At 41.9% G+C, this 144,179-nt stretch overlaps 11 protein-coding genes across 16 annotated transcripts in view; 5 read left to right on the forward strand and 6 right to left on the reverse strand.

Annotated features, from left to right (window-relative positions):
- The first annotated feature begins 2,116 nt into the window (after positions 1-2,116).
- Positions 2,117-7,048, forward strand: LOC310870758 (uncharacterized protein). 3 transcript variants are annotated; one of them, XM_083782057.1, is made up of 4 exons: positions 2,117-2,188; positions 2,241-2,376; positions 3,854-3,931; positions 5,035-7,048. In XM_083782057.1, exon 4 carries the CDS (start codon positions 5,036-5,038, stop codon positions 6,476-6,478), a length of 1,443 nt encoding a protein of 480 aa, XP_083638183.1. In that variant the 5' UTR covers positions 2,117-2,188; positions 2,241-2,376; positions 3,854-3,931; position 5,035; the 3' UTR covers positions 6,479-7,048. The 3 variants fall into 3 exon arrangements, with proteins under 3 accessions (XP_083638183.1, XP_083638181.1, XP_083638182.1); XM_083782055.1 differs by having other exon boundaries at positions 2,123-2,376; XM_083782056.1 differs by having other exon boundaries at positions 2,123-2,376; positions 3,857-3,931.
- A 1,008-nt stretch (positions 7,049-8,056) lies between these two features.
- Positions 8,057-8,581, forward strand: LOC310871181 (mitochondrial import inner membrane translocase subunit Tim23-like; the record flags this gene model as incomplete). The annotated part of the gene is made up of 1 exon (XM_083782670.1): positions 8,057-8,581. One exon carries the CDS (start codon positions 8,057-8,059, stop codon positions 8,579-8,581), a length of 525 nt encoding a protein of 174 aa, XP_083638796.1.
- Positions 8,582-8,774: 193 nt separating this feature from the next.
- LOC310871182 (solute carrier family 22 member 13-like) lies at positions 8,775-14,288 on the reverse strand (the record flags this gene model as incomplete). Its single annotated transcript, XM_083782671.1, has 9 exons — positions 8,775-8,913; positions 10,593-10,799; positions 10,906-11,014; positions 11,523-11,592; positions 12,443-12,563; positions 12,661-12,776; positions 13,312-13,459; positions 13,573-13,676; positions 13,914-14,288. The coding sequence occupies 9 exons, from the start codon at positions 14,286-14,288 to the stop codon at positions 8,775-8,777; spliced, it is 1,389 nt and encodes a 462-aa protein (XP_083638797.1).
- Positions 14,289-17,510: 3,222 nt separating this feature from the next.
- cldn1 (claudin 1) lies at positions 17,511-22,383 on the reverse strand. Its single transcript, XM_083782065.1, has 4 exons — positions 21,972-22,383; positions 19,860-20,024; positions 18,555-18,639; positions 17,511-18,020 (listed from the first exon to the last, which is right to left on the reverse strand). Exons 1-4 carry the CDS (start codon positions 22,192-22,194, stop codon positions 17,867-17,869), a joined length of 627 nt encoding a protein of 208 aa, XP_083638191.1. The 5' UTR covers positions 22,195-22,383; the 3' UTR covers positions 17,511-17,866.
- A 2,048-nt stretch (positions 22,384-24,431) lies between these two features.
- LOC310871183 (uncharacterized protein) lies at positions 24,432-29,010 on the forward strand (the record flags this gene model as incomplete). The annotated part of the gene is made up of 3 exons (XM_083782672.1): positions 24,432-25,953; positions 28,762-28,820; positions 28,912-29,010. 3 exons carry the CDS (start codon positions 24,432-24,434, stop codon positions 29,008-29,010), a joined length of 1,680 nt encoding a protein of 559 aa, XP_083638798.1.
- A 5,525-nt stretch (positions 29,011-34,535) lies between these two features.
- Positions 34,536-37,027, reverse strand: LOC310871184 (transcription factor HES-1-B-like; the record flags this gene model as incomplete). Its single annotated transcript, XM_083782673.1, has 4 exons — positions 34,536-34,996; positions 35,749-35,836; positions 36,702-36,797; positions 36,920-37,027. The coding sequence occupies 4 exons, from the start codon at positions 37,025-37,027 to the stop codon at positions 34,536-34,538; spliced, it is 753 nt and encodes a 250-aa protein (XP_083638799.1).
- Positions 37,028-48,479: 11,452 nt separating this feature from the next.
- On the reverse strand, positions 48,480-85,265 carry LOC310870756 (polyamine-transporting ATPase 13A3-like). Of its 2 annotated transcripts, XM_083782050.1 has the most exons (33): positions 85,095-85,265; positions 83,132-83,195; positions 76,444-76,617; positions 73,019-73,198; positions 72,019-72,089; positions 70,965-71,048; positions 69,634-69,703; positions 68,631-68,765; positions 68,281-68,353; positions 67,526-67,657; positions 66,300-66,467; positions 65,613-65,770; positions 64,662-64,850; positions 64,414-64,475; positions 61,465-61,615; positions 60,077-60,199; positions 59,172-59,189; positions 58,913-59,063; positions 58,493-58,613; positions 57,932-58,056; positions 57,163-57,329; positions 55,760-55,882; positions 54,822-54,901; positions 54,299-54,341; positions 53,907-54,016; positions 53,618-53,714; positions 52,594-52,666; positions 51,893-52,070; positions 51,481-51,665; positions 51,210-51,298; positions 50,890-50,970; positions 50,629-50,718; positions 48,480-50,375 (listed from the first exon to the last, which is right to left on the reverse strand). In XM_083782050.1, exons 2-33 carry the CDS (start codon positions 83,174-83,176, stop codon positions 50,193-50,195), a joined length of 3,729 nt encoding a protein of 1,242 aa, XP_083638176.1. In that variant the 5' UTR covers positions 83,177-83,195; positions 85,095-85,265; the 3' UTR covers positions 48,480-50,192. The 2 variants fall into 2 exon arrangements, with proteins under 2 accessions (XP_083638176.1, XP_083638177.1); XM_083782051.1 differs by lacking the exon at positions 59,172-59,189.
- A 737-nt stretch (positions 85,266-86,002) lies between these two features.
- Positions 86,003-93,242, reverse strand: LOC310870759 (nucleolin-like). 3 transcript variants are annotated; one of them, XM_083782058.1, is made up of 13 exons: positions 93,044-93,242; positions 92,527-92,565; positions 91,616-91,774; positions 91,282-91,359; positions 91,002-91,125; positions 90,384-90,535; positions 89,982-90,108; positions 89,191-89,330; positions 88,879-89,011; positions 88,554-88,687; positions 88,302-88,428; positions 87,632-87,797; positions 86,003-86,465 (listed from the first exon to the last, which is right to left on the reverse strand). In XM_083782058.1, the coding sequence occupies exons 1-12, from the start codon at positions 93,120-93,122 to the stop codon at positions 87,677-87,679; spliced, it is 1,413 nt and encodes a 470-aa protein (XP_083638184.1). In that variant the 5' UTR covers positions 93,123-93,242; the 3' UTR covers positions 86,003-86,465; positions 87,632-87,676. The 3 variants fall into 3 exon arrangements, with proteins under 3 accessions (XP_083638184.1, XP_083638185.1, XP_083638186.1); XM_083782059.1 differs by having other exon boundaries at positions 92,527-92,578; positions 93,044-93,138; XM_083782060.1 differs by having other exon boundaries at positions 92,527-92,578; positions 93,053-93,131.
- A 341-nt stretch (positions 93,243-93,583) lies between these two features.
- gk5 (glycerol kinase 5) lies at positions 93,584-116,221 on the forward strand. The gene is made up of 17 exons (XM_083781262.1): positions 93,584-93,723; positions 93,923-94,287; positions 94,505-94,598; positions 94,708-94,783; positions 100,615-100,708; positions 101,450-101,581; positions 102,169-102,244; positions 103,132-103,193; positions 104,327-104,400; positions 104,642-104,702; positions 107,722-107,848; positions 108,016-108,120; positions 108,887-108,981; positions 109,986-110,089; positions 110,717-110,776; positions 112,916-113,049; positions 114,213-116,221. Exons 2-17 carry the CDS (start codon positions 94,141-94,143, stop codon positions 114,389-114,391), a joined length of 1,620 nt encoding a protein of 539 aa, XP_083637388.1. The 5' UTR covers positions 93,584-93,723; positions 93,923-94,140; the 3' UTR covers positions 114,392-116,221.
- Positions 116,222-124,484: 8,263 nt separating this feature from the next.
- Positions 124,485-129,778, forward strand: atp1b3a (ATPase Na+/K+ transporting subunit beta 3a). The gene is made up of 7 exons (XM_083782448.1): positions 124,485-124,674; positions 126,162-126,290; positions 126,771-126,869; positions 127,055-127,296; positions 127,540-127,590; positions 128,090-128,176; positions 128,272-129,778. The coding sequence occupies exons 1-7, from the start codon at positions 124,554-124,556 to the stop codon at positions 128,437-128,439; spliced, it is 897 nt and encodes a 298-aa protein (XP_083638574.1). The 5' UTR covers positions 124,485-124,553; the 3' UTR covers positions 128,440-129,778.
- A 14,346-nt stretch (positions 129,779-144,124) lies between these two features.
- Positions 144,125-144,179, reverse strand: part of grk7a (G protein-coupled receptor kinase 7a) — a gene marked incomplete at both ends in the record, with an annotated part of 6,879 nt that continues 6,824 nt past the window's right edge. The window contains one exon of the mRNA XM_083781112.1: positions 144,125-144,179. This exon is cut by the window's right edge and continues 291 nt beyond it. Coding sequence (XP_083637238.1) covers positions 144,125-144,179 — 55 coding nt within the window.

Consider the following 144,179-nt stretch of genomic DNA (forward strand, 5'->3'; position numbering starts at 1 on the left):
CCGGTGTGCAACTGTGGATTTCCCAAACGAACCCCGTTTGAAAAAAGTAGCCGGGGAGCTCGGATAAAAATGCTTTTTATTAAACAACGCGGGATGCAGCAATTCTAATCGCTGGTACTGCTACTAACTAACACCCGTGGGACAAATTGTGAGTACTTTATATTTGAAATCTGAATGTTTATATATACGGAAATCTTGTAAATGCAGCGAGCGCCAAAAACAGGGTGCAGTTACTGCATGACTGTCATGATAATCATCATGGCAGTCATGTTTCAGGGCTAGGTTGAAATTAACTGGGAGACTCAGACAGTCCAGCAAGCAGTGTTGGGGAGTATTAAGCTACATGTAGCTGAGCTACGTAGCTGAGCTACATTTTGCTGTAGCTTGTGGTATTTTAGCTACATTCATATTTGTGTACCTCGTCAAGTAGCTCAGCTACCTTTTGGGTCATTTTTTGTAGCTTAGCTACTCAAGTTACAAGCTACAATTTTGGGCAATAACATGAAAGAAATATATTAATTTTGACCATTGGTTGCTGTGTTAATTCTTGTACTAGAACCCCCTTTGAAAAATCAAGGACTGTTCCTTTTTCTGATTGCTTTGAGGGCATATCAGCACTTGACAGCTGCCTCTAATTGGCCTCTGATTGGCCCTGGTATCACAGGGTGGGAGGGGTCTCCCAGGGGGGAGCAGGGGTCTCCTAGAGGGGAGGAGGGGTCTCCCAGAGGGGAGCAGGGGGAGGAGGGGTCTCCCAGAGGGGAGCAGGGTGGGGGGGTCTCCCAGAGGGGAGCAGGGGGAGGAGGGGTCTCCCAGAGGGGAGCAGGGTGGGTGGGTCTCCCAGAGGGGAGCAGGGTGAGGAGGGGTCTCCCAGAGGGGAGCAGGGTGGGGGGGTCTCCCAGAGGGGAGGAGGGGTCTCCCAGAGGGGAGGGGTCTCCCAGAGGGGAGGAGGGGTCTCCCGCATTCTCAATTTAACGCTGAAAAATAAAAAGTAGCTGAGCTACTTTGAGCTACTTTTTCCATGTAGCTGTAGCTTTACAAGCTACATCTCTCCAGGGGTAGCTATGTAGCTTGATCAAGCTACTGCCATGGTGAGCTACTTGTAGCTTTACAAGCTACGCTTTCAAAGTAACTTGCCCAACACTGCCAGCAAGGTTTAGCTGTGCATAGGTACATTTATTGTATAGGTGAATAAGTTGAGGGAAAGGAATGGGGAAAGGGTAGGTGGGTGTCAGGGGTTCAGGGTCGGGATGTTGCAGAAGAAAAGTGTCTGGGGGAAAGGGTGCGGTTCTTCCCATTATCTGTCACTTTATACTGGGGCAATACATTGCTGTAAATGTATGTGCAGGTACTTCTCCAGCACCATTAGTGTGTGTGGACTCCACCGGTGTGTGTGTGTGTCCAACTCCAAGCATTTTACCATCCGTCTGCGTTAACCCGAATTTGTATGTATGGAATCTTATCTAGTTGCCTATATGCTTGTGACGTGCGTGTGATATGTGCGTGGGAGTGCATGTACGTGGGAGTGCATGAGAGTCTGGGAGAATGTATAGAATTGCATTAGAAGTCCTAATGAAAGATCCTTCCCTTCAGATTATGTGTATGTGCTTAACTGTGCTGTCTGTGTGTGTTTGAGTGTGTGGGCACCGTGGCGTGCAGGTGCGTGCGAGTGACCCTATGGGTCTGTAAATTGATGCAGTCCAGCTGTGTGTGTGTGTGTGTGTGTGTGTGTGTGTGTGTGTGTGTGCGTGTGCCTATGAGAGATATCCATGGACAGGGTGCAAAACACGAAACAACGAAGCCTTTTAATAAATACATTCATGGAAAGCAGGCCTGTAAGAGGACAGAGTGTTTATTGTTTGAGAAGTAGTGAAAGAGCTTACAATATACATACTGTACGTATATAAATAGACGATCCTCGCCATGCAGCTGACAATCACATGGGAAATGAGTAAAACGCTACAGTACGGATCCCGGGGTTATCACTTATCACATACGCGGGAGGAGGGTGGGGTGGGGCTGTGCAAAAATGTAGCCAAGAAAATAACTAAACGCAGGAAGAGGGCAGGATATCCAGGCAGGAAGTCCCCTCCATGCAGTGGCCAGAAGTGAAGGTTGAAGGACAGCAAAGGCTGGGTTTTAGAGAACTGCATCCAGTGCTGATATAAACAGGGGTAATTATATTTCTTTCGTGACTGTTTATAAAAGACGTGAAATATCGGAGGCTTAAGCATCAAAAGGAGTAAATAAATACATACATAAAAAAGGAAGCCAGTCTGTAAATGAAAGGAACATTACGAAGGACGTCGTGAAAACTTTGTGCACACCCAGCATAGAGCGGCTCAACAACCAGGCAGGGACATTAAAGGCTGCTTGAAGGTATTTATACACCACACTCTGTAAAACCAAATGATTTAAAGTAATTATTGCACTGTAAAACCAAATGATTTAAAGCAATTATTGCACTCTATAAAAGTAAAAGTACAGATGTTTTCATAATTTTAAAAGGTTTCTTTGGTCAATTTAAAAATAATTTAAAGAAATTTGCATATTGATTTTAGATCATTTAACTTGTTTTGGTATTCCAATCTCATTTCGTTCCGTTTGAGACATGCTGTACAAAGTGACAGCAATGTCTTTATCATTTTAAAGGTTTGTTTATCGATAAATAAATAAATTGCAAAAGGAATTTGCATAATGACTTTAGATCAATTAACTTAGTATTCCAAACTCATTTAGTTCAGTTTGAGACGTACATGACTATAGGCCTATGCCCTATGTACACAAGAAAGTTCTACATTACTTAACAATACCAAAAAGGAAAGTTTAATACCTCACAGTATTGCCACAACCAAGGGACTAAATTCTTTTCGCTCCTATGCCACCAAAATGTGGAACGCTCTACCAACAGTCATTAAGACATGTGAATCCTTTGACTCCTTCAAAACCGCTCTCAAAGGGCACCTACGGATGGCTGCAATTCGAAACTGGCCTCTGTAAAATCTAAATCCCCCCCCCCTTTTCCCCTCACTGTATATGTATCTTTTCCCTTTTTGCTTCCTATATGATGAATTCCTGTTCTGTACTTTAGCTACATAGAAATGTCTATTTGTATGTCTCTAAATGTTTTGATGAATTGAACAATGTGGACCCTGTTGTAAACAAGTGTAATGCTTAATTGGGTCGTCCACTCACAGTTAACAGTCTTTGTATTGAGTTTGTGCTTGAAATGTACTGTAAATTCTGCAAACTGTTAATAAATATTTCAATCAATCAATCAATCAAAAAAGCCATATGGTACTAGTCAGTGTGACAATGTGACAGTCTTGCCACAAAAGGGACATGAAATACCGTAATAACATGCAAATGTATTCAATTCTAATATTCAGCAAGTAATTACTAATACTATTCCTAATATGTGATTAGCATGTACTTTGGCTATATCTAACAGAAGTATAATAATGCCACAAGTCACTTTTTACAGGTTATGGGGTGAACACACATTGTAGGCTTATTATGAGACTTTGACCTTTTCCCAGTAAACCACGTATTTAAGCAGGTGCCCATGCTGTACGACGAAACATTCTCTACTGGAGATAATAACTATAATCATTAATCAGTAAATCAGAATCAGCTTGGTCCAAGTTAATATACAACTGAACTAGCCTAGGACCTACAGTATACTAGTCTATTTATTTTAGAGGAGATTATTTGAAAAGCATTTCCATTCCATGTATATACAAAATAAGCAAAGCAAATCTTTATGGAGAGACCAGAGTGGATTTTGGTTTGTTTAGTGAAACAGCAGCAGATATTTATAATTCATAATTATTTTATTATTATTATTTTTGTCTAGTAGTAGAGGTTCTTCACAGATACCGACCAGACACAGACCACATCAAACCAGGAAAATAAAAAACCACAGATTAATAAGGTATGGATGACTGTGGTTAACCAAGTGTTTGAATGGCAATTTGAATGTAGATTCAGATTTGAGAATGATACAATTAAGTTTGTATATACATTCTGAACAATATCTTGTTCTCAATTGTAGACTGTTGTACTAAAAACCAAAAGACCTATCTTTATTTTTTATTGCTGTTAGTTTGCCTAAATCCAGAGCAGAAACGGAAGAGACCGAACAGAGGTGAAATATTACAACTAGATTATTTCAGTTGTATTCCAAGAAATACAACTGACACAGGTCTTCACAGATACTAGACAGACGTAGACCACACCAACAAAGCACAATTAAGTGAGTGGGCTGAAGAAAAAACACCCACAGATTTGTGATTAATCCAGCATTTCAAGTGCAATTTTAATATAGTTCTAGATTTGAGAATCATAAGATGAGGTTTATGTAGAGTTTTAACCCATGCTTCATGGGCCAATGTGGACTAACGCAAACAGTAGAGTTGTCATTATTGTAGCCTATCTGAAGACATTTGTCTTAATTTACATTAATAAATAGAACAAGGAAAATGCGAACAATCTAAAAAGGAATGACAGTTACAATGAAATTAGAAATGTAATGCTGGAATTGACTCCTCTAGCTCAAATTCTTAAAAGAAAGCCCAATTTCAAGTCAATAAAGACTTCAAAAATGTTTTTCATCGATCCAAATGGCTATAAATGTATTGGATTGCACTCTCTCTATTATGGTTAAGAATAGCCTACAGTTGGAAATTGGGGCAGATCACGTGATTTTCAAAAGATTGGAATTGGATCAGGAGCAAAATAACGGGGTATCCCTAACAGTTTGTATTCCCTGCCAATGACGTTTACGACTGTTTTCGCTCATTGCCGAAGATTACTTTTTTGGTTTTTATTAAGTCAGTTTTAGATTGTTTATAGGCTCCGTCGCTAGGTAAAGCCTGCACGTTACCTCAGATGTGGTCCGCCGTCCGCCAATGAAATGATTCCCTCTCATCCACTGCCATGTTACCTGCAATATTCAAACCATTTTTTCCTGAATCGTTTAAGATCGATGTGTTTGTCAGTATATCATTGTACATTGATCATTTCTGTATATTTCAGAATGGGTTTTCACCTTATGGGACGAGATGTTGCAGTTTCTGTCAGGCATTTGGCTGAACTTACGGATAGACCAGAAACCCTGAAGCTGATTGAGGACGCCTCAACTTCCTGTGTAAAATGGGGAACTGTTTTACATGAACTAATGGCACAAGATTCAATCAAAAATCTGTATGTTAAGAAATTTGAAGTGTCAATGTTATCAGAGGTCTTTAAAGAAATTGAACAAGATTTAAGGAAAGGTAAAGCTGTCATATCCTCAATCAAGCTTCCAACTGGTAGAATTACAGACCATGTCTTTTGCATCGAGTCCACAGATGGACGTAATGCACGTATTTTACATAGTTGGCAAGGTGTTCACTCTATTCGGGCTGAGAAAATGATGCCTATAGAAGAGATGATACAGCATCTGAAAGAATTGAGCACTTTCGACTTGGTTACTCAGAGAAAAGATCTACTAACTGTAGTTCAACAACTTTTTGGAGCGGATAATGCAAAGAATCTGTCTGAAGCCAAACAGATACCAGTGAGACGACGCGTCTCTTTTGAGAATATAGTCAGTGGCAGGGCAAAACTAGGACTATTTGAAAGCAGAGTGAAACTGGCCAGTTTCCTAGATGAAATATCATACCGTTGCAGGAATTTTGGAATGATTAAATCGGGCACTGCCACCGGGGGCGCTCTGGGGTTTGTTTTGGGCGTAAGTGGCATACTGTTGTCTGGAGAGCGTGACTCCAAGGAAGTGTTGTTGGCTGGAACTAAAGCAGCATTAGGCGGAGCTGCAGGCGGAGGGGCTGGAGCAGCTGCTGCCAAGATGTTGAAACCAACCTTCTCTAGGATTGGTTCTTCAATAGTTCGTGCCAATATTGTGTCAGGAGTTGCATTTGCTGGCATTTTTGCAATTTGGGATGTAGTTGAATGGCGAATGCATAAAATCACTGAAGTACAGCTGCGGCAGCGTATGGCAGCAGGTTTAGCGGGAGCAGCAGGTGGTATTGGAGGTGGTGCAGCTGCTGGGGTAGCCTTCGGTCTTTGGTTAGGACCCGTTGGTGCAGCTGTAGGAGCACTCGTAGGAGGTCTTGCTGGGGGAATTGGAGGATCATTTGCTGGCCAGGCAATTGATGAGGCAATATGGGATCAAAGTGAGGATTCAATTATGAACGCCTACGAATTCTTTGGATGGCATGATGTCCGGCGCAATACACGGCCAGTGAAAAGTGAAGTGCAGTGGCAGGAAGCATATGACAATCAGCTGAAAAGCAAGCCATCCAATATGGAGGTGAGGGACTGGGATACAATCTGCAGGGGACAACTCATGGTGCTATTACCAGCAATGTATCCTGTATTCACCAGGGTCATGAGAATAGCTGATTACCTACAGAAGAACAGAAGTAATGGGGTGTCTGCCATTGCAAAAATGATGTATCAATCAATACCTGAAGAGTAGGAAAGAAAGCACTTTGAACACTGCTGGTAGGATCTTAGATGCACATAATTATAGGCCTACAACCGACTGGACTGATGTTAGATGATCAGAATCTACTTAATAGAAGTGTCATGGATATTAGTCCATCAGTCAAGTTTATATTTTCAATAACACAATAAAATTGGTTACTGACAACACATACTAAAACATTTGTCAAAAGGTAAATAGTACCAGTACTTAGCCTGCATTAATGTTTTGTAATTGGATTACAGTAGGTTCATTCAGCAGATGTGATACTGACAGTATTATTGTGATTGTCTGGATATGCAGTGGTAACTTGTCTACCAGAGTGTATAGCTATAGGGCTCAGATATTTCATTTGATTGTCTTTCATAATGCTCCTGTCATGGAAGGGATTGTACTGTATGTATCATACTTTAATGAATTATTATGCCAAAATTAAGATAAGAATAATATTGAGAAATATGTTTTTTTGCTTTTGTAACGTATAATTCTTCAGAACATATGGTTAGACAGCCAAAAAAGTATAGACATGGTTCTAGCTATATACTTGGAAGGCTGGAAGATTGCTTTAGTTGTGATTTTGTGAACTATAAGAAAAGATAAACACCCCCAAAAATCCTTCCTGTTATTTTAATGTCTGTGATTGATTTTATACAATGTTTCCGACATGGTTACCAATATGAAATAAAACATTAACTTGCACTTGGACATCTCTTCCATTTCTAAATATCACAACTTACTCTTTTCATACATATATATGGGCATAAAAGGGAGACAGAGACAGACTGGGTGGGTCATGCATTACCAACTTGCATTGTTCCAAGTAATTGTTCTAGTAATATAGAATAAAGATACCACTTTATGCTGGCTTGCATGTATGGGGTACAGTTGTACATCTTACTGTTTATGACAAAAGCTCCCACCTGTCTTTATATACTGTAGGAAAATGTCCTGGTCTTTTTTCCACAGTACCGGTTAATAAGCCTTTGTATCGATAGATTTATGGAGAGGCAATCTATTATGGCTTCAGTCATCTATGATATCAGTAATATGATGTCAGTCATCCCCATTCTCCATATTTGGACATATCGAGAGATATGTATTATACACGTCTCATACACAGTGTATGATCGACAAACTGAGATTTGTGGATAGTAGAAGATGACTTAATGATGTCATCACACAATGACATCACATCATCATTCATCATCATCACAACCATGTGGAATATAAGTGCTTTGCATGCTGATTGCAGAATAGTAATGTATTTTTAGTGATGTAGTCCGGTTTGAAGAGGTAATGCCATAATGGAAAGATGTTTATCGTCTGAATACCGATAACCTTACCAAGTATATATAGCAATATCATCCAACATCAACAATATTAACAACATTAACATCAACTGAATTGATTTTCTATGGGAGAAAAGTGTAAATTATTGATATTTTATCCAACTTGAAGTTCCCTTCAGCAATGGAAAGCACAACCAGACCAGGATCCGCATCACCAGGAGGGTTCAAGGCAGTTCTTAGGAATCTCTTTGGAGGTACTAGTGTTTTGCCTGAACATTCCAACATGACTGAGACTCTCCCACCTATTCCGAATCCTTATCTCAGTGTCCAGCTACAGAACACAGATGATGAGTATATCGTGCCATGGAGTCCTACAGAACCCACTCAACTCAACTCAACTCATCTGGCCACATACAATATTGGAGGCGGCTACCTCACTGGAGGCATGTGTGGAACGTTAAACGGTCTCCGGGTGGGTCTGAAAGAGACTAGAGACATGGCTTGGTCCAAACCTCGTAACGTACAGATTCTAAATATGGTAACGAGGCAGGGTGCCTCGTGGGCCGCCACGATGGGCTCTGTTGCGTTGTTTTACAGCGTATTTGTTGTGGCGATAGAGAAGGCCAGGGGTGCTGAGCATGACATTAACAAAATGGCTGCTGGAACACTCGCTGGGATGCTGTTCAAATCAACAGGTGGCCTGCATGGTGTTGCGCGTGGAGGTCTGGTAGGTTTGGCCATGTCTGGTGCCTACACACTCTACAACAACTGGGAACACCTCGCCAGGTACCGGCCATCCCAAAGATAATGAACATAAACGTTGTACAAAATCTAATGACATGGATAAAGACATTGGTCAAGACGAGTGTGAACTAGTTTTGAAGGAGGAAGTAGGACATGAGCATGCAATGCAGTTCATATCATTATCATTTCACAAAAAACCAAGAGGATATATTTTCATTTTGAAGGCTATATAGCACTCCTGATCACCGTCAGCAGTGTCAACTGTCGAGTGACCGGCAGATGGTTGATGGATGAGCTGCAGGATCTTTGTTTGCCGCTAAGAGCCATGTCATTGAGACCCCCCCCATGGCGTCCTCCATGAGTCCATGAGGAGCATGCAAGGGCAACTGACCTGTCCTGACATACCACAACACCGTCATCAACTACAACGTTGTGCTAAAGCACGTATCAACTACTGTATGAGGACATGCAGGCCCAGCACTTTACTGTCCATCTTGACACAACTGGACAAGCAGCTCTACACTGAGGCTACCTAGTACCCAACCATAGATGCGTTGGCGGAGCAGCGGAGATGCTACCTTTCCGTGATGACTTGACTCGAGAACGGTGTGATTGATTGGCATCCGTGTCGAAGCAGTAGATTATATCCTCAACTGGTTGTTACTGTATAGGGCTATAGGCCTTGTCCTAACCTGGGGGAAGTTGTAATGGCTCAACCCTTAAGGGCAACAGATCATTTTAAATGCTGGATATTTACAAAATGTGAAAAACTGTTCTTTCATGATGTCAAGGGTGGAAGAAGTGCAACACTAAACAAATACAAGGATACTTATTATAATCAATTGACAGTTAATGTAACTTTTTGCCCTGCATGTTTATATCAGTGGTAACAACACTGGATTACAACTGGTATACATTGAGGACGGTATTGCATCAACGGGTGGGACATCCCTTCCTAACTTGCATCAGTCCAAACGTGTGATCTTATGTCGTAGTGAAACAGTGAAGAATTACTTTGCATTTTATTTAGAAAACATTTATTTATAAAAGATTTTCTAATTAGTCAAAACTTTATATAATTCTTTTAGCAAGTGAAATCAATTATGTCACAATACACATTATGTTTTGAGTATTCTTAAACTGGTATAACTGTGGTAACATCTATACTTCAAAGCGGTAATGCACTTAACTGAAATAGGAATTATGGTTTTACATGTTATAATAAATGCTCAAAAGATCTCCGAATGACAAAGACATTGTCTGTCTGTCCTGATGAAGGTCTAACGACCGAAACGTTGAATAAAGAGCACCATTTCTTTGCAAGTTCCTGACAGTGTGCAGGTCCTCTTCTTTGTGCATTCAGAGATCCACTTTTTACTATGTGCACTTTGTCCTATCAGTGGCCTTGTGATTAGAGTGTCCGCCCTGAGACTGGGAGGTTGGGGGTTTGATCCCGGGTCATACCAAGTCATACCAAAGACTCTGAAAAATGGGACCCAGTGCCTCCCTACTTGGCACTCAGCATCAAGTCCCTGCGACATACTAGCGTCATGTCCAGGCCAGGGTGTATACTTGTACATCAAGCTGCCTCATGCTACAGCTACAGAAACAGGAGATGGGCTCTTGCCCTATGGGCCTCATGGCTCAGCAAGGCCTATGCACCTGTCATCATCAACCTTTTGCACGTGTAGTGTAGTGCATCAGCCTTTTTATAACATGTTATAAATGTAAAATTACAGTCAGTGTTTCTTTACTGGTTTATATAAACTACTTTATTACATTGTATTTTAAACCTTTACAGGCTGTAAAGCTTATCGGAAGAACATATGAGGTACAGGAAGTCATTAAATTTGAAACACAACAGAAGTTAGACATTTTAAAATACATTTGGAAGAATATACCCTTGTATGCAAGTTCTACAATTTGGTTGAACATATACTCTGGTCTGTTTCATTGTCATTCGCTTTGCACATGTCGATCACTTTTCTGAAAAGGAAATGGTGTGGATGATGAAATAAAGATTCCGGCAATGCTATAAATATGTTGATTACTAATTTAGAATAAAAAAATATTACCTTCTGCCGACAGCTTCATCAGTGGATTCTGGCAGTTCTCTTCCCCTGGTCTCAGGAAGCAGGAAGGTCAGAATTCCACTAAGAATTGAAAGGCTACTGAACACAATGATGGGTATGCCCCAGTATAACACTGCCAGCATATTGAGCAATGGAGATAACATCCCTGCTGATCTCATAAGCACTGACGCTAACCCTGTCGCCGTTTGTCTGGAACAGTAATGAAGGGAAGCAAGAGTGTTCCTATTATATGAGCATGATAATAGATCATATATGAGGATAAAGAAATATTTTTGAATTAATTGAGAAGACCTACCGAACAGATGTTGGAAACAACTCCTGCACATAGACACTACATATGGACCCTGCCCAAATCATAAAAAAGCGTCCTGTGATAGCTAATGAGCCAACTGCAACAAAATTACCTGGAAGTTGGAACAGAATAATAGTGATAAATAGGGCAAAAACACCAAGATTTGATAGAATGGAAGTTCTGTCAACATCTAAATTAATTTCAAGTGTCTTCTTACTGTGAGGAACAGCTAGGATAAGGATGCAGAAGAGTCCACCAGTCAGAAGGGTACACATTAGAGATATTTTCCTCCCCAAAACCTCTAACATCCAGACACAAAGTGGTTGAACAGGCAGCGCAGTGAGACCAAACATCAGTTGTGTTAAGAACATGTCCATTCCAAGAGTTTCGATATTAAATAAAATGCAGAAGTAGGCAAGGGTCACCATCATCCTTCAGAAGTTTGACAGAAAACAATACATATTAGTCATGTGTGGTGTATACTCTTGTCCTGTACTCTGGAAATCAATCAATAGATCAATCAAACTTTATTTATTATCATATCACAGAGTTACAATAGGCTAGGGAAAAAATACCTGACTAGAATAGATGACAATACCTAAACAACAGCTTGCTAATACCATAGCTATGGTAGTCAATTAATTCATTTTGCAGGTTGGACTGCAGCACTATGTTGTGAATAACACAAGTCTAACAGTACATTAACATCCAATGAAATCATTATTCATGTCCGATAATACACTGTACTGTAGCTGTTAAGAACACCTTGGCATGCTGTGTTTTCTCATCATAATAATCCATCATGTACAGTAGGTGGAGCAGTCTGAATAAACTGAACTTACCATGCCAATGTTATTATAAAGAAATACTTCATAAGAACAGTTGATTTGATAAGAACATATAGGCCACCTTTTTCCACAGTTCGTTTCTCAACAATCTGTAACAGAGGTAATGAAAAATACTAGTAGTCCGGCAGCCGGCAGGCTTCTTTTGTTTAAAGTGAGAAATTTGGTATATAGTCTTTTTATTGGCCTAAAAGATTGTATACTATACATTCATGAATCCACATGCTTTATGTAGCATGTGACATGCCAAACTAGGGGGTTTTCATGATTCTGAATCCAATTCAAGCATTAGTTTTGCACAAAAGAACACTCCTTGGGCTAAAAACGTCCATAGCCACTTGCCCAAATGTGCCCCAATTCCCCAAAATGTGCTGACTCATCACATTTGTGATGATTGCAATGGCCGTTTCTAGCCCAACGAGTGTTTTTTGTGCAAAACTAAGGCTTGGAATGGATTCAGAATCGTGAAAACCCCCTAGTTTCATTAAAGCATAATGAAATTTTGACATTTTTGCCTTATTTTTGGTATGGTCACATATAAACCCCTATAAAACAAAATCTCAATACTGCCAGCCAGTCAGCAAGTGCACTCATGAATGTACAGTATGTATATAGACAATATTTTAGGCCAATAAAAAATACCATATACCAAATTTCCCACACCACAACCCCGGCCTAGCTTCCTTTTCCAGTACCTTTTCCAGTAGAGATTCAGGAACAGTGCGTTTGTTGATTGCTGCTGCCCTGAGAATCAACTGTTTTACCTCTGCTGTCCTTCCTCTGCCCAGCAACCATCTGGCTGACTCTGGAATGAACCTTTTAGAATACAACCGTGTTACAAATTCCACTCCACAGTAAGAGCGTAATGGTCAGAAAAGTAAATTCACCTCGCTCCTGCTGGAGGTGTACGTACCATATATAAATGACAACCACTAGATTTGGTGCTGCGAAGACCCACTGGGCAACTCTCCAGTTACGCATGAAGTAGGCTATGCCAGCAACGAAACAGTGCCCGACTGTACCCATGATCTGACCCACACAAACACCAAGAGATCGTTTTGACTTCCCAATCCATTCAGTGGCTACACAGAAGAACAATTGTGAAGGATTTAGTTTCTAAAGTAACAATATAATTTTTAACAATAGTTTCAAACCACATACTGTACGCTTATGAAGACTCTTTTCACAACTTGTTTTATGGGCTGCATGTGATGTATAGTGTGTCACACTACAGTAGTGTAGTATACACTACTGTAGTGTATACATAAGTATGTGCATACATAAGTATGTGTTATGTGCCTTTTAATGTGTGTAATAACATATTTACATATTTTATGTTGGCCATATACTACATACTATAATAGCTCACTTTGATCTTCCACACCAATAATCAGAATATCTATATCTAACTAAATGATCAAATATTTTACTGATTGTTCAATGAACATCATGAGTGAAGTAAAAAATAAAATGCAAATGACTCAGTATTTGAACAAAGACCTGGTGAAGCAGTAATTGATTGATAATGTGCTATTACATTAGGTGATTATACCGTACCTAGTACAGAGCTGTTTATACGAAGCCCCCCGGCTCCCATTGCCACCATGAATTGACTTGCTATATATAGATAGTAGTTGGGGCTTAACCCTGACGTTATTGTAAAAACGAAAAGGATCACCACTGGAAGTTGAGTTGCCCGTTTGCGGCCAAATCTGAAAGACATGTAACCATTTTGGTAAGAAAAGATTACTTGTCTCATCATGTCCTTCACTGAGAGGGATAGTACAGTACAGTGTACAGTACAGTACTTATGAAATACACTTACGATTCAGCAAAAGGTCCAAACAGGAGAGAACCGACAAGGATACCAGCCATCAACATGGTTTGTGCTGCTGCCACAAATGTATCTTTGTCACAGACTAGATCAAACTATAAAAGCAGAATTCTGAAATCAAACCATTTGCTTAGGAAATGTCTTTCCAGAATGTTTAAATTAAATATTAAAGTATCACGTCAGAATCACAATCCAGCTTTCTATTGTCATAGTAGATTTCTCACAGACTAGATCAAACTACAGGACAACATGACAACATTGTCGATATGGACTTATCAGCAACAATATTGAATACCATTGTAGGCCCCACAAATGTACAATACTTAACCTACATCTGTGACTATGGTGGCTTCATACATAGACTTGTCGTACACCCATCCATTCTCGCACGCTGTGGTCTTATTTAGTCCAATCTCCCTGATGGTGTCGATGTCCCAGTCCACAGGGACAAACATCCTACACATGCTGAAGCTCCCGTCATTCTCCCGTGGAAGGGTTAAATTAGCCTGTTCTTCTGTGGTTAAGTTGGCATCAGCTTTAAGTATCCAGTCCGTGTTACAATGTCGGACTGGGTCTGACTGTATAAAAATCACACTGGAAAATATAAAAGGTACAAACATATTGGGAAAGGAAAGAGCAAAAAGAACAATTTTCTGGAACGGTCCAAAGTGACCAATGGCCTCGAGGATCTCTCCAAAATCAGCCATGTTGAGCGTGTTGATTTTAGAAGCTTTGTCAAAGACAGACAGTGATTTACCTTTAAGCAAAATGGGCTTTGTGTTGTAAAGATGGTACTTGTACATGTGACTAGATGATTCACATGATAAGAAGTGTTCCTAGGTTACAACTATGTTTTAATGTTGTATTCCACACTTAAAAGAACACGATGGCCATAAAATTGTGAAACTTTGATGACCGCGAAACTTTGATTCGCCTGTACTTTGGATTGAATCTCTGAATATAACCTCATTCTAGAAACACTTTACAACAAGATCAGCTATATGCATAGCATTGTCACTGTTTACAATGCAGTTTGTGTGCAGCAGTTTTAACAGTCGTCTCATAAAAGCATAACATTTTATACAGAGGGTCAAACCTTTGAGATTAGTTCTGTCTTATATAAGGCTGAACAATAGAGGGTATGCGCGTGATCATCATCGCGCGCGTCATCATCATCATACTCGGAAGTTATGCAGGAACGCCTACTGTACTGAGTGGCAAGAATCTACTTTCTGTCCATGACCACACATACATCCTAACATAAAAGTCCTGTCTGATTGCATTAAACGACGTTTCACTAGTTGGAATGAACACACCATTGTGGAAGGTTTAGAGATTTTATTGAAATGATGAGGAGAGTGGGGGGAGTGGGGCGTGGGTTCCGGGGGGGTCGTCGACCCTGGAGTCTTTGGAGAGGGGGTCGTGTGGCGGTCAGCCCGCGGTACACGTGGAGGCGTGATCCCCCCGTGGGAACTGCGAGGAAGGGAGGAGGTGAGGAGAGAGGGAGGAGGAGATGGAGCAGTGGAGATGCTGCTGGTCCTGTGGTGGTGATGGGGATGGGGGCGGGATACGAAAAGCATAGAGGATGCTGGATTGTATTGGGTGGGTATAAGTAGGCTCAGGTAGATTGGCGTGGAGGGCGGAGGATGGCGTGAAGGTATGGTCAAGGTGTGTTCCTCCACCTCCTGAACATCTGTTGTTCCAACTCCATTAAACAACGTTAAATTTGCTTTGACACTCGATTTGCCATTCACTTTATGCATGCGCATCCCCTCTATTCACCTACTGTAGTAAACGTATTTATGTATTTTCAGTCTTCTACAAAAGGTCACTGAAACACACTGGAAGACTACAGTATAGACATGAAGACAATAACCATTCTTTGGAAGCATTAGTAGCAGTATAAAACTGGTCGATTCAAGTACACTATATCATCCATGTTGTCTTGACACTGACATAAAAATGCTTGTTCGCATCTATTGGTATAAAATATGTCAGATATATGCACCTACAATAGTATCTATAGGAAGAAATTGCAGGAAGCCAAAAGGGCCTGGAGAATGGAGATGCCAATTAAAATGATTGATGATTGTTGTGTATTCTCAAATTTTGCCAGATGGTGGAGCTCTCTACTACAGTCAGGATAAACTAAAGTCAAATGAGTGCAGAGAATGTCTAGCCTGAAGCTACAACAAACCCTTCTCACTACAATTACACAGTTCTGTGTGACAATTGCAAACGTCTCATTATGAGTGTTAGAATAGGCCCTTTTCACAGCAGCCATTTTGATGGCTAAGCTTAGCACAGCTGAAGAAGGTAATAATAACGTTAATTGTGGGTGTGCTTGATTGGTGTTACTGTGTGCCTCCTGTGCAGAGTAGAATTTTCTTTTGCAATTATTTCATGATTATTAGTGAGGACCTATTATATGAAGATAGGTTGAAAAGTGGTGAAGTGGTCCTTTAAGAGTTAACTTCATGCTGGCACACAGAAACAACTAAATCAAACACACTCACCAGTCACCACCACAGTTACCTTAATACCTTTAACGTATGCATGTCAAAGTGTCTGCAGTGCCTACAGAGGTAAACTTTAATAACATTTATGGAGTTATATTGTTCATTTTTTGAGTGTGTGTGTTCTGTAGTGTAGTGGTATTTATATGAGGGCATGAATGGATATGAGGTGAGCAGCACTGGCATCTGGCATGTAGGGACAAGTAGAGTCAGGATCAGGTATGATGATTGTGGTCAACCACGCCTGTTTACTATTTCTGGCCTGCAGCTATGTGATAATTCAGTGGTTGTCGATGTGGGGTATGGGGACCCCCAGGGGCCCTTAAGGGGGTTCCAGGGGGGATCCCCAGTTAAATGATTATTTTTTAGTTATATGTTTTTACATAGGCCTACAGCAGGAGATACAACTAGAGAAGGCTTCGCTGTTATTTCGAGTAATTCTGGACCAAATAAGATCATATCGAACCGTTACCAAATCATGTCTAATAATACAAATGTTATTGTATCTTATATAGTGGGGTCCCATATACTGTATAGCCTACCAAATTGGTAGCTTATAATGAAACATAAATCAGAGCTTCAGCTAAGTTTCTCTTCAAAATAAACTAAATGAGCAGGATGTTTATGTTTTACCTATTTTTGAGTGGTGCAACCACTCCTACAATCAGGAATGTCCGTGGGTATCATGTGGGTATCCGTCATGAGCACGAGTGGTGTGCGCATGGGTGAAATTGGAAAGAGAGAAGTATGTGACATGGCTGCCACCTGCTGGACGCAAATCCAACTACTGACTGTCTAGGTTCATTGATATCCATAATAAAGCTGAGCAGAGAGAGAGAGAGAGAGAGAGAGAGAGGAGGGGGGGGAGAGAGGGGAGTTGCAACACTCGGTTCACACAGGTGTGATTTTTTATGTAGTGTGCAACAAATAATGCACTGTTTACGTATACAGTACATGAGGGAAAGGGATTTTTGTTTTGGGTAGAATGTGTTGAATATTCAGTGATGACCTGTACTGCAGGGCATGGCACCCCTTAACTTCAGGACCCTCCCTTCACTATGACACCATGGCCAATGCTCTACAAATCATCCTTGTCACCCTCCAGGCTCCCAAGCTGTAGAATGAACCCCCACCCCACCCCCCAAGTCAGGACTGAAGAGCCACTCGCCATATTCCACCACAGTCTGAAACCTCGCCTATTCAGGCTCTACCTCAGTCCTAGCATTCCTCTTTCCATGTTTCTTGTCACATATTTTTGATGGACACAAATGTTAATGTTATTTAGATGTTGTTTAGACAGTTGTATATGTTTACCTGGTATCTATTTGTACTGAAGCACTTATTATTATATTATTTCCGGTCCATATCGATCTGACAGTATATTCATTATTTACATCAATTAACGGAGGAAGCTTCTTATTACAATAATATTTCGGTTTATTCCAGAGAAGATAAGCGTCGGAAAAGCATGGTTCCAGATATATTATTCTGACGTTTCCTGGGCAACCAGGGTTGTGGTGACATTTATACTGAAAACATTTCTGAGGTTAACCTGCTATCTACTACTGTTGACATATACTGTACCAGAAGGCCAGCCAGACAAAAACAAAGTTGCAGGCTGCCTGAAAGGCACAGACATCTTTAACCATAGTGACACATAGAAATGGAAAATGGTACACTTCAGATCCATCAGAAAACTGTACAAAATAAGATCCATCACAGTCTATTGTAAAACAAAATATACAGAAAGTCAGTCTTAAAATTGTGGCTTAAACGTAGTCTTTCCCAGTGTGGCCTGAGGTCGTAGGATAATGTGGAGACTTCCCTGAACCCTTGGAGCAATTGCAGCAAAGGAAGGCTCCTCCTATGATGATTAAACAAGCAGAAGCCCATCCTACAAAGAGAGCCGCTCCAAATTCATATCTGTAAACGACAACGAATAGCATTTGAATATTCAACGTTTAAATAACCTGTGCTGCAGGGATTATGGTGTTATTCTAAAGTATTACACGTGGAAATTCAACTACCGGTAATGTGAGTCAACTCAGCCCATTACTTGCCACCACTAGACTAATTCAGGGTATACGTATATAATCAATATACATTTAATTATATTACATTCAAACAGTAGAACGTATTCCAGAACACTCCAAATATAGCAGGTTTTGAATGCTAGACATTTACAATGTTCAATAGGCCAATATTGTAAAAACTACAGTCCATACAGATACAGTACTGTAGCCTACTGTATGTACAAGTTGCTAGTAATAAACTGTTTATTAATCACTTGAACCCCAGCATCCCTATTCTGAGGGAAACATTTGACAGAAATACGGCGTTACCCATGACTGTTGGCTGCCATGTGAATATATTTCAATTGCAGACACAGCTCCACAGACACCCAGTGATTACTGCATGTGGCCGACTAGATGGTAGGGAACAGAGTGATGACCTCACCTGGCGTTTGTAGGAGTGAAGGGGTTGTAGAATTCCTGTGCTATTCTGTGACCGTACCAACATGTCCCCACCAGAGCACACAGTCCTGCATGGAAAACAGTTTTTTTTTAGCATACCGGGTGATGATGTACTGTGGAAGCAATGTAGTTTGCATTACAAAACAGCTAGAATGGAATAGTGTGTGTGTGCGTGAGTGATTAATTCCAGTCAAAATGGGGAACATTCTTTGTTCACCGTGGTGGAAAGGGTCATTTGAAATGACTCTGACCGGTAAAATGATTTTTAAAGTTAAGGCTAATTAGTAAAAGATTCAGGTTGAAGTTAGGGTTTGTATTTAGGGATTATGCTGGGGTTAGGGTGAGGTGGTTAAAGGTTAGAGTTAATTTTAGGATTAGGGATAAGAGATTCTGAGGTAGAGTTAGCTTTAGGTGTGGTTGTGGTTAAAGCTGCACTATGTAACTTTCCTCTTCTACCCAGGATTTTAACCCGGTTTCCCGCTTGTGCAAGTGCTGAAATGTGTACCATTGAGATACAATAATAGTAATGTTTGCTCAGAGGATAGAAATCTTGACCATCAGGTCAGAATTCGTGTCAGAAGAGTTTTTCTCAAGAAGAGCAGGGATTCAAAATACAACCATCCCCAATTATGTTGTATTAACATACAGATTGGGCTAAATTAAACTTGATGAATTAAAAGCTACAGTTACATACTGTATGCTTAGTACCACAACACAAATTGCACAGCCATCCCAAACAGTAAGGACATCATGCTCAGCTCAACACACAGGATACAAATATGCATTTTTCCTTTTTGTCCCAACATTCCGGAACACCTCACACATTTGTGTGTGTGAAAATTCCATATTGCTCCCTTCTATATAATATATAGAAGGGAGCAATATGGAATTTTAGATTTAGCATATTATGCTAAACCCATTTTATTTTATTATTTATTTTATTCAATGAGTATATTAATTAGAGAACAGGCCATTGCACTGTGATGTGTAGTTCTGATATTTTCGCATACCACAAGATGTGGTATAACTGTATATTAGAGCGATACAGTATATCGCCCATTATTTGCCTTATAATAGCGCTTATTTTGGTGTTCAAGGACGTTTTACATAAGGGTTCCCACTCTAACCCTGAGCCACTGCCGGACAAGTGACAAGTGCCTGACAAGTTCTGCTCGGCTAGATCGGCTATTTTAGAACAAAAGATCCATTCAACACATTGGTAATCTAGGACGGTCTAGGACCTAAGAAAGAACAACAAAAGCTGGACCCAAAGTTAGATGCCACTGACCTGAGATCAGGAAGAGGATGCCTCCAGTCAGAGCCACCTTGTCCTTCAGCTCTGTGTCCTCTCCCAGGCAGGTGGTGCACTTCATGCCCACCGCTGCCACCATGATGGAGATGCCACACAGCATGACAGAGCCCACCATCAGACCTCGCGTGCCTTGCACAATTCCTGGAAACACGCACAAGTTACGAGTTAGACGATTCCTCATTTTGACTTGTTTTTGTGTTGATTTAATTCATCGGTTAAAGGAAACTTTTCAAGAATAGATCTACAAGCTGAGAACATGCCATGGTGTGAGCTTGTAGATCAACTATTTCTGCCACACAACACCGTCACTCGACGAAGTAATAGGGTTTAGCACAATTATAATCATTTAAACAGCAAGGACAAATGGATAGTATGCTACAGTATGTGAGAAGAGGCAGCAATGATGAGATTATGATCTGATAATTTCAGACCCCACCCATGTACCCATACTGTATGTCCCCCACCCTGGCCTGAGTTCCCTCAGGCAGAAGCCTCAGTGCAGCTCAACTGCTTTAAGAACTCCTTTGTCCCCTTGTCCATCAAAGCCCCAAATGACAAGCTAACGCTGCTCTTTATCTCATGATTCTATGTTGATGAGGCTATACCTTACTCTTACTGCACATAGAAGGCACACCGTTATGATGACTACGGGTTGTGTGTGTGTGTGTGTGTGTGTGTGTGTGTGTGTGTGTGGACCTTATATTATATATTATGTATGCATCTACTGTATGACTCACCATGCATTTTTTTAGCAGACTACACTGTGACCAGCTTTCCACCGGTTCAGTTCTTTTTGGTTCTAGTCCATGAGCCAGAGCTCCAAAATTGGTGGGAAAAACTAGACCTATATTAAATTGTTTATAGGATCAATACAAGTAAATTAATACATGATAAGCCTTACACAGTAGTAGCTTTTTTATATTTTCTATAATTTTGCATATTTTCCTACATAATTCCTCATTTGCATATTTAAAAATGTAAAATGTGTAATACAATAAATCAGTCTTCGTGTAAGTAATCAATTGGGGAAGTGTCATATAGGTATAGTTTTGCACACTCAATTCATAATTAACGTTCCAATTTTGGAGCTCGATCTGGCTCATGGACTAAGAACCAAAAAGAACTGAACCGGTTCCCATTGGGCCTGTATGTAGCCTAGACACATTTCCTTTAGGACCATACAATATCAGAACTTATTTTACTGTAGTATCTTTGTCTAGGAACTGTGCTGTGCTGTATTTATTATTTTTCACAACATTGAATTACAGTACTGACTTATGTCAATGATTGTAAATCATTCCTCTCAATGGACAGTACAACTTTACAGGAGTCATCCGTTAATACACAGTAAAATCCTCTGTGTTCATTTATCCATCTGTAACTCAGAGAGTGTACAGATGTAACCCAATGTACCCTTAGAGGTTAATTCTAGTTACATCTACACTCAGTTATAGTTACATTAACACTGTCTATGTCATTTATTTCTCTCCATAAAGTTTGATGAAGGGAAGCTGATGTAGATGTATAATTTGCTGTTAATTAAGTATATAACACTACCATATAGGCTACACACACACACACACACACACACACACACACACACACACACACACACACACACACACACACACACACACACACATACATAGCCTACTGCCTGTATTGTTGCTGAATGTGTTTTGTCCCAGGCATTTGCCTGACTTGTCTCTACATGCATGAGGTTTCTGAGGCAGGGGGTACATTCTTTAACTGTTTGAAAGTTTGGAATGAATAAAGTAAACGAAACTAAGTGTGTGTAACATGGCACATTCCAATTTTTACAATTGAAGACTTTAGGCCAGAGATTTATTAAACCTTTTCAGATGGGGGCCAAATGCAATTCTGTTTCTGTTACTACTTACTACAGACAAACCTGTGCCAAACTTTGATTCCTGAACCATATCTGAAGATAAATAAACTGCTTTAGGCCTGTAAGACCATTAAATTGTAGCCCTTTTAGATAATTATATATACTTTTTACTTTCCAAGTCAGTGAGCACACTGAGGGTGTGACAGAAAGCTTTTTGTGAAGTGTGAAGCGTTAGTTACCTGGCAGCTGCAGCAGTGAATCGTAGACTTTGCATTGTATTTGACCTGTGCTCTGTGACACGCAGGCCTTCCACAGACCCTCGTACATGGCCTGGGCCGTTATAATGTTGTCCCCTGCGTATGATGATGCCTTCCATTCAGCCATGATTGTCGAAGTGATGGCCCCCACGAAGCCCATGAAGGCCAGCGCAAAGCCAAGCAGCTGCATTCCCGCGTTGGCCATTGTTCTCTGCAGCTAAATTAAATTAAATTAAATTAAATCTGAATACAAAGGAATTCAAATGCAAACAAACGACAACTTAAAACTAAAACCAAAATAAACTTCAGCAACTATAGCCTATAGAGCTACTGTATATAAATTGATAGCGAAAGAATGAAAAGCCTTGGTGTGGCTTTGGGTAGCAGGTCTGGTGCTCATGTGAAGGTCTTGTCTTGCTGTACATTTTCAGGGAGGGAACCTACCTGAGGCACAAGGAGGTCCCTGAAACTCCATCACTTCTGGTGGAGGTTAGGAGGACGAGCATGACACCTAGTGGAAGATTGGCATTTTATTTTACTACACCCCACTATACAGTCTATACCAGTACAGTGATTCTCATGGTTTTCATGGACCCCAACATTGATATGCATTTGGCTGTGGACATATCTGGAAAGGTTTTGTAGAGCCCTATAAGAGAAGAACAAAACAAAACTATTCCAAATTGTTCACAATTGTTCCGAATTTTTCAAAATCGTTCATAAATAGCCCACCGGTACATCTACAAGCTCACTTGTGAGATAACATAGGTAATATAGGTTTAAAGTGGTTAAACTGATTTTGATACTATATACTATAATATTAGCAAACGTTTCTGGGGACCTCCTGGAACCCACTCAAGGACCACTGGGGGTCTTTGGACCCCACATTGAGAACCACTGGTCTAAGGTTAATTTAATTCTGAGAGTGTACAAATGGAACAATATCAACACTCCTAGAGTTACTTTACTATTCTATAATTTATGGTAAAGTCTATTTATTTCTGTGGCATTTGGTTAATTAAAGAATTGAGGCACTATACACTGCACTCTAATTATGCGATTATATTTAACTGACTTACTCTGCTCTTCCAATCTCGCATCCAACCATCCATCCATCCATCTTCATCCACTTATCCATAGTCGGGTCACGGGGGCAACAGCTCCACCAGAGAGCTCCAGACTCCCCTCTCCAGAGCAACATTAGTAACTCCGAGTCACTCCCGCGTGTCTGAACTTCTCACCCTATCTCTAAGGGAAATGCCAGCCACCCGTGTGTGAGAACTCATTTCGGCAGCTTGTATCCAGGGGATACAGATGCAATTTACATTTACATTTACATTGATGTGAAAACTGACATGTTGATTAATGAGCTTTGTCCCTGTCAAATAAATAAATAAATAAAATAAATATCCGCAACCTTATTCTTTCGGTCATGACCCAGACCCACACTTCATGACCATAGGTGAGAGTAGGAACAAAGATTGCTCGGTAGACAGAGAGCTTTGCCTTCTGGCTCAGCTCTCTTTTCATCACAACAGTGCGGTATTATTGCTTGCGGTATTATTGATTGCTTATTATTACTACACGTTTCCATGTATGTATATACAGCGTATTCTCTCCAATTTGCCCCGTCATTTCAGTTTCTTTTTTTTTTAAATTTATATATTTTTTTGTCCCACGATTTTGTAACCCATTTTTCACCCCTGTGTCAATCATCCTGTGATGTGATCCTGGGCTCTACACACCCTCCGCCAACCTAGGGAGAGCAACGGACTTAACTCATGCTTCCTTCATGCTTGAGTGTCCAAGTTGCTCCTTTATACCTGACAGGGGGGAGTTTCCCTGGTTGGACCTAACGCGTGGAAGGAACACGTTATTCCAACCAGTTCCTTTCCCCTCCATCAGGCGTCCCGGCTGGCCAGGGGGAAGCAGTTTGTCATTTCAGTTTCAACTGACTGCAAAGTACACCCCTCCGCCCACATTTATTTTGTTTAACAAATAGTGGGTCAAGTTTGAACTTAGTAACTAAGTAAATGAGAGGCATTTTGACATAAAAATTTACTGCGTTAATGCTAACATACACATGCCGCTATGCAATATATATTGAATGCTGATTGTTATGTTGACTGCAGTGTCAGCTGATTTTGGAGAGCACTCTGTTGCGTGGGAATGATTTGTGGGAATGACCAAAGGTTTTCTCTTGTGCAAATTCAGACTTGTTGCATGCAGTGTCATTTGCGTTTAAATCCACCAAGGAGCTGTGTTGCTTGATTCCTGGAACACAGAGGTATACGTTGAATTTACATTTTATTAAGTAGAAATTGTAGAATTGTGGGTTTTCAGTATATCAGTATCAGTATATCAAATAAGAATATTAATCGAATGACGATTATGTGTAATGTTTCCTAATATACAAAGGTTTCCATTATTTTCACAGTGAGAATGGACAGAGAAATCAGGGTCACACTTTGTCTGATGCTACTTGTCTGTTTCCAAAGCAACGCAGCGTCACAAACTCCCTGCCCGAGCAGGTGCCAGTGTTTCACGCCTGCCAAGGTGTTATGCTATGACGACCGCATGACATCTTTACCCAAGGACATCTCTGGGCAGGTCAAGGACTTCATTGTCATGACAACGTCTCTGTCCTACCTATTCCCAAACACCTTAGAGGAGGCCCCCCAACTTTCCAGGCTTGTTTTCTTAAACAATGCCTTGCGGGACATCCACGCCAGTGCCTTTGTGCGTCTCACTGACCTAAAGGAGCTGGATATCAGTGGGAATCCGGTGTTGGAGCGGCTGTATCAGGGAACGTTTGCCAAGCAGGGCAACCTCACTAAACTGCTGCTCAACTTCAACCGCTTCAAGACGGTGCTACCCGGCATGTTCGACTCCCTCAGCAAGCTGGAGATCCTGCACATGAGGGGTAACAGCATCTCTTTCCTGCCAACGCTTCTCTTCCACCACCTCCAGAACCTCCGCGTTCTGGACCTGTCCCACAATGTGCTCCAGGAGGTGGGGAGGGAGAGTCTCTACGGCATGGACAAGCTGGAGGCCATCCGACTTAACTACAATATGATCAGCGGCTTTTCCGATGACACTTTCCACAATGTTTCCCAACTGAGGGAGATTAGTTTGGAGGGGAACAAGATATCAGACTTCCCTTCTGGCATCTTCTCGGCACTGACACGGTTGCAGGTGCTTAATCTCCGCGGCAACCTGCTCTCTAGCTTCAACGCTGAAGTTTTTGGGATCGTTCCCTCAAGCTTAAAGGAGCTGACACTAACAGGCAACAGGCTGATGGTGCTATCCTCACATTCCCTCGGCAGTCTGACCTCTCTCACTCAGCTTGCTCTGTCATCTAACCAGCTCTCCGAGCTTCCCATTGACGTTTTTCAAAACCTCACAGCTCTGGAGGGCCTGGATCTGTCTGAGAACCAGCTGACCTCACTGCCGGACAAGATCTTCTATCACCTCCACAATGTCAAGGCGATCCACCTGCAACGGAACAACCTGAGCGAGGTGCATGCCAAGATGTTTGATCACCAGCTCTTACTGCAGAAGCTTTACCTGTCAGACAACCAACTCCAGACACTACCCCACGGCTTGTTTGACCCCTTCATCTTCCAGCACATAGTGAGACTGCATGGAAACCCCTGGAACTGTGATTGTCATATGTGGTACATGCATGACTGGCTGCAGAAAAATGGTATAGACAACATGGAACAGCCTGACGGTGTGACCTGCAAGGGCCCTGGGACACTGAGAGGGCAGGCAGTAACCTCCATTGACAAGGACCAGCTGGTATGTCCTATATCACAGGATGTGGTACCAAGCATTAACAGTTGTACTCTACAAGCGGCCGACGACACTGTGATTATCAAGTGCAAAGTGACTACGTGTTCTCAATTGAAAGTGAAGGTACAGTTTGAAGAAGATGATGGAAGTGTGTCTGAGAATGTTGTGGGTAATGTGTGGCCGGAGCATTTGCAATGTAATAATGAGACAAGTCGATAAGACTCTATTCCATCCCTGCAATCCTGTAGGTCTGCATTTCTAAGTGCCACAGACTTTGCTCTGTGTGCCAATATGCTTTACTATAAGAAAGACGTCCCCTTTGTTTATACGTACATTTGATGCTTGTTCATGGGCAACCCAGTTCTACCATACTGTATGTTCTCTAGTCACAGTCAATACTACAAACAGAACTTTAACTGAGCAGCTGATAACGAGGAGACAAACTGTATATCCTGTATGCAGGTCAAAGATAATGAGGGTGGATGAACTCCTTTTTTCCCCTAAGGATCAAAGCTCAACGTGATAGTTTTAAAGACAGCATCGTTAAATGGAACTACGGCTAGTTTGTTAATAATTTATTTAAAAGATTGGCTGGCTGCAGTGTTTTTAATTACCGGTAGATAACTCTGATTCACTTTTGTGAGTAATAGGCAATGTATATCAATACATTGCCTATTACTGCCCACACACCATTTTTGTTGTTGCTTTTAGACACAATTTTATTATTTTATGTAATAAAGTTTATTTTATTTTTATTTTTCCTATGTAAAGTGACTTTGAGTACTTAGAAAAGCACTATATAAATCTGTGGTATATTATTATTAGTATTAGTATTATTAGTATTACAAATGTAATTTTAAACATCCCCTCTTTCATTCAAGGGTTTTCAATATGTTTGAGACCAACAAGCAATGGAAATTAACTACGTACATTTACTCAAGTACTGTACAAGTAAAAGTACAATAGTACTTTTACTTTACTTGAATATAAAAAAAAAATCAATAGGCTACTTTACTTTTACTCCTTTACATATTAGTGGCAAATACTTTTTCCTCCACTACAATTATTTGAAGATATTAGTTAAAACAAAACATGCATGTTAAATGCCCTATTTTATACTCTAATTATAGCTAATAGTGAGCTTGTAGATATACTATTTTCAAAATTCTTAAAATGTGTTATCCGCATAATGAATACTTTTACTTTTGGTACTGCAATTATATTTTGATGCCAATTATTTTACTGAAGTACATTTTCAAACACAGGACATTTTTGCTGCTTTTACTGAAGTAAAAACAAAATCGGAGTACGTTGTCCACCACTGCAAACAAGTTGTCCAATGAGACTCGAGTCTTCACACCCCACTGGTCCTGAACACTGTGACGGGTGATAAAGACAGAAGGATGCACACACACACACACACACACACACACACACACACACACACACACACACACAGATGGCAACACCTTGAATACAGCATGCTGACCCCGCACTCTGTAAAGGTCAAAGGCCAGTGGGTCGATTGGGTCCTTGGTCCGAGCTGAATGACACATCACAGCTCACATGACAAAAAGTATAGTCTGCCAAAGTTTGGAGAGATGGATTTAAAGTGGGGTAATCCCCTCTTGACCAAAACTATGGGACAAACGGAACATCTCAAGTGGATGAGTGATGTTACCATACTATTGCATGGTATCCAATATAGGATTTAGGAATATTTGGAGGATAATATGTGGAGGATAGTAATTGCACAGCCTTTTAGATTGACAGACAGACAGACAGACAGACAGACAGACAGACAGACAGACAGACAGACAGACATTTATTCCTGAGGGGGAAATCCAAGTGTCATAGCAGCAGCACTGCAGCTAGGCCTATCATATAGGACAGATACGACATGAGGCTAATATACAGTATACATTGTTGGAATGAATATAATGAGCAATATACAATATATCAACAGTGAAACATCTAAGCAGGCCTCTGATTATTCAGCATATCCCAGTAGTCCACAAGCCAGAGTCATTAAGGATCTTGGTTATGTAGCTTAATAGCTAGTGGCTACCAACGAGCACAAAGGAATGACCGAATAACTCCAAGACTCCTCCGTCTTGTGCAGAGGGAGGATGAGTCTGTGGTTTAAGGTTCTCCAACTTTGCTACCTCATCATAGAGAGTGGGAGGGGTTCATCAGGATAGCTTCCATCTTCATAAAATAAATGGGAATAATGAGATCCCACAATATGAGAAGAAGTTGTCTCATTCTGTAAAATAAATTACTGTAATGTTGTCTTAGCAAATGATGGGCAGCAATGGCATTTTGTCAAGTGATTTCTGTTATGCAGAGGAATTGTATGTACTTAACTCAAATCCTTATTGGCTACTGGTTACTTTGTCTCAAGCATCCTTTTTTTCTTGTAAATATTAAAACATATATTAGTAAATAATAAAATATTCACTGTAATCATTTACTTCAGATTCATCCATTTTCCATTGCAACAAACGTGAACTGAAAGCTGCTCACCAATAATCACTGACCCCGTTTAGCACCTGTGGATTGATAGACTTTAAAGCTGCAATCTTTATTGAACCCCCGGTCTCCCGTGTGGAAGACCAAATATCTACTGCTTACCCCCCAATTGGAGAGGTAAGATGTGTGCCTTTGAGCATTGTGAATCAGGGTTTTACTTGCTTTAAAATGTCTCAATGGAAGAGTTATATTATTATAGATTATATTATATTAATACTATATATTATATAATATTTAGTACTCTACCATACAAACCGTTTAAAGTAACATTGCATTGTTTAAAATAAGCTCTAGATTGCAGCTTTAACATCAGGGCCAAATCACAGATATCCATCATCACCAATTACTATTAGACTGGCCAATTTCCAGCAGCAGGGTGTCAGTGTTGTCCTGTGAAGCACCTCTTAACCCCCCGCCTGGACCCCATCTCTCTGTTCCACTTCAGTCAGGGCTGTTAGCGCCAAGCCACCACGCTCCACACAGCCCTCCTTCAATTTTGGGAAGGCAAGGAGGTGGGGACGGAGAGACATTATATAGCGGCGCGCACCGCACACAATGTCCAGATGACACAAAAGCACAGGGATGTTTCCCACAGAGTTTAGGACAGCAAGCGAGTGGAGAGAGGCTGCGAGGGCAGGGTTCAAGGGACAAAGGGGACAGGGTCATCCGAGATTCACTGCCCAGCAGGGTGTAGGAGCAACTCAGATATGATGTGTAATCTGAACAAAAATGTGGACGGATTCTAAACATATTTATTATGGTTTGCAGCGATACCATTCAGCATGACATATTAAAATGAGACGGATGACGCCATGGAGGTACTTCTTTGGCATGGCAGTGAGTACATTTAATGCTGATTAGTTCAGCGGATTGTGAGATAAGCTCTGTACAAGCACACACACACACACACACACACACACACACACACTCTCTCTTTCTCTCTCTTATACGTATACCTACAGAGTCACGACATGAAGTTCCATTGGAGTTCTGCCTTGAACTTGCAGGGAAAATTATGAAAAGGGAAATAAAATTGTATGCCCAATATAAATCCTCTTTTCTTTTATAGCTACCCTCAAACGGGTTCAGTCAATTGTGGAAAATAATCATCATACAGATCACTATTGTGTCAAAGGTGTCTATTAGATCCCTCACTGCAAATGAGCTAGAACTCATCAACACTCATCAACCCATGATTATCTGAATGGCACAAATGGGCCTTATTGCACTCCTGACAAGGCATGAGGCATGCGTGTACACAAGGGTCAATATTCTCTCAATTCACTCAAACCCCCAAGGTTAGGCTAAATGAGTGCTGATGACCAAATTAAGAACAGCTGACCTGATGTCGGTGTTAAGTGGATAGCGAGACGTCAGTAAAATGGTAATCTTTTATCACACTGCTGCACTTCCCTTTGTCTGGCTATTCCGCATTGGAGGATAATAAGAGGCTATAAGCTCCTTATTATCAAACTACAATTATTGGGAATGAATCAGCAACTATGGTCCCAGAGACCCTGCTCTTAAAACAGTGATCCGGGTTTTGTTTGCAACTCTCCAGATGGAGAGGTCTTAATGTGGTGCTCATTGTATCTCACCCAACACTGCGGTGAAAGGTTGGTGGGAAATTTGGTATTTGGTTGTTCCAGAACAATAAAAAACAACAATTAACTAGCCTTCCTCAAACCCATTAGTTCTCAACGTGGAGTCCAGGGACCCCCAGAGTTCCTTGCGGGGGTTTCAGGGGGGACCCCAGCTAAATGACTGATAGTTAGGAACCAAATGGACCCTCAGAGAGTGGACAAATGGAACCCATGGGGTCCGCTCATAATCAGACAGTTAGGTTAGTGTGAGGTTAGGGATAGGGTTAGTTATAATGGGGTCATGCGGAACAACAGGAATAATCTGAATGATGGGCTGTCAGAATAATGACATAGCATGATAGCACTGAGAGATCTATCTGTCAGTCCCTTTTATACCCATATATGGAGATCCCTGGTGTCATACTGTATATGGGCATGCAGCATGTTTCCATTGCGCATGATGCCATGGGGAGGTTAGGTGCATTGGGAACTCCTGCATTTATATAGCGCTTTACATAGACTCTGGGGGATCGAACTGGGAACCTCACAGTTCCCATCCGGCTGTTCTACCGGCCACTCTACCCCTGAGCCACTGCCACCCCATGCCTACCTGTCTGGGGCTGGCCCTTTCCCAGTAGGGGAAGTGATTGGCAGCCACTGGGCTTTAACTGGGGGTGATTAGGGCAACCCTGTATAGAGCGTTGCAGTCCCCCCCCCCCCCCCCCCCCCCCCCCCCCCCTGAGAGACCCGGAAAAGAAATCCCCGTTCATTTTCCTCATAGACTTTTCAGAAAGTTATTTATTTAAAGACGTTTACGCCGCGGACAAAGCCAACTCTTGTCGTGACAAATCATGACAATAAACACAATGTTTTGGGCCAAACAAAGAATTAGAAATTATGTTGTTTTTCTTCTTTGTAATTATTTGTTTGGTTCAAAATATTGTGTTTGTTGTCATGATTTGTCACGACTCGAGTTGGCTTCGTACGACGCTTAGAAGGTCTTTAAATAAATACTTTTTGAAAAATGCATTGGGATTCATTTCCTGGGCCTGGCAGGACTGCAACGCTCAATACTGTAAGGCTGGGGAAACTGACATCTCACACTCTCTTCTCCTCTGTTTGGTTTCCTGCCTGTATTTTCAGTTATACACTCCAACTCAGTTTTTTTGTGCATTTTACTGATCTGTGGACTCCCTCCTTTGTCTCATACATCAACCAATTTGTGTTTGGGTATAATAACCCTCCATTCATCTACTTTCTTGAAACTACTGTAGCTATATTAAATATTATACACACTATCACTAACAGGACTAAGTAATTTTGTATTAATAAGCAGTGCACTTTATCTAAGAGAATGGAAAATAACGAAACTTTAAAAATGGAACTTGCTGCTATCATTTCCGAAGTAAGTCATGCGATATGTTCCCCAACCCCAAGTGTGACATCACACTTCCGTCTTTGCTATTAACGATGCCATCTTGTAATGATTCCTGTTAAACAAATACTGTAATTTTACATATATCACATGTATTCACTCTAAACATAATCAGATATCCTGTGTTTTTGTTTTTGACGTGTTAATAACATGGTCCCGTTCAGAAGGCCTCATGGGCAGATGGCCAAATGTTGTAGAAACGAGGAAGGCAGGAGGAACCATGAGATTCTCCCTGCCCACCCCTCTGACATGACATCCAACCCAACGTCTCCTTTGAAGTGGTGATGTAGTACTGCAGTTATTTGGTTTAACATATACCGCCATCGTCGCAGCGGCGCGGGTCTGTGGTCATAAATCCTGCGACTTCAGTGTTATCATGCCATACTGACACGGCGCTCACCCGACAACTGTGTGCGCTCCAGCATTTTATGTCTCTCGTTGCGAAAACAACCTGCTAAATCAAAAACCTATGAATTGGAGCCGACAAACAGTGAATGCCCCTCATTCAACGCATAATCCATGCATTAGCCTTGATGTGAACTACTACCGATGAGTCCGACCCCCATTAAACATCATAACAACCCTAAGAACAATACAGGCCGGATTCACTGCAGAGATGCTGGCGGCTGAGGTTTCCGGTGTGTGTCACAAGGAAATGAAGCCCATAGCAGGGATGCTGTCAGTGTTTTGTCACTGTCTTTGTGAGGACTGACCATCAATCATGGAGCACAGTGACATGGGGGGGCATCCAGTCTGCTCTCTTTTCTCTCAGCCCTCTGCACGTTCCATGTTCACCATCCTCCCTTCCAAAAGGTTTGGGAAAATAGTGGATGCTGTGATTAGGGGGATGGGAAAGAATGAGACCAAACAGGGTGGGAGGTGCAAACACTGGTAAACAGAACATATTATTTCCTCACGAATGAGGCTCATCTGCTCAAGCTGCCCCATCCAAAAAACACTTCAAGTTCCCCATTGTGCGTCGCAGCTATAGATTATGCTACAGCGATGGACAGAAGCAACCACTCTCCTCATCACCAAAGACCATGGCCTGGTCTGAAGAGTTCTCCTGAAGCCTCCAGACCAAGACCTTTGGGAGTCCTCAACAATAAGCCTTCTATGGTGTGGTGAAACTGACAGCATGGTCCTCCCCCTCCAGCCCATTAAAGCTCTTCCTGGATAAACAAGGGGAAGGTTCTTTATGGAGATGGAGAGGGCCACAAAGAGAGGAGCCATTGAGCCACTCAGGGGCTAGCCTTTGTTTTTGTGTTTCTGGGGCCCTTCTCAAAAGCTGCCCTGATAACGGCGCGTCTATTTTGTCTTTCTAGCGATCCCTCGCTGGCAGTCTGCTCTCTTTTTGGCCAAAACAGAGATGTAAAGTTAATTGACTGTATCGTTTGCACACGGCAAGGAGTATTCAGTAAGCTGTTTGTTACTGCGTATGTGTCAAACATTAATTTGAAAAGCATTTGTAACATTAATACAACTAATGTCTGTCATTTCCAGCCGACCCTGATGATGCCTTATGCCGAAACATGTAGGTCAACAGCGTTTTTTAACCCTTACTTTTTAATGGAATAAAGGATTTTATACTTGAACTGAACAGAGTTGCCTATGACCTTCTTTAAGTTCGCCACCATAATTTTTTTCCGCTGTGATTTTTACAAAGGTATTGAAATTTAAAAGAACTCTTGTCCTGAAACTAAAAAACTCTCTCCAAAGACCACCTGTTTACAGTTTTCAATATTTAAGGACCCACAAAGCGCTTCTACTTTACATAGGTTGATGCTAGTAGTGATGTTTTGTTCAGTTCTCTACTTTTAGTAGGCCTAACAAGATTTGAAAGACCGGTTTCTAATCCAATGAACGAATCCCTAAAATCCCTAAAATCGCATGAATAACAAATCAGCAATAACAAACTGGCCATGGATGGTGGTGTTTGCCTGTGGAGGCATCGGCATTTGATGCTGTCAAAGGAAGGCCCCATGCTATTGCTATGTGGAGATGGGTTGCAAGGTTTGTTGATGGTTTGCCAGATTTAGGGCTCCATGCTGTTGGAGCTGCTCTGTCCTGTGAGTCTGAATAAGAGGGCACCTGTGACCTCTGATCCAGCTTTCCCTGTGGCCTGCTGTGTGAGCACCATGTTTTGGACACACGCTGGGGCTCTAAGGCCTTTAACTGTCCGCTAAAAGTGGGCAACGGTGTGGCTTGTGGTGCGTCTACACTACACTCCCAGCCGAATGCTGCTGTTAAGCCTATATGAGATCCCATGTGCAAACACACACTTCCTGTGTGAAAATAATAAAGTGGATGCAAATCCCTTTTAATTAGATTTCCAGTTAGCTTTGCGATGCTTGAGGAAAGGATTAGATCTTTTACATTTTAAAATGCGTATTTAAAGCTGGGGAAATCCATGCAATGAAATAAGGTTACTTTGCAGACTGCACGTATAGGCCTAATGGCCTATCTATCACAGACAAAGGTACTAGGTAGTGGAGGTGTCGTCTTAAGTTCCAATCTTCCTATTGTCCTTTCCTTAAGTTCACTATCACACCCTGTGACGTTTTTATAGACGAAATTTCATATACAATACGTGAACATATATTTGTCAAAAGGATAAAACGAAAAAAAGAAAAACTTGTGAATTTATTTCCATTGTTGTGTGCTCATAATATCAGCAGAATTTCTCATCAAGGAAAGCAAACAGGTTTGCACGTGTGGGACAGACCTGGCCCACCTCCCTTGCTGGGCTGGCTGCATGTTGCGCTCATATAGTGCTCTCGTGCGACCTCTCATGTTCCTTACCTCATATAAGAGTTATTTATTACCAGTGAGAAAACAGCTTTCGCTGTTGCCGTTTAGTCACTTGCCTATGAGAGACACTGTGGTGCATTCACAGCACCTTTACACAGGTGTGGCGACACTACGGGGATGCACTTGGGTTTTGGGTTGACAAAAAGTGACACTGGGTCCAAAGTAGTATCAAACATATCAGAAATATTTTATTAACAACATAATGAAGATATTTAAGAGCTTTTCAATCATTTCTATACAGCAATACTTACAGTTTGTCACTGCAGGTATCCTTAAAAACAAAAGCAATTGCATGTAAACATAACCAGAGGCCTACAGAAAATATACAAAAATAATACTCTTTTTGTTTACTTGTCCTTTTCCGCCTAAACCTGTTGATTCCCTATAGTACTACCACGGTCTCCACACTGAATCTGAGATGACTGGAGGAGGCACAACAGGTGACATGGCCGACACCAATGCAGGATGACAGTTTTGAAAGCTCAGGGGCGCAAGTGCCGTGCTGGGAATGACGAATGCAAATTGTCCTTCGGTGGTTGGTACAACCTGGAGTCCACCATACAGCTTGACAGCTTCCGGAGAGATGTTCATTACAGGACCACTTTTACAAGGAATTCTGGCCTGTCCGGGTCCAGGTGGCGATGGGTGTGACGTGTATATGGTCACCTGTCGCTGAGCCGTGAAGTTCACAACATTGATTTGTGACACGCAGGTGGCCAGGTGGCCAAGGAGCCGGGTTCTTATATCTGCGTTCACCCCCTCACACGTGGACAGAAAGCGGGTGACTTCTCCGACACACTCGCTGAACCCTGCTCTGTATTTGCCCATGGCGCCTGGATTCGTGTTTACAGCTGTTGAAAAAAGCGGAACAGATTCCATTATGGTATTGTGTGTCATGATGACATCCATTCAAAATAGTTACATCCATCCATTCAAAATAGTTGTTTAGTAAGGAGGTCTGTGTAATCAATTTTGAGGGGCAACATAGTCTAGGTCACTGGTTCTCAAAGTGGGGTCCAGAGATCCCCAGGGGTCCTGCAAAATTAGGAATAGTTTACACTTAAGCCCGTTTTACTATTCAGCTACCGGTATTCAAAATTACATTGTGAGCTTGTCCCAAATGGGAAAATCTTGTCTTCTGGTCTGTGGCCAAATTCATAATGTTGGGTATATAGGTTTAGTATAGAGAATGTCCTGTAGGAACATGGTGCATGCTAAAGTTGAAGCTTTAACATGTTTAACATGTAATTGATTTCTCCATTGCGCAAACTTGTTGCTTGTCAAAAGGAATAGCCTATACATATATTGTTGTACGATGTGTGCGGATTTGATTTATTTATTTATTTTTATGATCAACACTTATTGAGTTTTACAAATAAACATGTAATTATTCACAATGAGTAAGATATTTTTGACCTGTGGCTGTGACACCGTCATGCATACAATGAAGCATAAATCAGGCTTAGCTTAGCTACAGTATATATATATATATATATATATATATATATATATATATATATATATATATATAATTATGTTATTATTATTATTTTAATCATGCGATGTGTGTGTATTCAGTTAGCTACACAGTAGGCCTACATACCAGTCATTTGGAGTCGCTGCAGGTTCCTGAGGTGCTTAACTGTCATCTCCAGGATGTCTGCTTTCTCCAGTTTGGAATGTCTTGAGCTCTATAGTTAAGAAAATATGATGTAGTTCCTAAATTAGATGACACACTGTTTGATAAAAAAAATGATCACATCTATAGTTAAGAAAATATGATGTAGTTCCTAAATTAGATGACACACTGTTTGATAAAAAAAATGATCACATCTATAGTTAAGAAAATATGATGTAGTTCCTAAATTAGATGACACACTGTTTGATAAAAAAAATGATCACATCTATAGTTAAGAAAATATGATGTAGTTCCTAAATTAGATGACACACTGTTTGATAAAAAAAAATGATCACATCTATAGTTAAGAAAATATGATGTAGTTCCTAAATTAGATGACACACTGTTTGATAAAAAAAATGATCACATCTCTAGTTAAGAAAATATGATTTAGTTCCTAAATTAGATGACACACTGTTTGATAAACAAATTATCACATCTCTAGTTAAGAAAATATGATTTAGTTCCAAATTATCACATCTCTAGTTAAGAAAATATGATTTAGTTCCTAAATTAGATGACACACTGTTTGATAAACAAATTATCACACCTCTAGAGTTAAGAAAATATGATTTAGTTCCTAAATTAGATGACACACTGTTTGATAAACAAATTATCACACCTCTAGAGTTAAGAAAATATGATTTAGTTCCTAAATTAGATGACACACTGTTTGATAAACAAATTATCACATCTCTAGTTAATAAAATATGATTTAGTTCCTAAATTAGACACTGTTTGATAAACAAATTATCACATATACTCATAAGATCAGCAATAACATGATAACATGAGACATTTTGAACTTTAAAAGGTTCCTTAATAATAATAATAAAATAATTCCATGAATTCAATGGAATTTTGGCCATATTACTCACGTCTTTCTTAAGTGCATCCAGGATGAGTGTCTTTAGCTGGCCCAGGCTCTCATTGATGCGCGCACGTCTCCTTTTTTCCATAATTGGTTTGGAAGACTTTAAAGAGAGAAAACAAGTCCTTAAAGATCGGAGGTTTTCACATTTAATTTAAATAACAACGGAAAGACAGCTGTAATAGACTGTTTGTATGATGTTATTATAGGCTATTAGAAATATACCTTTCTATTCTCAGATGTAGTCCTGGCTTTCTCGGGTGTTGAGTCGAGACTGGCCGGAGTGGCAGCGACGGAAGATGGGGACGTCCTTTCAAAAGTATCGGCCGGCATCTTCCAAGTTTAAGCCGAAAGAATATCGGGTGCGTGACAAAAAAATGTTGCCAATAATTATTTCAGATAGCAGTGCAGGCTATCTCCTGTAAAGTTTTGAACCACTCAAAAAAGAACAAAAACAGACACCCAGAAGTAACCATGTGCGCAAAAATACTCCTTTCAAAGTTTATAGTAGGCTGATCTGTCAGTAAGTAGACTCAACTACGCAAATTCACCTCCGGTCTTATTTATAGAGGCTGTGCCCCGCACGCGAATGGCTCGTGTGGACACTCTCTATGTAACTTTCTACCAATGGGGCGGCGGCACCACGCTACTGCTGCTGCTGATGGTGGGGGCATTTTATCCAAGTGTCAGGGAATAAAGAACCTAAATATAGGATAATAATGCAAACACAATACGGGCATACACAGACACTACTATGTTGGTTATAGCCTACACATCACTAAATAAAATAGAATCGTGAAATTCCAACAGTTCTGTGTTTTAGGAAATGTTTATTCAGGGAATTTAGGCTACACATGAAAAACATAAATCAATATCAATCGAGTGTTATTTATTGGATTATCAAACCCAAGCACAAAATAACAGAAAACAAGAAACAAGAAAAATAATAAAAACAGATTATTAACAAATTATAGATTGATCAGTGGTTTTCAAAGTGGGGTCCGGGGACCCCCAGGGGTCCTTGAGGGGGTTCCAGGCAGGGGGTCCCTGACTAAATAGTAGACTATAGCATTAAAATCTGTTCAACCACTTTAAACATATATGCTACTATACAAAGTGTACATAGGCTATTTGAAAATAATCAATCTACAACCTCACAGCAATGTGACATTTGTTAGCTTGTAGATTGGCTATAAAAAATAGACACATCTTGTACAGGGGTCCCAAAACATTTTCAAATGGGGGTCTGTGGCCAAATACATATTAATCTGGGGGTCCTTGACGCTTGACACGGTAACAGGTACCGTCGCCCATAATCCATCTCACCCTCCTTCCCTCGTTTTTTCCTTGACATGAAAAGGTTTGAGAACCGCTGCACTAGATTTTTACATTAACAGAACAGTTAACTTGTGTGGATTCTTCTTTATTCTTATTCTTGAGCCAAACACAGCCTCCGATCTATTTAATAACAATAACAACACAACAGTGTCAACATAGAAATCCTTAAAAGACCATGATTTATAATTAAATATATCCAAATTCACTTTCATAATAAATAAATAAAAAGATATCAGGAGCACAGGAGTCCTGCTGATATCTTGACTATACGGCATTATTTTTTACTCCACTCATCTCCCTTCCAGCCACAGTGTCCAATCAGATCCTCTCTACTAAATGTATTGAATCTCTCCGGGTGATGACTCTGAGGAAACCAGATGAATCATGCCAGTGCAAAAATAATACAAGAAAAGCCCTCAGCTCAGTGATATTAGTCTGGCCATGCCAGGCTAATGAGGATATGGTTGTTGTCTGTTCATCCTTGTTACTTTTCTGTTCCCTTTAGATAGGCGTTGATGTGCTATTTGGATCTATAAAGTGTGATGGACATGAATATTGTAAGAATTCAGCTCTGGTCTTGGGTTCTAGTGGTGTCGACAGTAAAACATCCACTCTGTTCACTGTCTCTGAGATGTTTGTCCCTTCCTCTTAACGGTGCCAGAGATTAGTTGTACACAGACAGACGGACACACTCACGGACAGACGGATGGACTGACACACACACGAGTGTAAAACATACTCTCTCCCCATGCCTTCGTCCTGGTGGAGAGTTGGAGACATTTTTTTTTATTCTTAACCCGGTCGATGCCAAATTTTGCACACACTCCCTGGATGCCAACGATGAAACTCTGCCCACATTTTTCCAGAACGGCCTGTTATAGCGCCATCATATGTGTGTGTGTGTGTGTGTATGTACAGTATGTATGTATGCATGTATGTTTAGTACCAACAGGTGTCAAAGTGGCGCTGTTAAGCTTCACACTGTGGATAGGTGCATGATGGGAAGCTGAGTTTTTAGCAGCCATTACGTGATTTCGGGTGTGACAGTACAGTACAGTACAGTACAGTACAGTACAGTAGGGACCCCCACAGTCGGTCACTGTCATTTCTCAACCGTTTTGAACATGGAGCGGCTTGCCGGAAACCGAGCCGGCACCCTGGCTGCGTTCCTGTGGGTCTGGAAGTTCCACTCAGTTAACACAGTGATTATTTTTTACTATTTTGAAAAACATTTTTGAATAGTTCAAATAGCCAATTTACTTACAAGCTCACAACGTGTCGATGTAGATCAGCTAGTTGAACAATAAAATAAATAAATATATATAGTAAAAATAAGTTTAGGAATAAGGAGTATAGCATGCAAAATTAGGGCCCCCTGCTGCTCATGTCTCCTCATCAGTTCAGTAACCTCCTGCTTCACATCGGATCAATTCCCTCAGTTCTCTTGTACAGTACATGAAAATAAAATAAAAAACAGTAAAACTTAACCTCTATGGAGGTGGAAGGTGATAAAAAAAAAAAAAAAATCTGTGCTGCTATTTGAACTGTGACAGTACTTTCAGTCGGAAGTCTACTGTTCTCTTAATCTCTTTATATAATCACCAATCTTCCACCCTAAATCACATAATTATCTATTTTACACAGTCACAGACAGTGTCCAAGTCCATACAGTGACAGCAATTAATGTCCTTGTTTGTCTATTTGTCTTTGTGAGTGGGCGTTTGTGTGGGTGTAGGCATGCACGGCTCCAGCTTCCAGCTTGGCACACCTGCTTGCAGTTCCCTCATCACCCCCACCTGCCTGCCATTAGCTCATCAACCTCCACAGTATATAAACTAAACCCTGGTTTTCAAATCACTTACTACCAGATTGTTTCACAGACAGCCTCATGTTGTGGTTTTGCTTCCAGCCAGTTGTGCCCATTTAAACCTGAGGCAGATTTCTTTTTTTAAAGGCTTCTAAATCCTATGTTTCTATATGGCAGTGGTGCTCAACCTTTTCCATGTCAAGGACCCCCAGAATTATCTGTATTTGGCCGCTGCCCCCCTACCATCTGAAAATATGTAGTTCCAGCGAAGATTTGTGCCACATGTTCACGATATATTTTTTTAGCATATCTACAAGCTCAATTGACTTATATCCAACTTATGAAAATGTTTGTTACAGTACCTTATTCTTTTCTATCTCTCTACTCTTGCCTGTATTTCACGGTTACATTTCTGCTATGTCAGCTATGACAATTGAATTTAGCTCAGAATCAGTAAAGGTCTAATTTTTCAAGACAGATTGATTTTGCTATCCACCCATCCAATCCATCTATTTAATAAAAAGCCAAAGCCTTCTCTGGTCTGGCTTGGTGGAGCAGAGATGGGCCTGTTTTCTGTGTTGTAGCTGTCAAGCTGTACTAACAGAGAGTTGATGACTACAAGTATATATCTTCTTCCTAAAAGGACTTTCAAATTAGGAAGGGTATGGCCTGGTCAGCTTGCAATGACATGCATAAGATCTGGTCAGCCCAGCTTAGTAAGATGTTCAAACTTCAAAGTAAAAATATTTAGGACGATTCTACTCTATGGCTCTCAGAAACGGTTTTATGGAACTTACACCCGCCTTCTAATGAGAGCACAAAATCTGTCTTGGAAGAGCTACCCATCGACTAATCTAATATATGGCAACCTTCCGCATGTTTCTTCACTAGTCCAATCCAGAAGAACACAGTTTGCCGGCCATTGTTACAGAGCTGACAATGAGGTTATATCTTCCTTTCTTCTGCCTCAAAGCAGACCAGAGGTAGAAAACTGTCGTTCCCTGATGTCATCGCTAGGGACACATGCATCAGTAAGCAGGAACTGGAGATGGCAATGAAGGACCAGAAAGTCTGAAAAAAGTCTCAAAAAATGATGATGAGCAGAGAGTTGTGTACAAATGTAATGTGCCCTGGCCTTCCAAAAATACTGTACAGTACTGTACATGCATGTCAAATTGTCCCTGAGCATGACACTTAACTCCCAACAGCCCTCATAATCCAACTGAGCAGCCATCATCTGAATGAAGCTGAAACTAAATTTCCCCTGCCCCCCTTGGCTTCATCCACCTTGACATCTATCAACCCTGACACCGCAGGTCCCTCTCTGTCTGTTATTTGAACTGCAACTTAAATAATAGACAATATCAAAAGACATCAAAAGTAATTGTTTTTGCACCTACTGTATGGTTCCTTGAGGCATATTGAAATATTGTGTAGTATTAACCTTGCTTTACTGTATATGTTAGTAGTTCTCAGCATACATTTTTGAGGTGCCCAGCTTTCCAGGTTTGTGTAAACACAAACATTGGCTTGTGATTGGCTGTTCACCCCAGATAAAAGTGAGGGCAGACCAAGCCCCCAGTGGGGCTCTCCAGCGGTGAAGCACTCGGCCCTAGTGGTTGGAGCGTGAACTGCAGGCGGACCCGTGGATTCATGACGAGGAAACCCCATGCAGCTGGTCTTTAACATTGAGCGCGCCGCTCCCAGCGCTCAATGTTGAGCGCTGACCACCAAACTTTGGTGGTCAAATGCGGAAGTAGAGCATTCTTCCGGGTGCTTCAAAACGCCACTGAGCAACTTCCACTGACATGAATAGCGGGAGGGCGGGGCTGTCGCTCCGGTTCAGTCTCTATCCTTTTATTACTCAGACAAGTGAAGACAGAAAAGTGAGAACGCAAATTGAGATTGGCCAGAATGAGATGATGTATGGTGATAAGAGCGCTCCCCACCCCTCACTTCACACGGGTGTGATTTTTAAACATCATCTTGTTATCTTGTTTCATGTTGAAACAGTGGTTCTGTGGCTGAGTGGTTCTTGGTTCATTGATGTCTGACTGACATCTGTGTCTCATTGCGCTCCAGAGAGCTCCCATCTCCCTGTGGTACAGGTTTATCACCAGAGCAACGACTCTATCTATCCTCCTTGATAGACTTCAGACGCCGTCCCTAAAGCTCACCCGGCCTCAGAGGTGAAATGACCCCAGAAGCCAGGTCAAGGTTTTGGCTCCAATAGAGTTTCCTCTTGGTTTCAAGAGGAGTGCACAAGTGGCTCCCTGGTTAGCCAACCAAAAAACAGAACAGGAGTTTTAGCTTAATCAGGGATGTCATATATATTTCTAATTCTAAACATGTACACTAAACATGGTTAACCATATTGTGATGTCATATTTTTAACATTGCAGTGCATATCACAAGACGTGGGGGTGTATACGTAGAATACTTAATTTAACATGCCACTTGTTTTGAAGTTAATATTAGAGATTTTGTGGCAGCCTGCAACACTGGACTTTATACTGTATGTTAGCTCTGGATAGAGTAAGCTCAGCTGTTACTACTTCTTTACTGCATCATTTCTTTGTACAGATCACTGTGTAATATGGTTAATTAACCTGCTAAATGTTCAGGTTTTCATGTAACACAGTGTTTTGTTTTTTTCATGCACATATGAGAGGAAGTCTGGTAGCACCCAATAACACATAGTAACATGCCTTATCAATTATTTGCTGTTCTGGAACAGAGGACCATTTATTGTGGACACCGGACAGTGATGTAGGGCTATGGTTTTACGGCACACTCCTGGTCGGTTATCAGTGTGGGAACCAAGGGACAGATGAGAGCACAGCTATATTGTCAGTGGAAGGGCTAGGATGCTATCAAAGGCTAACATATGTCTGGTAGCCACTAACTGGCGACGTTCCTAGGAGGAGGGAATTTATGTGTTGTTGTGGATTAGAATGGCCATTACCCCTGGGAATATGTTAACTAAAATATACTGCAGTCAGTGCTCACTTCAACTCATGTGATCACAGCAGGACAGGAGTCAAATCAACTCCCTTGAGGAGGGTGTTCGAGTAGAAGTAGATAATAAATATAAATATAACACAGATGAATATAATCCACAAACAATCCTGCAATGTCCAGATAACAACTGTACAGTGGATACTGTAGGTTGCACATATAAGGGGTTGCTCAACAGCCCAAAGCAAATCTGAAATGTTAATTTAACTCAGAAAGACTAACCCTAACCCAAATGGACCCGTAATGGACCCATAAGGGTCCATTATTGGGTCCATTACCCAAATGGACCTAAAGGGGGTCATTTGGGCCTGTCCAACCATGTCGTCACCTCGGCGGACAGCACTGCGCTCCATCACATCGTCAAAGCAAGCTGGGCAGCGAAATGACCAACCTCATCATCAAATACAGGGAAAGTTCCCTTTCAAGCACCAGTATGAAAACATCCCTGGCCAGATGGGGAGGGGATCACTTAAACATCTCACCCAGGGATCCGCTCACTCCGTACGCCTCTCTCTTGCCTTTGAATTCCCCTTTAAAGAGGGAATTGGGGGAGCCCATAGCAACTCCCAACCCGGAGCCCAGCCCGCTCTTTTGTCCCCCTCCCCAACAGCAGTTTCTGCTCCAGAAGCCTTAGACAAGGCCTCCATTAATTGCGGGCCTGTGTGGAATACACGTCGCACAATGGACCCAACAGAGGGTCCGTCCCCCAGACAAGGCTGGAAACAAGTGGTACAGGAATCCGGCAGAATAGATTTGTCCTGGCTGATGTCACTGAATACATTTACCTACCTCAGAGCACATTCACTCTGCGCTTTGTTTTATTTGGACAAAAAAAAGAGGGGGGGGGGGTTGGGTAGTGGTATCAATGGAATTGAGGAGGAGGGGAGAGGCAGGCTGAAGGATGGGAAATAACTGGTTGTCGTGACAACACATTGAATCGAAAATATGGTTGAATTTACTGGAGGCATGGATGTAAAAGGGTAGAGGGCATAAGATTAAACCTTGTGCAAGATAAGAGGCTGCAGACTGAGGCTTGTGTTTTTTTCAGATTATTCAACAGTGTTTATACGGCAATGAAGAAATAGAAAAAAGAGCTGGGAGATTAGGAGACTCATCTCAGCTCATGTTTGTCAACAATCTTGCACAGTCTTTGCATTGGTTTATTCCAAGTCAGTAAACCTAGACAATGGTGTTGCCTTATAAGGCTAATTCGCTTTGTCGGAACGGCAAAAACAATGTATTTCAACTGTTCAAAGCAAAGTATCTTTATCATGAAGCTGAGGCGCAGAAAGGGGAACTGTAGCAACTGGTAGTTTCTCTATAGGACCATAACAACTTGCCATCTGTCACCTAACGTGGGCTCTTTCTTAAAAAGCCACCATTTAGATATTCAACTTTGAGGCAAAAGCAATGAGATTGAAGTCTTATTGAACTCCAGGTCTCGTCTTTGAAAAGGAATCGCCTGGCCATCGCTTTATCCCTCATCAAATTGAAAAACGCTTTTACAGACTCTAAGAGAGGCCTCACATTTAATTTTTAAAACCCAGACATGAAAGTGTTTCTAAACCACATTCAGCAGTGCTAATGCTTTAAAGCGCTAGTTAACATGTAGATTATATGCATTTCAGTGCATTGTCAAAGTATCTAAGTGTATTTACATGTTAATATGTCCAAGGATACCATTGCTTTGAAAAGGTATTGGGAGGGGTTGGTTAACTATGATGTTTCACTCAGTAGACCATGGGAATGTGATTTCTTTGTGTGTTCAAGGTTCAAACACATTCCTGTAAGGCTATGGATATTATAAGCATCGCATTCGCTTTACTACGTGAACCAACTTCTTAACATGTTGATTATGGCTGTTTACATATACAGAGGGAGAGTTGTATATATTCAACTAAGACATAATCTGGAAGTGCAGTCTTTCTTTGTCAGCCTTCACAAACTTTATAGAGATTTGGTTCTTATCTAAATGTGACTACGTGTTACTTATACATTGAATAAGAATGAGTACAGCAGATAGTATGCAGATAGGTAGCAAAAACCTGAAAATTGATAATGTACAATACTGGATTTTGGGTCTACCACCCAATGACAATAAGTCATTGGGTCTAACCAATGACCAATGCAGTGCTTGTCCGAGTCCATATTCATGAGTGTGTTTGCGTTGGGATTTATGAATGTGAAGATGTCCGATTCTTGCCACTCAAGACACCCGTTCTTTACCGGTTTTTCTAAACAGATCACAGTTGTTATTACTCTCTTCACTTGTGTTAATGTGCTATGAATTGTTATCTAGTAGTGATTGTGTTTGTTTTATTGTTTTAATTTATTTATTGGACTGCAAGTCTGAAAAACCGCGGGAAATGTGTCACGCCCTTCTTTTTACGGCAAAGTTTTATGTGGTGTGACAAAGTCAACCCGGAACAAACCCAAAAAGCATGCAGTGCTTGTCCGAGTCCATATTCATGAGTGTGTTTGCGTTGGGATTTATGAATGTGAAGATGTCCCATTCTTGCCACTCAAGATGACTCACAAGACCCCGTTTTGGCCACTTACGCAGTGAAAGCAGCCTGTGGGGAATGCCCTTTCAGTGCTTGAGGACCTCTGGCTGAGTCCCCTTCACGCTGGAGATCAGCCTCACATGGGGGATTTTTTTTCCAGGGGATGGCGAGCTGTCCTGAGGGAAGGCGCGCTTCTTGTTCCCGCGGGCCTCTCTTCTTCACCTGCCGGCTTAGTGCTCATCACTTATGCACATAATCCCTGGTTAGTGCATGTGATCCACTAGCCCAGGCCTCTGGCCCCTTGCCCCCCCTGAGCCTCCACTGCTCACATGCTTGCTGGGTGGCTCCTGGGTGTCCATGGCAACTCTCATCTTCTCATGACAGTTAGCCCTCAGTCGTGGCTCTAAGTCCCCCTTCAGTCTCTGGTCGTCTTTTTTCTGTCTCCTAAAGCCCTCCTCTATTTGTCTGTTTCTCTATCTATGGATCAATCTCTCTCTCTCTCCTATTCTCCCTCAAAGATCACTGTTTGGCTGTTCCCATACTTTGCCAAAGCCGAGCCTGAGAAACTGGTAAATACTCAATCAGCTGTGCGCCATACTATGCCATCGTCCTCAGAGAACACCACAAAACAGCATCAGCGCTACTTTCAGTCTAAACTACGAGATTATATCTCCATTTCTGCAGAGTGTTTAAATGGTATGGCCAATGAAGGCCTGACCTCATTTCATTGTGAGTTTGACATGTAAAATGAGATTGTAAGACACACTGGCAAACTTCTATTCAGTGTGTGGTCACTCCAGGCCTCTGAGCACAGATCACGTTACCCCAGCGCAACCCTGCAGCCCTAACCATTAGTATGCTTAAAGAGACGGATCCTGTGCGGGCCCTCTGGGAGAGAGAGAGAGGCAACGCCGTAGCACTGTGTGGCCCCAGACTAACAAGTGTCACTGCGATATGAGCTGGTCCTCCCCCTGTGTGAACAGCATGTGAGAGGCGGCTCCATCCCTGCCCCTGCCACCTCAGCACAAGGCCCTCCATTGACTTCTAACCTGTCGAGGGACCAGGGGACACAAAGAGCTCCTGGGCGGGGCCCGTCCCTCCAACAAGCCTGTGAACAAACGCTAACACGGCTGCAACTGTCCACCCCCTGAATCACTGAATTTATTGACCAACCACGGAGCCCATTCAGGACGGGAAGGCCCTGATAACAGGAGGGGACAGGGATGCCATAAAAGAGCATGGACGAAGCTCATGCTAAGGGGACAGGAAGGAGGAGCGAGGCTTTGTGTCCGTCTGCTTGCCCACAGACCTCAGCAGGCCTTTTACCAGACATGGAGGCCTTTGTGTCATCCATACAATGAAGCCAACCGTAAGTGAGCAGCAGGTCGGCCTTGTGGCCGGACTATCAATCAGAGCAATGGCCTTATGACTGTCCAATAACTCCAAACAGACTTGCATGCAAACTCCGTGAAGGAGAAGCTGTGTGTGCAAGTATGTGTGTGCGAGCAGTGTTTCTCAAGCTTTTTATTTATTTATTTCAATGACCCCCAGTTTGATATGCATTAATGGCCTACTGGCCCCCATTTGACACAATATTCGTAAATATGGGACTCCAATATACAACCCCCAGTGTGTGCGTGTGCATGTGACCGTGCGTGTGTTTGGAGATGTTGAGGTCGCATTCAGTCTTTGTGAGACAAGAGATGTGGAACTAGTGCCCAAATGTTTCCTACAGAGTCTGGTGCCAACTCATGAGAGATTGAGTTATAGTGGCAAATACTAAACTCCACTGTCTGCCGGTAATTCTGCAGGCCTGAGGTCTGAGCCAGGCCGAAGGCTTTGTGGAAACCATTGGAAGTAAAGAATCCAACAACAAAGGGCGTGTGTGTATTCCATAGGCACAAACCTCAAAAGTACAGGACTCGGACAATAAAACGTATGGGTCAAAGAGAAAGCAGCCGAGTCTAAAATGTTTGAAATAGCACAAAGTCTGAGCGCAAGCTTGAGAAAGGCTTTCTCGCAGGGTAGCTGGCTGTGAGAAAGAAAGGCTGTGTTTTGGGTTCTTTATGTTGTTCTGCCCTCTTCCATCTGCTGCTCTATCAATACAAAAGGAATACAGCGGCAAGAACACAAGAAGCCATATTGCTTTGTGGAGAGGCAACACTGTCTCGAAAACTACATCGCAAACACGGACCGAAGGCAACACATCCTGCCTCCTAACACATCACTGTTTACCGAAAAGATGATCCACACGCGCAGAATACGGACGCACCATCAATTCATGACACCTCGTCATCTTCTCATCATGAATATTCCTGAAACAGGCTCTTCTCTCATCTGTGGGAGATTCCTTTCACTGGCACAGCCAAGGACCCCCTTTCTCTTATTCACAGACCACGTTAAATCCACCCATTCACTGCCTGTAGGCCCTGATCTCCACATGAAATGATACCCCTCTTTCTCCTCCACTCTCGTGCCTTTAAGCACCCATATGCCAGGCAGCGAGGAGGCTGGGAAAGCCCATAATTGATCAGTGAGTATAGACTGAAAAAGTGTGACCATGGGTCAGCCCCCCACGAAGAACGCAAGAGTGGCTTAATACGCAAATTTATTGAGAAATGTAATGGAAATTACACTGATTTACTGAGAAATGTAATGGAAGTTGTACATGGCAAACACAGGGAAGTTTGTTGATATATAAATAGTCTACTGTAAGTGGTGGATTTGAGTCAGTCTGTTGGACGGTAAGGGAACTTCAAAGAGATACTGTATTACAAGTACCCTCAATGCAACAAAGTTCTGTAATGTTTTTGCACTAATGATGTTAATGTTCCACTGCTTATTATTACAGTTGCATCAGTCTGTAAGATTTCCAACGAAATAATTGACATTATAATAATCAAATGAAGTTGAAACTGAACATAAAATTATAAAACGTTATAAAGACACAGTATAAGGTAAATCTTTTGAAAATGATTGCCTTTAATCAAAGCAGCATTACAGGTCATGTGCAATAGTTTAATGGTGTTAATTGGTATGATTTCAGTTAAGCAATCAATACACATGTTTAGTTCATACTGATTCACATTTTTATGCAAAGAGAAAACATTTAGCAGTTTTCTTTAAATATTATTTTCACTGGGAATATGTTTTGTTGGAACATTCCCTTTCTTATCCGTGCACGCACGCGCGCGCGCGCACACACACACACACACACACACACACACACACACACACACACACACACACACACACACACACACACACACACACACACACACACACACACACACACACACACACACACACACACACACACACACACACACACACACACACACACACACACACACACACACACACACACACACACACACACACACTCTGGCACCAGTTTAGTTTTTTTTTTCTCTTCCACGGGAAGAAGCTCAGTCATTAGAATGCTAGGCCCGTTCTAATAGACACGTACAAGAATAATGCCTTATTTATACACCATTGCACGATGCCGTCGCTGGTCCTCAACAGAGCCGCCCTAAGGTGTTCTTTTATCAAACATAATTTTAATCGTGCGACGCTCGTCGTGCAAAATGCTGTATGAATCAAGATTAAAATGGAACGTTTTCAGTTGCTGGAAACTATAAACAGTACCAGTCATGTTAAAAAACAACAACAAAGAAATACAAAAAGATACAATTCCATCCTGCTAACAGATAAAAACATATTTGTTTTGCTCCAATATCATCCTGAACAAGAGAACCTTCCCTTTCCTTTCTCGAAATATTTTTTAGCAGCAGTAATTAAGACACTGTGAAACACTGTTAGTGGAATACTGGTCAAACCTGTTTAGACTTTAAAAGCCTGACCACTTTGAACCTGGTCAAACTCGTTCAGACTTTCAGTCCAATACTAGTGAAAATTAAAAATGTTTGCCATGCAACACCACCATATGATAAAGTCTAAAATTGGGATTAAGTGGTTAAACAGTTCATCAATCCCTCACAAACAGTGTTCATTTTGAGGTTAGTCTAACAATAATAAAGATATGACACAAATACTTCAAACACTTATTACAATCATTATGCCCGGGTCTGCTGGCATCACAATGTCAGGATCTGTTCCAAGGTCTAATTAATGCTTTGTTGCTTGATGGAAAAGTCTGATAGTCAACTGAAAAAGTGTGACAGTGTCGTCTGACGAAGTATAAATTGGCTCAGACAGCAAAACCTGCATGTTTTTCTTGTGGTCACAAAGTGAAATCACTCGAGGACATACATTTTCTTTCACAATGACATACAGTGAATGTTGAAAGTATAGAGTTTTCATTTGTCAAATTCTATTTACATACAAGCACAATGTGCAGAAAGATTTTTTTTTTCCACAAACCTTCACGCAGAGTGTGAACACAGCCAAGCAATTCAAGTTTCAGTAGTGTGATGCTAGTATCTTTAAGATCTAGTTATTGATACGAATGCTGAGTGATCGTGTTGTGACTTGAACACTGCCGCTCATGAATTGCATCATGGGAAATTAAGTACAGTAATTCAGCAAATGGAAGCTCTTGCAGTTATCCACGTAGAACAAATCAAGCTTTGTTTAAGGCCATGACTGGTCAAAGTTCTTATTTGGTGCTTGGGGTCTGGCTGACTCATGGTCCCAGGAACATCTACGCAAGATCACGTTGCTAGTCTCATCTGAAGTTAGTTGACAACGTCACATTTTGTTAGAGTCCCTGTGCTGATGGCTCCGCATTATGATGTTGGTAGACAATGTTTACATTCGGTTAAATGTGGTCAGTTCTGTGGCTCTACGAGCAGCCTTGTCTGCTCTGGGGTCACATGGGGACGGTAACGTTGGTGTGGGGTGTGCTGGCGTAGGTGACAGTGGAAGGTTTGGGTGGCCAGTCCGGGTCATCCTGCAGCTCCAGGGCCAGTTGCATGTAGTGTGTCCGTGGGGTTTTGTTTCTCTGGCAGAACAGCCAGGACGACAAGGTTGAGGCCCAGCGATGATTAGCTGACTGGGAAGATGAGGATCAATGTAATTTAACTGTTATTATTGACGTCAAAGGAAAAATATGCATATACAGTAGAATATACTGCATTTACAAATACTGCACTTAGACCTTCCAGAGATAACATGGCATGAGGAAAGAATACTAGAGATGACGGATGGCTCTTCTGAATGGTTTGTGTGATTAGAATTAAAATGGATCAGTGAGGAAGTGACATGGAAACAGCAAAGCTAGAGTTAAAGTGTAGGCACTTCCCGACCTGATGAGGTGTGTCAGGAGTGCCCCGCCCGGCACCATGCTTGTCTCGGCTGAACACCAGCCTCCATAAGATGATATCAAGGACCAACGTCTGAGAGAGAAGATGTCGGTCAATCATAAAACAGCAGCAGATGATTGGATTGCAAACAGATATGAACCACCACCGGCCAGAAACAAACAGAAAATAACATTATGTTGCGCTGCAACGTGTCGTTAGCTTGTAGATCAGGACTTCAATGTGGAAATTAGGCTTAAAGCATACCTCGAACATGAAGGACACAAACGCATTCACTATGACAATGATGACCATCGTGACACGCCAGTCATGGGGAACACAGACGATCTGAGGGGAGGCAGAGCAGTGGGTTGAGGAGGGGATGATGGCACCAGCAATGTCACACTGTTCACTTCTTGTGATTTTTCTCACAGACATCAATGTATTCACACTGGTAGTGTGGGGGATATCTCAAATTCAAAGATTATGCTGCTACTGTTGCAATGTTTGGGGTTGCTCCACAAATCTGTCACGTCATAAGTTATAGTAAACTGAACAAAGGCACGTATGAGTGCAATGCGGTTTACCTCCAGGAAGTTGTCGATATCAGGGACAGGAAACAGCATGATGAGGAACAGGAAGACGTAGAGACACAGACAAGTCAGCATAAATGGCCCTTGTGAAATGAGGGGGGGAAAAAGTGATATTACTGCTATCTTTCCATTTATACATAACAGTAGATCACTGGTTCTCAACGTGGGGTCCCGGGAAATCAGGGTCCGTGGCCTAATGTATATCAAACTGGGGCGTTCAGAAAGCCAGCAGTGTGCAGTCGGTGTTATCTTCGTAAGGACTTACAGTTCTTATAGCTTGGCTCTCGGAAGGGCTTCCCCTTGGAGAAGATAATGGCCACGGCCAGATACTGGAAGGAGGAGACGTAGAACAGAGTGGTGTTCTCGTAGTTCCTGATGTTCTTGTGGTCAACGGGGGAGGTCACGTTGATGTGGTGGTGGGACAGGCCAGTGTGAGAGACGTTACAAGCACTGTGTTTGAAAGAGAGAAAGTTAGGGGGGGGGGGGGGGGGGGGGTGGAGAGAGACAGAGAGAGGGAGGGATAAAGAGAGACCGAGAGAGGAGGGAGGGGGGGTGGATAGATGAGAAGAGAAATGGAGAAATAGTGGAGAGAAATGTGAGTGGAATGACCACCACGCTCGTTTAATTTAGCAAGAAATACAAAACTGACTGAAAATATCACAATAAACATCACTCACTCTGACTGGGGCGTCCATATCTCATACCAGCTCTGGCGTCGGACCAGGAGGTAAGCCAGAACCTGGAAGACCAGGCAGGTGATGATCTGGGTCAGAACTGAGAAGAGGAGCGGTCCGGAGATCAGACTGGACGGAGGTGGGCGACGCACCAGCTCCTTCCAGGCTGGGTTCAGACTCACTAAACACACAGATAAACAGTTGCTATATTGAATATTGAATGAATAACTGGTTTCTTATCCCATTTTCTCCACTGTAGCTATTTGTAGTTGTTGATGACACTCATGTGTTATAATGCTCTGTTGATGAATTGTATATATAGCCTTTACTGTACCTCTGTGCTGTTTTTGTTATTTGTTGTGCCCAACAATCGTTCAATCAATGAATAAATCAATCAATATTAACCATATGAACCCTAGTGTCCCTATTTCATGTCACAATAGCCTAACATACGACAAAAACTGGCAAACATTCAGCAAAAATAGCTGTCTAATCTCTTCACCCGGAAAATACATTTTGTAAAGATGATCATCGGTTCTTTAGTCAAGCTGTTGAATATAGCTTGTTTTGACCAAAAACGCAATCTGGGAAAAGAATCTGAGATAAATGTATTTTTCAATTTTTGTTGCAAGTGGTCCCTGAGGACTGAACTCAAGTGCCATAGATAATAGTTTGTCAGGCCCAGGAAAGGTGTCCACACTCACTTGTAAAGGCAATGATGAGAACGATGGCAAGGTCGATGAAAAGGAACTGGAAATCTCCCAAGTTGCTCAGCATCTGTGGCAGTAGCAGACATTTAAACAACAGTGTGTGCATGCATTGTGATTCAATGTAGAGACGTTGTTTTTTTGTTACTATTATTTTGACAGCCTTAACCACTTAAACCCCAGCTTGGTCATAGCTGAGTGGGTAGAGAGGCTGTCTGGGAATCGTAAGGTCATCACTTTGCCCCCAAAGTGTCCCTGAGCAAGAGACTTACCCATTACTGCCACTAGAATGGTAGCCACTGCTCCTAATAGTTAGAATGGGTCAATGCAAAGTGCAAATGTACTGTAGCAAATACTCCATAAAACATATAGGGGGACACAGTTATTATACTATCAGTGACAGTAAAATAACTAAGGAAATTGGGCTACCATCATACCATTGGTGCCTGAAGATCTGATTGAGTGGTGCCTGTTAATCCTGTTAGCTGATTAATTAGAACATGGGGAGCATCTTGGGTGGATTGCTATAATACTGTGGTTGGTTGATAAATGGAAGGGTGGAGTCTGCAGAGTATATAAGGGAAACAGCTCAGTAGGAGTGCAGGCTGCCATGGGGAGAGGTTGACCCTTTGCCTCTCAGTTGATTTAAGATGTTTGTTTGGTTTTTGAGTTTTATTTTATTCAATTGCACATTTTCTTTAGTCTTTGCTGACCAAGTAGTCCAGGCGCATGCCACATATAGGCTTTGGCCTGACAGCGCGTCGCGTGTTCGAGTCCCGTTCATGACGACCTTTGCTGCATGTCTCTCCCCTTCTCTCCCCCCCTCTTTCCTGTCAATCTTCACTTGATACTATCAACAATGGCAGAAAAGCCAAAATGCTCATCTTAAAAACAAGTTACACATGTAGTCGCAAAATACTGTATCTCACACATACTGTACTATGACATTGTACCGCCTACAAATACCTCTCAAACACATTGTACCAAATATGTGTTGAGTGAAACGGCATGTCTTACTTACAGAGTAGAGCAGCGTCACACTGAGGTATTGGATAATACTGTAGAGAGCCATGAACTTGAACACGCAGAATGATGTGATGAGAGCCGCTCGACCCTCCCTGGACACACAAGTTTGTTACTGTGTGTGTACATCATCGTACAGTGGGCAGAGAAGCTTAACAGAGTTCACAAAAGGATGAGTTAACTAGGCTTTAGGTGGAAATCCTGTTATACTACCATGGTTATTATACCACTATCAACCAAACACATTGGGTGATTTGAGCGATCCATTATCCATTGCACTGAGCTACCTGATGAGGTTGGGGACACAGGAAATGTTTGAGGTGGTGGAGGTGAAGGGTGAGGCCACCGATGCTTCAAGCTCTGATAGAGAGATTCCACTGTGGGCTCTCTTCAGGGCCTGAGAGGGAGAGAGAGACACACACAGAATGACAGAGAGACAGTAGAGAGATAGTTAGACAGAGAGAGAGACAAAGAGAGAGGGAGAGACAGACAGACATACAGAGGTGCAGGGACAAAAACAGAGGTTAAACAAAGCATATATATATATATATATATATATATATATATATGCTTTGTTTAACCTCTGTTTTTGTCATCCATCTACAGTAGGATAGACGATGTATATAATGGATGTAATAATGTTTATATAGATACTTATTACAAGCCAATCGATACTTACACCACAGTCGTTAGCACCATCACCACACATTCCAACAGTGTAGCTAAAATGTGAAGAAAGTGGGTCAAACATTTAATATACAATCTACAATCAAATTACATAATCCGTAAAACAATATTTTCACACTTAAAATAACACATAGTTAACATTATTTAACAGCTTTCATTCTGGCATTCCTAATAGGCCTATACATTTTCTTTTATGTCAAAAATTAGTAAAATAGCCAATTTAGCCTATCTACAAGCTCTCAGCTATTTTCTTTTTTTTTAATACTGTTTTTATTAGGCATTTTTTGTATATGACAACTTATAAGACAATCTTTGACAATAATAATGAGTTATATAAAATGAAAGATAAAGACAGATAATGTAAATTCCACATACAATACATAATAAAAAAGATATATAAATGTGATAAAAACGAAAAAACAAAAAAAACTGTTAAACAACGACAAATGAGCTCTCAGCTATTTTCATGACAATTTGTACAATCTTCAAAAGCATCAAGATGCTGAGAGACTCACTCCACATTCTGCAGGATCTCCACCAGTTGAGTCTTCTGGTCCGGAGCCATGCGGGCAAACACTGTGGCTCTCAGCACCAGCTGCAGCGCCCCCATGTGGACAGAATCACAAAAACAAGATACCATAATATCCTGTTTAGGAATACTAGATCAGAAAGGCTGGACGCAGAAATGCATCCATGTTTGCTGTGTCTGACTGTGCGCATATTAATTAAAAGTATCAGAAGGACTTCAGAGTGCTGGCTATTTCTTTCTTACTGTGAATCTTCGTGAGCCATGCACGCAGTAAACTGCATATACTGTAACTGTATACAGATTGATATTGCTCGTTTTTTCTTTTCTGTTGCATTATGAGAGCCATCTCCAAAAAATAAACCTTTCCTAATGCTATAGTATAAGTAAATGTAGCTAAGTAAATGTATTTAGTTATTTATCAATATACTTCTTTTTCGAATAAAGGCAAGGTTTCCACGTCGATCTTTGAATTTCAGTGGCCAGTCTATGACATCCATATAAAAAATCTGTAGCTCCGACGGTTTAGAAGATAGAGCCATGATTGAAGTAGCGGTCATTTTTAAAAGGCCGCGGTCATTTTCGGGTATTTCACCCCCGGATAGAGAATTGTTCAAAGTTCCCAAGTTGTTCGTGGGGGTCATATTAGTCAAGAACAGTTGCGATATTCTCTCCTAAATTAAGTGCATACATATCTTAGCCAGGTCCTAGACTAATATTCTCATGTCAGTCATCTCCATATTTTGTGCAATGTTTCAGCCCAATCTGACCTCCTTTGACTTCCAGTATAAAATCGAAGTTTTATAAAGTTTAATATTTCAAAAGGTATACAACATTTAACATTATAATAAAATACACACGCACGCACTCAGAGCATGCCATTTTGTAGGAGTGTTGCTGTAAAAAATATACAGACAAAACCACTACCTTCTGTAGCAGTTGTGGGAAGTGCTCAGTGATGACAGCGAAGGCCTTGCCGGTGACAGCGAAGTGGTAACTCTGGTCTTGTCCGTTCCCACAGAAACCATGCTCAATGTCCAACTCCACTGTCTGGAGGAAGAGTGGAGAGACAAAGTCACATCAACATCTGTGTGTTAAAAGAAGAATGCCAGGTGGAGAAACTGTAAACTGCATGGTCATACAGTAGGTGCAGTGATGGAAGAAGAACTCAAATTTTCTCAGCCTGCTTTGAGAATACAGAAACCAGTGAGTTCACTGTGCAAATATGTGGGGTGGGGTGGGGATGTGTGAACGCAAGAAAATGCAGACACAGTGCGGATTTTTCAGTAATTGTGCAAATAAAACTGCTGTCTGAAAAGCCAAAACCATGGATGGGAATGGTACACTTTTGGTGAATGTTGTGGACAGCAGTAACTCACTACAGCTGTTCAAGCTCAGAATGCCTCGCCCCCTCCCCACAAGTAGCCTCCAAGCCACTATCAAATGGGAGTGAGTGGGGCAGAGGAGTGTGTGTGTGTGTGTGTGTGTGTGTGTGGGAGGGACTGTGGGGGAGTGGGAGGGAGAGAATTGTTTTAACCTATCTGCATATAGTCCTCACGAATGCTCATTATAATATTGTACCATTTTTGTTTACTCCGTCTGTGTCTATGGACAGTTCAGAAACCCGCCTACCAGTGACATCATCGATGGGGAATCCAAGCTAATAGAAACGTCAGGCTTTCTATTCCAGGAAAGTTAGCATGCTATAATAATGCCATTGTTCTCACATTAGTTCAGGGCCATGCTTGTCTACTGTAGATATTCCTACTAATGAAGCAGACGACTCATAATGACATCACAACTGTTCAGAAGCAGACAGCTCATAATGACAGAATTGTCTGGATATTTATTTTTGAATGTCCACCGCCTTTTAACTCATTTTCTGCAAAAGAATGACATTGAATGACTTTTAAGTCCTAGGACAACAGTGATTGAACAGCTATTAGTGTTTTAATGCATCCAGCATCACTAGTATAATCTTTACCAGTTCTTGGTATCTCCGTCGCCTGGCAAGTGGCAACGCTTTGCTTCCACATTGTGATTGATTGTCACTCAATATTTTCCCTCCAGTCACACTAATCTTAGCGACGATCTTTAGCAGCGTTTATCTCGGAATTGAAGCTCAGATTTCGTGGTACTCTATCAGTGCTTCTGATGAAAACGAAAGTAGCTACCGGGTGCCCCAGAAATGATTGATTGTTACTTCCGGTTCACCAAATCAGCTGGTGTCTCTTCAGAAGGGCTGAAAAACATTGCAGGGAAGCAAGTAAACTTGACCTTAAACATGGAGCAGACCAGGTCTATTTGGCTCGGTGTTGTTTCCAGCTCACCTGACTGTTCTTATCGGGAAGGTGGGCAGGGTTCTCGCTGTAACGCCAAGTGATGCTAGCAGGCTGCGTGTCTTTGGGGAGAAAAGCGTCTGCTATGATGACCCTCTCATGTGGACGAATCATCCCGCAGTCTCTCGCTACTGATATAGCTGTCAACATATTGTCTCCTAGCCAAGAAATGAAGCATGAGGACATGCAGGAGGGTGCAAAACAGGGAAAAGGGTTATTGGTGCGATTGCAAGGCGCACACACGCATGCACGTGCGCACACACACACACACATGCACGTGCACGCACACACACACTCACTCGCACACACACAGACAGACACACACACACACACACACACAAACGCATGCACGTGCACACACACGCACACACACGCTTAACTCCCAATTTTCCACCACCGTTTGAACATTCACCTCTTAGTTCATACTCTACCTCACCCCAAGCACTCCTCATTATTTTTGTCCCTTCTTATTGCTTTATATTTTATTTTATATAGATGTTAGCTATACTATGCTGCAGGACTGCAAGTGCAGGTGTATGCTGGTTATTGTTCACATATTATGTTAATTAGATAGTATGCTCTTTAGACAGATGTTTACCTGGTGTCCTAGAAACTTTGTAGCACATTGTTTTTCTTGGTCGTTTGTTGACTAGGATTCATACCATTTACTCTGATCTTGCAAGTCTAAATGGTAAATTGCTATTGTATACTCTATAGACTCTCATACACAGTGGATAATAGTCCTGTAGGTCCAAGCTACCTGTAACCATCAAGGTACGGATGTTAGCTTGTCGTAGTTCCAGTAAAACCCCAGCGGTCTCTTGTTTCAGTTTGTTTTGCATGATGATCAGGCCGAGGAACTCCATGTTGGTCTCTAATACGTCTCTGCGAGGAACAGACCAAAGGTTTCATCAGCCTCACGTCACACAAATCCCACGCAAAGTACACAAGAGAAAATACACAATCTGAGCCACGGTAGAAAGGGTGTCACAAAGGACACATTTTGAATATGAAAATACAGGAACGAATTAAATTTGACTTTGTTTGTAATGGAGTATGGATGTAAGCAGTGGTGGCTCAGGAGTTACAGCTACTGTTTGGGAGATGGAAGGTTCCTTGTTCGATGAAATATATGACAATTTACCATTCATTACCATTATTTTGTCATTTAATTCAGTAGTTCTCAACCTGGAACATGGAACATGCTGGTCCTTGATGGGGTTCCAGGTTCCACGTTTGTTGATTAGTGTCTAATGTGAGGGGGATAAAGAGGTGCATTCTCCTGGGAAAGACAGCAGAGCGATATCTGTAGTGGATGTACCTGTTAAGGCTCTGGACTTTGTGCCAGGAGAGTTTGGATTCCAGCTGTCGATGTGCCAGGGCAATAACCCTGAAGCCCTGGCCCGTGTAGCTTTCCAGGGTCTCTGCAAAACTGTCTGGGACTGGAAACACACAAAGACAGATAGGACACACAAAGGTAGAATGCTGCTAAAACCTAGGTCAATTATCGATAAGGTCTGGCAACCTAGAAGGGAAGAGATAACGATTGACATGAACCACATTCAAACCTAGTTTTCATTTACTTTGAAAAAATGTAAGAAAGTATAAATTATACTTAAGTGCTTAAATAGATCGTTTTCAAATGAATGAATGTGTTAATCATTTGGCCATTTAGATTTATCAAATGAAAGCAGGAGATATTCCAAACTAAACATCTGTGAGTGTTTATTCAAGCTCTGACCTGTGTCTGCTCTGCAGAGGCTGGTCACAACCTCTGGCGCCCCCTTGAGGTAGGCGTCCATGCGTTTCTCCCCCAGCCTCCTGACCACAACGCTCATCCTCTGGAGGGCCGAGGAGAACGGGAACTGACGCACAATGCCGATCTCAAACAACTGTGGAGCAAGAAGTTAAGACATTTTTGTATCACTGTGTCCTTCACAACTACAATGTGGAATTATTATGACATTCTCTGTGAAGAGAAAACCAAAGATGCTACTTACTGACAATTCAGACAGCTCCTGAAAATAAATAGGACAGCTTTAATTCAAAGCTGTCTCTAGTGTAACAGCACTGTCTATAGCAGGGTTGAGAGCAACCACCTCATTTGGTCGACCACTTGATCAGATTGAGCAATTGAGGTGATCAAGTGACTTGATCAAAAACTAACCATAATTGTTTGATGTGCAAAAAACCTTACATTTATTATTAATATTAAATGATTGACTCATCCTTTGTTGGCCTTTATTATTAGAACTAAATAAAAGTTAAATAAAAACTACCGGTAAGCTATGATGACTAAAACAAAGACAAATAAATATATTGACATTTCGTCTACAAATTTAAATGTAGAATAAAATGTTAGGGAGGGACTAGTGGAGAAGAGATCCAGCTTCTAGCTTGTAGATCGGCTATTTTCAGCATGCAACCAAGTGTAAAATCAGCCATTACATGTTTGTATTGTCAGTTGTGTGTGTAAAAAAGGAAAAGAAATACATTGTTGAAAAAAAAATAATCAGCCATTACGATGCCATCAAGGCCTGCCAAAATACTTTTTGTCGACAAAATCAACTGTAGATTAACTAACTAGATTAACTAACTACCGGTAACTAAAACTAGACTGACACCAAAACATTTCAGATGACTGCAATATAACTCAAACTAAATGACATTTTATTCAAAGGACTCTGACTAAAATAAAATCTAAATTTGCTGTCAAAATCAACACTTTGTAAAAGCAATGGTGCTTTTCACTGTCAGCTAACCAAAATTATTATATGCCTGAAAAGGTTACCTACCACTGTAGCTTATGCACAATGAATAATGCAATCGTTGTTGTTACTGTTGGCTTGAAGAATTAAAAAAAGACCATTACAAAGACAAAATAATATGACAGAGAAAGCTATACCATGTTCTGGGATTTGTTGACGTTCTGTTGGGCTTCAGGGAGCACCTGCTTGGGGGGGCGCACAACTGTAGGCATTATGGGGTTATGCAGAGCAGTCTCCTCCTCTGTGGATTCCTCTAGGATCTATTAAAAACAAAAATACATCCAGAACCTAAATGAGTTGATATTGGATATGCACTGTACACTCAGTAAAATGCATTGTCATTTAGAATATCACATATAAAGTCACTGTACACTCAGTAAAATGCATTGTCATTTAGAATATCACATATGAAGTCACTGTACACTCAGTGAAATGCATTGTCATTTAGAATATCACATATAAAGTCACTGTACACTCAGTAAAATGCATTGTCATTTAGAATATCACATATAAAGTCACTGTACACTCAGTAAAATGCATTGTCATTTAGAATATCACATATAAAGTCACTGTACACTCAGTAAAATGCATTGTCATTTAGAATATCACATATAAAGTCACTGTACACTCAGTAAAATGCATTGTCATTTAGAATATCACATATAAAGTCACTGTACACTCAGTAAAATGCATTGTCATTTAGAATATCACATATAAAGTCACTGTACACTCAGTAAAATGCATTGTCATTTAGAATATCACATATAAAGTCAAATTAACTTCTCTACTTCAGTAAGGTGAGGAGGGTCAACTAGGGACCACCAGGGAACCTTGAGGCGTTCCCTGGATAAAGAATAAGTGGAACCATTTTGCTTTCATTTGTACAATCTTCAGAGTTCAATTAACACTGAGGATTTCACAGTGTAGTTTGGGGTCCCAGAGATACAGATTGTATCTAATGGGGGTGGTGCATATCAACCTCGGGATCCTAGGAATTTAAATGGTTGAGAATCACCCAACTATGAGGTCTCCATGGTACCTGACTGTAGCCATTCCAGGTCAGCCCCGCCATGCTGAGGCAGTGAGTTTTAGAACAGCATAAATTCAAGAGCAGATTAGTAACCAGGAGCGTGACAGAGGAATGTCAGCTTACAGCCAGGCCTGTTACAGTAGTTTTCAAAGTGGTCTCCGGGATCCCCGGGGGTCCTTGAAGGGTTTCCGGGGGGTCCCCAGCAAAATGAGTTATCGAAAGCAATCGGTTTAACCACTTCAAATCTTGATACGTTGGCTATTTGAAAATAGCTGATCTATTAGACGCAAGACACATTGCAAGCTTGTAGATCTGATATTTTCAAAAAGATCCTGAAAGAAATGGAGAACATTTAGAATATTTTAAAAATATCTATCTAAGTCTTGTATGGGAGTGCAGTGCACAAAATATTTTCTGATGGGGGTCCGTGGCCAAATACATATTTATTTGGGGGGGGGGGGGGGTCCTTGACATGAAAAAGAACCACTGCCATACCCAGCCTGTAGCACTGAACATCTTGAGATCCAGTGGGTCTCCGGAGAGCTCTCCCTCTATCTTGGTCAGTGAGTGGCAGGTAGCCATGCAGGCCACAAACGTTGTGTTAACCAGAGTCTCTTTAGCTGCGTCAACCTCTGGGGGAGAGAAACTACAACACAGCAAAATCTGGAGATCATTTAACAACTTCAAGGACCGCTTCACCCATTTTCAGCCTTACCGTCATACATTATTGGTCCTCATTAATGTCCATTTCTTTTTTCTTTTAAAAAAAATTTTTATCCCACGATTTTGTAACCCATTTTTCACCCCTGTGTCAATTATCTAATGTGATCCTGGGCTCTACTCTACACACCCTCCGCCAACCTAGTCCCCATATATGGGGGACATGGGGAGAGCAACGGACTTTAACTCATGCTTCCTTCATGCCTGAGTGTCCAAGTTGCTCCTTTACACCTGACAGGGGGGGGAGTTTCCCTGGTTGGACGTAGCGCGTGGAAGGAACACGTTATTCCAACCAGTTCCTTTCCCTTCCATCAGGCGCCCCGGCTGGCCAGGGGGAGGCAATTTAGAGACCAGGATTACTGCATGTTTTTTGTGAGGGTACATACCCTAGGGCAGGGGTTCCCAACCTTTTTTGGACCAGGTACCCCTTTTGCGGTAGATATTTTTCCAGGTACCCCCTCATCCTCGCAACACAGATAACAATATATTTACAACCACAAGCAGTGTTTCCTGCAGGAAAAAGCTTTGGCATGGTGCTGGGCGCAGGCCGCAGGGGGGCCTTCTTGCGTCGAACATTTTTATTAATTAATTAATTTGATTCAATAATTAATGAATAAGATTAATAAATTAAGATTGATTTGTATTATTGCTCTTGTATTGCTATTGGAGACACTGGGGGGACACTGGGCAGGCACTGGGGAGACACTGGGGAGACACTGGGGAGACACTCGGGAGGCACTCAGGGAGGCACTGGGGAGGCACTCGGGGGGGACACTGGGGAGGCACTCAGGGGGACACTGGGGAGGCACTGAGTGGACACTGGGGAGGCACTGGGAAGGCACTGAGGGGACACTGGGGAGGCACTGGGAAGGCACTGAGGGGACACTGGGGAGGCACTGGGGAGGCACTGGGGAGACACTGGGGAGCATGGGGAGGCACTCAGGGGGACACTGGGTAGGCACTGGGGAGGCACTCGGCTGGTCACTGGGGAGGCACTCAGGGGGACACTGGGGAGGCACTGGGAAGGCACTGGGGAGACACTGGGGAGACACTGGGGAGGCACTGGGGAGACACTGGGGAGACACTGGGGAGCATGGGGAGGCACTCAGGGGGACACTGGGGAGCATGGGGAGGCACTCAGGGGGACACTGGGGAGGCACTGAGGGGACACTGGGGAGACACTGGGGAGGCACTGGGGAGACACTGGGGAGGCACTGGGGAGACACTGGGGAGACACTGGGGAGGCACTCAGGGGGACACTGGGGAGGCACTGGGGGGACACTGGGGAGGCACTCAGGGGGACACTGAAGAGGCACTGGGGAAGCACTGAGGGGACACTGCAGGAGGCACTGGGAAGGCACTGGGGAGGCACTGGGGAGAAACTGCAGCCACTGGGGAGACATTGGGGAGCCACTGGGCAGACACTGGGGAGGCACTGGGCAGACACTGCAGGGAAGACACTGGGGTGGCACTTGGGGAGGCACTGGGGAGGTACTGGACATTTCATATCACACACACACACCATGATTCACAAGCCCCCTCAAAAAAAAAAAAAGGGGGGGCTTGGGTACCCCCTGGCTATGCGTCGCGTACCCCTAGGGGTCCGCGTACCCCTAGGGGTCCGCGGACCCCACGTTGGGAACCGCTGCCCTAGGGAACACGGGGAGAACATGCAAACTCCACACAGAAAGGCCCTTTCGCCAACCCCGCCTACGGGTATGGGCACTGATGACGCGGAGGAGGAAACACTCCGCCAGCACCCACAGCGACCGAACCCAGGACCTTCTAGCTGTGAGGCGACAGCACTACCAACTGTGCCACCGTGCCCCAATTAATGTCCATTATAAGATGGCACAATGTCCATTATAAGATGGCACAACTCACTCTGTGTCTCATTACTGTCAGCCAATGAAATAAGCATGATGAAATAGATGCCAGTGTTCTTATTAATAATAATAAATGAAAAACCCTAAACAAAAAAGTTTTTTCTTTTTTTTAAAGATTTGTTTTAGGTTTTCTGACTTTATTGATAGCATCAAGTGAAGATAGACAGGAAAGAGGGAGAGAGTGAAGGGGAGAGACACGCAGCAAAGGTCGTCATGAACGGGACTCGAACAAGCCAAAGCCTATATTGTATGTGCCTATGTGGCATGCGCCTGGACCACTTGGCCTTTCAAAAGTTTCAAACTTTCAAAAAAGTTTGAAATCTTGTTTGAAATGCCCAAACTGCCTACTGATGCTGTCACTTGTAGACATGTTTCAGAACTGTCCACAGCCCTCCTCTGAGACACAGAGCAAGTACACAGTACACAGAAATGTTGCCATCTTATAATATAGTTTGTGGGGACCATTATGAAGATAGGTTCAAAACGTGTGAAGTTAAGCCCGCTTATCAAATGTTTAATCGATCTATAAGCTCACAATGGGGACAGAGTGAGAGCTTGTACTGTAGATCTGCTATTTCTTACCATTTTCACCCATAATGTCATGTCCAAAATAGAGAGATCTGGTTGAACATGTTGCCAATTTTAACACTCTCGGATAACACTATTATTCCCATGTTAACTGTATCCATGCAATGCAGGCTAAAAATAAGATTAGAGTTGGTACCGATACCAATGCCAGTAATGGAAATGCCTCCGATGCATCTCTAAATGTGATAATTTAGAGATGCACTGCTAATAAAAGTAACTGAACTGTCAGTCAGAGAGAACTTGTCCCTACCTTCCATCTTCAACTCTCTGAATGCCCCACAGGTCCAAGCCATCTTCTGTTAGTGTGCCAGTCTGATGCAGAAGACAAGACAATATAATAACCAACAACTAAAACCCACAAACTAAAAGGGAAGACATTAACGTGTTGTGAGCTTGTACGGTAGATCTGCTATTTCTTTCACTGTTTTTTGCACATTTCTTCACATATAACGACACATGTTCAAAACAGGGCCTCCAGATGTAAAGTGGTTATGTTACCTTGTCAAAGCAGACCAGGTTGAGTTGGCCACACATGTTAATCCTCTGCGGACTGATGCAGAAAATGCCAACGCGCTTCAGACGCCTCTGGGCGTAGACGATGCCGGCCGTCATGGCCGCTGGCAACGCTGGTGGCACAGCGATGGTAATAATCTCCAGAGATTCAATGATGATGGTTTTCGTTGGAACCTGGTTGACGCAGAGGATGAAACTACAGATAAATATGTTTAAAGCTGCAATCTGACCGTTGCGTGTCTTGTCCAGTGGTGGACAGTACTCTCTTAAGTACTTAAAACATAATTTTTTTTGAAGCACATGACTTTCTCTGTGCTACAATATGATGTACTATAATATATTGCACTTTTGAACTCTATCTCAGTCGACTGTAGAGCTGCTATATATAATATTTTTGAAAATGTCTGAAAATGTGTGTGTGTGAGAAAATTTCAATACAGCTATGATGATATTAACGGAGACACCAAACATCTACCGCTCAGCAAAGACGGAATCTTGGGGAGATATTGCACTTCTGAGTTCCAACTCTATGGCAGGCCAGTCTGGTGCAGGTTACAGGAGAAAAGGAGGCACTGGAGCAACTCAGACAGTTTAAGCCCACAACGTTTTCGATGTTTCAGTTATCTTCGTCAGGACACAAACACACACACACACACACACACACACACACACACACACACTTGCACCCTGATAATAAAATAAGGGCTTAACCCTGCAAGTTCCAGCAAAGCTTTTTGTCTGAGTTGCTCCAGTGCCTCCTTTTCTTCAGCCAGTAGTATTACTTGTCAACCACTAGGTGTCCTACATAACACTAGGGTCCAACTCCAAATACAAATTCATTTGGGGGTCCTTGACATGAAAAAGTTTGAGAACCACTGCCATAGGCTAGCTAGCGTGTCATGGGCTGGTTCCTGTTGATGGGACGAGGAGTGGTACCTTGTACATGATGCTGAGTACAATGGTGTAGATGAAGCCAATCCCTGCCACGCCCACCAGACACAGCAGGAACAGGTAGGCGTCCCGGTAAAGCTTGAAGTCGGTGGGTTTGGGGTAGAGAATGGAACGAACCAGCTGGCCTTTTTCTGTACTGAACCCTGAGGGGAACAAGACTAGTTAGGTCTTTGCTTTCCCTGTAGACCTCCCATGTGGATTTTTTTTTAAACGGTAGCCTACAGTTTCCACCCTGGATTATTTTGCACCTTATGTTTGATCATGCACACCTGCCGCTACCTGGACCTACCAATGTGTTACCACTTTCTCACCTAATGCTTAACATCATGTACTGTATATACTGTGTATCTGCTGGTCTTATGCTATGTGTATGTAGATATCTTGATCTTTTTATGTTATGTAAAACCCTAACCACACCGGTAGGGACTCCTTGTCCCTCCAAAGCCGTTTTAAGGTCAACCACACCAGGTGTGGCTGTGATGTGACAATAACGTTGAAGTTGCAATCTATTGCAATTTATATCCTACCCTTGATTCGAACCCTGGACTCCCACTTAGGACCAGATTTCTACTGCTCATCCAAGATACAATACACCACTTGACCAGGGTAGCTGTGTCGTTGCAGAGCCTTGAAAGAACATACTGTATCACTCATATGGATCGTCCTTCTCACCTGTTCTGACCACCACAGCCTTGACTAGCTCTCCGGTGTAGAAGCGTGTCTGGATAACGTAGGTTCCACAGAACAGTGTGTGTCTCTTGTGCTCCTCCAAGTCGTAGGTTCTGGTTCCGTCCTGGCCCGAGCCTGGCAGGCTGGTCTTAGTGACCGGCACACTCTCGCCTGGAGTTCACAAGAACATAAACGAGAAATATAAAAATTTAAAAACAATTATCATATTTTTTTCCTAGATCTTTAAGCTCACTTTAAGGTCACTAAATGCTAATGCTTAATGTGTGGCACTGCAAAGCGTTATAGATTGGCTATTCATCGTACGATGTAGTACTGTATAAAAAGTGGTTAATTAGTCCAGTGATCCACAACCTTTTTAATGTCAAGGTCCCTGTAACAGAGACAGAGACAGTTACTCATGTTTGCACATATAACCCTTATTTATTGAATGACATTTGCACAGCACATTTGCACTTAAAATTAATTTGCACAGTTCATCTTAGTGCAATATGGAGAGAGTGCAATAGACCAATTATTTGTTTACAAACATTGATGGGGAATTTCTTTTACACGTGAGTGCAGTTAGAACTTTTCCATTGCATCTTATGAGAGGTGGGGTTCTTGTGCTGCCGGACTGCGCACACATGCATCAGTGTGACGTCTGATATGTTTGTATTGTGAGGTCTTATTGTTGAGTTTTATTGTGTTTCAGTAGATTGGGCTGGACCATGGTCCGGATGTCAGTACAGAGGGGGAGTTGTGATGTGCTTTTGCTATTGATGATATTTATGTTGTAGTGTGGTGTGAAAAGGGATACAGACTCATTATTGTTGTAGTTCTTAAGAGTTTGGTATGATGTGGGTTCATGTATTTATTGTATGTCCATTTATGTATGTTTTAGAGTTTGAATACACCCCTGTAAATGGAGCAGTCCAGGCTCATTAGCTGCAGCTTGGTATAACAGGCTGCAGGTTACTGCATTCCAACTGCTAAGACGGTCATTCTCACAGTCCCCCAGTTTGATATGCAATAGTGTCAGACTCAGTGCCATTTGATATGATTTTTATCTCTGACTGAGAACCCAATCTACACCGTCAAATCCGCAGTAGGCCTATCAATTTAAGTGTACAAATGGAACTGAAGTATCAACCATTCAGCTGGGGACCACCCCATGGAATCCCTTCAATGAACCATGGTGTTGTAAAGTAATCATGTATGAGAAAGTGAACCTGTCAGCATGCTCTCGTTCACAATGCAGGTTCCATGGATCAGCACAGCGTCACACGGCATGATCATCCCATTGGCTGGAATAACGATGACATCACCGGGGACCAGGTCCGTGGACATGGCTTCCTCCGTATCTGTAATCAACAGACGTCAACAAATAAGTAGGTCGCTCACAGTGACATTATACACACACACACACACACACACACACACACACACACACACACACACACACACACACACACACACACACACACACACACACACACACACACAGTGTTTCTTGTTGTTTTGACCTTTCCTGCATTTCTTTACATTTTCAACAGTAAAAAAGAAAGATTTTCATAAATAAATATAAACCTTGTAAAATGTTTCTGAATTTTTCAAATAGTGAAAATAGCCAATCTACAAGCACCACTATTCTTGAAATAGTGTTTAATTCATGATATAAGTCAATAAATAATATTAGTGGACTGAAATTAGTAATGCATTAATCAGTTCATCACTTTAATGTTGCAGTTGGTAAATATGGGGCAGATTTAAATTACTTTGTGTAGATTCACCTATAATAATACATAATAATGTATTCGTTTTGTATTGTTGAATGTTTTGTATTAATAATTTTGTAATTAATAATCTACATCCTTTTGTAATAACTGCAATGCAGTTAAAAGTTATTTGCCTCTGAGATGTAGTGAAAAGTATAAAAATGGGAAATACTCAAGTAAAGTAAAAGTTACTTTCCACCAATGCATACCTTTGTTTCCTCTGCAAAGTGAAACACGGACAACACTGTGAGTAGAGACCATGTCGTGTAACATTACATATTGCTGCAATTAAAAAGAGATGGTTACAATTTAGTAAAAGAAAGAAAGAAAAAGTAATGAGACAACGTAATCAAACAAAAAATATGAAAGAAACATTATAACAAACTAAACAATAATGGATACACCTGGAGCAAGGAATTACATGATGCATGCAGTTGAATAACCTACTGTAGCTGATGCTCAAACATGTCTTTTAGTATTTTCCTCATATTTAAATAATGGTTTAGGTCCAGTTTTGAGGCAGTGTAAGCATACGAAATACTGTACCATCACCACCCACCTTTTTGATCGTATACAACGAGGTAGCGATTGATATGAAAGACATGAAAACTATGGCTGCAGCATAGTAGTAATAATCCTGTATACTCCACAGTATGACACAGAACAGCTGGAAGATGTAGAAGGGATTCAAGACCTGATAGACAGAGATGAAGAGAGGGAGAGAGAGAGAGAGAGAGAGAAGGTTGAGGATTCCTTGTATACATAATATTACATATTGAACATTGCTAATGCTACACAGTTAGTGTACACATTAGTGTTCAGTTAGTTCTGATCCATTTGCTTACATCATGTGTACTGAGTTACAAATGGATAATATAACACTGGTTATATGGTAACTTTTTTTGAGCGGTGCCTTCGCTCCATTACGCAGCTATGTGTGTCTCTATCACCGGCGTAGGGTCCATTGGTCCACGGGGGCCGTGGCCCAGTCAGTTTAGAGCTGGCCCAGTTTAACTTCGAAGAGAGGGGGCGAAAAAAAAAGAAAAACAACAAAAGATAGACTACTTTGGCAGCCCTTGTGCATGCAAATGTCTGTTTGGTAGCAAACTACAGCATGCAAAGCCACCTTTGTTTTAAATGGTCCCCCATTAACACGTCGGCAAAAACATTCACACGGGGGCGAACACGTCATTTTTAAATGATCGGAATCAGATCAGGAGCCAAAAAACGTGATCGTGACATCCCTAGTATCAATATTATATCCATATCATTATATTAGACTGGGTATTGTCTGTGATTTGGGATATTGTATTACTGTGATATGGCATAAACGTGTTCTATAAAATATAAATATCGGATCGGGAAGAATCGGTATCGGCAGATGCGCAACATAAAATGATCAGAATCGGATCGGGAGCAAAAAAACTGTGATCACGACATCCCTAGTAACTACAACAATAAATGTATAGTTGCATCGCTCAGTTCACTGATTTTTAAGGCTATTTGATCATATCCAGCTGAATGTAATCAAACTTGACATTATTTCAATCTTACAAACCCACCTCTTTTATTAGGAGTATGAACAAAGAGGGAACCCTCACAGCAATCTCATTTTCCTCAAAAAACTGCCTCCTGTCGAACGAGAATTGGAGGTAATTGTCACTTTTATTTTATTTGTGTTACGTATTTATGCAGACACAGCATACATTTATTGGCACAGCTCATCCCTCTGTACACAGTATGCAGTATGCACACACTCATGCATATTTTCATGTACATTATACACAATGCAAGTAGTATGTCACGATCTTAGCCTCTACACCGCCCTGTGTGCCCTTCCCTGCGCTGTGTGCCAGTGGGGCAGACAAGCAAACCAATTGTGCATTATGATGAAAGCATGAATCTTTCAGCACATCATCTACATACGCCAAGGTTTGATTTCAAACATGGAACCACTTTCTGACTGACCTCTGGTGACCTTGAGGGGTCATTAATAATATATATATAATATATAATAATATATTGTTAAAATGGCAGTTTTGTTCTAATAAATGAAAAATGAAACCCAATAGTCTACAGACTACAGAGTATCACATTCACATCCTAACAGGTTCTTGGAGGACAGCCACAAATAACATAACAGTATTTATCATTGAGATGAATGCTTTTATCCCAGAAATGTTTATCAATGTTGCAATACAGCCAAGGAATGACATCAGAGCGTGCATCATTCCGGGATGCATTTATAGCACCTTTCGAGTCTTCTTCAAAGCACATGCTCAGCATTGCTCACTCACCGATGGCAGAGGAAACCATAATAACTTAGAGTTCAGTGTCTTGATATAGCAATATAGCTATTTCGTAAATTGTACCTATTTTGTACATAATTAACCCATTCTGAACGGGAACCCCTTTTGGTGTTTTAAGCATTATGTTATACTTTAGCTATTTTTTTAAAATCGTGAAAATGTGTCGCAAATCTTTGAATATATATTCTTTCTTTCAGAGCGAACGTTTTCAACTCAAATCTTTGCTTCTGGGGGGGGGGGGGGGGGGTGGGGTGGTTCCACGTCTGAAAACAAACTTCATAGTATATAGAAACACTATAGAAATGTTCATGCTTTTCTCATAAAATGTACAATTACCTTCCATATATGAGCTTATCTGCCCTACTTACTGTTGAAACTTTGGCCAGTGTGTTGTTCGGCTTGTTCTGCTGACCCCCTCCCCTCTCTGCGCGTCCCTGATTGAGAGACTGCTTCCGCCTGGGCAACCCAGGTGACAGAGAATTTCTGTAGTCGAGGACAAGCCCTAATAGCAGTAGCCAAATTATAGAGCTGTTTATCCACACGTGAACTGGATGTGTTGGGAGGATCAAAACAGTGTACTGTACCTGTATTCCTGCAGTTTTGTGCTGAGACCAGAGCTGTGGTCAGAGTGAATGTCACTGCAGCTCAACTTCAGATCCTCCAGGCCTCTAGAAAAGGATGACACTTATCTCTAGATGTGCAATCCAGGGGTGCAACAGTTAATTAGCCTGGCCGGGCAGACTCATAGCGAGGGTTCACTGATGTTTTCTCCCCCAGGAAACATCAGTGAACCCTCGCTAAGAGTCTGGCCGCGCCAGGCTAACGGTTAATGGGATTCATCGAATGAATCGATTATGAACAATAATAATTTATAATCCATTTTCAAAATGACCGAAAATAGATCTATCACTCACACAACAGTCTGATCTATAAGTCAGCTGATACAGTGGCTATTTTTGCTATTACGCAACAGTATTGTACAACAGAGTATTATAGGCTTTAAGTGATTAATGGCTGTATTTTGTGTGTCTTAAGTACCAGGTCTTATTCCCTAACTTGAGTAAACTAAAGACCTGGAGGCGTGATCAATGCCATTTGGCTATTCTGAGTGGCCAAAGAGCATTGATCACGCCTCCAGGTCTTTAGTTTACTCAAGTTAGGGAATAAGACCTGGTACTTAAGACACGCAAAATACAGCCATAAGTGTTTAATCAACTAATAGAATTTAAATTTGTCAATTGTAAAAAAAAAATTTTTTTTCATGTGGGGTGCATACTTAGTTTAGACTAGTCATTGGTTAGACATGGGTTAAGGTGTGCTGCCCCGTGGGAGGTTAGGTTTAGGGTGAGGGTTTGAGATAGGTTGTAGTTGTAGGACTAATGACTGGTTTAACCAATGACCAGTCTAAACCAAAAACTGTCTAAACAAATGAAATACAAATATTCCCCAAAAATCACTAAAGATAATAAGCCCTAAGCCCTAAAGCACATCATCACTAACATGAAAGTCGATCAACAAGTTACTGTAACTGGATTCTGGAGTATTGATTTTCTTTTTAACAAAGCATTAGTGAATTGAGTAAACAAGTACTACACAGCACAATGTTTGTTTGATTGTTTGTATTTGTGCAGCTCTTACTTATAAATGACAAAACTCTGCTTCACGTCGTTCCAGTAGTATTTCGTGCTGTGGTGGGTAAAATAGTGGATCTAAAAATGATAAGGAAAGGAATCACAGCATTAAAGTAAGCAAGACAGAGAGATATAAGTTGCTAGAGACATGGAACTTGTGATTTAAAATACATTCAATACATACATAAAATATATTAACTTTCTAACTGCACTTCCTTTTAAAGCAAATATATGTTGATCAAAGGCGCAACCAGTGCCGGCTTAGCCTTGGAAAACCCAGACGTTTTTATTTCCAGGGAGAAATAAAAAGTCTGGGGCAGAGTCCACTTCAATTCGGCATACTATACAGTAGCGCACCGCAAACGTTGCTCACTCTCTGCTGATTTCTGATTGTCTGCACCTCGGCGGATCCTGCCTATGTGAGTTTATTTTTTAAAACCCTGTCATGAAAATGTGGTCTCACTTCCTCCCTGGACTACAAAGTCACACCTCCATGCAGCCTCCCCCTCTCCACAAGGAGGGGAAGTGCACTAAAGCATTATGCAATTAAGCAATACCTAGTGAAACACACAGACTTCATTATTTTTCTGGCCATAGTGTGCAAATTTCAAATTGTGCTACTGTTATCTACTACAAATACTATTAACATTGAGTGACTGCAGTTTCTTCCGCGGTGAAATGTCCCTATAAGGCGCTGCAGCACAGAGCACCAACCTTGAAACTGAAAGAAGACTAAAGTATTGCCGCAAGAGCGCCAACATTTAGAAGCAAAGGCTGCTGAAGGAGCGCTGAAACGGTGAAGCGCGCCTGTGAAACGTCATTTTTCTGCACTACAATAACGTTTTATTCATTAAAATTGTACACTCAGAGTTGCACATAAATTAACGCTGAGGATTGCAGCTTTAAAACCTACAGTATTGAGTTCTAGGTTTTTCCCCCCCAGCTCCTTATCAGCAGTACACATGTAACACAAAGGCTGCATGACGCAGATTCTCTCACTCTAGTACCTGAATAGGCTGGCTATGAGAACATATCTCTGGAAGGTCTTCATTAACAGTAGAGAAGGTATGGACGGTGTCCCCGTTAGGCAAGTCAACGATGGTCTGGAGATCCACGCTGTCGAAGGGGCCCTTCCCTGGAGTCAGCATCACGTGTACCGTGGCCCGAAACCACTGCTTGAACTCATCCTGAGGTCAAGATTCACATTTCTTTATTTGTTAAAACTCATACAAGAACACAAGATTAAAATGATTTGGTTTTGGCACCTCAACATTGTATCAATAATAACAGTAATGAAAGAAAGCAGTAAGGTATTAAGTGGCTTTGTACATAAATAGCACACTTTGAATATTATATGTGCGTGAGTCCTACTTATAATATATGTATTTAATAATCTATTTATTGTGGGGTCTGGTGAGCGACCCCCCGCGATAGTAAGTGCGTTGCCAGGGCAACCAGACACGCTGTCAGACAGAAGACGCCTCGGGCCGTTAGGAACGCCCTCCTCCGCCAGATTGAGCTGATTGACGGACCGCACCCAAATCAGCTAGCGGCTACACCCGTCATATAAAAGGCAGAATCAGTCTGCGTCTGGCAGCGGCTGGTTCACACACACGCTCAAGGAGGCACGCACAAGCACGCCGTCGGGGGGTAAGCAGACTCACACACTTCCACCAAACACACACACTCATGTGTATGGCTCTGCATGTCTTAAACTGTCACTCTCCTCTCGTCACAGGCTTTTAGGATCCGTCCAGGATTATGTCAGAGGGACAGAATCCACGGGACTGTATGAAGGAAATACAGTCCAGGATTATGTCCGAGGGGCAGAATCCACCGGACTGGATAAAGGAAATATAGGAACAGGAATCACAGTTCCACGTATCGGGCTGCTGGAGGAAGGCAGCCCCGCCAGCGACGGCGACGTGAGAACAAACAAATAAGGTCGGAAAGAAGCCTATTAATTCTTTACATAACATTGAGTTCTGTCAGGCATACAGGACAGAGGATCGAGTTCTCACGTATCGGGCTCCGGGAGGAAGCCAGCCCCGCCAGCGACGGCGACGTGAGAACTACTGATAGTGAGGTCGGGAAGAAACCCAGAATTCTTTCTACAACATTGAGTCCTGTCTGACATCCAGGACAGGAATCCCAGTTTCCACGGACCGCGCTGCGGGAAGGAGGCTACCCCGCCACAGCGACGAGGACGAGGAAACTACAGATAATAAGGTCGGAAAGAAACTTATTATTCTTTATATAATTCTGAGACATTGCATGAGGCCTGTCTAGAAAACAGGCGCTCATTATCTACGCCGGATCGGCTTGAAGGCTTGCGCTCTTTTGGAGCGAAACCCCGCTACAGTTAAAGATAAAGACTGATGACATCACGAAGCAAGGCATCGACGTCACTTCTTATCGAGTATTAGTAACCACAGCCCTCCAGGGAGGAGAAGAGCTATCAGAGACTGTATATCGTTTATTAGTAACCACAGCCCTCCAGGGAGGAGAAGAGCTATCAGAAACTGTATATCGTTTATTAGTAACCAAAGCCCTCCAGGGAGGAGAAGACCTAGAGGAAACTGTATGAACTGAATTGAAACTAATTCTATTCTCATCCTTCTGCAGGCAGTGAGAGGACGCCTGTGAAACCAATAATACTATATGGAATATAATTTACCCTGAAAAACCTACGTGGGGTTTTTCTATTGTACTGTTTGTCCATCTTATTTACTGTTCTATAATAAATAAGCCGTTTTGAAGTGCTGCAATCCCTTGTCCCGCCTGTTGGTGACCACACAGACTTCACATTATATATATTCACATATGTGTATGCACATTATGCAATCTTATCTATGTGTGTGTGTGTGTGTGTGTGTGTGTGTGTGTGTGTGTGTGTGTGTGTGTGTGTGTGTGTGTGTGTGTGTGTGTGTGTGTGTGTGTGTGTGTGTGTGTGTGTGTGTGTGTGTGTGTGTGTGTGTGTGTGTGTGTGTGTGTGTGTGTGTGTGTGTGTGTGTGTGTGTGTGTGTGTGTGTGTGTGTGTGTGTGTGTGTGTGTGTGTGTGCGTGCGTGCGTGCGTGCGTGCGTGCGTGCGTGCGTGCGCGCGCGCGCGCCTGGTTACCATCCAACCACTCTACCCCCGAGCCACCGCCGCCCCACCCCTGAGCCACCGCCGCCCCTACCTTTTTTTCATAATACTCCTACACATTTTGTTCAAACATCACAAAGGTTTTTATCCTGGTGGAGACTCGCCTGGTGGAGACTCCACTGTGCAGACAAAAGTGAATCATATTATATTGGGCTGTGCACACACTTTCCTCATGGTTTGATTGGATGAAAACAAGTTCTCTGGACCAAAATTCTGTGAAGTTGAGATGAGACCAAACAAGAGATTACCTGTTCTGTGTAATCTGGGGAATAACGTTTTTAATTAAAAGAATATTGATAAGAGCTCACCAGAAAACACAAGATTACTTTATTCAGAGGCTGTACGATTCTCAATTGACCTTATCATTCATGACGTCATGAGCCAGGGGGGAGATAACTACATGAATGATCTTCTTGTATAATGCAACACAATTTATCACAACATTCATGGAATGCAGTAACAACATTTGTTATTAGCTCTTGTAGTGTAGGACAGGTTACAGGTTCATGCAAAGGACACTCATCATCATGCCATATAAATTCTACCTTAATTTCAGCTTGGCAAGATGGCACAACACAGCTTTACTTTACTGTACACGTGAGCCCTAAGCTCTATCATACATTAGGAGCGGCCCGGGCGGCAGTGGCTCAAGCAATATAGCGCTGTCTTGGAATTGGGAAGGTCTGTGTGTGTTGAAATACCCCTTGAGCAAGACACTGATTCCCTAAGTGCTTCCAGTGAGCAGGTTGGTGCACCTTGCAGCCATTTTCCGACCTACAAGCTCTAAATTGAGAAAATGCATATAACCCACCTAAGACCTGAGGCTGATTCTACAAATGTCAGTAGTTGTAGATGTTTCAAAAATAGCAAATGTAAAATCTCTCAGCGCGACACCAAGTGACACGCAGTGAGTGTGGTTTTCGCTCCAGGGGCCTGTTGGCTTACTCGCTCGCTCCTTAAGGCTCATACATAGTCTGGATTTCCGGTGGTTAGGTGACCACCGAACTACAACAATGACGTCACGAGCCGCGGTGAAGAGCAAACCACCGCCACCGCTCCAGCCCTTCTCTCTGTTTTTACTCACCACCGCTCAATGTTATTTCAGCTCCGGTGGTCAGCTCACCACCGGAGCGGTGGTCACCTCACCACCGAAAATCCAGACTATGAATAGGCCTTAACTCACCGCCACCCTCCGTCGCTCACCTTGATTTGCGCACCAGTCGTGTGTGTGTGTGTGTGTGTGTGTGTGTGTGTGTGTCTGATGGATGGAGATGTGTGCCTCTTTACCGTGGTCCTGAGCAGGAGTGTGTGTGCCTCTCTGAGGGAGGTGTGTGTGCAGGTTCCCTTCACGGCCCACTCCGGGAGCCAGTAGAGTAACAGCAGGAGGAGACCACCGGAGCACAGCGCTCCCACGCCCACCAAGATCATCTTCCACAGACAGGGCCGGTAACCCCACACCGCCTGCAGGGGGCAGTGGGACATCATAAGAACATGACATGTCCAAAACTGTTACTTTTCAGAACATGGAAAGCAAGAACCTGCATTCCAATGGATCCAATATCCTACTCCTATAGAGCGTCGCAGTCCCGCCCCCTACCATGGCCCAGGAAATGATTCTCCGTTCATTTTCCTCTTAGACATTTCAGAAAGTATTTATTTAAAGACGTTTACGCTGCGGACAAAGCCAACTCTTGTCGTGACAAATCATGACAACAAACAAAATTTTTCGGGCCAAACAAAGAATTAGAACGTAGAAAACAACGGCAGGTTACAACACTTTTTTTGTTGTTTTTCTTCTATGTAATTATTTGTTTTGTCCAAAATATTGTGTGTGTTGTCATGATTTGTCACGACTCGAGTTGGCTTCGTACGACGCTTAAAAGGTCTTTAAATAAATACTTTATGAAATGTCTGAGAAAATTGCATTGGGATTCATTTCCTGGGCCACTCGCTGAAACGGGGAGGGCCTGCGACGCTCTATAACTAGAATTCCCACGCCGTCAGCTATTGCCCAGCTCACGAGTACTCCACTTGGCTCCAAATTTGCCATAGAATATTCATCAATGCTCTGGCTATGATCTATGGATATTATTTCCCCGCCATCAATGTATTTACATGTTGTACAGTTAATATAAAACTCCATTATTCAGGCACATTTTACAGTTAATATACATAGCACATTTCAGCCACCTTTTTTGGCCATTAGGCCCACCCTACGTGGCGCAAAATACGTCTCAAATTTGCAAAACAGATTTACAAGCTAACAGCGCGTCGCTACTCGACACGTTCCCTTTCCTCCTGCACTCTTCCAATGGCCCCTAGCCATTTTTAGTAAGGATCTTATTCTTTAGTTTAGGATCATACTGCTGCACGCTTGCTGTTCCAGCACTCACTGAACAGACAGACAGAATGTTATGCAGAGGACGGACTTTCACATGATCAATGTCAGTTTGTCTAATGTGCAAACATAAGGTGGACATCATGGACACACAACTTCAGCTTTTCTCAATCTCGCTCTCTCTCTCTCTCTGTGTGTGTGTGTGTGTTCTCTCTCTCTCTGTCCCGCGGGAGTCCTGCAGGTTATATTTCCACTGAGATCCAAAAACATTACCAAACAGAGCGAGCGTGCCTGAGAGAGGGCCTGTTTATTAGTGAGGAGTGTTGTAATACAGCGAGTGCACTCGGATGAGAGGGGGGGGGGGGGGGGGGGGGAGAGACAGACAGATAGACTGATAGTCGGTCACTCTGTTTCTGACCAAATTTTCACTCGTGGTCAGTTGATTCTTCATATCCATATAACATAAACCGCTGGATAATTTGTTTATTTTTGGATCACAGTTTATTTGATGTGATACTGTGTCTGTGTCTGTGTGTGTGAGAGACTGTCTGTCTCTTTAGGTGCATACAACACACCAGGGACTACATTGTCCCAAATGTAGCACTGCACCTTTAAGGGTAGTGCATAAAAGGGGTGACCAGGTTTGAGGCCTCATGTTTGGCCAGAAGCCTGATTTGAGTGTTTGTTGTGGACCTGGAGGCGTGAGGAGTACAACCTAGTATTTGGTAAGAAAACCGGTCCTCCAGCAAATGTTGATTATAATATGGGGATATATTTTAATTAGTGTCATTTTATATTTGACATTTACAGAGTTTGGCAGGTGTGATGTTTTGTGAGGGGGAGCTGGGACGCTGCCAGAGTCAGTAAAGGATAGGGGAATAGGTTTTAAGTAGCCGCAATTTGCAACTCTAGTTGCAATACCCTCCATTGACCCCGATTCATCCAATTTGCTTTTGCGATATACTTCTATGAAACGACGTTATACTCACCAACATTGCAGCTCTAGGCTAAGCTTGAATTATCCTGTTTCAATCTGCCAAGGTTTTGCTTCATAAAAAGTCACCGTAGACATGTTATGAGCTACTTTCTGTCAAGAAATTATTTGCAGGTGATTCATTTTCTAAGTGTTGGAGTTTGGAAGCACTTGTTTTTATTAACGGGTCGCGCTGCTGCCTCCTGCATTATGTGCAAATGCAAGTCCACAGGTGGTACATGGGGCCTTTCAGTGACTTCGACGAGTGCTTCCAAACTCCAACACTTCACCTGCACAGAATTTCTGAGAGCTGCAATGTTGGTAAATTTAATGTCGTTTCATACAAGAAGAGGGGAGTCAGTGGAGGGTATTGCAACTCTAGATTAATCCCATTATAAAAAAATCTAGAGTTGCAAACTGCAGCTAGGTTTTAAGAGGGTTTTTGACATGGGGACAATGTTACCGTAGTCAACTGTTAATAGCCTGATTTATCCTTTGTACTTCCAGAACCTCCAGGTCCTTTCCTGGGTTAACTACATCCACAGCGACTCCTGTGTCTGTGTGTATTCAGTGGGAGCCTTGAGTATATTGACCAGGTAGGGTTTGGTATTTTGTTGTATTTTAATAGTCATTTAATATTTTGTATAATGTAATGAATTTGTTTTGAGGGGTAACCAGATGTATTATGTGATCTATTGTAGGACAACACAAGCCCATCACACACCGTCTGCGACCGCCGCGCGTCAAAACAGCCGCCTCCATTATTTTCAATGAACCTATCGCACACCGGCGGCGTCCGACGCGCGCTGGAGCCTCGCCTGGCACGCCGATAGAACCAGTTCTATTTTCCAGGCGGCGCCGCGCGGCAACGCGTCGGACGGAGCCGGTGTGTGTTGGGCTTAACATACCTAACAAAACATATGTCTGTGTCCTTTTCAATTCAATTCAAAGGGCTTTATTGGCATGAGAAAACATACGTTTACATTGCCAAAGCAGAAAGAACAATACAGCAATACAATCAAAACAAAAATTATGTACTTTGTCAGAATCTTCAATAGATCAACTTCTATGTACCAAGATCACTCGATGCAGGTATAGTGCAGGAATATACACAATTCATGGACTTCTCCTCTGCTTTTAATACGGTCCAAACGCATGTTCTCCTAAGACGCCTGTGTGACCTGAACGTTAGGCAGTAACATCATTTTGTGGATCAGGGAGTTTCTGAGAGAAACCCCAACGAGTCTGTATTAATAACATTCTGTCTGACTGCGTTGTCCTGAATACTGGCGTTCCACAGGAGTGTGTTTTATCTCCTCTGTTATTCTCCCTATACACAAAAACAAAGAGTTCTCTCTCATAAAGTACGCTGATGATATATGGCCTTGGTTGCCCGCCTGCGGGACGTTTCCAGTCCCTCCTACAGTCCCTAGCACATCGACCGTATATCGCCACCTGGTTTGACAACAGCTTCCTTGACCTTAATGTCACTAAGACCACGTTTGTTTGGGAGGGGGGCAGGAGCAGAGGGCTCAGGGTCCATCTTTATATTTAGGCCTGTTATTATGAGTGGGGAGGAAGTGGAGCAGGTCAGTCACTTTAAATATCTGGGAACAACTATAGACAATAAACTCATCTACAAAAAGGCAAGGCAGCAGCTTTATCTTCTCAGGAAACTGAGAAGTTTTAATGCCTAGTAAACATACTCTGACCATGGTCTATAGGTCACTCACTGAGTGCGTTTTCACTTTTAACATCGTATCCTGATATGGGAATCTCAGAGATAAAAACAAGCTCACCCAGGTAGTCAACCAGGGGCCCGTTCCACGAAACTTGGATTAGAGATTAAGCCGGGCTTTAACACATATCCTGGCTTAATATATCCTGGATCAGTGATTAACCGGTTTCATGAAAGCTGGTTGATCTTGCCAGATTAACTTAACCAGTTAACCTGGATATGTTGAGGCTTGATTCGGTTTCATGAAAGTGATGCTACATTAGTTACCATGGAAACTAATGCTTTGGACTTGGCCTGCTCCGGACCAGGCTAACAGCCAGGTTTAAAGGTATATTCAGTGATTTCACTCAAAAAACCATAGGTTTCGTTTTTGGCTGGGACCCAAGCCTTTCGTCCAATCAGGATAGAGAGTCAAAAATGAAACCTAAGGTTTTTTGACCCCCAGGGGTTAACTGGGGACAGGGAGGAACTCCTTATGGTCAGCACACTCTAATTCTATAGTAGAGAGGATTATCACAACAAAACAAAAAAATAAGTGATATTTGAATTAAGTGAAATCACTGAATATACCTTTAACCTAATCCTGATGTCTTTACTGTTCATTAAGCAGTCAAACTGATCACAAACCAATGATGTTTTCCAGATTTATTCAATTATTATGGGTTTATGTTGCCTTAGTTGTATCGGTCTGCATTAAAGAACTAATTTAAGCACTATATAAAATCAAATAACCAAAATATATAGGCTGCACAACATCATGACACCTTGTGAGCTTGTAGATCAGCTGCTTTTGGTGAATGTTCCCCATGAATAGGTTTGCTGTCGTGCAAGTGCACGGTTAAGAAGAATTATTATATTATATTATATTATATTATATTATTTGTAAAAGTGAAAACCACTAAATATTACCATTACTCATTGTTTTACAACATATTACCATTGTAACGTTTCACCCACTACTAGTCCTACATACTTACACCTAGAAACCCCATTCAAACCTATTTAGGTTCATCCTACGGTGGACATGTGTGCTTGAAAAGGAATCTTTGAAATGTTTCATAATTTTAGAAATATAGTGCTTTCAAATTTGAGACATTTATAGGCAGATAGTGGCACTTCAAAAAATCACTTTCACCTAGAAACTCCATTCACACTTTGTAAATTTCAGCTTATTGTGGAGACACATGCTGGAACTTTTTACTTTGAAATGTTTTGTAGTTTCTGAGTTATGGTTATGGTTAAATAAGCTGTTTAAATAGTTCTGCACCACCTAATCCCCATAGCCCATGATCACTGTTGCTGTGCTATGTGAATGCATTTTATATAGTATTTTAATGTATTTGTGTATTTTGTGTAATGTTTTATTGTTGTAAACTGACTACCGGTGTGCCAAAGACAGATTTCCATTTTATGTAAATTTAATGAACAAAGTTTTCTTAACCCTTGGGCTCAGTCCCACTTTTAGGATCGTGATTTCCCAGCTATAATAAAACCTCTTCACTTCTGTATTTTAACTCGAATATATTTTTCTACGTGTTGAATAAACTTGACACTTTTGATACATCAGCCTCTGGTTCTGTTCATTCTGAACCCGTACCTACTTGGGGAACCTTGGCCTTGTTCAGTTACATTGTCCAACATATACAGTATGCTCTGCTAAAGCTATGGTTAATGTGTTTGTACTGTAGGATCCCTCACTCCTATTTGTGAGGGTTGTGGTCACTTCAAAATATAGCCCTGATACACAAATATCACCTAATACACTCCAGTTACATAGTGCTTACTACTGTATAAATTGTTGCAAATGTAAGCAAGACACTTTCTTACAAAAAACAACCACTTATCACTAATTATTACTTCTGTCCATAACTCCACTGGGTACATACATACCGGTATTATATAAACTACAAAGGTTATATACATTGTTGGTGAATAACGGATAAATATGTTTCTTTGTTATTTCAACATTTCACAAACAATTAATTATTAATTGCTATTGAATATATTGGAAGGGGTCCTTGGGGCCAAAAAGGTTTGAACATTTTTGGTCCAGAAACGTCAGGCAGTAATACTATTCAAAAAAGTGCCCTTCCGGGCACAGGTCTCCACCAGGTTATCCACAGATCCGTGCAGTTAGAGGTAAAAACACTTTTCGGCCAGTTATAGCGCCACCTTGAGGCTGAGTTGAAATTGTTCATGTGGCATTTCGTCCTCGGCCTAGTGGGAATGTGGGTGCACAATTTCACGGAAATCACGCGATGTGTTCATGATTTGCAGCATTTTGTTTGAAACTGGGCACTCCTGTGAACTTTGGAAGCCAATCTTAACCAATCAGGATGGAGTCTGATAAATCTGAAAGACCCGTTTCGTTGAATGGCTCTAGAGAGACTGTGTACCAATTTGCGTGATGTTTGGACAAAATCTGTAGGTGTACTGTGCAAAAACTTGTTTTGCACAAAGCGGCCTCCTGGTGGCGCTATAACAGGCCGTTCTGGAAAGTTTGGGGCAGAGGTTCATGGTTGGCATCCAGGGAGTGTGTGTGCAAAATATGGCATCGACCGGGTTAACGGTGGCCGAGATTAGCTGTTCACGGACACACGGACGGACGGACGGACGGACGGACACACAAACGGACGGACGGAGTGCAAAACATACTCTCCCCACATGCCTTCGGCCTGGTGGAGACAACCAGTAGGTGTCCTACCCGACACAGGTCTTTCTCAATGGAAGAGGAAGACTACCTTGAATCACTGCAGATATGCTATTATTGTATTAACATAGTATACTATAGTAACTCCACCATACTGGTCAAAATAAAAGTGTAGGCCTTTTCACTAAAGAGGTTCTGGATTGCATCTTTAACATCGCCATCACATGTAGTCCATTATAGTGCAATATAGTATATATTGTATGGGGTTTTATTTACCATCTCATCCTCCAGGCCCTCATTGATGGTCACTTCTCTCTTCATCCTGCCAGCAGTGTTGACACTACGGAGAGGAGGAACAAGTGCTTGATTCCTTTTTAATGTGTTTCATTTGTCACGGTTTTCTTATCACAGTCTTCCTTTCGGGTCAATAAACATGTAACATATAGTCGAGATGAACAATGAACAGATTCGCCTTCTACAGGAAGAATAGAAACGGGTCAAGGCGACCAGAGGTCTATTTGAATGTCATTCTTTTAAAACCCATTAAGACTCTGCACTTAAACAATAATAAAACCATATGCCTGCCCTACATGTTACAATTTAGGCATTTAGCAGATGCTCTTACTTGAAAATTAGCCCAGAATCCTGACTGACTTGCTACGTTCCATAGCGAGTCAGTCTGGATTCCAGTCTAAATCTATAGTACAAGATCAGCGTAATCTCTAATCATTGGCATGATTAGAGTGCTATGCTATTGTAACTATAGCAGGCAGGCCTTATTAACTCTATCTCAATCAATCAAATCAAAACTTCAAAAGGGCTCAATTATATATAAGATTATGTGAACTCTGAAGGGTAAGCAAATAGTCTGTTAACTTTGCGGAGAACTACAGTAAGTCTACCTGCTCCACCTGCCTTTTTCAATTAGCCTACTTATGCGCTGTATGTTAAATCAGACAACACATTTACAAGCTCACAACACGAAATTGTTATTTTTGGAAATGTTTTGGCAATATTCACATATAACATGCCCAAAATAGGAATGACATGTTGAAAGTTGATAAATGGTGTGCAAGAAATGTGCAAGAGAGTTGTTGACACATCAGTATGTTTTGTATGATGATGTCCATATCATCACTGGATCTTATAAAGGGAACATAATGCTCATCTAGGGTTAATTGTCTACATTTCTCCTTGAACTCCTTCATTTAAATAACTTATCGCTGATCCACATTTTCTCATGGGAGTGTTTCACTCAAATATAACTAGGCTACTGTTTTGCTCAGGGCACCTTTATTACTCAAGCTGATACAAGAGTATTTTTCTTACAAATACCTTTGTGTACCTACTATGTTCCCAAATTGGACACACAAAACATTTAGCATGCATGATCATTGCAAATCTGTCTCTACTAAATAAAAGTAGAGGTAAATCTAATGTAATATACAGTTTAATACATGTGTGTATGTATGTATGTATATGTATCCCATCCATAAGGAGCCGAAAAAACTATCTATTCGATCAGGACCGTTAAATGCTTTACACGTCTGCACTTTCTAAATTTGCAGAAGGATGAAACAAACGTGCACATGTGATGTTTACCACGTGAGCAAAACAACAACATAGGCCTAAAATGGTGAATACGGGTTAAACATGTCAGATTCTGGCTTCCACAAATACAAAAGTTTATCCACAAATCTTAAATCTATGCAACAGACAGACAGACAGAAGTCATAGTAAGTACTGTGTAAGCAATAAGCATGCATCAATGCAGCTGGCCCGTAGACGATTATTAAAATGGGCACCTTATGTGAGCTGACTGTTTTTAATTTACACAGATGTGCAGCTACAGATAGTGCACCCAAGACTTCGATGAGTTCACTTTAACGTTTTATCACAATATTAAACAGGTCAGGTGTCTGATGAAATGTGAGTTGTCTGAGCTTTTTCTGTATTTTGGCATACAAATATGAATCCACTTAAAAGGCTATTGAAGATTATACATACAACTTCAACACTCAACATTTTATAAAGTATTAAAATTAAGAATCAATACTGGTCACCGATTGCAAAATTCGGTTAATCGGCTATACTTCATCATATAATCCACAGTCTTTAACTTTTGACAGATAACATAATCCGTTAAATTGAAGGACCAAAGAGCGCGTTGCTGCGGAAACGTCATTTCTGTGCAAATAAACAGTATATGTATAACTTCTGCAAAAGTCAGTTAACTTACCAGAACTTTATTTTCTCTCAACGGGCAACGCGCAACACATCATTAATATAATTATAAACAAATGTATTGAGCTAAAATATTGCTTCGGGTGTATCTCCTGTGCTGCAGTTTCCTCCTGGCGTCTGGGGATGATCCACAATGTGCCCACATGTGCAACGTCGTTGTGTTCATGTGTTGTACACTCAACGGGGAACCAGACCGCTGATCAGACCAGCAGCACCATGCAGAATACTGCACACCCATTCACCCACCATGGAGAAGGAAGTGAACAACAGGATGTGAGGTCATCAGGGGACACGTTTTGGGGTGTCTCTCTCTCTCTCAAGTCAGACAGACAGTCCACAATATAATCGAGTGCTAGAAACATTTGAACAGCCTACCTCGTTTTGGGGTGTCCCTCTCTCAAACCTAGAAATCCTGAGTCCTAATTTAACTCTTAGAGGGTATAAAATGTGCCCAATTCACATTTGTACCCTGTCAGAGTTGCAAATATAATGGGGATGGGGCCAATAGTTGTGTAGTCTCGGTCTGCAGAATTGCAGATATAAGCATGGAGTCTATAGAGGGACCAAGATCTTAACATGAACAGCATTGCATCTGTGCGTGCAACACAGCAGGAATACAAGCTTAATAATTAGCGGCCTATTGATACATGATGGGGGATATTGGCTGAGGTTTAGCAATCAACGTGTAGACATTTTAACAGCCCTGAAGTAATACTTTATCCCAAACTCCTATTTGATGTATTTACACAATGTAAACAATACAGAACTACATGTATGGCGCAATAGTCAATTGTATTACATAAGAACACCTCTATTACAATGTCATAGTGTGTGTGTGTGTGCGCGTGCGGTGCACTCGTGCGTGTGTCCATTGACAGCGGAGATGATATGCTTTCTGCTTTATTGTTTCTTTTCACCTGTCCAGGCACTACAGATGGAAATTAGCAGTTTGCTGGTATCTCTTTCTTTGATATGTATGCATATGACACAAATAAAATGAATAAACTAATTCACTACTCAAGATTTGAAGAATCAATATACAGTTGCAGAGAAAAAAAGGAAAAACACATTAATATTTTCCACTGAACTACATTATGAAATAAAATAAAATAAATGATTGGAGAAATGAAATAAAATTACAATTTGTGCACAGGTGGTGTGCACAATTAGAAACAAAAAGCATTGTGGAAGTGTTACATTTCAAAAACAGAAATACTGCTTTTCCTGGCCAAATAAACGCAGACAGGCTGGGAAGTGCTTTCAGGCATTCTACAGGTCCCAACAAGTCTCAACAGTCCATTCAAGAAAGGTGAGATTCTCCTTTTGCCTCACTCAGGATCATCTTTTCAGAGAAAGCTTCCTCTACCTGAAACAATCAATCAATAAACCAATTAGTCAACTTACTTTTCACTAGTGAGGTACAACTACACATTACTGGTTTTGCAGATTTAGGAATTTAAGATATGAGTTTTTAATGAGAACAGCAGCTGCAGGCTCAAATCCAATTGGAACCTGAACCAAAGAAAGAAAAGGAGCGAGCCTATGGATTCATGCCCAATAAAAGGTCACATAAAACCAGTTTTCATGGTTATATATAAGATTTAGTTTTTTTTAGCTTTGGGAGGGGGATTTGAACTCTGTTATAACAGAACAACAATGGGCAAAAATACTTGGTAGGCTGTCCAAGAAAGACTTTTCCTGCAGTCCATCTTACTTGTGACAGATGTAAACAAACCCCTGCTAGTCCTTTCCACACGTTTTGGTCATGTCTGAGTTTAACATTCTGGTCTTCTACATTTGAAGTGTATTCAGATATTACAGAAACTGAACCTTGTCGCATTCTTAAACTTAAGGACCACTTCACCACTTTTCAAACAAACTTCATATCAACGACAGGTCTGCTCAAGAGAGGCACGACAACATTAAAAAAAAAAGCTAAACCGAATCCAGGTCTGGTGAGTCGCGGGCGTGTGCACGAAACGAGCACGTGCGCAACAAATTCACGGGACCACGCTCACGTAAATATGCTTGCGTTGGAAAAATGCAGGTCTCATTGAAAATGAATTATAGGCGTGTTTTATCGCTCCTCGTTTGCAAGGCCCTTTACTGTGTAAGACATACATATAAAATGTGTAATGTGTTATGTGTAAGTCTTACACAACCGCTGTATTGCGGTTATTGCACCTATCCCTACTTAGTTTTTACTTAACATCATTGATGTTACTATTACATATTTGTTAACTGTTTGTTACGTGTTTGTACATTGTATATACCCATATACAATGTATGTGCATATACAATTCAATACAAATACATTGAGAAAATACATTTTCAGCTAGTTATGTTTTACTAAATCATGATCAGTTCTACAGATGTACACTGTCCACAACCAAAGACAATGCCTGTGAAAAGCCCTACCATTAAACAAATGTATCTGTGGAATTTATTATTGATCTACACCGGTAAATCAGGAGTGATCTTTTGACGAATTAAAGCAATATTTGCCTTGTGACCAAGATAACTCGGTTATACCTCCTATCCAGATTTCTTTTCCACTCCTGGAGGTCCACCGGTGCGTCAATGCCTCTTCGGTTTTGCATTATTCACCGTTACTTTACTGCCATCTATTTCACAGTCCTGCATGACATCTTTGGCAGCACTACAGTCCTCTTCTGTTGCAAAGTCCACAAAGCCAAACCTATCAAAATGACCAGCATTAGGACACAGCAGACCGTACTGAAGAAGGTAATCATTTGTCTATGGCAGTGGTTTGGGGACCACCACCAGTGGTCCTTCAGTGGGTTCCAGGTGGTCCCCAGCTAACTGATGGAGAGCTGGTAACCAAATGGACCCTCTTGAGAGCATAAAGTGAAACCAAAATGGACCCTCACTGCTCCATTTTATTTCAATTTTACGCTCTCAAGAGTTAAATTATTGTTAAACATCAGCATTACTTAATTTACAAGAAGCCTACACAATTAGAGAATGGAGAAGAATTGTTATTTTGATCAACGTTTGCCAGTTATGGTACCACATGAATACAGCATGGAATACAGCATGTGGACAAAATCCTATCCAGCCTATCTGAGACTAGATCTCATCAAACTGTTGCCCATGGCTCAAATGCTGAATAAATAATAGACCTCAACATAAAAAGGGTTGACCAGTGGTTTTCAACCACCATAAACTCTATGGTACCTACCCTTTGGACATGCCAGTATCCTTGTCTTTCACAAGTCTTGCACACAAGGCTCCTTCAAAGGCACTTTTCAAAGTCCCCTCACTTGTCTCTTTATCAAGGCCCTTGACAATCAATGTGTCTTTGAGAACTGTAACAGCAAATAAATAAAAATATATATTTTACATTGTTCATCCAGGCTCATGGTGAGGTTCCAGAATAACTAACACATTATTAGACCATAAATACAGCAAGTATGAGGGAGAAAATAATTACATGTTTCAACTGTTTTCTTCATTTTAGTGTCACTGAATTTCACTGTGATGGATCTTTTGCGTATTTCTTTGTTTTGTGACGATTCCAGAGCTTCTGTTGCATCTTCCACAGTTTCAAAGTCAATGTAGGCAATTCTAGAAAAGACAAAGTTGAGTTGATGATTCTTGTTCAATATCAAAATATGGGTCTGTGCACAAACATTTAAGCTTATTATATACTCCCATCATGCAACAGTGTAGGTTGTCAAAAATAACAGTGTGTCAATGTGTCATGCGTTTAGTTCTGTTCGGCAAGTGACACAGCCATACTACGGAGTACTACTTACCCTCTAGGTTTACCCGTTCTTTTAGGTATACTGATACTGACAGCTTTCCCAAATAATTTCTTCAGGGACTTTTCTTGCACACTGTAATCCAGGTTGCTCACAAATAAGGTGGTACCTGTAGCAGCAGTCTCAACTTAGATGCATAAAAATTAAAAACAGATATTTTTACTTTTCAATTTTAAAACCAATAATCTATCCTGAGTTCACAACATGGCAATCATGGCGAAATGTACAGTTCAATGTAAATATGGATAATTGTGAGTCTATGATTCATGGAGTTGCTTTACAGTCTTTTATAAACCATATTAATACCTGGAGTTTTGCTGGGTTTATGGCTACTCTTATCTCCTACATAATCAACAATTAAAACACGGCCTTGCATCTTTGTTCCACGGTTCTTCTCCATGACGTCGTGGGCTATGGACTCAGTCTTGAATTCTAAAAAGGCAATGCTGTTGGAAGAAATGAATCATCTTTTACACAATACTTCCTATGACACTTTTCATTCTTACAGCTGCTAGTTATTTAAGTCTTATATATCATTATATGACCAATGCCAATAATAGCAGATCTACAAGCTCACAATGTGTCAGGTGATGCGCTGTGAGCTTAAACATCTGCTCTTTCCTCAATTTTAAACTTTTTATTTATTTTTATCTAAAAAGTGTTGTACAGTTTATATCACGTAATGACGCCAGGTTAAAAGTGGTAAAATTAGGTATTTTAATAACGAGGATATTAACCATAATTAACCATACCATGTTTTTGTTACGGTTAAAGAACTATATTCTGATAGTACTAATTGCTATAGAGTGTTTGTTCAGTAACGGGAGTCCTGTTTTTCCAGCTCTTTAGCTCTTTAGGCGATTCTCATTTCATCCAATTAGGGGAGAGAACTCTCTGGAATTGGAAGTGATGACACAACTGGAAATGGAACACTATGAAATTAAGCTGATAAATGGGTACTCTCCTGAATATAGAACTATTTAACACTTATTTTAACAAAAGCATTATAATAATATCACTTACCCTACCTTTAGCACTACTACAAAATAATAGTAATGGTACAATTTAGAAATTCACAGGTTTTATTAAAAACTCACCCTTGGTTTGGGTTGTAACTCCCTCCAGGAAATCTGATATTTATGGCCTGTTCAAATATTTTTTGAACATCTTTCTTTGTTGATCTGATGGGGATGTTCTTCACAAATAAGCACCTGGCATCTTTAGCTGTAAAAGAGGATGGTCTTAAAATAAAACTATAACACAACATCTACATTTATTTTAAATCTCAGGAAATGTTACATTGTTAAAGCAGCACCTTGCAATATAACCTTCAAGTATTCCTGGTAAAATAGTACTAGAGTGACCTCTAGTGGTGTGACTGTAAACACAAACTGATCTCAACGCATGCTCTTGTTGGCACCATCCATTGTACTACAAATTGCACATTTATAGAGGTCATATGGTTTCAATGAAACCTCAAAGAGAAGTTAAGTTTTTACCTTTTTTGTTGTCTACAGGGATTGGCGCTGCCTCCTTGATTCTCCCTGTAGCCTTGGCGATCCTCATCGGCCTATCAAGGAACTGCTCTCCATTTAATGTTAAAGCTTTGGTAAAGTCCATTTGCGAGGCAATGTTTACAAACGCATATTTTCTAAAAGGGGACAAAGAACATAAGTCGTTATTTTCAAATATTTGCAATGTCTACATTAGTAAACAGTACGAAATGTATGGTATTGAGTGTTGCTTGTTAAAGACAATGTATTTTAATCAATACATTTTTTTTAACCAATCTGTATTGTAGGGGTTAATACAATATAACTAGAACATCAGCAGTGGCTCAAGGTTCAAGGTTGTCTTTATTTGTCTCCCTTGAGAGAAATTTGTCTTGGAGACAAAGTCACAGCTGCATACAAATAACATATACGGTCGTTCACATAAGAAAAGGAAAAACACCATGAAACACCCAACATACAAAACAGAGATATTGCAAAGTGCAACTATAAATAAAGTAAATAAAGTGCATGGTTGGTGGTGGTCTCCATACTCTAACCTAGTTACCCAGCAGGTGTTATTTATTTGTTTAAAAATGGTTGACAAGATTTTAATATCATACTCACCCAGAAAGGTCCATTTTAATATCCTTAACCAAGAGACCTTGTGTGACGAAGTAAGTTAATAATGAAGATTTTACTTCTTCCAAATCCTTAGATGTGTTCAAGTTGCCAACAAAAACACAAAGATCTATAAAGAAACAAGTCAAATGTATGGTTTATGAGTATCACTTACTTAGTTAAGGTTACGTCAAGAATCCAGATAATCTATTTGTCACTACTCATACAGGTACAGTACAAGCAGCCTGGCATAATTCATGTAAAAGTCCTTATTTGGAATTCATACCATCAATGGTCTTAGCTTTCTTAGATGGCGATGTTTCATCTGTGACCTTTGCCTTTCTTTTTCCGGTTACTGCAACAGCTACGGAGGTACAAATCAAAATAGAAATACCATAAGAATTTAACAAAAGCATTCACATCCAATTGATAAAATAAATACCAGGTGCTGCTGGACAGAAGAACATGCAAAACCAGTAAAATATAGTCTGCACTCTGCACACTGGATTAAGCTCCCATGGTCATGGATATTATACTGTATTCAATTACCACCAAATGTGTCGTTTTGACTTCTATCTGCATCTATTAATATGTTATGTTGCTAATCGTAAACAACTTACTGTCATCTTTTTCCTCCTCCTCTGAATCACTCTCTCCTCCCTCTGAACCCTCTTGGTCCTCCTCTCCTCTCTCTGTCTCCTCTGTACTCCAGGATACGGTCACTGTGGATGTGCATTCCTCCACGGCAACATGAGCAGGTTCAGAGTCCACCTGACAATCTGATGACACAGTAACCACGGTGTCAATCAAATCACCAAACTATTTACTTGATATATCAACTGCAAGATTGCTCGCTCAACATTCGTATGGACGGTCACGGTTATTACGTGACAGCAAAGACACATGACAGCCATGCTGGGTAAAAACTTTCAAAAATGTCCAGTTTTGGTGGCATTGCCATTACTGGAAAAGGTGTTTAATGTGAGAGTCAAAGATTCAATTTAAGAGGAGATGATCATGATCTTCTGGTACTTCATGTGCAGGTGTCAAACAAACGTGTTGGAGAAAACAGAATTGATCGTTTGCCACCACAAAGACATGCTATTTACATTGTGTCATTCTCATCTCATTCAGTTCACTGACAAGGAACTTAAAGCTACAATCCATAGCATTACTTTAAACAAACTACGGTAGTGCAAATTTGTAGTATTGACAAAGTAGTGTGTGATCTGTATATGATGTATTGTGTCATTGTTTATGCATTGTGATTTATGTGTCTTGAAGGCTGCTTGGCGCAAAAATAATTTATAAATAAAGAAGCGATCGGGTGCAACATCTTCTGTGGTCAAGCGGGGATTCCATCTTGTGAATGTCAGCTGCATGATAGCAGCTTTTAGCTTCACTCTCACAATCAAGTCAAGTCAATGGATGCAGCTTCAGCTTGAACATACTTTTCATAAGAAGTTAATGGAACATAATAGGTATGCATGATTTATCTCATCTGGTCAGTAAATAATAATGCATAACTTACCAGTGTTGCTCTCTTCTATGTCACTGACATTTACCCCAGCTGTTTTTCTCGACTAGAAGAGAATTATGTGGGTGTAAAGAGATATCACAAGAATTGCTGTATACATTTCAATCATATGAAAAGTATGTATACAAATATCAACTATCAAGCCATTCTAAGCTATACCTCACCTATAAACTGTAACTGTTCACTGTCAAGCTGTTCTGTATCATTTAAACACTATATTATTACACATGTATCTTTACAATTAACATGGCTTAGCTATATGCTAGCCCCTCTCGGAACCCTACATAAAGCTTTTCTGAATTTTTGGGTCGAACAAATGTCAGAAACTTCAGTAGCATTGGGTTCTGCTTGGAGGGCTAGCTATATGCTGTAGTATATCAATGACAAAGTTGCATTAAAGATGTCATTGACGAAAGTAAAGCTGAGAGCAGCGTTCATTTACAACATATAATACGTTCCACGTGCTTTTAAAACAATAACAACAACACTAATACATAAATAATAATAATACCGTTATTACGATTGAGTTGTCCATGTTTTCTTTTTAACGATGTCGACAAATTCAATGCACGTCCGACTCCTAAACACATGTGGGTGCTGGGCGCATGCTCAGTCAGAACTTGCGTGCGTTGTCTCTAAGTACGCATGCGTGGTGGAACAAGCGTGCACATTATTCTCCCATAGCCTAGATGAACTGTCGTGCTGTGATTGGCTCGTAAATTGTCAGGCGATGGCTTGAAAAATAAATGTTACAAATTAAAGTACCTTTTATTTTAAACACAAGCTCTGCTCAACAGATAGTAGTAAATGAATCAAAGAAAAACGAATTATAGGCTATAAAATGAATCTCGTAGCTTGTAGAATCAGATTACGTTAAAATGTAGGCAACACCACGCGACACCGTTGTACTACGAAATATACGGCTGAACTACTACTACGGAAACCTAAACGCGACAAAGGGGGAAGATTTAGCTACGCCCACTATAACGCAACATAACCCCAGCGCCAGATTTACAACATCAACATCAACAGTAGTCCAACCTCACCTCAGTGCAGTGTGAACACAACGATGACCAGCAGTGACCCGCGGCGGTTAGATTTGTGAGTTAAAATAGTAATTTATATTATTGTGCTTTCGCAGCTGTTGCTCCATAACAAGTTTCCGACTCGACCAACGTCGTTTCTTTCTGTGTAAGTTACATTCATACCAGCAGTCCAGCACAATATAATGATTGCTGCTCGATCCCCCCCGAGACGATCGAGTGGAGGAATTCAAAACTTTGAGCAGTTTATAATGATTATTGTTGACAGACTGTTGTAATGACTCGAGCCAGCACAGCAGTCTACGTACGCATTTCTGACTAGTAATGTTGTGTTTTTCTCATCGTAGAAATTTGATAGGCTGGAGGAACACATTGATCTGACCCCTCACCCTGAATTTGATATACTGTAAAGTCCGAAGGCCAGTAGGGTGTTTATTTGTGGACACGATCGAGTTTATTTGTTAACCCCGGGTTGAAGGAGACAGACAAGTGATAAATCATGGGTGGCCTGCTGTTGGAAGCACACCAATAATTTCGACAGAGGTCTGGACTGGATATTGCTGCAATGATTCGTCACTCTGTTCACTCTGATTCCGAGAGGAATGGATTAAAAAAAGAAAGTTTCATTGTATCAGTGGATGTGGGGACATCCTCCATCAGATGCCATGTTTATGACAAGGAGGCAAAGATTCGAGGGTCATGCACCAGAAAGGTATTGTCTCACACACACACACACACACACACACACACACGTCACAGTCACACACACACACACACACACACACACACACACACACACACACACACACACACACACACACACACACACACACACACACACACACACACACACACACACACACACACACACACACACTAGTAGGCCTACACAACAAAGTGCTCATGTTTTACTGCATGTGTTTTTGGAGGTGGTTCTGCTGTATCCAGAGACAGGCTTCGTGGAGATGGACCCCGAGGATCTGTGGAAAGACTTCATCACCGTGGTCAAGAGTGCTGTGCTCGGTACACTAGGAACATTACTATTTGTGTGTCTCAAAAATTCTGTGCTGTAATAATAATGACGGCTATCTGATTCTTCTCACACAGCTGTGTGTGTTTATGTGATATACAGATGCGGGTCTACAGATGTCTCAGATGAATGCCATCGGTATATCCACTCAAAGAAATACCTTCACAACGTGGGATAGGTATCTAACTATGTATTTTTTGTTCTTAATTTGGACGAGGACTTTTTTCAGGGATGGGTTAGCCTGGGCACCATTTCATTTAGGGTATATGATCCTGTCGGAAGCGGATGATATCGTTACGTCATGTTGTAGTATTGTTTTGTAGTCGACAGGCAGGAACAACAGACGGCAACTAACTTTTCCCTCAAACCGGTTTTTCTCAATAAAAGCTACAGGCTACGAGAGCTTTTATTGAGAGGGAAAAGGAAGTTGCCGCCACCTGTTGTTTCTGCCTGTCGACTACAAAACAATACTACAACATGACGTAACGATATCATCCGCTCCCGACAGGATCATACAGACTTGAAACAGAGACCAGGCTTTCCTCCGAGGTGGTGGAAAGCCTGGTGAGGCGAGGTTAGGGATGGATAGATATAGATAGTGTACTGGATATCTTAAACTCACAATCAAAGTGTAATGAAGTTGAAGTCCAGATCAAGGAAAGGTTTAAAAGTGTTGAGAACACAATCACGGATTTATTACAAGAGAGCTCCTGGAGAATGACACAACACCAATGTATCATGACATCTCCCAATTACAAGTTACTCTTATACAATTCGAGAGTTCCCAAAATAAAAACACACATGGTTGAAAAGCAACAAGACACTCCTTTAACACATGGCCTTATATGGCTGTTCTTCCAGTCTGTTAGAATTCACACAAATAGGCTTTTGACTGCTGGTAACAGTTGAAATAGTATTTACCCGCTGTTATCTTACATGGACTGAAATGTCATTTTTCCATTACAATAGATAGATAGATAGAAAGAAAGTTGGAAAGATACTTTATTAATCCTGTAGGAAATTTGTTTTGAAGCAACAGCTTCAGTGCAATACATACCGATTATCAGTAAAATTAAAAAAAGAAAATAATACATTCTGTGAAAAATAGAATGCAGTAAAAAAAAAATGTTTAAGGCCTAAATTAAAAAGCAATGCAGCTGTAATAATATAATAGACCCAGATGAGATTAGCTGACCAACCCCCTCCTGGCTAGTCTCCCCTCAAGGGCCCCAGTGCTTCATTGTACAGTCTAATCTCTAATGGCCCTTCGGTTAACGGAGTTCCCAAGTCTAGTGTGGTCAGGGTCAACATGCATAGTACTGGTTAGTTTGTCTTTCTGTGCTTATGCCTAAAGAGAGTCCTTGCATGCCAGATTGATGGTGTGCTTGTTATGCAAAACTGTCAGAAAAAGACTTGTTAGCTGCATATGATATTATTAAGACTCCTTAGACTAGACAGAAACTAATAAAATAGTATTTATTGTATTTTAAATGCTCAAAGAGCTCAGGGGTGAATAAAATTCCTAGTGCCTATTATGGAAGAAAGAAATCCAGTTATTTGTTGAATCCAACCGCATCAAAAACAAGCACATCCTTTCGAATGCCCTGTACCCAAAGCCCATGGGCCTGCCCTGCAGGCCTGCACCCTGATCTAACTCACTGTGCTCCTCTCAGTGTTGTGTCGCTTCTTTGTGTCCTAAAAGAAGTTCCTCCTCATTTATTTTCTCTCCATTTCAAAGCCAGGCCCAGGAGGCCTAGCGTGGTAAATCACAACGAAACAATAGGTGTGACATGGCCTTTCATTATATAGCATCATTGATTAGGGTTGATTCATTCAAAGGCAGGCCGTCAGGGCAGCATGAATTCCGTTTGTATCCGAGCATAGGCATGGCTGAGGCATGGTAACGCCCCGCCTGCCTGTGATTGGTCTACTGACACTGCCCGTCTTGACTGTCCTCCGAGATGCAGGTTACTCCGTGGTGAGATTGAGAAATAAATAATGGGCTACAAGAGAATGACAGCTTGACACGTGCGACACGAGCCTTGTAAGAAGAGGCAAATGTATTGTTTATGCCGTTTGCTTTGATACTGTTGATTATCGTGTATTAATCTAATTATAGTAAACTAATACTATTACACTAAAAAGGATAAAGATGAAGGGAAAATAGACCTTTTTATAGTACAATAATGTTTCAAGTTTACACATACAAACACGCGTCAAGGCAAGGTGTTTATGATCCCTTTAACAAAAGGAACTAACACCTTCCAATCTAAATGATTACAGATAGAAATGAATAAGGAAATAATAGCAGCCATACAATCATGAATGCTAAATCCGTATTTGACTGTCCAATATTGCCATAACACGCTCGTTGACGCACAAGGCCGTCAGCTACTCAATTACTTGGCGACACCTCATGAGTCTGAACAACTTGTTGGTGCACTACCCCTCCGTCCAACCTGTCCATCCAGCCGCTCCAATCTCGCACTTGGTGGTTATCAGCATGTATCAGCGTGCTTATTTACTTTGCTGGTCGGTTGGGGCATTTTCCACATTGTACAAACTAAGTCGTATCAACCCTGGGGTTGATATGGCAGCTGACCCTTTATCCTACTGTGCTCCCTTTTTATAATCGAGCCTAAAATAATTGTCAACTTTGGGGGTGTCAAAGAGATCTTGATGGGGGCACTCAGAAAAAATAAGAACACAATAATGAGACAGACACAATTCAGACTTATACTATACTTTAATACTTAGAAGTATTACAATTAGAATTCAGGCTCTTAATTCAGCCCCTTGCCTACAGACCTCAGGCTGCGAGGAGGGCCGTGAGGGGGCAGGAGCTCCGTGATATAGCTAGGGGCAAGACCTCTTCGAGCCTTAAAGGAGATTAAAATAATTTAAAAATCAACTCTATAGTTGACCAGAAGCCAGTGAAGTGACATCAAGACAGGGGTGATATGATCACGCTTTTTGGTGTTGGTTAAAAGCCTAGCGGCGGCATTTTGCACTAATTGCAAGCGGGAGAGTGATTTTTGGGTTAAACCTGAGTAGAGAGCGTTACAGTAATCAAGATGGGACGTGAAATGCCTGAATTACCTTTTCGGCGCTAGACAGGAAGGACTTGATTGAAATTGAGCATTAAAATTAAGGTCCATTAGAACACCTAGGTTCTTTGCAGTGGATTTAACATTTATGGAGAGGTTGGCAAGATTGTCTTTTAGAATTTGGGTGGATTCTGGAGTGCCGAAGAGGATTATTTCTGTTTTATCTGAGTTTCGTAGAAGAAAGTTTTGAGGCATCCAGGAGTTTATGTCCACCAGACAGGCTTTCACACTGTCACACTGTCAATAGGATACACAACCTGACTCAACTCAAGCCAGACAGTCTTCAGCTTACTTTAAGTACACACACGCCTTCAGGATCAGGTGGATCTTATCCATAGTCCATACAGGAACACACAGTTGTTACAACTTGTTGAAACACAACTGAAACAACATATCTCATAAGAAACAGCTGTAAGTAGAATGTTTTGGCTTCCTACATACTCATAAACTATGAGTTCCCTTAAATGAATAACATAATGAATAACATGACTTATGTCTTATTCCAAAATACCTCGACAGGGGAAATGCACAATTCATTGTAAAAAATATATATTCAATTTGGTGACTGGCTACCATTCAATGTATTATAATTTCAATTCACCCAAAGCAGTGTGTTCGTATGGTTTTATATACAGTCTAGGTCAGCATGACGGTGATATCACTGACGCATAGTTTTATTCGAGCCTCAATTGTATATCTTTTTTTTTTTTTATATATTTTTTGTCCCACGATTTTGTAACCCATTTTTCACCCCTGTGTCAATCATCCTGTGATGTGATCCTGGGCTCTACACACCCTCCGCCAACCTAGGGAGAGCAACGGACTTAACTCATGCTTCCTTCATGCTTGAGTGTCCAAGTTGCTCCTTTACACCTGACGGGGGGAGTTTCCCTGTTTTGACGTAGCGCGTGGAAGGAGCACGTTATTCCAACCAGTTCCTTTCCCCTCCATCAGGCGTCCCGGCTGGCCAGGGGGAGGCAGATTAGAGACCAGGATTACTGCATGTTTTTGTGAGGGTACCTACCCTAGGGGACACGGGGAGAACATGCAAACTACACACAGAAAGGCCCTTTCGCCAACCCCGCCTTCGGGTATGGGCACTGATGACGCGGAGGAGGAAACACGCCGCCAGCACCCACAGCGCCCCGAGCGGGAATCGAACCCAGGACCTTCTAGCTGTGAGGCGACAGCACTACCAACTGTGCCACCGTGCCCCTCAATTGTATATCAATGATTGAGTGTGCTGTCACTACAAGCTACAAGCTACAGCTGCGTCTAATGCGGCCGCCGCCCTATTAGCAATCAGCGACAGCCGCAACCTGTCAGCCGCGCCCTTTATAAACGCCACTTGAACTTAGCCCTGACACTGGCTGGTTCACCCAAGAACGCTCGGACAGCGTATGTCGACAGCTTGGCGCTGGATGGTAAGTCCACACTCCTCTCGGTACCGGATCCCTCGTCGCTAACTAAACTCACTGTTTGATTGTTTGTACCGCAACTCAATTCTGTCTTGTATTCCACTTCATCAGGCTTGTAGGAGTGGGGCTGAAAGCACACACAGGAGTGTGTGCCCCCCATAAATAAGTGACGAGTGGAAAGCCGCACACATACCTGGAAACCCACCTGACTTGGTTCGGGGACGAGTAGCAGAAGACGGGACCCTCGTATCGACTGGCAGTCCACCGCACGTTAAGGTCACTGTAAGACAACCGTTCTCTCAATATCACACGTTTGGCTAAGAAGAGGCACTCACAGACGCTTGAGAAGCTAAGGATAATAAGAAGACTTGTGAATGAAGAAAAGCACCATGTTGATGTTTACTGAAGAGAAGACGTTTAGTTAAAGTGTCACGTTAACCCTGAAGATTGTGAAAGAAGAAGACCTTGTTGATGTTTATCGAAGAAAGCATGTTCTAGTTAAAGTGTCACGTTAACCCTGTGAACGAAGACAGGCCCGTTGTGTTCAGTTAACTCCTTAAAAGACTTTAAGTTGGCGCGAGCCCCCCCTTACACCGGTGAAGGAAGACCGAGACTGTGATTAGAAATATAGTGCTCTTTTCTGTTAACCCACTGGTTGCCTTTGACGTACCGCTACGGCGACCCCAGTATATAGAGATAAATCAGAATATAAATGCTTGTGCACCTACCTGTTGGCCAAGCCTAAGGGGCCCTAGGTTATGTACTCACCCGGTCCCAATCCAAGTACTTTTACTCTGATTACTCACACAAATGTATCCGAGTACTTCTCTTCTATGCCCTGTGGATAGAGAAAGTTACCCAACACCGTACCTACCTCCGGGGGAGCCTCCTGGCACCCTCTGGACCCTGGAAAAGAAGAAGAGGAAAGTTATAGAAAAGTCTAGTTGGTATATAGCCTAGACCGGAGTCTCAGGCCCCAACCCTTACTTTGTGCTCTGACCGCTTGCTAACACCCCTCTCATCCTCTGCAGCGACGTTTCAATCCAAGGAGGCCTGACTTCAAGGAAGAATGTTGTCTCATGCATTATCTGATGTGACTTTTGTCTGACATTATCTGAAATAAAACAAGGTGCGCCACCGTGTGTCAAACCCTTGATACTGCATTCTGACTCCTGATTCCCACCCGACCTCCCACAGTTTACACACACACACACACACACACACTCACTCTCATACTCTTACTTCTCACAAATGTTGCACATAAAATTCAATTTAATTTCACATTCTGGTAAATGCGGTAGTCTCTCGAGACAGACAGTTGACTCACGTCAAATTCAAAGGAAAAGAGTACACTGTTTGTCCTTTTATTTGGTTCTCAGAATGGCCTCGTAGTGACTAAATACGTTTGTTTGATAGTTGCCATACACTGGACTTCATCCACGTATAAAAGAACACTGCTTTTTTTTGACATTTTCATCTACTAGGACCACAGGGGTGCCTTTTCATAACTTCATTAGCTGGCAGGACCTGAGGGCCGCAGACCTGGTGAGATCCTGGAATAGCTCGTGTACCATGAAAGTAAGTGTGGGTGTGTGCGTTTGGAATTATTTTTCACTTAAATCATATACGTTGTATGTCACACCTGATCTAATGTACAAGCTCACAATGCTTCGTAACGTGATGTATTGGTACTTGTGAGCTTGTAGATCTGTTATATTTGCCTTTAAAAAATCTTTAGGGGGACTTTTTGGCCTTTATTTCGATAGTACAGTGGAGCTTGACAGGAAACGGGGGAGACGGTTGGCGAGTGACACGCAGCAACAGTCAGTGTCCGCCAGGCTCTGGAATCGAACCGGGGTTTCGCTGTCAGGCTACTGACCGTGTCCGCCTGCAGAGCCTGGCAGGCCAGGCCCCCTGTCCTGGCAGAGAAATGGAAAATAATAGATTTTAACAGACTTTGAGACTTGAGTCCAATGTCAAACTTTCATCTGCATTTGCCATTGTCTCACCCTTCCTACCCCATATCCCGGAATCAAAACAGGAAGGAGCAGTGCCACTCCACCTTACACTGAAATGTTGAGTCAATCGTGGACTCTAGTAGAGCTGGGGCGGTATCCCTCAGGCGTGTGGGGGTGGGTGTGGGTAAATTAACACAGTGAATTTTACTGTTGTGTAGCATAGCCCAATGTTTTTGCCTGAGAGGAATTTGCTTGAAAACTTTAAACGATAATATTTCATTGGAAAAAGTGCAAGTTGAATGCTGGTCATGATGTCAATTAATTACATGTAGCTTTTTTCTTGTCTTTGTCATGATCACAGGCACTCCATGGTGTGATGAAGACGCTCTACTTCATGTCCGGACAGAAGCGTTTCTTGGCTCTTAGCGTTATAGTCTTCTACACCCAACACGTGATTTTCAGACTCGTATGGGCTCTTACACATTATAAACAGGTGCGTGCGTGTGCGACCTCCAAAATATAAATGTACTCTCAATCTGGGAACCCAGCGGCAAAATAATGGAAGAAACTACACCCTTTTGCTCAAATCTGTTCTTGAGAGATTACAGAATATGTGAAGAATCTATCCCCCCTAGTATGTACAAAAATGTACAGTCAATCTACCATAATTTTTCGTTATTTTCCTGGAAGTTCTAATAAGTCTTATAGAATACTGATCTTTAGCAGTGTACAAATAGTACAGTAAGTAATAGTAAGTTTAGTTGGATCATCATCATTAGACATGAATGTATCTTAAAATGTGCTCTATTAAATGTACATTTTATTATAGTGAAACTGCATCTTTATTCAAATATAATATTATAACGGAGTACAAAATAGTCTGCAATGTCACCAGGCGGAAAGACTGACAAATTAAGAAAATGTGTTTTCTTGCAACTGCATTCGGAAATTCAGCCCTACTGACATAAAGGCCAGTCCACACCAATGCAACTAGTCACAACTAGGAGTTGCGATTAGTTGCATTGGTGCGGCCTGGCCATAACATCTCATACTCAACAAGAGGTTTTTCTCTCCACTCAGCTAAGGCAAGCTGTGGCTGAAGGCAACTGTTGCTTTGGCACAATAGACACCTGGCTCCTCTACAAGCTCACCAAAGGTACTGTATGTCATTGTTGTGTTATTAGATATTATTACTGTGCACAAAGATGCTAACGCACACCAAAGTCCTTTTTAGCGGTGCCGCCCCACAGCAGCACGCATCAGTTTAAGACAAATAAATCCCTTCCCTGATGAAGGCTTAACCGCCGAAACGTTGGATTCGTTTGTCTTAACCTGCTGCGTCCTAATAAAGTATTGGCACTCTGGCTATTGGCGTGTGTGGCCACTGTCTTGTTTTTTCAAGATTCCCTCATTAGTTATTATTAGACCTACAGTATATACTCTCTTCCCTTGTGGATGTTAGCCCTATTTTTCCTTGTGAAAAATATTTAATATGAAATGTGAATGGCCGTGGGTATCAATACAATGACTGTGACTCCATTCCACATAGCCAGTTACTAGATAAATCATTTACTGGCCTAGCGGAGCCGTCCTGAAAACCTGTTGCCCCCGCGACCCGACTACGGATAAGAGGTTGAAGATGGATGGATAGATATTTTACACTGCCATACAGATTGGACAAAATTCAATTTTATTTGTTAACAAAAGGTTCATAGTGAGGCTGTAATCTTCAAGTAAAATGTCATTATGATGACAGCTCTAAACCTGGTTAGCCAAACTGTGTTAGAAAACATGTAATGTGGTTTCAGCTGACTGTGGCAATTTACAGTCAAGCCCTAGTCGGTTGTTCTTTGTGTTGTAAATTTCACAAATTTCATCAACATTTGGAGCCCTTGACTGAGTGTTCCTTTTGTATTCCCAGTCTTGCATCATGATCTGGCTGAAATTCCACAGAAATGTGTCCCTACAGACTAGCTAACGCCTGTGAAATGAGCTTCTGCAAGGGTTTCTCTGGAGTCACTGTGTCACTTCATGTGTTTTCAGGACGTGTCCATGCCACAGATTATTCCAATGCCAGCTCCACGGGCATGTTTGACCCCTATCAGGTATAGTGGTATTCATATGTGGTATTTTATGTCAGTAAGGGGATGTATACATGTGTGCAGTGGTGGAAAGTAACTAAGTACATTTTCTCACTGTACATAGTTCAGTACTTTTAAGTTAACTTTCTTGATTCTTCTCATTCTTTTTTTCCCTCTTCTTGTCAGGTTTTTGCCATGTTGATGGGAGGTGTCATATTGCTATGTTAATAAGGGCTTGATTATATGTGGCATATAGGCAATTTTTAGCTTTTATGCCTTTATTGATAGTTACAGTGAAGATTGACAGGAAAGAGGGAGGGAGAGACATGCAGCAAAGGTCGTCATGAACGGGACTCGAACATGCGACGAGCTGTCAGGCCAGAGCATATATGTGGCATGCGCCTGGACCACTAGGCCAGAGGGCGCCCCAATATTGGCATAATGAATAGATCCTGGAATGCTAAATGTGGTCAAAGATAGAGCAAGTCGTTTATGGACATTATTGGGGGAGAAAAAGACTTACATTTATTGAACAGGAAGGATTTAAACCACACCTTGTGGAATGTGTTTTCAACAGCACCCCCCTCATATAAGTCTCCCAGTGTGAGAATTGCTTTATCTACATCAAACACCCGACAGGTTTCTCTCCGTTTCTTGTAAATATTTATAAAGGGATATAACGGGGTGAGAATCGGCCTGGGGTGAACTCTATAGACAAACTGGAAAGGGGGTGGATAGGACATTAAATAAATCTCTCAATCTCAAACCAGGGCAGATTCCTCTCAGGGGGCAGAACGCACTGAGCTACTGTATGTATTGTAACATACAACTTAGGTAACTCCCCACCCCCTCTTTCTACAGAAAGCTGATAAGAAGGGTTTGGTGGAGAAAATAATTTATCCTCTACTCTGAGAAAGACAATATATTTTGAAACGTTTTTAATACATGTTTACATCGTAAGAGCTGTGTGGCCTCATCCTTTTCAACATTAATACCTGTGTGTGTGTGTGTGTGTGTGTGTGTGTGTGTGTGTGTGTGTGTGTGTGTGTGTGTGTGTGTGTGTGTGTGTGTGTGTGTGTGTGTGTGTGTGTGTGTGTGTGTGTGTGTGTGTGTGTGTGTGTGTGTGTGTGTGTGTGTGTGTGAATTTCTTCACATAGTTGTGCTGGAGTGGACCCATATGTTCTTTTGTTTCGATTCCTGTCTCCATTCTCCCTAAAGTACAGGACACAGGGTGAGTTGGTCATCTTATATCATACAACAACAGAATCCTGTGACATATTGTAGGCCATTTTTATTCAGTGGTGTGAGGTGACATTTATTCTTGGTAAGTGTATAACTTTAACACTGGTTTATTTCCTCTTCACCATGAGATCTAGTGTAAAGAGGGAACTGAACGTCACATGGACATTCATTTAGTCTATCATTAAGTCCCATGACACATTCTCTTCTCTCTCTTGTGCATTATACACCAGCCATCAGTTTGGATTTGCAGATGCCTCCATCTTCGGTGTTGCCATTCCAATCATGTCTCTGGTGAGTGCCTCTCCATTTGAAAAGTACTGTGCCACACTTATCAACATTCAAAGGGCATTACTATAACGAGCTGTTGTGTGTCAAAACAAGCCAGCTCTCCTCTGCAACACCTTCTCACTGTTCAATTGCCTATTAAAACTCTGTACCTGCTACCTGATTACAACAGTAATATTACACCAGATATTCTACCGTTAGAAATAGTCATCAAGTTTCATAAGTAAGCTAAGAGGTTGTTGCGCGTCATCATACCAAAACCTAATGTTCTCATGGAAGACAGTTTACTGGTCCTTAATTAGGCTACGCGCTGCTATATTATTATTATATCACAACAACATAATGTTATATCATTGACCTAAATGGCGTTATATCAACAATGATTTTCTTTTAAAGGTTGGGTTTGTCTTTTTCAGAAATTATGTGGGAAATAAATGTGGAAAACTTTAGTTAAACAGCAGAGTGACACATTACTTTACTATCATCTTCTGATACTTTAATGTTTTGACATGAAATAATACTGTACTGTCAACATGTAGCGTTTTGTTTCATTAACGCAATCGTGACTGCTGCTGCTGCCCGCAGACCACACATGAACGGTAAAGATACCAAGTATTGGATAGTGATGTCACTGTTATGCTACACAACACGGAAGTAACACGGACTCGAAGCCGTTTATAAATCACAGTCACTGACACGACCGCTGACGAATCCTTGATATTTTCATTCGAACGGACAGAGTCAAATTTTCACCACTGTTCGGAAAATCCTTGTGAAGCTCGGGAAACAGTTTCCAGTAATTAGATTTTGGGTAGGCAAGATGCGTGTCCCCCCTCCTCCCCACACAATCAGAAGCACAGTAAGCACTAAAGATTAGAGTAGGAACAAAGGTAGCCTGAAAGGCTGCATTTGCATTCCAATGGGTGATTGAGGGTCGCGCTCTATGCGCAACGGCCATCGAACCTTTATAGTGCTGGATCATAATGACGTGACAACAAGATATGAGACATGATAATGACTAATGCAGCAAGGCTGTATTAGTTTAAGATGAATTATCTTATCTTTAAGATTCATTATCTCTACTACATGGCCTGCATGCCCTTGTGTAAAACATACACATCTACGTACATCTACTTGTTTATCTATTTGAATCCTTGATAAACAGCATCATGTTGTACACCCAAAAGCTAATTTCCTGTAAGCTCATATACCGTAGTGTCTACAACTCTATACATGTTTTATGCAATCTCTTTAACTGCAGCAGAGCCGCTGAAATTCCCAAAACAGCACATTCTCTTTCTCTCCCCTAGTCCCTCCATACTGACACAAGCTAAAAAGTGAGTGGACTTTGTTCGATTGTCGATGGTATATTAAGGCTGTGTTCACACATTTCTGGGTGGAAAAAGCACTGCCCAAAGTGCTTTTTTGCCAATAAGAAAAAAGACTACCCCTGTACATTGCAACGGACACCTCAGCTGCTTTTAAGTGCAACCCTAGCAACCCTGTCCGCATGACCCCTAGAGCAGTGTTTCCCAACCTTCTTTTGTCCCAGGGAACACTTTTCATAGCCTAAAAATCTCAGGGGAACACCTAGATATACGGGGGGGTGTGTGTGTGTGTGTGTGTATATATATATATATATATATATATATATATAGACACACAGGTTGGGAAACGCTGCCCTAGAGCACATAATTTACATTTTGTTTTTTAACAATGAACCATAGCGAGAACTGGCTTCTTCCTTTAGCTTTGGCTTTTCAGAGTAAAGAGGAAGAAGCGGTCAACCTTTATTTCACAACATGTACTTTTGTTAGTCTCCATCTCTGCTGTTGTGAGAAGTTGCCCTCCTCTTAAGCGGTCTTGGTTTGCCGATGCAATCTGGTGAACGATGACGTCATATAAGCATTATCTGACAAGTTCCACTGTTTTCAACTGCTGAAAGTGCTCCGCTCTACCAAGAACAAGTTAACTTGGACATTGCAAGTGTGGTTGCACCGACCACACTGAAGAAACAGTGTGGGCCCGAGTAGTTCAGTATTATGATGATTTGTGATGATGATGTAATGACCCACATGACCTGAGGGTGAGAAGCGACCAGTCACGTGCACGCATCCGCCTGGGTGACGGCAGCCTGCTGGGCGAGCGCTGGCGCTTTAGCATGGGGGTCAGATCAACATGAAATTAATTCTGTACTGGCCATATATGGAGCGCGTCTTGAGTGTACAGGGTTTGATGAGGTCAGATCAACATATGGAATGTCAGAACAGGAAGAACGGGTGGGGGTGGATCAACATGGAATGTCCAGACCATGTCAGCTCCATATATGGAGATCTAAGGGTTTGAGGTCAGATGTAGAGTTGCTGGCCGGATCCATACATGCAGATTTAGGTGATGATCCAGTCTTCTCCATGTATGGTTATCCAGGGTTAGATGAGGTCAGTGTCGTCCTCTTCATATAGAGATTGGAGATGGCCATATATATGGTAGCGTGACATGTCACGAGGCGTGATGTCACGAGGGCGGCAGTGGTTCAGGGGTAGAGTGGCCGGATGGTAACCACAAAGGTTGCCAGTTCACTAACTCTGGGCTCCCCCAGAGTTACTGTCGAAGTGTCCTTGAGCAAGACACAGAACCCCTAATTGCTCCTGGTGTGCTGGTTGGTGCCTTGTATGGTTTCCTATTATCTATGTAAAGCGCCTTGGATAAAGGTGCTACTGTATATAAATGCACAATTTACCATTTAGATTCACACAAAGGTTGCCAGTGTTAACATTTTTCCACTTTCCTATGTGAGAAACGAGTCCAAGTTCCACATGGGATTCAGACTATTCTTGTATTACATGTCCTGATCCTGAATCAGCTGTGCAACGTGCTACATTTCCTACAATCTGATCCAGGGGAAACTAAACAAGTTTCAAATCATCTTAAGGATGTCTAATTGATAATACAACAGTGTCGGCTACAGTGACGTGAAATGTGAATTGACCGCATCTGAAAGTTTGCCCGTGTCTCTTTGTGGTAGATGGCCGACCAGCAGGCGGCCATGTTTGGAGAGTGCTGCTTTGACGTTGGTGATGTTAAGGTCACCATGGGAACAGGGACCTTCTTGGACATCAACACTGGGAACCAGCCGCACACATCTGTAACTGGTAAAACCAAATAAACTCTCTCTCACTCACTCACTCACTCACTCACTCACTCACTCACTCACTCACTCACTCACTCACTCACTCACTCACACACACACACACACTCACACACTCTGTTTTTATATTAAGATTTGCAGTGCAGTAGCTAGTCTGTTTTATGTGTGAAGGTTTATACCCTCTTGTGGGGTGGAAAATTGGCGAAGAAGTGGTATATCTGGCAGAAGGCAATGCAGCCGATACGGGTACTGCTATCACGTGGGCACAAAAGCTGGGTGAGTCTTTTTGATGTGAAGAATCTTTACAGATAATGTTGTAAGTAACAAAGGTAGATACCGGTAATAAACAGAAAAATCCTTAGTGTTCTCTGAGAATTATAAAAGGTTAAATTAACACTTTCTCTATTTATAGTAACAGGGTTTCCACGTGTCCTGGGAAACCTTTCCTTTATTCAAAATAAATAAAGTTTTGGAAAATAAGTAAGAGTAGACTAGAGGTTGTTTAAATTAAAGCTACCTGGCAAATTGTGTTTGCTCCTGATTGTGCCTGATACACAGTTCAGGACCAGAGGAGACCGCACTTTTGCCCTTTCCCTAACACAAACATTAAATGCCATTAACAATACAAATAATTAAATTTTTCAAGTTTGTTTAGTCACCGTTTGTTTTACATCACCATTACATCACCTAATCAACATGAGTTAGATTTTAATATATTAGCGCCCCTCACTTCACACGGGTGTGATCTTTTGATATGTTGCTCTGTTTTGACACTTTGTTTTAATGCTTTTCCTTCCTTTTTTCTTTTATCTGTCTTCTTATCCTCTTCAATTTTTTTTGCCTCTATGTATTTTAGTATGCTCTGTGATGTGAAGCACTTTGGTTTGACCTCTGTCGTTAGAAATGTGCTATACAAATAAAGTTTTATTTGGATGTCTTGAATCTGCCCCTTGAAACCTGTAATGTAGGCTAATGTGTGTCCATACTGACTACATAGGGATTTCACCCCAAACTTAACATACATCTACGTATCAACACACAGAGCTGTTCTCTGATGTGAAGGAGAGCAGCGCCATGGCCTCCAGCGTTCCAAACTCAGATGGAGTGTGTTTTGTTCCTGCCTTCAGTGGTCTGCAGGTGTGTAGTATACATGTTGTGTCTGAGATTTTAAGTGTTCTCTTGTACCCGTGATCTGTGTCCTGAAGCACTTGTTGAGTTTTCCAAGTTTGTGCATCTGTGTATTTGTGTATTTGTGTCCAAGAATTAATTGTAAAATGTGAACGCAAATAATGCAATACAATAATACAACTTTGGTAACTCCCCACCCCCTCTTTCTACTGAAAGCTGATAATTGGGATTGGGATTGGAGGAGAAAATAATTTATCCTCTACTCTGAGGAAGACAATATATTTTGAAACGTTTTTAATACATGTTTACATCGTAAGAGCTGTGCGGCCTCATCCTATTCAACATTAATACTTGCAGTGGTCAGTGTGTGTGTGTGTGTGTGTGTGTGTGTGTGTGTGTGTGTGTGTGTGTGTGTGTGTGTGTGTGTGTGTGTGTGTGTGTGTGTGTGTGTGTGTGTGTGTGTGTGTGTGTGTGTGTGTGTGTGTGTGTGTGTGTGTGTGTGTGTGTGTGTGTGTGTGTGTGTGTGAAAATCGATTGGTTGAGCATTTGGCTGATGCATGTATCGATTTCCCATTGTGTATTTGTTTTTATTTCTGTTCCTTCCGTAATATTGTCACGTCTCTTCTTTCTCTGCTGACCATTATGTGACCTGTGTAAGTGTTTGTCCTTAATTTCATGCACACTAAGACTTGTGAAATAGATTTTTGTAATAGTTCATTCATTGTACCATGTCCAGTTAAGTCATTGACTGCTATGTGTCTACCCACACAGTAAAGTCCTCTGTTAATTTAACTCCATTGGTTACGTTTGTATACTTTCAGAGTTACAAATAGATAAATGAACACCTTCTGTTTTAGTTAACAAGAGGCTTTTGAATTTAATCGTATCTAAAATAACTACGGCAGAGAAGTATCGCCGTAATTCACCTTGCAAGTAATGCTTACATGTTCTTAGCTCTTATGCTACTAGTGTCCGTTAAGTGTTTGAAATGGTGAGTTTTGTGGTGTTTGCAGGCACCTCTGAATGACCCTACAGCATGCACTTCCTTCATGGGCCTCAAACCAACAACAACCAAATGCCACTTGGTCCGTGCAATTCTGGAGTCTGCAGCGTTTAGGTGAGTCACTAGTTTACTAGTTTCGACTGCCCCCCACACAACCACCTATAAAAATCTCAGCACATTCAATGTGTGCTGAAATAACCCATTGTCACCCCAAGGAGGCATTTTGTCCGCTTGGTCGGGTGCCTTTTGTGTCCGATGCTGGCACAGAGAGAATGATCGCCACCCTATCGATGTACAAGTCGAACAGTGCCGAGCGGGCAATCACTTGGCTGTCGCCTCACAAGGATCAATCCTGCTTCTTAGGATGCTGCCGTGTTGTGTGTTTTGTTTTTTTTACTTCCAAAACATGAATCTGTGTAATCCGGTTTGCCATGTTTAGTGTACAGTACTGTCTGCATTCCATCGTCACATAGCAAAACATTCCTGAGTGAGAGATCTATTTAAGACGTTGTAGGCCAGGGTGTTCTATAGAAGTGTATTTATGTCCTCTAGGCTCTAGCATAGATCTAAAGATGCCCCTAGAGGGCATCAGAAAGGAATGCCTGTGGAACTTGACCAACCAGCGAGTGAGATTGTGTTGCTCTGGGCATTTACATCTGACATGAATGTGTGGTTTTCCTGACGCATGCTCATCTTTGCTCACTGATGTCCGTCTTGCTTATGGTGTTCTATTACCTCTAGGGTCAAGCAGCTATATGAGATCATGCTGAGAGAAACTCACATCCCCATCACCAAGATCAGGTATGGCAACACCATTTATCCACCACAGTTTTTGATACTCATTCAATATCTGTTCACTTTATAGTTTATAGTAGGCTACTGCAGGTGTTATGCAGGTAATCAACGGTGTTGCCAGATTTTGCAATGGAAACAAGCAGCCTGGTCTATGAAATTTTGTTATGCTATTTGATTACTCCTCACACACATTGCTTTGTTGTCACTGTATCCTACAAACTCACCTGCCAGTGAAGAGCAGGCCCGGATTAACCAACGGGCTTTAGGTGCTACAGGGCACCAATCGTTCCAGTGAAGCAACAATAACAAAGTTATTTGTACAGTACATTTTTAATTTAAGCCATTTTGCAATATGTGGTCTGCAGCCAGAGTCGATTGCTGTTTGGGAGTCCTGGTCATGGAAAGGTTTGGGAACCCCAACTAGCCAGTGTTCAGAAAAATATATTACCCACGAACAGTCAAACGGTCCATGTGTGACAAAGTTTGATTTGTTCCTACATGGAATGTCGAGTTGGACTTTGAAACAGTCCACTTGTAGTTCTAAAAACTGTATGCCATGATAAGATGTGTCAACAGTAAACACGATGGTCTGCTAAGAGAAGACCTATTTGATTTCTATTGCACATCAGTTCCACGCCCTTCTCCTACTTAAAGGTCAATTGGACCAATTGGTCAATTGGCTTAAACCTTAGCCATGGCAGTCAATTGCCTGGAGTCTGGACCCTAATCAGGTCCCAACATCTTCCACAAGGACCACTGGCTAAGTGAATATGGGCCTTTAGCCACTTCAACTGTAATACTGAGTTGAGCTGAGTCCCCCAAGGCTCTATACTAGGTCCTTTTTTCCCCTCAACACCAAATCTCTTAAGCAAAAATAGTAGATCTACAAGCTCACAATGTGTTGTGAGCTTGTAGATCTGTTATTTTAGTCACATATATATATATATATATATATAAGGTTAAGTCCTTTAAACCAGGGGTTTTCAACAGGTGCCTGACCAATTGCATTTTGTAATGTAGCAAAGTGAAGATTTAGTCATTTCTTCCACAGAACATTGCACTAAACTTTTGTGCTCTGTTCCGTGGAAGTGCTTCAGTGTTGTCAGTTACTGGGAAGTCTGAGGTTAAAAAAATCCACAGAAAAGGGAGTTAGAATCTCAAGAAGGGTAAGTGTACCTGTACCAGATTGCCTGATTGTCATCATTATAGGAAATGTGCCCATATAATCATGTCATCATGTGTCTGTACTGTATATCTGTTAATGAGTTTAATGGAAGGTTGGATGAAGTAAGAGAATGGATTATGGGTAACCGTGGGATGGGAATAGATCTGTGGTTCTCAAAAAAGGAAATGAAAAATGAAAATCTTTTGGCTCTGGTCGACTCGTATATTTCAGTTAAATTATGCCTACACAATTGTTATACAGTATACTTGTGTGATGAATGAAATCAAGCCCTTAACAGTCAGAATTCAAATATTTTGAAATACTGTATTTAAACATATTTTAATACATTTAACAAAGGCATTTATATTTTAAAACATTTTCCCCATGCTGGACTATTATGCCATGGACCACTATAGTAGTCTGTGGACCATCGGTTGAGAAACAGTGGTATGTATAGACATGGGATGTATTGCATAGCAAGTGTTACGAAAGCACTAATCTTAGCCCATATCCCATCCCAACACAACAGTGGTCCCCAGGTTGATTCTTAATCAGGGTGAAAACGAATGCTTTAAACCAACGTTTTCAGAAAGATTGAGCACTGGTCTTCAACTCACGTCGGACAAAGCTGGACGCTCTTTTAGATATCCCGCCTAGCAAGCACACAGAACATTATCTGATTGCAGCCATGGTCCTGTGAAGATAAACAACCACTTGAGGGTATTTATTACACTTCATTATGTGCCTCTATTTGATGCCATTCAGTTTTGATTGATAATGCATTATGGGTATAAGTTTCTCTGGCCAGAGTGATTCTGTTATAGCAAAGAGATTTATTATAATGAAATTCTCTTGCACTCTCTCTCAATCTCTCACTCTCTTTCTCAATACGTCCCTCCCTTTCTCCGTCTCTCCCTCCATAACTCCCTCCCTCATTCCTTCCCTCCCTACATCTCTCCCTCAATCTCTCGCTCCCCCAGGGCGGATGGTGGCGTTTCTTCTAATGACTTTGTCATGCAGCTAACTGCAGACCTGCTTGGCAAGAAGGTAGTTCGACCCAGCCATCATGAAATGTCATGTCTGGGGGCTGCTTTTGTTGCGGGACTGGGAGTGGGTAAGTGCTTCCTTGTACAAGAAATATTGTATTTCCATGGGATTTCACCTGTACAAATAAATAAATGTATTTTTTAATCTAATCTAAATTAATTAAATTAATTTGTCAACCATCTTTATATAAGTATGTTTCCTCTCAAACATATACCAACTTGCATGTCACAAAAGAAAGCACCTCTGTCACCTGCCTGGTGAAGTGAAATTGAAGAAGACCATAAAAGCTGGGGCGTAGTTGAAAATCTATTCATTGCAAAAAAGAAAAGAAAGGGAATTGTCAATCTCTTAGTTGCACCCAACATTGTTCTTGTGAATAACATTTGTTGCTATCGGTTTGTTATTTATAAAGAAGATTGCCATTTGTCCAAATGAGACAGCCTCCACACTAGTACATGAATGCAGGCAGTCAGCCTGTATAATGTGGCTTCACCACTGAACACTGCATTGTGATTTGGACAGCTTTCTTTACAAACAAATTACAAATTCCAAGATACGACAGGGAGGCCACTCTGTTATTAGACTCTTGTTAAGAGTATGAAAAGATAATTTTCTTGGCAAACATTCTAATACATATGCATCTAAAATGCAGTATGTTTGAGAAAGCTGATTCGAAATTGGATCCAGAGAGCGCCTTAGAAAGCTGATGCAAAATTGGATCCAGAGAGTGCCGTAGACATTATGTTGAGTAACATGAAAATAAAGAAAGATGCGGCACACTGATAGTGAAATGAATAGTTAAATTAAAAGAATGACTGGTGCCATTATTTAACATCAGATATCACTGCATTTTGTCTTCAATAATCTGTCTCTGTATCAGACATAAATTGATTGATTAATTGAATACTTTCTTGACACTATTATTAACATGTAGTACAGTCAAAGGTTATGATAAAAGGATAACACATAAAGCCCCAGGGGCTTGTTACCATTGTGGTATGTTGTACTCAATTAATATAATGACAATACAATACAAACATATTGGAAAATCTCAGTAGTGTATTTACAGATACAGGAAGGGTGGGGGGCAGAGGATTCTACTATCAATATGTTGAGAGAGTTCGCAAAGAGACGACTGCTGCAAATAAACGGCTCATCATAAAACTACACTCAAGGTCATTGTGTAACTTGTTGATATCCAATGTCCCCCTGTCGCTCTTAATGCTGAAGGTTTCTGGAAGAGCCTGGAGGAGCTGAAGAAACTTCCAAGCACGGAGAAAGTGTTCGTGCCTCAAGGGACGCCTCAGGTGAACGGAGGTCCTGCAAGCCTGCATGGGCCATATGTCCCAGTCCCACAGAAATGGGAGAGCGCAGTCAGACGCTCCATGAACTGGTACAGCAAGCTGTGAGTGAAATACTGTATGGAGCTAAAGTGTAGTGGCCGTCTTCACACGACGGCCATTTTCCACGTACTGCCCCCTCCATTCCCACCCGTATCTAATGGTTAAGTCACACTGCCCAAGCAATACGCCACAGAATGTCTGTGACACAAATGTGATTTAATTTGACCAATTATTGGGATCTACAATCAAATGCAATCAAATGTAGCCTTTTTTCTTTCACTTGATGCCGTATTTCTTATCGCTCTATGTGATACTGTCGTGTTGTGGCCTGTCCACATGGCGGCGCCAAAGACTTCATTTTACAGTCTTATTTTTGCCTCTTCTTGCCATAGCAACCACACACTGTTACCAGGGACAAGTGTTTTCCTTGCAGATTGAAATTATCCTCTCTTAGGAATCGCATTCCTCCTTTCATCTATGAAGAAACTGATTCCATTGGCAGTGGTTATGCTGGTCTTACTCTTAACTGAGCCTTGTTCTGATCTAGGCTAGATCTAGAATGGAGGTTGCAAGCGCAAATAAGGGATGAGAATTTCTAGCACACTTTGAACTGGGTCAGCTATGCAAGAAACATAGCCTACAGATATTGTTCTTCTTGCCACTTGGCAACATGAGTCTTTTAGGATGCCATGATTCTTGTTTGATCTTTCACAAGACTTTTCAGTTTCACCATTGTAGTAATTATATGTTGTATTTTGTCAATGTGATACTTGGTTACATGTAAATTAACTGGAAATGCAATCTTTATGAAGGGTTACTGCTAAACGGGAAAGCATCAAGCCTGATGTATGCTCACTGTACGATGGTGTAGCTTGTAGGTCTTCTATTTTTGGCGTGTGACACCGTTGTACGATGTATGCTCTAGGTCTAGGACAGTTTAGTATGTATGAACATATACCGCTGAGCAGCATACTAAACATTCATAAAGAAAAAATGTAAATGAATTGGAGGGCATGTACAGTAACAGTAAGCACATAGATTTTATGAGACAAATAGCTTTGCACTACTGTACAAAATAAGACCTCCCTTGGCTATGCACACAAAGAATGAAGAATGAATACACACACACAATCTTCCATATTTTCATATTTTAACCGACTTGACATTTCCTAGATGGGATAGGAACAAGTTCAACAACCTGTAAATACCTTTTTAAATGAAGTCTTGATGGGCATGTCATTTCTCATATGTGAGGGGTCATTAAATGTCGTCTACAAAAGTACATTGTTTACACTACTGAAATTTAGCCAACAGAGGCCACCATTTTGATGTTCTGTTGATGATGTGTTTCCCAAATAGACGATCTACAATGCATTGTGAGCTTGTAGAGCTGCTACTTTTTCCAAATGTTTCCCCCATAATATGGATGCTACTGTACGGTACTGTGGTTAAACTGTCATGTCCCAATTTGTGCTACTTCTACAGCATTATTGTTTATACTGTATATTTGTACCTTTTCAAATCTAAGGGCTAATGTATATTGATTTGCTAGTTGTGCAAAATCCCACTTCACCATGCTGCTTGCCAACACGGAGTCAAAGATACATATTTGAAAGTCATTTTAACCACTTTCAAACTGCCATCCCCATTTTGGGCATGTCATAGCTCACAATGCATGGTGATCTTGTAGATTGTCTGTTTTTGCTTTTGTTTGTTGGGTGGGGGGGATTTTATATTTTAAGTGTTAACATTTGAACTTAATTCATGAATGGAAAATGTGAGACATTGCTAGTTGTGATCAAAGTAACACATGATAAGGATGTACATGTTAACTTGTATTAACACATGACATGTTATGAGTATGTAAACGTTTGGAATAAAAAACGTTATAATGGTGCTGTTATCAGTTTGAAATTCTATTGGGCATCTGATAAAACTAGAGGTTCTGCACATTATGGTTGTAACATAAAAATCCAAGTAAATTGTTAAACATTACCACCAGCTGGTGCTGGTCTGCACTTTGCTATCTGATTGACAATTTAAGCATATACTATAGCGAATTTAGCTCTTAATCCAGAGCAATTTCCAGTGAGCAGGGTATACACAACACAAGCTAAGGTAATTCATCAAATGGATACAGACAGTGTTCCTCAGTAATCTAGGATCAGGTAAACCAAGAACCTATCATCAGTCTAACTTTATAATAATAGCAAAAACATATATGTACATTGAACTGTACAAACTTACTGTATAGGATGCCAGGTCAACAATTTCACATGGCATCTATCTATCTGATTTAGGTAGTCTACTCTAGATCCCCAAGCCGAAATGGACTATCGTGCTGTCGTTGGCTATTTGGCTGTTATAGTGCAGCAGATAAGCAAAACAATCGTTCAGTTTGCGATAAAAGCATGAAATTTGGTACACTTATAGCCAAAGGCATTCTAAAAAGATTTGGATGTGGAGCCATCTTGAATTTTCAACATGGCGCCCATAGCAGCCATTTTTCAAAATGGCCGCCTGCAACAATTGTTTTATTATGAGTGATGGATATAATATGATATTTCAGACTTATTTACCATACATAGTACTTGGTAAATGTATTTTGGACAATTGAACATTGTCATTGAATATTCAAGATGGCTGCCATTTTCAAGATGGCAGCCGTTATTGTATGATATGGGTGTCAAATCAGTATATTTTTATGAAGCAGAATTCAAATTTGGAACTTTGTGATTGGCCAGAAGGTTCCTTCTACCTCCCAACTGTATATACACCTACTGAAATTGCAAGAAAATACTAGGCCTATATGCCTACTATGATCTATTTTATTGAAATTTAAATGTTGATCCAATAAACAAAAAAATCCTATACAGGTATCTGCAAAATAAAAACAACTGAACCATTTAATGAATGGAAATGTAATAGAGTGGATGTTGAAGCACAACCAGGGCACACTGGTGACACCACTGCTGTGAAACTCAGCATGGGGTTCAGTGCCAGCTAAATACACTCATAATACACATAATTATATGCCATATTTCTTCTATTTCTATGTGCTGGTTGTGGTGATAGTTTAGTGGTAGTGTAGTTTAGTTTCCTAAATGCTGTCTAATGTTAGCCCCACATCTACTTAATAGTGTATATACATTTAGATGTAGTTAGATAGCCGCACCTGAATGGACAGGATGTGCCAGCGCGGGAGAGCCGAGCCAAGGGTAACGGGGCTTTATATGACTTTCATATAGTTACCTGGAAGGTGTACAGATCGCACAGGAATTGAATGGTACTGGATGAACGATCGGGCTAGGTGTAGGGTAAATGTTCTTATCCGAACCTAGTTGTATCCCATATTTGAATGTGTTTCATTCATCCCTGTAGTAAAAGGTGGTAAAAGGATAGCCCCTCGGCCTTTACAGCAAACATTGTTTTTTTTCTCATTTGACAAAATGTCAAAGAAATTTCAACTTGTGAATTTTGATGGTCAAGGACCATCAACTTCTTGCACAGCCAAGACTGACTGGAAGCTCTGTGTTATATGCCAAGAACACACGTCAGAGGCATTGACATGTCCTTTGCAGAACACACGAGCAGACAAGGGGAGTGGCTACACTTCACTTGCAGGGCATTTAATCCAGTTTAATGAACTTGGCCAGCTCCCTTCAACATTACCAATTGGAAGACTGGATGAGGGTCATGGTATTGAAGCAGCCATGATTGCGAACAAAGCTCAATACCATCATACATGCAGGCTGAAGTACAATGAAATGAGGTTGAACAGAGCAAAAAAGCGAGCATGCAGTGAAAGCCCTGCTGATCAACAGTCAGAATGCAAACTCAGAAGATCCCAGCCAAGTCGGACTTCTGAAATGACACAGGACATCTGTTTCTTCTGCAGACAGCCTGCTGGCAATGAAGGCATTCATAATGCAGAAATGTTTCGAGTACACAAACGGGTGCGTGCTGCTGCAACCCTACTTCAAGACACAGAATTACTTGGGCGACTTAGTGCTGGGGACATGATATCCATGGAAGCTAAGTATCACACCAGATGCCTAGTAGGTCTCTATAATCGTGAGAGAAAGGCTAACTTAGAAGGTCTTGAAGATCATGGTCAGGGACATGCAGCATCAACCTCTGGTATTGTGTTTGCTGAGTTGGTGCTTTACATAGAAGAGACCAGACAACATAATGGGTCAGCGCCTGTATTCAAACTCGCAGAAATTTCCAATCTCTATAAGTCAAGAATGGAGCAGCTAGGAGTAGAGGTTGATAGCAGAGTTAACTCTACACGGCTGAAACAGAGACTTCTTTCTGAGTTCCCTGATATGCGAGCTTACTCCAAGGGAAGAGATGTCCTGATGGTCTTTGAAGACGACATTGGCACTGCTCTTGCCAAAGCCTGTGACGAGGATAACAACCAAGATGCTATGCACATTGCACGTGCTGCACAGATTGTCCGTTGGCACATATTTGGTGAGGCCAAACCATTTAATGGTTTTCCTGAACAATGCCAAGAGGACTCTGTGCCACAGCTGTTGCTTACCCTTGTGAACATGGTCCTAGAGGGACCCAACATCAAAGACCAGATGGAAGAATCAAGATCTCCTGCAGCACTTACTATTGCTCAGTTGCTCAAATTCAACAGCGTTAACCACAAGCGGGCACCAGCCAAAAGAGCTTTTGTCAGACACAGTACTGCACAGGAGACACCAGTTCCATTATACATAGGACTGATGCTGCATGCCCACACACGTAAAAGGGAACTTGTAGATAAAATGGCACATCTGGGCTTGAGTGTATCCTATGATCGTGTTTTTCAGCTCTCAACTCAGATGGGGAACAAAGTCTGTCAGCAATTTCATAGAGAACAAGTGGTATGCCCTCCACAGTTGCGCAGTCACGTGTTACCACTGCTGCTGTTGACAATATTGATCATAATCCCAGCTCAACAACAGCTAGGGATTCTTTCCATAGGATCAGTAAAAACCTTCAACGACTATGCCCATGTGATCTTCATTCCGTATCTGACCAGAAAATTTGAAAGTGTGTCTAGGCTTGATCTGGTGTGGGACCGCTACTTGTCTGAGTCTCTGAAAGCTGCTACTAGAGCAAAGCGTGGGACTGGGATTCAGAGACGTGTGGTAGGTGATGCAGCCATTCCCAGGAACTGGCAAAACTTTCTTAGAGTTGACAGCAATAAGACTGAGTTGTTTACTTTTCTCTCCAATGCTCTACTCAGATCAGTGCCGGAGGATAAACAGCTTGTTGTCACTAATGACATGGAAGTCCTTAGCACACCACCACTCCCAGATAGGTCTTCCATTTCTCCTTGTACGCATGAGGAAGCTGATAGTCGCATGCTATTACACGTAGCCCATGCAGCAAGAAATGGCCATCATAAAATGATGATTCAAACCGTTGATACTGATGTTGTGGTGCTAGCTGTGGCAGTGGCTCAGATTCTACAGCCAGAAGATGAGCTTTGGTTGGCTTTCGGAACTGGAAAGAATTTCCGATACTTAGCAGCCCATGAAATTGCAGCAGGACTAGGGCCTGAGAAAGCACGTGCACTACCAGTGTTCCATGCATTGACGGGTTGTGACACTGTGTCAAGCTTTGCTGGCCATGGGAAAAAGACTGCGTGGGCTGTATGGGCTGTGTTTCCTGAGCTTACACATGCCCTGTTGAAACTGTCCTCAGCCCCAAATGACATACCACAGGAGGTAATGGCCACAATTGAGAGGTTTATTATCTTACTCTATGACCGAACCAGCACATGCACAGAAATAGATACAGCAAGGAAGAAGTTATTTGCAAAGAGACACAATGCACAATCAATCCCTCCAACCAAGGCTGCCCTAGAAGAACATGTCAAGAGAGCAGTATTCCAAGGAGGCCACGTGTGGGGTCAAGTGCTGGTGTCAACCCCAGAACTTCCTTCACCGTGTAAATGGGGCTGGTCAAAGACCTCTGAGGGGGACTATGAACCCTTCTGGACATGCCTACCAGATGCAGGCCAGTCCAGTTATGAACTTGTCACTTGCAAATGTAAGAAGGGTTGTGTACGACAATGCAAGTGCAAAAAAGCTCAGTTACAGTGCACAGCCCTCTGTTTCTGTGAAGGCGAGTGTGAATAGCCTTCCAAGGGATAGACCCTAGGGTTGGCCTCACTAAATACGAGTATTGTGAGATAGAAGGAAGCTTCTTAGAAATTCAAATTCTGCATCAAGAATAATGTATAATTCAACACAGAGTTCATCCATATTTAACCAGTCTGAAAAATGGCGGCCATTTTGAATTTTCATTGAAAATGTTATATTATCCAAAAGAAACATTTACCAAGTACTATGCATGGAAATATGTCCAAATATGTCTGAAATATCATATTATATCCATAACTCATAAGAAAACAGTTGTTTCCGGCGGCCATTTTGAAAAATGGCTGCTATGGGCGCTATGTTGAAAATTCAAGATGGCTCCACATCCAAATCTTTTTAGAATGCCTTTGGCTATAAGTGTACCAAATTTCATGCTTTTATCACAAACTGAACGATTCATTCATATAATGGAGCTAAGCTGCTGTACTATTATGACAACGTTGTGTGTTTAGACAAAATCATTATTTTGTACAGATATTCTTAACTCTAGATAATACAGTGTGAGATTGCACATCCTTTCGGCCTATGGGATCAAATCCATTTCTTTCCCATTGACAGGAAAGATGTTGATGTGAGGGTGGTCGCTATGGTAACCTATGGATGGATTGATTGAGGTGGACAAGAAAGAATGAACGGAGTGAGTCATTGTGTTCGTACGGGGGAGGGGGACACTAATTGAGGAATGAGGGTCTCCCCCAACAATGGGAGGATTGTGGTTTGTGTGAGAGAGAGAGACAGACAGATATTCAGTCAATGCACAAAAGACATGTTTCATAGCTTTTTCGGGACATTAGTTTCTTACATCAGTTCACAATGAATCCATGTATGTAGCATGCAGTAATCCTGGTTTCTAAACTGCCTCCCCCTGGCCAGCCGGGTCGCCTGAAGGAGGGGAAAGGAACTGGTCGGAATAACGTGTACCTTCCATGCGCTACGTCCGGCCGGGGAAACTCCCCCCTGTCAGGTGAAAAGAAGCAGCTTGGACTCCTCATGCATAGGAGGAAGCATGAGTTCAGTCCGCTGCCCACCCATGTTGGCAGAGGAAGTGTAGCGCCCAGGATTACATTAGATAATTGACACTGGGTTGCAGTCGCAGTTCCCCATGCACTTTTGAGTGGTGCAGCCACTCCAAGGAACAGCAATGTCCGTCCCTATATGTCCATCCATCCCTATACCAATAGCGGCAAAAGTGGCGCTGTTGTGCTAGAAACAGAGAGAGAGATAGTGTTGCACTGTTGCCTGCTAATTACAATGTGGAGCGTGCATGAGAGAGAGAGAGAGAGAGATGTCTGCTAATTCCCCCACACAGTAATTCTGTCATTTCTCGACCGTTTCGGACGTGGGGCGGCTCGCCAGAACTGGGGCGGCACCCTCTGCATGTTCCTGTGGGTCTGGAAGTACCGGGGAAGCCTGGGGACCCCCACACGGAGTTGCACCACTCAGTTCACACAGGTGTGATTTTCTCATAGACATTTCAAAAAGTATTTAAAGATCTGTAAGCCTCGAACAAAGCCAACTCGGATTGTGACAAATCATGATAACAAACACAATTTGTTGGGCCGAACAAATAATTTGAAGAATTTCTTTGTTGTTTTTCTTCTTTGTAATTATTTGTTTGGCCAAAAATATTGTTTGTTGTCATGATTTGTCACGGTCCGAGTTGGCTTTGTCCGAGGCTTTAAAGGTCTTTAAATATTTCCTGGGCCTGTCGTCGTCATGAAAGGGGACGGGACTGCGACGGGACCGCTCTGTGTATGCAGTTTGTGATTTTGAAGCATAATTTCTCCACCTTCGCCTCTCCACACACACACACACGCACACACGCGCACAGTGTGTGCGCGGTGTGTGCGTGCGAGAGAGACATGCACACTCGACTGTGAATCTCAGCACGCCATGCAATTCCCTTTCATGCTCAGTATAATAGGCCTATACTCAGTGTTACTGTAACTCTTGAGTGTGTATACATAATGCAGCCCAAAATATATGGACCCCTGTCGGTCGGAATGAATGAATGGATAGACTTTAGGCTAGCTGTGTGCGCTCGTGGGCTATAGTTGGCATGTGTACGTGGATTAGATTTCACATGGGAAATATGTTGGAATGAGATAGATGGAACTGAAATTCATGAATCAATGCTGCAAGCTCTCACACTAATCACACACTCTCTCTCTTTCTCTCACACTGTGTGTGTGTGTGTGTGTGTGTGTGTGTGTGTGTGTGTGTGTGTGTGTGTGTGTGTGTGTGTGTGTTGCATTCTATGAGTTCTGGTGGGCCCTACAGTGCAACAAATTCATTCTGACAGCAGGAACTGAGTGCGTGAGACCACTCCTCCTCCACTCCCCCATAAACTATATCAATGGTTATTATATAACTCCATCCATCTTTTATCCTTCCTTCCTTCCATTCTCCCTTTTTCTTTCTAAAGGCTTATAGCTTACTGCTTAGTCGTACAACGGTGTCACGCCATCTACAAGCTCACAATGCAGTGGGACCTTAGAGGACACGCAAGCTTGTTTGTAGATGTACCCCCCCCCCCCCCCCCCCCAGTGCGCGACACTGTCGTACTACTACAGTAAATGACAGGGCATAAATTAGGCATGACACACTGTGGAGCGTCCAAGCGATTTGTCATCCCTGCTTCTGTGTCCACCCTCCTACCACCCCGCCCCTCTCTCTCTTTCTCTCTCTCTCTCTCGCACTACTCGCCCACTTTCTAATTTCAGTAGCCCAGATGCTGCTGTATTGCCATAGCAACAAGAGTTATTAAATGGCCCTATAAATACATCGAGGCATTGTTAAAATAACATGATGGCGTGAAATGTGAGAAACTGCATGAGAATGCACTGTAATAACCCTTTTCTACATGACTGCTATGATATTAGGCCTAATATACTTATTGCTTTATGGAAATATTAAAGATTTCCTATTGATTTGATGACTAGCCTAGCACGCGCGCGCGCACACACACACGCACACACACACACACACCGCCCCGTAAATAAAGTCTGAGTTTTCCCCATACTGTAGGCTTACATGTTTTTTTACTTTCTTTACACACAAACGCGCGCGCGCGCGCGCGCACACACACACACACACACACACACACACACACACACACACACACACACACACACACACACACACACACACACGTATAGGCTACTGTTAAAGCACCTGCAGGTGCTTTACCAAACCGGAATTAACATAAAGCCCCATAGGCCTAATAACCATTGATTTCCAATAATCTAAAAAGCCAAATTTAAGAGGCTTTCAAAGCCTTATATCTTATATCTTAATTGCTAGTTATTGCATGTCGGAATGTCGGCAAGCGACACCTTCGTTCTCGTGCTATGGTAGTATGGTGTGTTATATAAGAAATTAAGCTTAATGAACGACACGGCTATTCGGCTAATTAGGACGACACTGACTGTACGACGTGCGCTCTATTTATAACTTGTGCGCGTAATAACGGTGTCGTCCCAGTAGCCTATCATCATTTCAGCCAATGTAGATCTACTATTTCATCCGGTCGCATCGCATCAGCAGCCGAGGGGGGGGGGGGGGTGCTGTGAAACGTCACAGATTCCCCCCCCCCCCTTTTTCTTCTAGTGGTTAAAGACTAATTTATGCTCCATCGCGTGATGGTGTCGCGCGGCCGAGAATATATCCGACCTACAAGCCCACAGCACGTCGCGTCCGCGACGTGCTGTGGGCTTTCAGGTCGGCTATTCTCTTCGCGGCGACACCGTCGCGCCAACGAAGTATAAAGCAAACGCGGGGCTCGACTCGTAGAGCAGCAGAGAGGAGAGCATCACTTCATTCTACCAAACCGCCCCCTCCATTCCGACCGACCATTGATCCAACAACCACTCACCACTGCCTCTCTGGTTCTCTCTCACACACATTGCCTCGCCGGCTTTGCTGAGCCTTCATCACCCGCTGCGCTTTTCTTCATTTTTTAGTCGGGGGAGGAGGTGAAAGGAGGAGAGAGAGAGAGAGAGAGAGAGAGAGAGAGAGAGAGAGAGGGAAAAAAGCACATTTCTTAACATCATCAACCAACCCCAACCATGGCTGGCACCACCGAGGATAAACCGGCGGCTGACAAGGAGGAGAACAAGTCCAGCTGGAAAGATTCCATCTACAACTCGAGGACCGGGGAATTAATGGGTCGCACGGCCAAGAGCTGGGGTAAGGAACGGTCTGTATGGGGGCGGGGGCACTGCAGATTGGCCATCAATTAGAGAGGTGATGAATGATGATCATTCATTGTCTTCTGGTCGGTAGTAGTAGGCCTATGCCTATATAGGTTCTATTTTATTTCAAATCAATGTGAATCAATGTATTTTGTGTGTGTGTGTGTGTGTGTGTGTGTGTGTGTGTGTGTGTGTGTGTGTGTGTGTGTGTGTGTGTGTGTGTGTGTGTGTGTGTGTGTGTGTGTGTGTGCGTGCGTGCGTGCGTGCGTGCGTGTGTGTGTGTGTGTGTGTGTGTGTGTGTGTGTGCGCGCGTGCGTGTGCGTGCGTGCGCGTAATATGCGGTGTACCCGTGCGCCCAGTGGTTGACATGGCAGTCCATCTTGAGGTAGCTCAAAACCCCATTACTGGCCTGCATGGCCTATTTACCCATGGTGTGTAAAACTACAATAAAGCCTTATTTTACGCATAAATTAAGGCATGCTATTATAGACGTTTCCCCATTGTTGCAGAATCCAACAATAACAGCCTGCACAAAATATACTTTGCTGCATCAATTCAAGGTAGGCTATACCCATGCCTCTCACCAGGATGGAGTCCTCTGTACTGACACCACAGTGCAGACCATAGCTGGGCCCCAGCTCATTACCTAACACCTACTGTATAGACCTCACTCTAATGAGCTGTTTTATCATCTTCGCCTCACTCCACCACACTGGCCACAACGCTTAGCTGTGCGCATACTATAGCTCACATTTATGTAATGGTTCTCCAGTTCTGAGGTAGAAGCACTCCACACTCCTCCTATAGGCTGGGGGGGAGCGGAAGGGGAGGGGAGGGGGGGGGGGGTGTCAGGCTAGCTAGCTGGGGCTCTGTGCTGCTGTGGGATGCTCCATTGCAGTTGCATGGCCGCCCACATTAGCATGCCTGTCAAGGTCAAATGGGATTCCCTCTCTCTCTCCTCTTTCGCACACTGGGCAGGTGCATTGTGGGATACTGTTGAAGAGGAGTGAGAGAGAGAGGGGGGGTGCTTCATGGAGGAGGCTCAGGGGTCCATCCTTTTATTGTCAGCTTAGTGGGGATCTGTGCTGTGTGAGCTGGAGCTGCCATATATGGATTGTGGTGAACCATTTTGAATGGATGCTACGTGGTCTGTGCAGGGCCTGAAAATCAGCTGTAATTTGATTGGGCCTCGCCGTGATGAAGTATTCATCTACATTATGACTTGATGTGGGCTTTCTTAAAGGATGGTTTCTTATCAGATGGCATTGCCATTTGGTTGAACTAGCTCCTGATGTATTATATATTACCCTCATTTCTCTCTCTCTGTCTCATATCTCTCTCTCTCACACACACACACACACACACACACACACACACACACACACACACACACACACACACACACACACACACACACACACACACACACACACACACACACACACACTTATTCTCTTTCTTCCTTTCCCTTGGTTCCTACAGGCTGCATTCTGTTGTTCTACCTGGTTTTCTACCTTTTCCTGGCGGGCATGTTTGCCCTGACCATGTGGGTGATGTTGCTCACATTGGACGACTACGTGCCAAAGTACAGTGACCGTGTGCCAACCCCAGGTCAGTGCCAACCCACCACACATCATTTCACGGCACCCCGCTCTCTCAGGGAAAGAGATGCATTGTTGCCGAGGAGGAATCACCGTAATATGTGCTGATTCATAGATGCTTTTTTATTGATTTGATTGATTTTCCTTCGTTATGACAGGAGTACAGTTGAGAACGGTGTAAGGTTTCCTCTCTATTTGTAATGCAAGACACACCCTGGCTAGCGTACTCCACCTTTCTCAGCCAGTGATTAGTTTGTGCCACACATCCAGTGCAATATACAGTATAAACACCATGCTGCCACATGGTGTTTTACTGGAACCCCAGCATTCCTATTCTGGGGCAAAAATTCGCTGAAAATGGCAGTTCTACAAGCCACATTATGAGCTTGTAGATAGTCTATGTTCAACAAAAGGATTTGGTGTAGAGACAGTGCAACCGAGCTCCGTTCTACCAAGTGTAAGTGGTTAACAACACTGCTCTCTGTCTCAGGGTTGGTGATTCGTCCAAAATCATTGGACATCTTGATCAACAAAAACGATCCTACAAACTATGGAGAGTACGTTACACACCTGGAAAATCTCCTGAAAAGTAAATTACATCTCTGCCTATCTGCCTATATTCTCAACAGGATTTATTTTGAACCTATAAATAATTATATAAGCCACTCAATTCTGTACATTTGCAGAAATATTAATAATTGCTAACCTCTGTCAGCGTGATTTGTGGTGGACGTCTTTCTGATCGCTCTCTCTGCTTGTCCCACGCCGTTCCAGACTACAATGACACACTCCAGGAGAAGAACGAGTTGTGTCCTCCAGGGGAGTATTTTGATCAGGACGGTAAGAAAGAGGACGCGCAGGAGAACGGAGCAGAGCAGCCTCTGGGGAACGAGGATGTGAATGCGAAGAAAGCTTGTCAGTTCAAAAGGAGCCTCCTGGGTCGTTGCTCCGGCCTGTCCGACAACACCTTTGGGTACAGTGATGGCAAGCCCTGCGTACTGCTGAAAATGAACAGGGTAACTTCACCATGCACAGACAAATTGAGCCACTTCCTCTCTTCCCTATTCAAGGCGTTTCAAAAGCTTTGAAATGCATCTTCATTTCCTTCCTGCCTTCCTACATATCTGTCTCCTCTTGTTCATTTTGACAGTGGCTGAAGATCTAAGAATAAAAATAAAAATATACTGGTGAAATAATTCCAGAGTTATTTGCGACATCAGTCACTTCCAATAAGTCACCCTCTTTGTTTTCCCTTATAGATCATCGGTTTGAAACCCCGTGGGGATCCGTACATCAACTGCACATCGAAGGTAAACTTCTCTATGTAATCGTACTGTAGATGAGATGCACGTTTATCCATCTATGTTTTTGTATTCTGATTCGTCTCTATGATTTTGTTGACATTGTTACATTTCTTTGCCCTTTTTTATTTTTGTTTCTGATTTCTTTTGTTGCATGCGGTCACTGATGGCTTTAGGGTAAGATTATATGTAAATTATGAGCATTAAGCCTAACAGCGTGATGCTTTTCTTTGAGTAACAGGCTCTGATATAGCAGCTGCTTATGCCATAAACCTGTCATAACATCACATAACTGCGGGATACAACATCATTTCATACAATAATCAGCTGAAGTAAAACACAATGCTTTGCAATTTGCTCATCTGCTTCTTTGTGTAATAACATGCTAGGATATACTTTCTTTCCCCCACCTGTTTCATGATGTTTCTGGTTTGATGTTTCATTCATCTGATGAATTGAGCTTTGAAGTTCACGTGTTGACTGGTTTTCATCTTCCATCTCCTTGTAGACGGAAGCCAAGATAGACTTCGCATACTTCCCCAATGGGGGAAGAGTTGATAAGATGTACTTCCCCTACTATGGGAAGAAAGCTCATGTAAGCCTTTATGCTTTGACCATTATTTCATGTATCTGTTGATGTATTTGCAGTGATTGATACTCTCTCTCCCCCTCTCTCCATCACTGATGTAGGCGAGCTATGTACAGCCACTAGTTGCTGTTAAACTGCTTGTGACTAAGGAGGAATATAACACAGAGCTGACCATCGAGTGCAGGATCGAGGGCTCCAACCTACGCAACAACGACGACAGGGATAAGTTCCTGGGCCGCGTAACCTTCCGGGTCAAGGTGGTTGAGTAAGCGGTCAGAGAGTGGCTTGTAACACGAGCCCAACCACAGGGCTGCCCACTGTACTAGTGGGGTTTACGAAATGGAAGGGAGTGTCATAATTGTCACTGAGAGTGTTATTTGTGCTAGGACCAAAACCGTTCCATTTGGGGGCATTTGGCTACTGTAGTACCGTACATCGTCGTGGTGTAGAATGTCACTTTGTTGACATTTTGTGATGCTTCCTTCTCTTTCGAGAATCCTCAATGTTATCATTTGGACCTCCTCCCAGATCCCCAAGAGAATCTGATATAGGCTCCGTCCCAGACTCGACAACTCCATTCATTCACTCATTACATTATTCCTCATTCACTCACTTTAAATTCTCTTATAGTGCTGATAAGATCGGGTGCAATGTAAGCGGATGCAGCCATAAATAGATAATGTGCTGTGTTACAGCTCTGATCTGTCCACTGCCAGAAACTGAACGTTATCTTCATCACGTGGAACAATACGATGTATTGAGGGAGATGTCGAGGGTTTTCACCTTGCTATGCCATCCATGACATCGGACATTTCCATCACAATGCCAACAGTGTTCACTGTACCACCTCACAAACTCTGTATCACACATCGCAAGACATCAGTCCCTCATAGGAAATGATCTTCATAAATAACTATAGCCACTATATTCCTATATATGAAATGCCAGTTTGATGATGATTATCCCTTGTCCACACTATGAATAAATTTTTGATCCCTATCATATTTAGGAAATTGTAGATAGATCTCTGTGTTGTGGACCACCTAACCACAGCCCAGTCTTGTGGTGTGTGTGTGTCTGTCTGTCTGCATGTCTGTATGTCTGCCTGTCTGTCTACCTGTTTACTCTCTCTAATCTACTGCCTCCGCTGCAAAATCCAATGTGTGGATGGGCGAGTGGATACTATATACAGTATAAATGGTGGATAAGGTCACACACACACACACACACACACACACACACACACACACACACACACACACACACACACACACACACACACACACACACACACACACACACACACACACACACACACACACAAACTATGTACTGTATATCCCTTCATGTTCTGTATATCTATTTGGGTCTGAAAGATTGTTTGTCGGTTTCTTCTTTTTCTTTTTCTTCTTCTTCTTCTTCTTCTGCCTGTTAATCTGATTGTCTGCCAATCTGTCTATTTCTTCTCAATGTATATACAATATACACTACAGTATTTACTTACTTCACACTGTATTTTTGTGTCACAAAACACAAGGTCTGTGCACTGTAAAAAAGAAAAGAAAAAATAATTTAAACAGAGATTTACAGGAAAGATCTTATCTTATTCAAAGCTATGTTTACACAGTCTTTAAAGGAACCCACATTTGAAAGAACAACTTGTAACATCTTATCAGGGTGCCTTAACACCTGTGAAAATCAATTGTGGAATAAAGGTGATTTTGGAAAAAAAATAATATATTGTTCATTTTTGTGCAGTATTAAACTTTGGTATTTTGCAGGGTTGGCCACAATTCGTTTAACTAACACTGACTCTGTGGAAATGTAAGCCTAATGTTAACCAGCTTAAACTCCCTATTCTTAGTGGACAACTGTATAGGCTACTCGGGCCGCAATTGTTTCTCTTTATCTTTTCTAAAAAGCAACGCATTGTAAGTCTGTAGGTCTGCCATGCCCATTTTTGACTAATGTTCCCCATAGAATTTAGAAACTGTGGTTCAAGTGATTAAACAGATTTTGTATTTATTTAACCACTGCGATGCGTTGTGTGAGCTTGTAGATTGGCTATTTTCACCATGATTCTCCTGTCTCACTCCACTCAACTGGCTGGGTCTAAACTCAGCACCAAATAGGTAAAATCATTAAATGTTCCGCTATCATCATTATTTATTTATACATTATTTTCTTAATGAAACATATTGTCTATGACTATGATGACCATTGACCATGGCAAAATGCTGGGTCCTGACTCCTGACCATACTCCTGACTCGATACTGGCCACACGAGGGAGCCAGAAACGAGACAGACCAAGCTGTCAATAATTAATGTGATTGTGTTCAACAAATAGGTGCCATTCGCTGGACGCTAAGACATGTTGGAGAGTCATCCAATGTATTAAGGTAAAATATAAATACTAAATGAATAATTTATGTAAACATGGTGCCCAGCAGATTGTCACTGAAAAATAAGATCTGTCTTGTCTCCTTTTAAAAGAACACTCAAGGCCTAGGCTATTAACTTTCAGTTTCATTACAAGAAAAAGTCACATTTATAGACTAAATTAATTTAACTTCATGAGTAATTAACTGTTGAAGTTTACAAGAAGGCACCAATGGCTGAGCCAATAGACATTTATTAGTAGCCTCCAGCCCTTTTCTAAGAACTGTTGAGATATGACGTCATTAGTCACACTGATAAGAAACAGGATGCGCACGCATAGCGGCAGCACAAGAACCCTTCCTCTCATAAGATGCAAACTTTCAGATGCTGTTTTTCTCCCAGTGTGGAGGAAGAATGATTAGGATTTTTATTGTGATCTGTCGCCCTTGAAATATATAGTCCTTGGTTTCTGTTGTGTTTGAACAATAATAGCAATTCAAAACAAGTCAAAACCACACCTCCAGTCGCTGTCATAAGAACGGGAGGTGGGCTCATGATCACGGCAGCAGAGCCTATTTGTGCATGGCTGCACCTGCACGCGCACCTGCAGTCCATCAAGTATTATATACTAGAATTTCGCGGCCGCTCATCCCAGAGTTACTTTGCCGCGCACTATGGGAAGAAGGACATTTCGGGAGTTGACTCCACATGTAGTTTTTTTGATTGATTGAAATATGTATTAACAGTTTGCAGAATTTACAGTACATTTCAAGCACAAACTCAATACAAAGACAGTAACGGATGGGTTATTAGTTATTATTATGTGTCCTTATTAGTGTAGTGTAGTCAACACGTTATGGCTCATACACACTGCCCGGTATTTCCTCCGATTATGCTGTCGGGGAGCATTTTTGGCGCTGGCCGACAAAACCGCTGATCTGACGTTAAGCGGTGCCCAAAAGGTAGATCAGGATCTACCAGTATAGATCACAAAGGCTTTGCAGTTAGACCACATGACATGGCCCTAAAAAAATATATAATTTTAATATAAAAAACGATTTTTGCATCTGCCGCTTGAGATGACCTGAGAATTAACTGAGATGACTTGATTGATTGACATCAAAAAGGGCCTGTCAGCTCAAACACAATGCAATACTTGTTGTTGCGTACAATCATCAGTAGCAAAGTCAAATACCAAAAATAAAAACCCTACCATTTCCATCCCCCCCCCCCCCTCTATTTCCCATTCCATGTGCGTTTGTCTTATAGTTCTCTGCACACACACACACACACACACACACACACACACACACACACACACACACACACACACACACACACACACACACACACACACACACACACACACACACACACACACACACACACACACACACACACACACACACACACACACACACACACACACAGTATTGGCAACAAATTGCACTTGAAGTACAGTACAGTTGAAAATAGCAGATCTACCAGCTCACAATGCATAATCATGTAACATATTGTAGCGATCTCAGGAACCGGAGGCAGAGACGTAGTCACAATGATAAAGATCTCTCTTTATTACTTCCAAGATCACTCATATAACAGCAGCCAGTTTGTGCACATTCAAGTTAGACCAGCATGCACTCTCAACCTAACTACACACACAGAGCAACCCGTCACTCCCAGTCGCCAGTCCCACCCCCACGACAGTCCCATTGGCTGACGCCATGGCTGGCCGCTACAATATTCTGTTTCTCTCACACACACACACACACACTTGCTTGCTTGTGGTTGTCCATCGTGTGATGATCCGCAGTCACGGTTGCAGACCAGGCAGATGAAAGCGGTACTCGGGGGAACAGGGGTGGCTTTGCGGGCATGCCTCTTTGCACGCTTTGCTGCACGGTGTTGTGTGCGCTGGCTTTCCATATGCTGCACTCCTTGTGCGGAGCGAGAACGCCGAGGTCGCGACAGGAAGCGAGTTCCTCCAGTGAAGAGGGGTTGATCTGGCCTCTCTTCAGTGTGGTCTTAATTTGGTCTTTGAACCGCTTCTTCTGCCCGCCGGCACTGCGTTGACCAAGATGTAACTGGCCGTAGAGGACTTTGCGTGGTAGTCTATGGCTGGGCATACGGATGACATGACCCAACCACCTGAGTTGATGTTGGTTCAGGATAAACTCCATGCTGCAGCTGCCTGCACGTTCCAACACCTCTGTGTGTGGCACTCTGTCCTTCCAGGTGATGCTCAGAATCTTCTGGAGACATCTGACATGGAAGGCCTCCAGGCTTCTGAGTTGGTGGCTGTAGATGGTCCATGCCTCACATCCATACAGCAGTGTGGGGACGCAAACTGCTTTGTACACCAGCACTTTGGTGTGGAGATTGATGTCTCTGTTCAAAAACACCCTTCTCCGTAGACGACCAAATGATGTTGAGGCTTGTTTAAGGCGGTTTTGGATCTCATCATCCATTGTGCAGTTGTCAGCCATTATGCTTCCCAGATATTTAAAAGTGGGAACTGTAAGCAGTTGTTGTCCTCCTGCTGTGAAGGTTGTTGGCTGGCATGGGAGGCCAGCACTCAACTGACAGATGATCTCTGTTTTCTGGGTGTTGATTGTTAAACCCATTCTGCTGTATGCAGTTACAGCTGCAGAGAGAGTGCTCTGTAGGGCCTCTGGTGTGTGGGCTACAAGGGCACAGTCATCGGCATACTGCAATTCAATGATGTTTTCAGAGGTCAGCTTGGTGGTTGCCTGTAACCTCCTGATGTTGAACAGGTTACCATCCAGCCTGAAGTCAATGGTGACTCCAGCCTGTTCCTCCATCGTCCTGTGTAACAGTGTGGTAACACAGACCAGGAAGATGTTGAACATGACTGGGGCGAGCACACAGCCCTGCCTTACTCCAGTCTGTACACCAAAAGGCTCAGAACTGTGCCTGCCCACTACCACGCTGGCCATCATCCCGGAATGAAATTGTTCAAGGATGGTGAGAAACTTGGGTGGACATCCAAATGTCTTCAGCACTTGCCACAGCAGGTCCCTGTTCACTTTGTCAAATGCTTTTGAGAGGTCCAAGAATGCTATGAACAAGTCCTTGTGCTGATGCACAATGCATTTCTCCTGGAGTTGACGTGTGACAAAGATCATGTCGACTGTCCCTCTTTCCTTTCTGAAACCGCACTGTGATTCTGGTGTGACCCGTTCGGCTATTGTTGATGTGAGTCTGCGGAGCATGACCTTGGCTAGGACTTTACCAGCAATGGCCAACAAGGAGATACCCCTACTGTTGGAGCAGATGGATTTGTCTCCTTTGTTTTTGTAGATGGTTACAATGTTCGCATCTTTCCACTGTTGGGGGACACACTCTCGTCTCCACACTTCCAAGATGTAGAGGTGCAGTGTCCTCATACAGACAGAGCTACCAACCTGCACACATTTTGTGTACCAACCACGCAATTCTAGGTGTCTATACGCCTAGAATTGCGTGGTTGGTACACAAAATGTGTGCAGGTTGGCAGCTCTGTACAGAGGAAGCCTCCTTCCTTGAGGATTTCAGCTGGGATGTTATCAGGTCCAGGGGTTTTATTGTTTTTGAGGGTTTTGATTGCATGTCGGATTTCATTGAAGGTTGGTGGGAGGTCTAGGTCTGACAGGGTAGGCTGTTGAGGAAGCTCTGCAAGGACTGTTGTGTCCACTGGAGTAGGCTGGTTGAGCAGGGTATTAAAATGCTCAGCCCATCGTTCCACTATCAGGGCCTGGTCCTTGATGAGGGTTGTTCCATCAGCAGACCTAACAGGAACCAGGGAGCAGCTTCGGGGGCCGTAGATGGTTTTAACTGCGTCGTAGAAATTGAACATGTCATTCCTATCTGCATGAGACTGGATTTCGTTGGCTTTTGCAGTCCACCAGTCATTTTGCAGGTTCCGCAGGGTTGCTTGGGCCTCAGAACGGAGGGCTTGCCATTGCTTCTTAAGGGGTTGTGATAGTGGGTTGTTGAGGGTGGCTCTGTGTGCTTTGTGCATCTTGTCCAGAAGGGCAGAGATCTCTTCATTATTCTCATCGAACCAGTCCTGATGTTTTTTGGTTTTGAAGCCAATGGACTGGGTGGTGCTCAAAAAACTCCACTTCTCATCCATCCCGGACTCAGAACTGATCAGCTGTTCAATGTTCAGCAGCTTATCAGCTAGGCAGCGACGGAAGTTGTCTTGGGTGTCGCTGTGGGCGAGTCTGGCACAGTGGAGTGGCTTTTTCTTTGTACCACATTGGCGCCTTAAAGGCCGGACATGGATTCTGACTTTTGTCAGGATCATGCGATGGTCTGTCCAGCAATCTGCTCCTCGCATTGCTCTTGTATGGAGCACATCTTTAAGATCAGCCCGCCTCACAATGGCATAATCGATCAGATGCCAGTGTTTGGATCTGGGATGCATCCAGGATGCCTTGTACTTGTACTTGTTCTTTTGTTGGAAGATGGTGTTCGTGATGGTAAGGTCATGTTCCGAGCACAGACTAAGAAGTCTTATGCCATTGGAGTTGACTTGCCCAATGCCATGGGCGCCAATAACCCCATTCCAGTTTTGTGTGCTCTTCCCAACTCGTGCATTAAAGTCACCAAGCAAGATGACTTTGTCACTCCTTGGAATACGCTTGAGTGTGTCATCAAGTGCCTGATAGAAGCGATCCTTCTCTTCATCATGGGATGGTAAGGTTGGTGCATAGGCACTAATCAAGGTCATGTGCCGACATCTTGCAAGGGGTATGCGAAGAGTCATGAGTCGCTCATTGATGCCCACTGGTGATTCTGTGGGCTTGGGTAAGAGGCTGTTCTTGACTGCAAAACACACACACACACACACACACACACACACACACACACACACACACACACACACACACACACACACACACACACACACACACACACACACACACACACACACACACACACACACACACACACAGAGAATTGACATCAAAATGTACTTTACAGTTGAAAATAGCAGATCTCCAACTCATGATGCAGCAACACAGCAGATCTCCAAGCTCATGATGCAGCAACACAAACGTCCAACATAGATAAAAGTAATTACTCACCTACTGCTGCAGGTCCATAAATAATCCCAGTGTTGTTCAAGATGCATAATAATGATTGTCGCGTGGTTTAGCGACGACTACCACAGTCCACATACCACTATGAGAGGAGAACGACACACACGTGCGACTACACACACACACGTGCGATACCGCACGCACGCAGCGCACACAGCATTGATGTGTGTTGCTACGAAGCAGCATTGTGTTGCTACGGTACGTGCGATACCGCACGCAGCGCACGCAGCATTGTGTTGCTACCTGGTATAGATGATTATATATATATATATTCATTCCGTGGTTAAATCCCTGTAGGCTACCCACATATTGGTAGCCTATATTAGCCCAATATTGGCGTTATGCATTTCACTTGAATAATGTTGTGTGCGCACGTGCGGAGAAAGACAGTTATTTAATGAAACTCAAGATTATAACGTCCTGTCTCGCTGCCGGCGTGTATAGGCTGCACGGCTATTCATGTGTGTGTGTGTGTGTGTGTGTGTGTGTGTGTGTGTGTGTGTGTGCGTGTGTGCGTGGCGAGAGAGAGAGAGATCGTGGCTTCCAGGCGTGCGTGTGCGTGTGCGCAATGAAATGTACTCGGCAGTATGTCTGGCAGGCGAAATGGCGAATTCGAACGGCGTAATTGTAATAGTTTGGAACAAGCCAAATTCTGTCAAAGAACAATATTTATGTAACTAAGAGATTAGCTGAGAGAGCGATATTTAATATAGGGCCTACAGAGATTTAGAAGGAATAAGCAAAATCGTGAGGCGAAAGTTCCTCTCCTTCCTTGTATTTTTCAGCACAGGCTGAGAGGCAGAGCTAGTAGCCAATGAAAAGACGGAGTAGTAGTTGCCAGGTTCGCGAATTGTAAGCGAGTCGTAGTGTGTGTTGAATGGCATTTGAATGGCATTTGTGGGCTTGTGAATGAATTTTCTCACATGTAATTTGTGCTCACTTGCATAGACTTAGGCATTTTTGGTGGCAGTGCCAGTGCCAGTGTTTGGCGGGTGGTGTCGAGTTTTGCCGTTCGGCGCGTTAGGAGGAGATAGCGTTGCAACACTGCGAAGGTAAGTGTGTGACGTCACTGCCGTGTGAGTGTGTGTGGGTGTAGTGTGTAAGATTAGCCTCGGTCCCAGGCTTACTTATCTGCGAAAAGAAAAGCCTGGTCACAACCTAAGGCAGAGAAGCTATCGGCGGTTGTATCCTCCGGAACAGCCGTCAAATGTATTTCCCCCGGATACGATATTTTCCAGACCAATCACAACACTTGTTTCATTCGCGGAGAATGTAAACTGATTTGTAAAGCATCAACGATTTCACTTCCGCTAAAATCCCGCAACTTCCGCTGATAGTCTTTTCAGCTTAGATCTTGCCCAGGGTGGTGTAAGATGGTGTTGTGGGTGTTGCAATAGAGCACCGAAGTCTGACGTCACTTTCAGTAGAGGGCGTCAGTCCCCAGGTTCATGTATTTTTTTAGTTGCATTGAAATCGCCATAGGAGGATTTTTAGATTGCTTCATATAAGAACTGTGTTTGAAAAATAAACATGTCATCCCGGCCGCTTCACTCTTATGGATATGAAGAATCAACTGACTGAGAGAAAACGTTAATGTTACTGCTACTGAATTAGTTACATTTTCGCTAGAAGCAGACTGTATCATATATGAGTGACTGACTGTTGCAAACGATACAGAGACACCTCCCTGACAATAACGCAGAGACAGCTTGTTTATTTTTGGACCACAACGCTTATAGTAGACGATATTAAGATCACCCCATGTTATTCTCCATAGAGAAATTACTTCCGCGAACCAGGGGAATCGAAGGGATGAGCGAGTTACGTCAGGACTTCGGTGCTCTATAGCGACGTAGCTGTTGTGGCTTTGGGTTTCTTGCCATGTGTTGGGTACAACTTTACAACTATTAAATTAGATGCTTCGTCCCTGGTGTCGCGCACGCAGACGGGAAGGTTAGGCTGCAGGCATGCTGAAAACGCCTGTTTTGCTTCCAGACTTCCAGTACTCTATCCAGAACCTAGGCATTAAGATTGTCTTAACATTTCACTGTCCTATTACATTTCTGATCAGATAATAGGCTTATTGGTCTTAGACTCTTAGCTAGAAAACGAATTGACAGACATTGAATGAAAATATCCACTAAGCAGCGGTCCCTGCAAGTGTATTGAAGTGGTTATGGAGAGACAGACACTACAGACCAGGCCAATTAGGCTATATAATAGTCGATTACAGTAGGTCCATGTTGTTGAAATTGAGTAAGGAAAGTGTGTAATAATACACTCATTCTTGAGATGAGGGACAAAAGTGGAAAAAACATGTCCCACACATAAGAGCCTTATTATTGCTAAAAATAAATTAATTTAATAAAAATAAAAGCACTTGCAAAGTTAAATGTAATACAGTTGTGTATTATTATGCCATTAATTTCATTATAATTGTTTTCATATGCCATCTGAATTAGTTAAAAGCAGGCACTGTACCCAAAAACGCCTGTATTTAGCCTGTCCCCAGCAAGTGGTCATAATTTCAAACTGCTAAAAAAGTGTCTAATACTGTCACAATCACATAAATATACATACTAAATTAAAGTAGATTGTCAACAACATAGCAAACAATATACACAATAATTTTAATTTATATTTTCCATTAGATATCTCATATCAAATGTGTGTCCCACGTCTCCCGTCAACTCCGTCAGGTTTTTTAAAAGTCTTAAATTAATCAGAAAATATTGTCGACAGATTTAGCCTGAAGACTCCTTTTCCAAGTCCCGTTTGTATTTGTTGCAACAGTGGAGCACCTGGTCTGACAAGCATTCAATTGTTTGATATTTTAAACAAACAATGTTGATATCAGGGTGGTCACAGCTTTTACATGTCAACTCCGTCAGGACATTATTATGATCTTTGTTAAGAATTCCAAAATAATGTTTATTATAAAAGTTTAGGGTTAGGTTTAGCTAACAAATGAAGCAAAAACAAAATGGCTACATTGTACTACAGAGGGTTAAGATGAAAACAAATGACATTTTGTCAACTCCGTCAGACGTCAACTCCGTCAGGTTTTGTGTCTGACGGAGTTGACATGTATCTGACGGAGTTGACAAAAGTGTTCCTAAAACAATAAAATTATAGTTTTTGAATAATGGGACGTATTCTAATTTGGCACACAGTTAGAGCATGCCTTAAGGAACATTTTTGGCTATAGGGCCATCACAGATTTGTCTCGTGGTGACCATGGCAGCCATTTTCCAAAATTGCCGCCACCTGATGTTATTTTACAATAACTCAAGTTCTACACCACCTAGGATCTTGATTCTGGTGACTAAGACTACATTTTCAAGGATGAGGGATACAGTGGTACAATTTAGATTTTCCCTGTGACCATGGCAGCCATATTTCAAAATGGCCGCCACCTGCTGTTATTTTACAATAACTCAAGTTCTACACCACCTAGGATCTTGATTCTGGTGACTAATCATACATTTTCAAGGATGTGGGATACATTGGTACTATTTAGATTTGTCCTGTGACTATGGCAGCCATTGTTTTTCAAAATGGCCGCCACCTGCTGTTATTTTACAATAACTCAAGTTTTAGACCACCTAGGATCTTGATTCTGGCGACTAATAATACATTTTAAAAGATGAGGAATACAGTGGTACTATTTAGATTTGTCCTGTGACCATGGCAGCCATTGTTTTTCAAAATGACCACCAACCTGCTGTTATTTTACCAATAACTCAAGTTTTAGACCACCAAGGATCTTGATTCTGGTGACTAATCATTACATTTTCAAGGATGAACTTTCTCTGGGAGGGGTCAGGGCTTATTTCAGGTGCAGGTTGAGTTGCTAGACAGGACATTAAAAGGAGGTGGGCTTTCTGGCCTTTGACTTGTCCCTTTCAGGTACAGATGCACAGTTTGACTTCACTGGCCACTGCAGTGTGGCGTTGATCTTGGTGGCCTCCTGCCAGTGTTTCTCCATCCTTCTCATGACCTCTGTGTTCTGGGGCTCTGTTATAGTCAACTTACATTGTCTTGGCTGGAGATTGCTTTCCTGCAGGGTCCAGCCCAGTCTTGTGCAGATGGCTGCTGGCCCACCTGGAGGCCCCAACCTCACTTGTTCGGTTGGTGTGATTAGGTGGGGTGGTCTTCCCCAATCAGGATGAAGGGTTTAACCCTTTCAAACGGCAGTCTGGTTGTAACAAGTGTCTGTATTTAGTTGTGAGGCTAGATACAGGATACGATTTCTCACCCAGCCCCAGGTGACTTGAGGTGAAGGCTCCTTTGATTTGGTAACATTGCTTTGGTTGACATGCTGGGGACACAGAACGACACTGATGCCTTCAGTGTCTGCATATCCTGCCTGATAGTCCTGAAGGCAGATCTTCTGTCTTCAGTCTTTCGCTCACTGTTCACTGCTCACTGTTCACCTCAAGCAGGTCTTCAAGGTGTTTGCCTTTGCACAGGCTATATGGCTAGGACTCGTGCTTCAACCACTCAGAGAACTCCAACATGGTGTTGGTTGCTCCTGGGCCGCAGAGCATTGTGCGGCAGAATTCAGCTCTCATCTCTGGTGGCAGCTTGTTGAGGAGTCGTGCAACATGTGAGCCGCATCTAAGTTCTGTGTCTCCCTCTGGGCCTAGGGTAGACACTTGCTATTTTCCGTAACACTAATTGGTGGGGCTGTCCAAACTTGTTGTTTAGTTGTCAATCGGGTCTCTGTTGGTGAAGTCGGGTCTAGGTGGTCTAGAAGATGAGTTAGTCAGGGGATATTAATACAATCTGGTAATACATTCCTTATCAAGAATTTTCTTCACCAATGTGTTTGGAAGGGTGTCTACTAACATATCCCACATTGCTTTATATTCAACCACCCTAGGGGAACTTTTGACAGCTGCTGAAAGTTGGGGTACCATCAACAACCTATATAAGGCAAAATGTTCATTATGCTTTAAGTAGCATGTGACACTGTCAAACTAGGGAGTTTTCATGATTCTGAATGCATTCCAAACATTAGCTATGCACGAAGAACACTCCTTGGGCTGAAAACGGCCATAGCCGTCATCACAAAATGAGGTCAGCACATTTGGGCAAGTGGATATATTGCCGAATTTAGCCCAAGGGGTTTGACCCCTAGTTTGGCCATAGACTCCCTAGTTTGGCCATAGCCACTTGGTATGGTACCCAACTTTCAGCAGCTGTCAAAAATGTTCAACAGAAACCAATGTGGGATATGTTAGTAGACACCTTTACAAACACATTGGTGAAAAAATTCTTGGTAAGAAATGTATTCACAGATTTAACATTATTCTGATAATATTCCCTGACTAAATTGGTAAAATAATAGCAGGTCCACCATTTTTGAAAATGGCTGCCATTGTCACAGGATAAATCTAAATAGTACAACTGTATTCCTCCTCCTTGAAAATGTAGGATTAGTCACCAGAATCAAGATCCTAGGTGGTGTAGAACTTGAGTTATTGGGAAATAACAGAAAGTTGGTGGCCATTTTGAAAAATGTCTACCATGGTCACAGGACAAATCTAAATAGTACCAATGTATCCCACATCCTTGAAAATGTATGATTAGTCACCAGAATCAAGATCCTAGGTGGTGTAGAACTTGAGTTATTGTAAAATAACAGCAGGTGGCGGCCATTTTGAAAATGGCTGCCATGGTCACAGGGCCAATATAAATAGTACCACTGTATTCCTCATCCTTGAAAATGTGGGATTAGTCACCAGAATCAAGATCCTAGGTGGTCTAGAACCTAAATCAGTTAAACTTGTCAACTCCGTCAGATGTTCGTCAACTCCGTCAGACGTTCGTCCCGTGATGTTTTTGTTCATTTCCAAAGAAATAGAAAATTCGATGTTAAATCTTTTGTGCTTATGTATTGAAACACCAACTGAAATGATACGTAATGATGTTTTTTTGTTTTTTTTAGATGGTTTTCATGTTATAATATTGAAAATAAAGGTTGAAATGATGGATTTGAGAAATTGGATATTTCATAATAGTGTGATATTGGAACAAAACAATATTAAAAGAATTGTATTATTTAACTTGATTACTGAAAGCCATTATAAGATAACTGAGGACTTTATATTATTGTTGAAATTATCAAATTCAATTAAAAGGGATTTTAGTGTGTCTGACGGAGTTGACAAGAATCGGGTATTAAGTGCATAAATGTCCCATTTTAGAAAGAAATGTTATGCGAAAAACCTGTTCCTTCTCAAGATTGGTAGTTGAGACCTGTGTCTACAAATACATCTATTTGATTTGAATGTATCTTAAAAAAAAAAAAAATCTAGTTTGAAAAAGGTTTTGTCCCTTATCTCAAAATAATAATAATAATAATAATAATAATAATAATAATAATAATAATAATATAATAATATCAAAAATAAATAGCTGCATACTGCAAGCATGCAATATGGTTTTGTTTAGGCTGCATTACACTTTTAATTTCATGGCACTGCTGTGTCCTCAAAAGACTGGAATAATTGGACTGATTGATTTCTAACCACAATCATTTGAATGTTGCAGCTAGGCCTACTACTACTAAGATTCCTTTGAACCTGGTGGATTTGACAGAGTACGCAAGGCCACATGGATAAGGCTTGTTATCGTCTTATCAGCTAAGACTTGAACTCTGTAATTTACTCTTGCTAAAGTTGGACCATTGCCTTGCTGCAGTCAGCATCCTTAACAAGATTAACACTGTAAATATATCTTTAGGCTTTACTACAGAATGAGGCTTCAGTACTTTCTCCTGTAAAGATGAGAGATGGGGACATGATGTTCAAGAGCTCTGACATACGGTATGTGAACTGTTTCAATCATAAAGTCTTCCACTTAAATATCTCTCTCACACACACACACACGCAGTCATGCACACACGCATGTGCGCACGCACAGTGTTGCGCGCACACACACACACACACACACACACACACACACACACACACACACACACACACACACACACACACACACACACACACACACACACACACTTTGCAACAACAAAACAAAAAGCAGGTTTTTAATGTTTTTATTCAAATAATTCAACATTCCAGCAAATCCCTGATTTACAACTTACATTCCTCTAGAATAAGGTTTCCTCTCATATTTACAAGTATATATTATATATTTAAATATATTTTTTATTTATACATTATGCAACATTAACTGTGTAAACTTACTTCATCAAATAAATACCCTGAGCCATACAAATTACAATGATGAAGATGTTTTTGAACTGGCCCAATTCTCTACATTTTCTCAAACATCACAAGCCAGAACCCTTAAAACCAGTTAAGTCCTATATCTCATACCATCGTACAATGGTGGCACATGCAAAAAGGTTTCGCCTACAATGACATGGCCAAAGGGGACGCCAGGTTGAAAGTGGTAGTACCATAATGTTTGGTGGATGTTGAGGTTCTATTGGAACAGATTCCTGGTACAGGACCATTCATTGCTGGCTTTGCTCATTTCCTCTGATTCACCCAACATCCCATGCCTGAGTTGAGCCGATGGTCATCATTCTCCATTTGGTTTCACTAACACCTAAAATGTGAATTAACCACATATTTCTCTCTCTCTCTCTCTCTCTCTCTCTCTCTCTCTCTCTCTCTCTATTTCTCTCTCTCTCTCTCTCTCTCTCTCTCTCTCTCTCTCTCTCTCTCTCTCTCTCTCTCTCTCTCTGTGTGTGTGTGTGTGTGTGTGTGTGTGTGCGTGCGTGCATAGATTTACATATTTATATACATATACAGTTGCAATATTTTGATGTTTTTATTTCGTTTTTTGTTATTATTAAAATAAAAACAAAAAAACGAATGCTGTACTGAGCGTTTCAAAGATCCTGTGATTGACCTGCCTTGTTGGTCATTCAGCATGCCAGCATGTACTGTACAGGCAGCAGTGACCTCTTGAACAGCTATATCTGCCATACTGCAGGTGATTAGATAAGCACCTGCAGTATATAAGCACCTTAACAGTAGAATCAGTTGATTTCATTTCAACTCAAACTCACTCGATCTCCTCTCTTTTGTAAAAAAATGAATTCACTTAAAACTGCAACCCATAACGTTTTGTGTGTGAATAAAATAATATTTTTGCCCGATCTATGACAGAGTAGGTTACAGTAGGTTACAGTATGACAAACACAACTTGCGGTGGTTGTAGTTGGTCTACCTGTTCTTCTATTGAGACATTTATACTCTAGTCGGGTAGGACCACTACTGGTTGAAACCTAATATATCCTCAGATTTTCTTTATTAACTGGGCAGTAAAAAATACAGCACTCGACCAGGAGATCCAGCGTCGATTCCCAGGTAGGACATGCAAGTTACGGATTGCAGCGTTAATGTCCAGTACAGTACTGTACCCAAACTTGATCTTATCGTTGTTACTGCTGTGTGGTCGGTCACATGGTGAATTCATTGCCACTCACAGCAATATACACGTGCCAGATTTACCCTCATCGCCGCCTCCCACTCCCGCT

The sequence above is a fragment of the Protomyctophum parallelum genome (assembly GCF_964188405.1).
Source record: "Protomyctophum parallelum genome assembly, chromosome: 14".
In the NCBI taxonomy this organism is placed as follows: domain Eukaryota; kingdom Metazoa; phylum Chordata; class Actinopteri; order Myctophiformes; family Myctophidae; genus Protomyctophum; species Protomyctophum parallelum.

Excerpts from the sequence above, each read along its gene's own strand:
- LOC310870758 (XM_083782057.1), top strand. The coding sequence starts at position 5,036 with ATGGGTTTTCACCTTATGGGACGAGATGTTGCAGTTTCTGTCAGGCAT.
- cldn1 (XM_083782065.1), bottom strand. The coding sequence starts at position 22,194 with ATGGCCAACGCGGGAATGCAGCTGCTTGGCTTTGCGCTGGCCTTCATG. Across the intron at positions 20,025-21,971 it reads TTCACTGCTGCAGCTGCCAG|GAATTGTGCAAGGCACGCGA; the intron begins GTAACTAACGCT and ends GCGTGTTTCCAG. Across the intron at positions 18,021-18,554 it reads TTCACTCCTACAAACGCCAG|ATATGAATTTGGAGCGGCTC; the intron begins GTGAGGTCATCA and ends TGTCGTTTACAG.
- LOC310870756 (XM_083782050.1), bottom strand. The coding sequence starts at position 83,176 with ATGAAGAGAGAAGTGACCATCAATGAGGGCCTGGAGGATGAGATG. Across the intron at positions 71,049-72,018 it reads CAGAGTTTTGTCATTTATAA|AGGCCTGGAGGATCTGAAGT; the intron begins GTAAGAGCTGCA and ends ATCCTTTTCTAG. Across the intron at positions 67,658-68,280 it reads ACTTTGCAGAGGAAACAAAG|ATACGGAGGAAGCCATGTCC; the intron begins GTATGCATTGGT and ends TGTTGATTACAG.
- LOC310870759 (XM_083782058.1), bottom strand. The coding sequence starts at position 93,122 with ATGTGTTTAGGAGTCGGACGTGCATTGAATTTGTCGACATCGTTAAAA. Across the intron at positions 91,775-92,526 it reads CATAGAAGAGAGCAACACTG|ATTGTCAGGTGGACTCTGAA; the intron begins GTAAGTTATGCA and ends CTGTGTCATCAG. Across the intron at positions 89,331-89,981 it reads AGTTACAACCCAAACCAAGG|CATTGCCTTTTTAGAATTCA; the intron begins GTGAGTTTTTAA and ends TTCTTCCAACAG.
- gk5 (XM_083781262.1), top strand. The coding sequence starts at position 94,141 with ATGATTCGTCACTCTGTTCACTCTGATTCCGAGAGGAATGGATTAAAA. Across the intron at positions 101,582-102,168 it reads CTCTTACACATTATAAACAG|CTAAGGCAAGCTGTGGCTGA; the intron begins GTGCGTGCGTGT and ends CTCTCCACTCAG. Across the intron at positions 113,050-114,212 it reads TGTTGCGGGACTGGGAGTGG|GTTTCTGGAAGAGCCTGGAG; the intron begins GTAAGTGCTTCC and ends TTAATGCTGAAG.
- atp1b3a (XM_083782448.1), top strand. The coding sequence starts at position 124,554 with ATGGCTGGCACCACCGAGGATAAACCGGCGGCTGACAAGGAGGAGAAC. Across the intron at positions 127,297-127,539 it reads TACTGCTGAAAATGAACAGG|ATCATCGGTTTGAAACCCCG; the intron begins GTAACTTCACCA and ends TTTCCCTTATAG. Across the intron at positions 127,591-128,089 it reads ACATCAACTGCACATCGAAG|ACGGAAGCCAAGATAGACTT; the intron begins GTAAACTTCTCT and ends ATCTCCTTGTAG.